Below are 127,629 nucleotides of genomic sequence, written 5' to 3' on the forward strand. Positions count from 1 at the left end.
ACTAAATTAGCAAAGTGGTGTAGGGTATCATAAAGTTGGCTCCGCCCGACTTTAAGACTTTCTTTACTGGTTCAATCTATTTTTGAGGAACATTTTTCTTTTCTTGGTTTAATATTTAATCCTTTTTGATTAATGTTTTGTGATTTGTTTTGTTTTCCATGGCGACCCTTTATTTTTATTTCTTTATATTTGTTTACCTTAGACTTGAAATAAAGGACTTTAACACCACTTACTGCAAACAATCAGATATGACAGTAACCACAAAGAAAATACTTGGCTATAGTGATATGGGCGCTTTTGATTGTTATTCTTATTCTGGATTATTATTAATTATGAAGACATAACAATGCAGGCTGGCAAATAAGCATCCGCAGTGTTGCTTGGCAATTATGTTGGATTGGACACAAACAATGCGAATATTCATCACAATGTACAGTGGTCGATCCTATTGACCAAGAGTAGAAACAAGTTAAAAAGTATCAGTCGGTATTGCCGACAGATATATACCCTCAGCCTACGTTAGATTATTTAAATATATTTTGGCTAGTCGATTATTCAAAGGTTTGACCCTCTATGCAGCAGGTTCCGAATGGGTTAATATTGTCCATTTCGTATCGGACCCAAAAATATGATATAAATATTGCGACGTTCCTGGTATGGATTATATCGACTTACACCTTCACCTTATATAAAAACTGTAATAATTGTAGAAATTGTTAAAATGTGCGTGATGTACCAGATAAAGTCTACCGAAATATTCCATATTTATATTGGGCAAAATTGCAAAAAAGGATATTTACATCCAATTTTATGCGAAATCATAAATTCCGATAAATTTCATATTCATATCAGGCTTCTTATTGAGAGAAATATTTGGAAATAATATTAGTAAAGAATTGTTAAATTGTTTCGAAAGTTATGACAGATAATTATTGAAAATTGTGACACTATGTTGGATGCAGAGAGTTGGATGCTTATTTCGCTTTATTTGAGCGTTTTGTTTTTCAAAATCTTGAACCCTATATATGGGGGAGGTACCAGAAGAAATGGTTCGATCTATACCATGTTTATAACAGATCTTGTGTTGATAGAAATATTCAGATGTGTCAAGTCTAAATGGAATCGGATGTTAATTTGGCGTTTTATGAGCCACATGGGCATTCAAAATTTCGACATTTTGTGGGGGAGGTACCAGAAGGAGTGGACCGATTATATATATTCCATCTTACCTCCAGATCTTGGGTTTATAGAAATATTGGGAAGTGTGAAATTTTAAGAAGTTTGGATCCTTACATCACATTTTATAAGAGTTATAATTATTCAAAATTTTGACCCTTTGTGGTGGAGGTACTTGATGGAGTTGATCGATATTGTCCTTTTCGCACCTGACCTAGCACTTAAGCAAATATTAGGATTCGCAAAGTTCGAGCAAAATCGGATCATTCTTTCTCTTTCTGTGCAGAAAATATATATTTTGCAAATTTCGACCTTTTGTGGGGGAGGTACTTGATGGAGTGAAATGATATTGGCCATTTTTGCACCTGACCTTGCGCTGTTGCAAATATTAGGTTTTGCAAAGATGGGGCAAAATCGGATCATCCTTTCTCTTTCTGTGCAGAAAATATATTTTTGGAAAATTTCGACGTTTTATGGGGGGAGGTACCAGAAAAAGCGCACCGATGTATTCTACCTTCACACCAGACCTTGGGTTAATGAAAATATTGGTATGTTTGAAATTTGAAGACCATCGGACTCTTACTTCACATTTTATAAGAGTTGTTATTATTCAAAATTTTGACCCTTTGTGGGGGAGGTACTTGATAGAGTGGACCGGTATTGTCCATTTTCGCACTTGACCTAGCACTGAGGCAAATATTAAGATTTGCAAAGTTGGTGCAAAATCGGATTATCGTTTTTCTTTCTGTGCAAAAAATACTTTTTTTTTTTTTAAATTTCGAGCTTTTGTGGTGGAGGTACCAGAAGGAGTGGACCGATATTGCCCATCTTCGAACTCGATCTAAGTTTGATAATTATATTACGATGTACCAAGTTTGGACCGAATCGGATACTCCCTTCGAGACTTATCGTGCGCACCAGCCAGACAGGTCCAAGTACAGACAGTCTCCAAATATCCTGAAACGGATTTGGTCCAAAGAGACAATGACATATAAAATCGATAGTTTTGATATAACTTCCCAACCGTTTAAAATATCCCTATCCTGTACAGGGTTGCCCATATTCGACGGACCTTTGGGCCCATTCCAATCGACGAGTTTTTTCCGCAGGCAACATTCTTTGCGTCAATTGAATTTTGTACGGGAACAAATGCAAATCAATTCAAATAATCCCTTGTAAAGTGGACCGAGCCATGCCCAACTGCTGAGAACGGCGTTTTTGGGATGTTCTTGGGGACCTCTCAACACTGGCTCGTACGGCAGCGATATTCTCGGCAGATCGCCATGGTCGACTTTTATATGGCCTCTTCGGATTAGAAAGAGTCTTACCAGTCGAAAATTTTTCGTATAAACGCTTAATGGTGTTCTTAGTTTTAAAAGCACGTTGAGTTTTCACAATTGACTTCTTCTGTTGAATGTAAATTTCAACTATTTCGCGTGGCGTGTATTGGTTCATGATAAAAATCTGCGTAGACTGACGCTTCAAACGCGGTATGTCATTAAGCGATGTGACATCTCTGTCAAAAGTTATGGCGTTGCCAGATGGGTCCGTCGAATATGGGCAATATATATCATTTGATACGACCAAAATCTGCCTTTTCTAAATAACGGCTTTAGACTCTAGGTCTCTTTTGACCAAATCCGTTTCAAGATATTTTGAGTCGATCTAGCGATGTCCGTCCGTTTTGCTGGTGCGCACGATTACTTTTGAAGGTGGCATCCGATTCGGTGCAAACTTGGTACATGGTAATATCATTATCAAACTAAGATCGAGTTCGGAGATGGGCAATATCGGTCCACTCCTTCTGGTACCACCCCCACAAAAGGTCCACATTTTCTACCAATGATTCTATATGTAATCCGAAGAACCCCATTAAGGCACAAAGTTTTTTTCAAAATTTTGCTAAGTATAAACTATGGTTAAGACAAAATATAAGGAGCCCTAAAAAATGTAACACCCAAGACCATGACCCGAAAATTGTTGCACTGTAATATCTCACCAATCTTTTATTTCGTACAATATTTAAATCATTGGTCCTTTGTATCAGACAGACTCACTTGAGGGTTAAATATCCAATACAATCCCCCATTCCCCCGCTCAACGAATCAATATTTCACTCCACATTTATGTAGGTTGCTTGGCATATTCAAATGTCAAAACTTTGCAAAATTTTAATAATGATCCCTTGATGGATATGTTGATAACTTGTATATTTTTCTTTGGCATTCTTTTCCGTTCGACTTCGTTGCTTCGTTACGAACGCGTGGAATGAGATCCGTAATAAGATTAGCTGGCTTTAAATTGCGAGCAAGAGTGTGTGTTTGTTTATTTGATTTTTTTTTTTTATTGTTTTATAAGCTTTAAACAATTCCGCATATTGGAAAACGACAGACAGAAGAAAAGAAATCCGCACAGGTTCCCACGTATTCACTTACAAATGAATGAAGTTAACGCCAGCCACAGACACCAATACACACATACACATACAAACACTCTCATTTATTAATCTTTGAATCTTTTGTTTTTCTGGCTTCTTGGGTTGCTGTGTTGATTATGATTTGAATGATGAACGATATTAGCTGGCATTTAAGAGGAGCCTGTCTTAATGGACAAATTAAGAGTGACATCATCACATTAAAAATTAAAAAAAGGGGAAAAATAATAAAAATTAATATCAAATCTCATTTTAGTATAAAGGGTGGGTCAAGAAGAGTTTACTATGCGTGAGGATTTTATGTGTAGCTATTGGGATATAAGAATATAGTTAGAATTCTGAAATATCTATTGGTGATCGCTGATGGGGTGTAGGATAGATGTACCAAAGGTTTTTGGGAAATTCAGACTGTAAGTGTACTTAAAATATCACAAAACTGTAAACCGATATAGTTATTCAAAACTTTGACTCTTGTGGGAGAGGTACTTGACGGAGTGAGCCGATATTGTCCATTTTCGCACCTGATCTAGCTCTGTTGCAAGTATTAGAATTTGAAAAGTTTAAAGAAAATTTCATGATTCTTTCTTGTTATATTATTTTCTATGAAAATTTTGAAATTTTGTGGAGGAGGTACCAGAAGGAGTGACCCGATATTTGTCATTTCGGAAGACGATCTAAATTTAATAATAATATATAGATATGTAACAATTTTGGACCAAATCAGATAGTCCCTGCGAGAGTTATCGTTCGCACCAGACATCCAGACTGACCGACACCCCCTAGGTCGACTCCAAATTTTCTGAAACAAATTTAGTCCAAAGAGACCCTGGATCTAAAATCATGAATTCGATGAGGCACACTTTGGCCGTATCAAATGATATACAGAGTGAGATAAAAAACTGCAACAAAGTCAAACGCCATAATTTTTAACATTTTTTTTTTAATTTTATTGAATGAAAACAAAAAATGTCGTAAATAGCATCAAATTTTAGAATAAGTTTAGATTTGTTCGAATTGGTCACCTTTGGCACGAACTACGGCCTTCATACGGCCAATGAAACCGTCACACGCTGCCCGAATGTTGCTCTGCGGTATTTTGGCCCATTCCCGGCGAAGCTCTCGCTTTAGGTGATCGACACTTTGGTATTTTTTAGTGCCAACATTGCTTTCCAAAATACTCCAGCAGATGGGTATCCGGAGATTTTGGTGGCCATTGTGTACGGGAAATGAAGCGAGGGATTTGCTAAGTCCTGTTGGAATGTCCAAGGTATGCGGCCAAAATGTTTGCGTGCCTAAGGCTTTAATACACCCTCCATAATATTTTCGCTATAATATTCGGCATTTATTCTGATGCCACAGTCTACTAATACGAGCGCAGAGCGACCATCGGCCCACACCATCACCATGTCCGGCGCTTGAGTTCTGTTGCCCAACGGAAGGTGCACATTTTCAGCTGACCTCTTTGGCAAGTACAGGGTTGCCCATATTCGACGGACCTTTGGGTCCATTCCAATCGACGAGGCTTGTCCGCAGGCAACATTCTTTGCGTCAATTGAATTTTGTACGGGAACAAATGCAACTCAATGCGAATAATCCGTTGTAAAGTGGACCAAGCCATGCCCAACTGATGAGAACGGCTTTTTTGGGATGTTCTTGGGGACCTCTCAACACTGGCTCGTACGGCAGCGATATTTTCGGCCGATCGCCTTGGTCAACTTTTATATGGCCTCTTCGGATTAGAAAGAGCCTTACCAGTTGAAAATTGTTCGTATAAATGCTTAATGGTGTTCTTAGAAGGCGCACTTCTCACATTTTTTAATGTTTTAAAAGCACGTTGAGTTTTCACAATTGACTTCTTCTGTTGAATGCCACGCTCGCGTGGCGTTTATTGGTTCATGGTAAAAATCAGCTTGGACTGACGCTTCAAACGCGGTATGCCATTAAGCGATGTGACATCTCTGTCAAAAGTTATGGCGTTGCCAGATGGGTCCGTCGAATATGGGCAATCCTGTACACACAAATCAGAGATGGGAACATTTTTCCTTTGCAGTGAAATTTGACAAGGTAAGTTAGAGAAAATGCAGAGATGGGTATACTAATTTGAAATGACTTTACCTTCTTAATTTTACCATGCTCCCACCTAACTAAGAATACATAATAATAAACTTATGTTGTCTTCTTCAAACACTGAATTCAATTACTCTTAATAATAGGCTACCTTATGGGTCACCCTGTTTAGTATGTTATGTACGAACTTCAAACCCTCCAAAATCCCAGTTAACTTTTTTTCTTAACACACTCCCATAACATGTTCTCTATTAATAAGATCATATTTTGACATTTGATGAGATCTGATTTTTTTCTTGGCTTTGTTCTGTCATTCGTCTGTTTCATAATCACAATTAAATCCATCATAATTTTATGAACAAAAAACAAAAAAGACACGCATAAAAGAAATTCAGTGTGATTTGATGCCTACAACGATCATGCGGATTGACAGCAGACCAAACTAAGAAGGGTCTAACTCCATTGCCACGTTCGATACCAATTTTAAGAACAGGAAAAAATATCATATTACATTGCATTCCATGTTCGAATGTAAAACATGGCATTTAAAAATGTATTTTGTTTCCATTTGAAACTAAGAACTCCGCGAAGAATAAACCTTGCAAAGTTGTGGCAAGAAGAAAACACAAAAAGATTTATGAGGCAATAATCATTAACAAATTGTTGTCGATAAATTTTGTTCAATCCAGCGCCTAAGAAACATTTTTCTCTCAATTTGCTAAATTCAGCTCATAAATTATAAAAGTCCATCTGGATTATACCGTTTTCTTATTTATTTATTGGTTCAGAGGTAATTCCATTGAAAAATAATAATCTGTAGTTAAATTTATTAAGAATAGGTGTGCACTATTGGTTTTATATTTAAGGCGATTTGAAATAAAATGCATGCATTTGGGTAAAATTTTATCAACCTACTTCATTTCGTTCGGAAACTAAAGTGATTTCCACAGAAAAATGGCTCTTGTGTTGAACATATCGCAGTATTCCATTCGGCAAATATTGAAAAAAGAGCTCAGGATAAAACCATTGAAATTACAAAACAAGTAAAAAACATTAAGTTCGGCCGGGCCGAACTTTTAATTCCCTCCACCTTAGGGTAAAGGAAACAATAGAACCTATTATGAGCTACAAATACCAATTTTAGACATATTCGCGGGAAAATGTGGCAAAAAATCAAGAAAATATCGAACGTCGGGAGGTACCGCTATATGGGGCTATACAAAAACGTGAACCTATACATACAATGTTTCGCCATCGGAGCTAGAACCCATTAAGACACACAAATGTCAATTTGTAGACAAATCCGCAAAGAGAAGTGACAAAAATCACCAAAATACCAAATATCTGGAGGTATCGTTATATGGGGGTTATACCAGAACGTAGACCTATACATGCAATGTTTCTCCACCGGAGCTAGAACCCATTATGACTAAAAAATACCAATTTTTAGATAAATCCGTGAAAAAATGTGGCACAAGTTATCAAATAACCCAATATCGGGAGGTACCGTTATATGGGGACTATACTAAAACGTGGACCTATATATCTCATTTTCAATACCAACCACCCTAGACACAATACAAAGAGTTCAGCTAAATTTTGACGCTCTACGTCAAATAATGTGGGCTGTATCGTGATTTCAACAGACAGAGGGACAGACCGGCGGACATCGTTAAATCGACTTAGAATTTTATGCTGATTATGAATATATGTAGGGATGGTATAAACGGATATATTTAGAAATGGTACAAACGGAATGACAATGTTAATTAATATACCCTCCTTTCCAAGGTGGAGTGTATAAAAAAGTGCCAGAACTTACACCGCTACAGAAAGAAAATATACTCAAAAGAGCTAAAGAGTTGTTTCGCTTGCTCGAAAGTGGTGAACTGCCGAATTTGGATTTCTCCGATAAGAAAACATTCGTTGTCCAGCAGTTTATGCACCTTCGGTTGGCCACTAGAAACTCAACCGCCGGCCATGGTGATGGTGTGGGCCGCCATAACAGCCGAGGTCGCTCTCCGCTCGTATTAATCGACCGTGGCATCAGAATAAATGCCGAATATTATCGTGAAAATATTCTGAAGGGTGTATTAAAACCTTGGGCACGCAAACATTTTGGCCGCAGACCTTGGACATTCCAACAGGACTCAGCATAATCGCACTCAGCACGCGCAACCCAAGAATGGTTACAAAATGGTGTTCCTTCCAGCGCACAATGGTCACCAAAATCTCCGGATAGCAATCCGTTGGACTATTTTGTCTGGAGTATTTTTGAAAGCAAGGTTGGCACTAAAAAATACCAAAGTGTCGATCACCTCAAGCAAGCACTTCGCCGTGAATGAGCCAAAATACCGCAGAGCAACATTCGGACAGCATGTGACGGTTTCAGTGGCCGTTTGAAGGCCATAATGCGTGCTAAAGGTAACAAATTCGAACAAATCTAGACTTATTCTAAAATTTTACATTTTTTCTATTTCCGACATTTTTTGCTTTCATTCAATAAAATTTAAAAAAAATTTAAAAATTATGGCGTTTGACTTTCTTGCAGCTTTTTATCTCACCCTGTATTTGTTTTCTGACCACTAAAATCCAAATAATATTTTTATAACGACTTTTAGTGGTCTACTAGTTGAACCCGGTCCGTTTCGCTACCCCTTTTAATTTTTCAAAATTTTTGTATATGAATTGTTTGTTTCCATTTTCATAGATCTATCAATTGCTTAGCAAAATGTTTGGATGATTCGGTAGATTGAAGTTTGTGTTGATTTAGGAATAACAGGCAGTATTTGTCGAAAATCTCCAGCTAATACGACTAATGCTCCTTCAAAGGGTGCCGATTTGTTTCTCAAATCATGCAAGGTACGGTCTAGAGCTTCCACAGACTTTTTACAAATTATATAGGAGTTATATCCAGATCTAAACAGATTTCAATATGATTTGACAAATTTATTTGTAGACCAAATTTCGTCACGCATTCCAAATTTTATTGAAATTTGATATGAATAGCTTGAAATCGGTCAAGAATATATATGGAAGCTATATCCAAATCTGACCGATTTCAATGTGATTCGACAAATTTATTTGTAGATCAAATTTCGTTACACATTCCAATTTCATTGAAATTGGAGATACATAGCGTGTACATCAAATACATGAAATCGGACAAAAATATATTTGGGAGCTATATCCAAGCCTCAACCTATTTCTATTTAGTATGACTTATATATTTTTCCAAATTCTGTAACTCATTCCAATTTTTTATTAAAAGTTGTAGTACACAGCCTGTTGGATGCATCAAATACACGAAAATATATGTGGGAGCTATATCCATATTTCAACCGATTTCAGTATAATTTGACAACTACATTTTTAATTGAAATTAGTGATTCATAGAGCTTCACTGAAATTGGTGATTCATAGAGCTTTATCCAAATCTATACTAATTCCAATATAATTTGATAAATAAGTTTTAAGACCAAATTCCATCACATATTTTAAATTGTATTAAAATTTGAAGTACACAGCGTGTTTGATGCATCAAATACATGACATCAGCCGATAATATATATGGGAGCCATATCCAAACCTCAACCAATTTCAATGTAATTTGACAAATAAATTTTTAAACTAAATTCCATAACACATTCCAAATTTCATTGAATTTGACACACGTACAGAGTTTGATGCATAAAATACATAAAGTCAGCCGGAGTTATATCCAAATCAGAACCGATGTCAATATAACTCGACAAATTTAGTTTTGTACCAAATTCCGTCACACATTCCAAACTAATTCTATGACCGATCAAAAAATATTTGCACAAAATATATAAATTTTTTGGAGGTACCTCCGATTTTAATGATATATCTCCAGTTCCAAGCAGAATTTCAAAACTTTATTTAGCCTATTTTACTTTCAGGCCATGCTGTAATATACATAGAAAATTATAGAAAAATCAAATAATCAAATATTTTCCTCTTTCCTTGATATAGAGATGTTGAAAAATAACTGCTAATTTCATGAGACATTTCCTTTTTATACCCTACAACACTATGTGTTGGGGTTATAATAGATTTGATTGGGCCAAAAATTATACAACTCCTCGAAATATTGGTCCCCGACATAGGAAACTATATATGGATCTTCCTCTCTCTCGTTGAGCAAAGTCGATTTAGCTATATACGTCCGTCCGTATGTCCTATTAAATTGTAATCACGCTACAGGTCGCTATTCTGGACCGATCCTCACGAAATTAAGAATGGAGATGATCTCATTTTCATTTATTATTTAGGGGTTGAAATGGACCAAAAGCAGAAAAATGCCCTGATTTTGCAGCTGCTCTACAGGTCGTAATTATAGATCTATCGATTATAGATAGCATGGGGCTAGAATTATGGCTGAACAGAAGCCTACAAATTTGGACGGCCATCGGACAATCTTTAGCGGGTTAAATAGAGAACATACAAGAAATGTATGTTAGTTATTCCGCTCATAAGTCAAAAACCGCTGGACTAATTTTTCTCTGGGCTCTTGCCAGAAAAGGATAAAATCTAAGAAAATCGCGCAAAAATATCCCAATAAAAAAGTGAATATTTTTTGTCAAAATTGTTATCGCATGCGATTTTTTAATATATAACATATAATTTGATTTGTACATATTTTTTTAATTTTTTTTTGCACCCTGCAACAATATGTATTGAGGGTATTATATTCAGGCCGCAATTATAGTCCGATTCTCGCGAAATTTTGCAAGGAGATAGGGTTAGGGTCAAAAATAAAGTCTATTGTTTTTTCTATTTTTTTTAAAGAGGTCCAAATGGACCAGAAAATAAAAATTGTCCTGATTTTGCAGTCGCTCTACGGGTCACAATTAAAAAAAATCGACACAGAATTGTACATGAAGAGAGTGTTGAGGAGAGGTCATAAGTCTAGCATTTCCGGTCAAAACCCAAAGATAACATTATTACAGGACTGTGTGACATTATTTAAAAAAAATTGTTTTGGACCTGATATATTTTAGTCGGGGCCGCACTACTATAGCCTTTGCTTACTTGTGAAAATTATAGGTTGGTAAGCCGATTTGTCATGAGTAAAAAGAACTTTCGTCATAGACAGAGGATATATAATTGTAGGTACACCAACTGATAACTTCTAAAATGTTCTTGCATTCTTTTCTTATAAAAAAGATTATATGATTTTCCTAACTTTTAGTTTCAGTGAAAAATGGATAATGACTGAGATTTTTAGTTTATAAATGCTGTTACCTTTATACTTTCAAATATTCCAGTTTATTGATAAATTGCATCTATTCTCTTTCAGGTATCCAAATAGTTCTGCTTCAGTGCAATGTTTCTGGTATCCACAGTAAGTAGCATTTTGTTATCGATTAAAATAATATTAAAAGTAGATATATATACTTTTAATTTATTTGTAATTTTCTTTTGTTGCCAAATTAATTTTAGGCGATTTTTACAAAATAATTATTAAATAATCATCACAAATTACATCCTTGAAATTCCAATGGATTTTTTTTTATGTTTCGAATATTTTCACAACACCCAACACCATCGACCATTGACGACCTGCGACAATTACCACGGTTAAGTTCGCTAACTGGTGAACGACAAATAACAGTAGGGTATGAGGGTGCTTTCAGAAACCCCGATGCTACAAGCTGAAAAAGTGTCATGTTTTATCCTACTGCTGCTGTCGTTGTTGTAGTTGCTTGTTGTTCTTGTTTTTTTTTTTTTTTTTGTTATTGTTATTTTCTTGGTTTCCCATACAAGGCATCACATATTGATGTTATGCTGTTGATTCCGAAATTCATTTGAGAATGAACTCTGTGTGTAAGACATTACAATTCATTGCTCTTTTGAAAATTCACTCAAATTAAACAATGGTCTCTCATTGGTTTGTGAACCCGAAACAACGACAGTTAGGGAGAGTTCATTTCCAACCAAAACTCTTTCGTAGGAATGAACTCTCTTTAGTTGGAGTTAATGTTAGTGGTTTCCTTGCTTTAGTTAGAAAGAGATGGCTATATACGTGTGTTCTGGAAATACTCAATGCCTGCAATGTTTAATTTGACTCAACAGCCTATTGTGCTTGTGTGTTGGTACTGGTGAGTTAGTATGTTTACGGGAATGTTGGTTCATTTTTGTTTCAACTTTACATAAGCCAACATGGCTACTCCGCCACTGAATAACTTAACGCATAAAAACGACGTTTGTAATCTTGTTTTTGAAATTTCTATCAAAATGTTAATTGTTTTGATTTAATTTTCTTTCGAGAACAAGTTAAAAAGAATCAGTCGATTTTTCCGACAGATGTATATATGTCCTCAGTCAATGTTTCATTATTTAAACATATGTTGACTTCTGTTATGATTATTGAAATTTTTGACCCTCTATGGAGTAGGATCCGAGAAATGGGTCAATATTGTCCATTTCGTATCGGACCTAAATAAATATTATATAAATAGTGTGACGTGTCACTTTGTTTTTCAAAATTTTGAACGCTATGTGGGGGTGGTATTACAAGAAATGGTCCGATCTCTACCATCTGTGTAACAGATCTTGTGGAATGGAATCTGAATGGAATCAAATGTTAATTTTGCATTTTATGTGCTTCACGGATATTTAAAATTTTGACCCTTTGTGGAGGAGGTACCATATCTTTATAACATATCTTGTGCTGATAGAAATATTTACATGTGTCAAGTCTAAATGGAATCGGATGTTAATTTTGCGTTTTATGAGCTTAAAAGATATTCAAAACTTCGACCTTTTATCAGGGAGGTACCAGAAGGGGTGAACCGATATATTCCATCTTAACACCAGATCATGGGTTTATAAAAATATTGGGATATGTGAAATTTATTCACATTACATCACATTCTATAAGAGTTCTAATTATTCAAAATTTTGACCCTTGATGGAGTGGACCGATATTGTCCATTTTCACACTTGACCTAGCACTGATGCAAATATTAGGATTTGCAAAGTTGAAGCAAATCGGATTATCGTTTCTCTTTCTTTGCAGAAAATATATTTTTTGAATATTTCGACCTTTTAGGTATTATATATATCGGTCTATATATTCCACCTTAACACCAGACCTTGGGTTAATAAAAATGATGCGATGTGTGAAATTTAAAAATAATCGGACTGTTACATCACATTTTATAAGAGTTGTAATTATTAAAAATTATGACCCTTTGGCGGGAGGTACCGATATTGTCCATTTTCGGACTTGACCTAGTTGAAGCAAAATAGGAATATCGTTTCTCTTTCTGTGCAGAAAATATATTTTTTGAAAGTTTCGATCTTTTGTGGGGGAGGTACCAGAAGGAGTGGCATGGTATTGCCCATCTCCGAATTCAAACTAAGTTTGACAAAAATATTATGATATACCAAGTTTGGACCAAATCGAATACTCCCTTCGAGAGTTATCGTGCACACCAGCCAGCCAGCTAGACAGACGGACGGACATCGCTAGATCGACTCCAAATATCCTGAAACGGATTTGGTTCAAAGAGTCGTAGGGTCTAAAACCGTTTTTTCCGACTAGGCACCTTTTGACCGCATCAAATTATATATATAATCTCTAGCCATGACTGAGGGTACAGGGTTGCCCATATTCGACGGACCCATGACTCTTTGGGCCCATTCCAATCGACGAGGCTTGTCTGCAGGCAACATTCTTCTTTGCGTCAACTGAATTTTGTACGGGAACAAATGCAAATCAATGCGAATAATCCGTTGTAAAGTGGACCGAGCCATGCCCAACAGCTGAGAACGGCGTTTTTGGGATGTTCTTGGGGACCTCTCAACACTGGCTCGTACGGCAGCGATATTCTCGGCCGATCGCCTTGGTCGACTTTTATATGGCCTCTTCGGATTAGATAGAGCCTTACCAGTCGAAATTTTTTCGTATAAACGCTTAATGGTGTTCTTAGAAGGCGCACTTCTCACATTTTTTAATGCGTGGCGTGTATTGTTTCATGGTAAAAATCTGCTTGGACTGACGCTTCAAACGCCGTATGTCATTAAGCGATGTGACATCTCTGTCAAAAGTTATGGCGTTGCCAGATGGGTCCGTCGAATATGGGCAACCCTGTATTATATCTGTTGGAGAGACTTACAGAGAAAGGCATATTGATATAATTTACGAGGAGGATATTAGTAAAACCATTGCACAATGGTCCCACATCCAATTTTCTGTCCAAAAAAACCTACGAACCAACAATGACCTCAATATCAAATATAAGAATTTCAGCTGTATCCCGAGACCAAATCCTAAATTTATTACAGTACTTTTCGTACAGTTATACTCTATAACCGCCTCCTTTTCTCCACCCAATCCCAAACTTAGTACACATTTTTGAAACTACCTTCATATATCAAAATCGTGTTCCAACCTTGATTCTCATACAAAATTTCATACATACTCGTAATACTGAATGGTATCATTTATGAAGTTTAGTACCATTAACATATTTTGTGAATTTATCTTCGATGTATGCGTCACTTATTTTATATTATTTTACAAAAATCTAGCATTGTGACGAAGATCTACTTCAAATCCTGTTTTTCCGAATTAATATAAGATAAATCCTATGTACACTGAGGGAAAAATCCCGTTGCGAAATCAAGCACGTATGTTGTCATTTTCGCAACGACCCGTTGTTATATTTTTCAACAACGGCTGTTGGTGAATTGTGCACGAACGTGCTCAAATTGACACCGAGACGTGGTCAACTTTCGGTACCAACAACAGCCGTGCTTAATTTGTCCATTTGTAATATTGGTAATTGCAGCCGATTACACACGAGTAAAAAATGACAACGGTGGTGCATGATTCACACACGGTCGTTGTCAATATGACACCGGTCGTGTATGAATTATGCACCACCACCTGCATAATGATGCACCACCGTTGTTACTTTGTACACCGACGTGCATGAATCGTACACGATCGTTGCCATTTTAGCAACTACCGTGTATGAATCATGCACCACCGTTGTCATTTTTTTTACTCGTGTGCAATCGGCTGCATATTTACCATTTTTTCCGTGTTATTGAAAGAGAAAGGACGCATTGTGCAAAAAATTTATTGAAAATGAATAATAATTCGCAAGATCCTCAAAATATCATTGGTGAGTTGTTAGAAATCGATGGCAATATTGTTGTGGTTCGCGATACAAACCATTGCAGCAGTCAAGATGCGGAAAACAATGAGGACGATTATATGTTAAGGGAGTTCTTAAAAGGAATAAATATGGAGTCGCTTTTTGAACAATTAAAAGGTAAGTAAATAAAAATGAATTTTTCAGTTAATCAGTGTAATTAACAAAGAATTTTCTTTTTTGTTCTTTTAGCATCACATGTAACATTTCGCAGCTTGCAGTACTTGAAAAAAGAAGATTTAAAGGAAGCAGTGCCACCATTGGGACTGCGTGTTGAATTCAGAGAAAAGCTCTTTGCTTGGAAAAAACGAAAGGTACGTATTATTTGTTTTACAGAGTTGAACTCAGTATTAATATTGTCATAACAATAGCTCGGGATTGATGACGAAACTATGTCAGTTCCATCTAAAATAGGTGAATGGTGGAAACGCAACGAGACACCTGCAAGTACTCCTGGTACTCCCGACACTACAGGTTCGAACTGCTCAAAAGCCAAAGGAATTTTGTCAGAGGTAAGGTAAGAGTAATATTTGTGTAAGCATAGTTAATGTAGTTTTTTTATTTAATATAGGATCTAACGGAATTGTTAACACATACCTCGAAGGGGAAACTAGCGCTTGAATGTAGTAGCGTTAATAAGAAATTAAGTGACGAGCAAAGAGATGATATAATTAATATAATTATTGAAGATATTTTAACCAACAATGTTACTCTTTACACTCAAGACTATATGCGCATATTGGATGAAATTTGTTCCGTTTTTCCTCTTGAAAACGAAATGAGGGTAAGATTAACAATATAAACAACGTATCTGATTATGTAGTTTCTTAACTTATAATATGTCTTTATTTTTAGGATTATTATTACATTTCAAGAAAAGGAAAGAACAACGCAAGCGGAAAACTTTATGCCAAGTATAGAAACAAGAAGTCCAAAAGAATAAAGCTTTTGATTTCCGAGCCTAGCACAAGCAAAGCAGCAACTCACACATCTCCTAATTTTTGTAACAAAGATGTTCCCGAAATTGATGAATCAGTTGAAAATTCATTGAAAGCTTCCTTACTAAGAGAATGTAATGATTGGGGATCGATCTGCGAAAAATTTGTTAAATCAAATATGTATTTATATTGAATTTATGTAATTGGTTTCGTTCAATAAAATACTTTTCAAAAAATGTCGTTTCTTCTACTAAGGGTATAAAATGGAAAAGGAACGGATATCAAAAAATGACCACCATTGATTTCAATCTGACAACGGGCGTTGACAATCCGACAACGGAGCGTTGACAATCTGACAACGAAGCGTTGACGATCTGACAACGAAGCGTTGACAATCTGACAACGGGGCGTGCTCGAAATGACCACGTATGTGCTCATTTCATGCACATCTGTTGTTGAAATCGTTGCCAAAATCTCGGTGTCAAAATGACAACAGCGTGCTCATTTTGACACCAAACGTGGTTGATACACTATCATACACGGATGTGGTCATTTCATACACGGATGTTGTCATTTTTTCTCTGGGTGTATAATTAACTGCTCACTGTGAAAACACTCTCACACATGCGCAAAAACTAACTATATGTTGAACACTCTGCCTCTCATTAACGCCATTGCCCAACCGCTAAATGTGTTGTTGGGGTGGAGCTGCCAGAGGCATATGTTTTATTTCCCCCCGTAAAACTGGCAGCATAAATAAAAACTCAAGAGCGACCAACACCAGCCACAGTCATCTCACCACACCACATATCACATTATCCACCATCAACGCCATCAGCATCCCACTGATGATCATCACCAGTATCATCGTCATTATCTTCTAAAGAAATTGAAGTTTTCAATTTTCAAACAATGAACGCGCTGTGAACACTAACCGGTCTAGGTTGGTATCTTGGAGTCGGCATCATTAACGAATTCAAAGCGTGCACCCATGAAATAAATACTTAAATCGAAATTCATACATATGTATGTATATATGTTTGTACATACAAACATATATAAAATACCTATTTTAAATCGGAAATTTCAAGTTGTTTTGTTGTTTGGAGTTTTTTCTTTTTTTTCATTGAATAAAACGCACATCATAACTCTGTAACGGATCTCATCAACGAAACGGAGAGAAAAGCAGTATTATGGAAACCTCCATTTGAACTGTGTGAAATCTTAGGGAACATTAAGAAACACATACATACACACAGAGAAGCACTCGCAGCCGAAGAACTTTCGTTTAAATCTGTAATTACCAATTGCGGATTTAAAGTGTATTGGGGTGTATGGTCTTCCCGTGAAAGACAAGGAGGTAGTCTAATAGAATATGACAAACATTTTCTTCTTGATTATTTTTCTGGTATTCTCATTGTAGGTCGAGAGATCTCCAATACAACCAATATTATGTGTCCTGCAATTGTGAACATCAATTAAAAGTTTTATATAGAAGAGCAATGGATTTCCTCACAGACAACCCTACAGTCTTCTGCCAAAAGACCCATATTTTTATACCCTCCACCACACACAGTGTATGAAGCGATTGTAATTCATCGAAATAACAATTTTAGACCTAACAAACTATATATACAGGGTTGCCCATATTCGACGGACCCATCTGGCAACGCCATAACTTTTGAAAGAGATGTCACATCGCTTAATGACATACCGCGTTTGAAGCGTCAGTCCAAGCACTGTCCACCCATCCGCCTGTTGTAATCAGGATAGAGTCAAAACGAATACAGATAGGAAGTTAAAATTTTACACAGATCAGTCTTTTGTCTGCAGGCACGTCAAGTACGAAGATGGGCTATATCGGTCCACGATATCTTTTAGCCCCCATATAACGGTATCCCCCGATATTTGGTATTTTGATATATGTAGCTAAATTGTTAATGAAATTACCTGAAGATTCATAGAAGTTCTTTCTGCGTACTTTACTCTCTGGAAGAGTATTGTCTATATAGGCCCACGAGGACGTATAGCCCATATAATCCCCCCCCACCCCATTATTCGGTATTTTGACCATTTTAGGGAATTTATTCACCGGAGCTATTGCAAATTTTGTATTTAGAATTCGTAATGGGTACTACAGCCTATGGCAAAGTATTCCATATAGCATGTCCAGGTCTTCGATAGGCCCCATATATCAGTACCTCCCTATATTCGATATTTTGACGATTTTAGGTTCAATATTCACCAATTTTTTGAGATGTCGTATTTGAAGTTCCTAACGGATACTACAGCCTGTAACAGAAAATTGTCTATGCAGGTCCAAGTCTTCGTATAGCTTCGACTGGCTGTTGCGCACGATAACTCTCGCAGGGAGTATCCACACTTGGTTTATCGTAATATTTTTGTCAAACTTTGATCGAATTCGGAGACGGGCAATATCGGTATATTCCTTCTGGTACCTCCGCAACAAAATGTCGAAAAAAATATTTTATTGCACAGAAAGAGAAAGAGAAATGCATAAATGGACAATAACGGTCCACTCCTTCTGATACCTCCCTCACAAAGGGTAAAAATTTTGATTGTCATCAAATTTAACACATCCCAATATTTTTGTTAACCCAAGGTCTGGCGTTAAAATGAAATATATAGGTCCCCACTTTCTGGTACCCCTCCCACAAAAGGTCGAAATTTAAAAACAAATATTTTCTGCGCATAAAGAGAAACGATAAATCGATTTTGCTCCAACTTTGCAATTTCTAATATTTGCATCAGTGCTAGGTTAGGTGCGAAAATAGACAATATCGTTCCACTCCATCATGTACCTCTCCCACAAAGGGTCAAAATTATAAATAATTATAATTCTTATAAAATGTGAAGCAAGAGCTCGATTGTCTCAAATTTCACATATACAAATATGTTTATTAACCCAAGGTCTGGTGTTTAGATAGGATATATCGGCCCATTCCTTTTGGTACCTCTCCCACAAAGGGTCAAGATTTTTAATATCCATTACGGTCATAAAACGCGAAATTAACATCAGTTTCCATTCACACTTGGCACATCTGAATATTTTCATCAACACAAGATCTGTAATAAAGATCGTAGATATGGGACCATTTCTTCTGGTACCTCTCCCACATAGGGTTTAAGCTTATGAAAAACAAAATCTTTAAATTTCACAATAAAAATATTTTTTCTTACCCAGGATCTGTTGTATTGTCGATATGTATCTGCGAACTCCTTCTGGTTCCTCACCCACAAAAGGTCACAATTTTTAATACATTTATCTGTCATAACTTGTGAAAGAAGTCAGCGCTTCTTTACAACTTGCTATATCTAAATATTTCTCTCAGCCAGAAACCAGAAACCAGAAACCATAAAATTGGATATAAGTGTTCGATTTTCTTGTAATTTTACCTGTACTAATATTTTTATCAGTATAGGATGAAGTATGAAAATGGAATACTTCTGTCGATTGGTTGCTCACGCACATTTTAACATTTTCTAAAAATTATCACATACCTCATACAAAGTGAAGAAAGTAGTCGATAGAGTCCACACCTGGCAATATGTAAATCATATTTATTGAACAATATTAGCCCATTCAGGGCAAATAATTATAACACAAGTGAAAATATTTTTAAATAATCGAACTTAGGCCTACACCACAAGGTCGTCAGGGTATTATGTCTTTGTGCATTTGTTTGTAACAGGCAAAAGGAAACGAGATAGACCCATAGTTCCTTTTGATGATCTGCATAGAATCACATTCTGAGTAGATGTATGCATGTCCGTCCGTCCGTCCCTCTGTCCATGTATTTTTGTAAAGAAAGTACAGTCCGCATTTATTCCCCTATATAGATGAAATTTTGCACAAATCATTTGTTTGGCCTAAGGACAAACCCTATTGAAATTGGAGATAATCGGTCAAAATTTTGATATAGCTCCCATTGCCGATTTGCCTTTTATTGTGCACCAAATGTGTAATATCAGTCCGAATAATATGAAATTTTGCATGTACGATCAGATTGGACCTGAAAATAAGTATGCCAAATTTGATCGAAATCGGTTCAGATATAGCTATAGCTATTTTTGTCCTCCGAAGCCGTAATATGCACTCTGTAACAACAATATTTGGGGAAATATATCAAATACAGCTCAGAAATACATTTGCTAAATTTTATCGAGATCGGTTCAGATTTGGATATAGCTGTCATATATAACTTCGTCCGATTTACCTTTAATTGTGCAACAAACGTCTAATATTTGCCCAATTTAGCACTTAGAACCGAATTGAGTCTAGAAGATAGTATGTCAAATTTGGTGAAGATCGGTTCAGATATAGCTATAGCTCCCATATATACTGTTCATCTGATTTGTCATATTTGTTACCCACAGCCGTAATATGCACTCCGTAAAAACGATATTCAGGGAAATATATCAAATACAGCTCAGAAATATCTTTGCCAAATTTTATCGAGATCGGTTCCGATTTGGATATAGTTCCCATATATAATTGTGCACCAAATGAGCAACACAAGTCCGAATTTAAAAGACACAAATGCTTCGGCATCTTTAGTCCTTTGAACTTTAAATTATAATTACAATCATAGCGTGTATGATTGAATTCTCCCATAAAAACTTTTAATTGTTATGCGCAGCTCTACTAAATTAGCAAAGTGTTGTATTGTATCATAAAGTCGGCCCCGCCCGACTTTAAACTTTCTTTACTGGTTCAAGTTTTGTATTTGAAAACGGTTATGGCTTATGCCAAACAATGTCTATGTTGGTCCACGTCTTCGTGTAGACCCCAATATAACGGCTTTTTTTAAGATTTTAACAGAATCTTTAACGGTTTTTTTTTGAACATTTTTTAATTCTTCTCAAATGGTGGAGGGTATTCAAAGTTAGGCCCTGCTAAACTTACTGCTTTTTAACTTTGTGTCTTATAAGAGACTCATAGGACTTTTCGAAGAGTCCAATAGGTTTTCCAATATCAATTTTTTTAAAAGAAAGACAGCCACTGCAATAGGCAGTAAATATAATACATTTACAAAAGGTTTTTAATCGTATAATTGTATTCAGTACCAAACAATAGCACATTTCCTCCGTATACCCTTTACTTGTTTGCCAATAAGCACAACATGGGGTCTCCTTTCAACTATGACTGGTTATTTGGTAGAGAAAGTAAACATTTGTGTCCTTTAATATTTTGGACCATCTAAATTCGACAAATATTTGTCAGGACAGGACATCTGTGGCAGTTGCAAATTTTAATTATTTGCATGGCCACTTTACTGAGTGACTTTGACTGATATTGTAATGTCTTTATTATTTTATTAGTTTGTTAATGGCAAAGTGATTCTACCGGAATTGTAACAAATTTCGTATTTAAAGTTCACAATGGGTACTACAGCCTATGAAAACGTTTTCGTATATCCCCAATATAACGGTACCCCCCGATATTCGATATTTTAAGGTTTTTGGCGACATTATTCATTGAAATTGTTTCAAATTTCATATGCGACAAAAAATATCGTAAGCAGGTTCACGTCTCCGTTTTTCTTTTTGTTTTTGAAAATTTCAAGTTCCCTCCGAATGGAAGTGGAGGGCATTAAAAGTTTGGCCCGGCCGCTACTTTAGCTGCTTTTTATTTGTTATAACCTTATAATACACATATAGTGCGATTTTCCACAACACAACTTTATCCCGGCTTTATATACCAACATAGATCTACATGCATAATTTCACTCGTTTCATCATTCTAGTCATTACTCTACCTAATGCCTAATTTGGCAATGCCAGTTTTTAGTTCATATACTGTTTATTTCCTCCACCATACTACGAACTGGTGTCCCCCCACATTCTGCATTTTGAAATTTTTTTTTTTAATAGAATAGGCGATTTCGATATATAAATGGTTCATAATAGGGACATTCCCCTTGGTAAAAGCTTGGTTAGTGGTACCCCTGATATTCCATATTTTGGAATAGTAGCCACTTTTTCAATGTAATTATATAAACTACTTCCCCATGTTGGCACTTTGATGGTAAACACTTTTTACGGAATTTTAAGCAAACCAATAGTGTATCTACAGGGTTGCCCATATTCGACGGACCCATCTGGCAACGCCATAACTTTTGACAGAGATGTCACATCGCTTAATGACATACCGCGTTTGAAGCGTCAGTCCAAGCAGATTTTTACCATGAACCAATACACGCCACGCGAGCGCTCTGAAATAGTTGAAATTTACATTCAACAGAAGAAGTCAATTGTGAAAACTCAACATGCTTTTAAAACATTAAAAAATGTGAGAAGTGCGCCTTCTAAGAACACCATTAAGCGTTTATACGAAAAATGTTCGACTGGTAAGGCTCTTTCTAATCCGAAGAGGCCATATAAAAGTCGACTAAGGCGATCGGCCGAGAATATCGCTGCCGTACGAGCCAGTGTTGAGAGGTCCCCAAGAACATCCCAAAAACGCCGTTCTCAGCAGTTGGGCATGGCTCGGTCCACTTTACAACGGATTATTCGCATTGATTTGCATTTGTTCCCGTACAAAATTCAATTGACGCAAAGAATGTTGCCTGCGGACAAGCCTCGTCGATTGGAATGGGCCCAAAGGTCCGTCGAATATGGGCAACCCTGTATTGGGGATATGGTTCCCAAAAACCTAAATGTGTTATTATTTGTTAAAGGCTATTGGTGTCCCATCTAAAGTTTAAAACGTTACGGTCGCTTGGGCCTTGTATAAGCTTCGCTAAAGATCAGTTTATACAAAAGGCCCATTAAACATTTCCCGACGAGATTACCAAGCGCTTTTTAGGACCTAACTCAACTGACCTAGTACCATCACATCTATCTCCGGAATATTCACACACAAGTTTCCAGGAGCCCCAAAATGTTCCACATTGTTATCAATGGGTACAATATAAGTACCGTTGTTTTTTGTCTTCCAAAACATCGATAAAGTCTCTCTTTCGTACAATAAAGGCGACACGCACACAAAACCACTTTTGTCTTTTGACAAATTCTTGGGAATTCTTTTTTGTAGGTTGGTTGTACGACAGCTACTCCTGCTGCTGCTGCTAGCATTGCTACTGTCACGGCGTTACGATTTTGGGCCACAATAACAATTTGTGGGACTTAAATGGAAGAGGCCGGACGGAATGAATGGTCATTGGGCAAACATAACCTTATTGTTCTTCCTTATCGCCATCAACTACCTTTATCAAATTTTTGTGGGCATCTTTGGGGTTTTTGTTTTTTTTTTAGGCGAAGGGAGGGGGTGACTTGTGTGTCTGTGTGAACGTGGCCAAAACGGATGTGGATGTGATAGATGAGAGATGGCTGTACGATTAAAGTATTAACTGTGGTTAATGGGCACTCATGTTTTATGGCCAGAAATCAAAATAACCAGACATGTACAAGTGGTGTCATGTCGAGTATGTTCCACCATCTTCTTCAGCTCTAACTTCATCTTAGCTTTAGACAAGTCATGTTGAAGTCAAGCATTGCTCTTGAATGATCTTCTCGCAATGCGGACACGACGTCCGACATTCAGTCACATACTCCGTCACATCACAGCTTCTCTTCTAACCAAGTCCGATTTGTATTCCACAAATGAAATTCACCTGTTCATCATTCGCCATCCACTTTACACTGCCAGGCTGGCTGTCTGTCTGTCTGTCAGTTTGCTTGTCATGTTAAGTGTTAATATTTGTTTGTTTAATCATTTTAAAGTGGCAGTGATATACTGGCGCTTACAATGACGACTGTTCATCAAAAAAAAAAAAAAAAAAAAAAAATGGAAACACTCGACTTCCATCGATCCCCACTCGGTATGTTTGCTTAACTTTCAACTGGATTTACAAAATGTTTTGTTTGTTTGTTTTTGGTCGGTTTATTCCTATGAATTATGATTTTCTTAGCATCAAAGTCAACATCAGAGCTTACAACACTGGTGTATTGGTACACTTGTTCACCACAACACAAGTGCAACTCATGATTATGGTTGAACTTAGAAGTTTGATCTTGACTAAGGATAATCGAAAAATGTCTTCGTTTTGCGCTAAAAATTCTTAAACATCTTTCATTTTGAAGTTTGGCGAAGAGCATATAAGTTAAACCATGGCCTACCAATGTTTCCACGTTCTGGTCAAAACAATTTCAACGTATTTTTTTCAAAATAAAAATTGGCCACGCCACATCTAAATCCTAGAAACTAACAGTAACCTCAATAGCAAATTTTAGGATCCAAGCCTTAACCATTCAATCGACGGCAAATTTAGTACCAATTAGTATATTTCGAACAATCTTAGTACGCATTCCCAAATTCATCTCCTTCTCTCACAACTATATACCAACAGTGGCTTTCAAATCAAATTTCAGACTTTTAGCTCTAAGACCCAATCCCAAATTTATTACCATACTTTTCTGAAGAATTATCGCTACTCGAGAGCTTTCATTTGTGCCCAGCCTTGACACCGCTGCATTTTTAGTTTCTGTTCTGTGGACCCTTTTATCTGCAATTTCCCTAAAATTGAGCGATAATTCTTCAGAAAATTCAAAAAATTCCTGAGTCTGAAATTCTTTTTGACAATAAGGTCCACATATTCGAAAAGTACTCCTCGAGACCTTTCATTTGTGCCCAGCCTCGATATCGCTTCATTTTTAGTTTCTGTTCTGTGGACCCTTTTATCTGCAATTTCCCTAAAATTGAGCGATAATTCTTCAGAAAATTCAAAAATCTCCTAAGTCTGAAGTTATTTTTGACTATAAGGTCCACATATATTGGGAAAGTACTCCTCGAGATCTTTCATTTGTGCCCAGCCTCGACACCGCTTCATTTTTAGTTTCTGTTCTGTGGACCCTTTTAGCTGTAATTTCCCTAAAATTGAGCGATAATTCTTCAGGAAATTCCAAAATTTCCTAAGTCTGAAATTCTTTTTGACTATAAGGTCCACATATATTGGGAAAGTACTCCTCGAGATCTTTCATTTGTGTCCAGCCTTCTTCAACATAAATTTAAATTGGGTTTTTATTTAGCGATTTCATTTGAAATTTGTACGGAAAATTATGAAATTTGATGAACACTAATATAATTTAATTTACCTTTAATTTTTCTCTGGTTTACTACTCCCTCTTTCGCTCTCTCTCTCTCTCTTTATTAACCATTTGCGAACCGGAGAAAAAATCACCTTGGTTTGTGTCTTTGCTAATTAAATTTAAATTTATCTTGACGGACATTTCCAGCTCTATCCCTTCACCCCATACCGAATTTAGTACTATTTAGTACTTTTCGTACAATTATAGTACACATTTCCATCCATCCATGTCTAAATTCCCGATAAAAACAGATTTGAATTTCGGAATAAATTCCCAATACCAGCATCATATCTACATTCCAGATAACAACATATCGCATTTTGGGATTACAGCTCTATCCCTGTACTCAATACCCAATTTAGTACCATTTAGTACTTTTCATACAAATATAGGACACATTTATAAACCATCGCCAAATCTCAAACACGATTATCATGAGTAATCTAAATATCAAATTTCAGAACTGTATCTCTTCACCCAATGTCAAATATAGTACCATTCTGTACTTTCCTTACAATTATATAGTATACATTTACGACAACAAATCTATATGCCCAGGTTATACATGTACAGCGATCATAATACTAGATTTCAGATTTAAAGCACTATATGTTCACCCAAAACTAAATAGTCATAAAAATATAGTACTATATAGTACTTTTCATGCACTCGTAGCACCCACACACCGACCACCAACTGGGACCCCAATACGAATTTTCGAAATTCCAGCTTCATCCGTTCACCCTAAACCGAACCACCATTTTTATAAAAAAAACTTACTTTCCAACCTACATATCTCTCCACCTTTCCGAGCTTCCATTACCACTATTGAGGTCGAACATTTTTCAAGGGCTCGTGGTTGCAGTAGGAGGTTAAAATCCTTTAAAGAAATACTTGTTGTTTTACCAAGTGGGAGAGAGTGAAGGTATTCCATTGTGGCACCGTGGGTAATATCGGTCCACTTCTTCTGGTACTTCCCCCCACAAAAGGTCCAAATTTTTAAAATAAGTATTTTTCTGCACAGAAAGAGAAATGACAATCCGATTTTGCTCCAACTATGAAAATCCTAATATTTGCATCAGTGCTGGGTCAGGTGCGAAAAATGGACAATATCGGTCCATCAAGTACCTCCCCCCACAAAGGGCTAACATTTTGATTAATTATAAATCCTATAAAATGTGATGTAAGAATCCGATTTTCTACACTACACACATCACAAAATTTGTATAAAGCCAATGTCTGACTTTTTCTGGTACTTCCCCCACAAAAGGGTCAAAATTTGGAATATCCATGAAGCTTATAAAACGTAAAATTAACATTCGATTCCATTCAGACTTGGCACAGGTCAATATTTCTAACAACACAAGATCTGTTATAAAGATGGTAGAAATCGGATAATTATTTAGGGTATATATTTGTCGGCTAAACCGACTTATACTTTTTAACTTTTTTATTTAACAATCAACTTATTTCTTTCTGTGTAGCCGCATCAACAAACCTTTTTCATTCTCATTCACCTCATTTGCCATCCAAGAAAGTAGCTACAATTAATGTCCATTTGCCTGCCTGCCTGTGTCCAAGTGGTGAATGGATAGGTGTGTGTGTGTGCATGTCTGACGATCTGTATGCTGGCAATATCTTTTAGTTCACGCGCGTTAAATACCAGTTAAACAATTTTTATGCTGTCAGCAAACGCGTGCCTGTATGTGTGTGGTCCTTGGTCCGGTGGATAACACCAACCGAAAAAAAAAACGAAGCGAGAAGAAGACGAAGAAGAAACGTGGATGGTCATCGTTACTTGGCTAAAATTTAGAAACGTGTGAAGCAGCGATGAGCAGATGATGAATGGTCAAGTTGCAGTGATGATGATCAGTGGAGAACGCTACATAGTGTAAGCGATGATAGGGAAATTATCAAGGGAAATGTTTCTATTTTTATACCCTACAACACTATGTATTGGGAGTATTATAAGTTTGATTGGGCCAAAAATTATGTAACACCTCGAAATATTAATTTCCCACATAGGAAAGTATATATGGATCTTCCTATCTCAACTATTTCAGAGCGCTCGCGTGGCGTGTATTGGTTCATGGTAAAAATCTGCTTGGACTGACGCTTCAAATGTGGTATGTCATTAAGCGATGTGACATCTCTGTCATTTAATGTCCATACTGCCGCTAGTAAAGCTCTTGTCTCAAGTTGGAAATATTTGAATGCAGTCCAAGCACACTGGAGCGCTGGGCCATCTAAAATCTTGTCTCTGTGTCTGTCCGACCGTTTTATGTTACTCCTTTGTTCAATTCTGTGAAATGTTATTCACACGCTCTCCAGGCACACACAGATGGGCATAAGATCACTTTTGCTGCCGATGCCGGTGCTGCTGATGCGCTGAGGAGCCAACAAGCCATTTAACTTGTCTTTGCTTGTTGTTTTGGGCTTATTTGTCGATGTCGAGTCCTTGATTTCTTTCAACACAACAAGCACAAAGTTTTTGAATGGATCTGGTATTGAAACTATAGCACGAAGAGGGAAGTGAGTGTTGTTGTTGTTGTTGTTCTTGTCGCTGTTGCCAGTGAAATGTTTTACTGGCCTTGTTGGCATTTAATTTAAAACTTTTGTTTCGGCTTTATTGAATTTTTATTTAGTGTTGCTTTAATTGATTTTAACATGCAAAGGATGACGTTTTCGAATTTTTAAAAGAAGGCTTCTCTTTTTGGGGGAATGAACGGGATTGAGGTACAGTGGTTTCAAGTAACAACTTGGAAAATGGAAAGGAAGACCTGATGTTTATTATTAAAGTTTATGGAAATTTGAAACAAAACTTCGAAGTAAACAAGTAAGCAAAGGCTATAGTCTTTGGAACACTCCTTATGTGCAAATATATTTTGGTTATTTCGTTTTTAAGATAATGCCTTAGAGCCCTTCTCAGATGTTACCCTTATTTACGCACTCCGCCGTATTGTTATGTATTCGAAATAATTTCAACAAAAGTTGTGGTCCATTTTACAGATAAATATAATCCAATGGTCATCCAAAAAGCTGGACTTCTTCCCTGTCCTTAACTCTGTTCTCATACAAAATTGCGTGTCGATTGGTTTTCAATTATTTCCTCTAGAGCGACTCTAAAATCAGGATATTTTTGGTCCATTTTAACCCCTATCATTGAACATATTCAAAAACAATAGGCTTTAATTCTGACCCAAACTCAACCTCCTGCAAAATTTCGTAAGGATCGGATGATAATTGCGACCTGTATATAATACCCCCAAAACATAGTGTTGCGGGATTAAAAATATTCGCGGTTTTTATTTTTCCCCGCTAAATATTATCCGATGACCGTCCGAAGACTTCTGCCCAGCCCTAAACTCTAACTCTATGCAAAATTCCGCGTCGGCCTGTAGAGTAACAGCAAAATCAATAATTTTTTTTCTGTTTTTGATCCATTTCAACACCTTAAAATTTGCGACCATGGGCTCCTATTCTGACCTTAACCCCACCTCCATTTTCAATTTCGAAAAGATCGGGCCATAAATGCGACTTGAGCTTTATTATAAATTAACTTAATTGTTCATAGCTAGGTCGACTCAGCTCGCCGAGATAGGAAGATCTACAGGGTTGCCCATATTCGACGGACCATGTTTTTTTTTTTTTTTAAATCAACAGCATGGCCATTTTCATTTTGGAAGAAAAACGGCCCAATGACCGTTTTCGCACTAACGCCGCACCAAACTGTGACTTTTTCGTCATGAAGAGGCACTTCTTGAATCTCTTGAGGATTTTCAGTGGCGTAAAAACGGCAATTTTGCTTATTTTCGGTCCCATTCAATGTGAAATGGGCTTCATCGGACATGATAATTTTGTTCCAAAATTGCACGTCATCTTCGGCCATTTCGATGACCCTTGGGCCCATTCCAATCGACGAGGCTTGTCCGCAGGCAACATTCTTTGCGTCAATTGAATTTTGTACGGGAACAAATGAAAATCAATGCGAACAATCCGTTGTAAAGTAGACCGAGCCATGCCCAACTGCTGAGAACGGCGTTTTTGGGATGTTCTTGGGCACCTCGCAACACTGGCTCGTACGGCAGCGATATTCTCGGCCGATCGCCTTGGTCGACTTTTATATGGCCTCTTCGGATTAGAAAGAGCCTTACCAGTCGAAAATTTTTCGTATAAACGCTTAATGGTGTTCCTAGAAGGCGCACTTCTCACATTTTTTAATGTTTTAAAAGCACGTTGAGTTTTCACAATTGACTTCTTCTGTTGAATGTAAATTTTAACTATTTCAGAGCGCTCGCGTGGCGTGTATTGGTTCATGGTAAAAATCTGCTTTGACTGACGCTTCAAACGCGGTATGTCATTAAGCGATGTGACATCTCTGTCAAAAGTTATGGCGTTGCCAGATGGGTCCGTCGAATATGGGCAACCCTGTATATATAGTTTCCTATGTCGGGACCAATATTTCGAGGTGTTACATAATTTTGGGCCTAATCAAATTTATATTGCCCCCCAACACATAGTGTTGTAGTATACAAGGTGAGATGAAAAAATCGCAACCAACTTCAGAATGCTGTCATTTCAAAGCCACTCATCCGACAGTTCTTAAAATTATTCCAGTGACAGCTGATTATATTATTTACAAGCCTACAAAAGCATTTTGGTGAGAATTTTTCAGAACATAAGTTATTCGTGATGGAATTCAAGCGTGATAATGTGATTTTTTTATATTTGTCTGGAAAACCACAGGTGGCTATCGTTAGAGCACTCCAGCATTCCAATGTGAATAAATCTTTTGTGTCGTACCATCGCTTGTTACCGTGATACTGGTAGCGTAGCCAGACGTCAAGGAAGTGGGCGGAAGAAAACAGCAACATCAGCAGAAATGGTTCGAAAAATAAAAAACCCACTTGATAGAAACCCGCGTCGCAGTGGCTGAAAAATGGCTCGTAAGCTGAATATATCGCAATATTCCATTCGGCAAATATTAAAACATGAACTCGGGGTAAAGCCATTGAAATTTAAAAAAGTGAAAGAACTTACCCCGCAACAGAAAGAAAAAAGACTCAAAAGAGCTAAAGAGTTGCTTCGCTTGGCCTTGAAAGTGGTGAACTGCCGAATTTGTTTTTCTCCGATCAGAAAACATTCGTTGTCCAGCAGTTTGTAAACAAAATGACCTTCGGTTGGCCACCAGAACTCAAGCGCCGGCCATGGTGATGGTGTGGGCCGCCGTAACAGCCGATGATCGCTCTCCGCTCGTATTAATCGGATGGATGGTGTATAAAAGCCTTGGGTGCGCAAAAATTTTGATCGCAAACCTTGGACATTCCATCAGGACTCAGCACCATAACACTCAGCTTGCGCCACCCAAGAATGGTTACAAAATGAGGTTCCTCGCTTCATTTCCAGCGCACAATGGCCATCAAAATTTCCGGATACCTATCCGTTGGACTATTATGTCTGGAGTATTTTAGAAAGCAAGGTTGACATTAAAAAAAACAAAGTGTCGATCACCTCAAGCAAGCGCTTCGCAGGGAATGGGCCAAAATACCGCAGAGCAACATACGGGCAGCATGTGACGGTTTCATTGGCCGTTTAAAGGCCGTAATTTGTGTCAAAGGTGACCAATTCGAACAAATCTAAACTTGTTCTAAAATTTTATGCTATTTCCGACATTTATTGCTTTCATTCAATAAAATTTTAAAAAAAAATGTAAAAATGATGGCGTTTGACTTTGTTGCGGTTTTTTTATCTCACCCTGTATAATGGACCGAAATTTAACGAAATCAATCTAAAACACTCTATTAGGGAAAACTCAGACAAAAAATCCTCTTGAAAAAATATTTTTCGGTATTGTCATCATCGGTTTTTATTCCACTGTAAATGTAGTTTCGCCATTGCCTTCCCAGATGCTGACACATCCAAATGTAACATGATCCATTTATTGGCCTCTAATGGATAAAATACGAATGGGAATTTTTCTTTCACTTGGCAACGGTAAAGTTGAATTTATTTTTTTTTTAGATAGTTTGTTTTTGTCTTTATGTCTGAAAAACTTTTGTGGTTATTTTAATTCATATGACAATTAACAAAACAATTCATTAAGAACCATGTATGTTAGAATGGGTTGAGGTGCTGACTTTTTTTTGTTTGGTAAAAACGAAAGACTTAAGACACAAACATGCAGACACAAGTTATCTGGTTAAAAGTCCACATCTATTGTGCCAAAATATGGACTCTATTTATTATACCGTAAGCCATATGGCTAGAGAGGGTATATATACAGGGTTGCCCATATTCGACGGACCCATGTTTTTTTTTTTTTTTAATCAAAGAAAAAAATAAAAATTTGGCGGTTGGCAATGTTAATCATTTAATTTGTTCCAAGTAGATTTGTTTACATCAATTTTTGAATATGATATCTCTCAAATGGCCGCCTCTGGCGTTGATGACGGAATAGCGGCTATTTCTTCACGAATGTTGTCCTTGAGCTCTTCTACGGTCCTTGGCTTGTTAACGTAAACCTTTGACTTCAAATATCCCCACAGGAAGAAGTCAGGCGGCGTCAAATCGGGCGAACGCGGTGGCCAGTCCAAATCACTACTTTTCGACATCAAACGGCCCGGAAACAAATTCTTCAGAAAATCGATTGTTATGCGACTTGTGTGCGGTGGAGCGCCGTCTTGTTGAAACCATAACTGCCTCAGACGCTTTCGACGAATAATTGGCATCACAAAATTGGTCATCATGTCGCGATAACGCTTTTTTTCGTCATGAAGAGGCACTTCTTGAATCTCCTGAGGATTTTCAGTGGCGTAAAAACGGCAATTTTGCTTATTTAGGGTCCCATTCAATGTGAAATGGGCTTCATCGGACATGATAATTTTGTTCCAAAATTGCTCGTCATCTTCGGTCATTTCGATGACTCTTTGGGCCCATTCCAATCGACGAGGCTTGTCCGCGGGCAACATTCTTTGCGTCAATTGAATTTTGTACGGGAATAAATGCAAATCCAGGCGAATAATCCGTTGTAAAGTGGACCGAGCCATTGCTGAGAACAGCGTTTTTGGGATGTTCTTGGGGACCTCTCAACACTGGCTCGTACGGCAGCGATATTCTCGGCCGATCGCCTTGGTCGACTTTTATATGGCCTTTTCGGATTAGAAAAAGCCTTACCAGTCGAAAATTTTTCGTGTTTTTGGTGTTCTTAGAAGGAGGCTATTCGAGAAAGTTAGCCAATATTGCCCATATTCGAACTTGATTTGAGTTCAGACCCAAACGTATGTATACCAAATTTCTATCTCAATTTCTTTGGAAGATAGCGTAATTACAACAGATGGACGAACTTGGGTAAATAAGATTAGAATTTTACACAGATTCTGATTATATACATATATACTTTGTTGGCTCTAAATTTATTACTTCGATGAACTACAAATGTAATGACAAAAATAAAATACCCTCCACACCCGCTGTGACCCTTGTTCCTTATTTCACAACTCCATCTTTATTCTCACATTCTATACCAAACTCTGTACCATTTAGTACTTCTCGTAAACTATATAGTACGAATTTCTATCTAAGAGATACATAATTACAGTGATCCTAATGCCAAAATTCATAAATCCAGGTCTATTCCAAACCCTATATCCCAAATTTAGTACCATTTAAAATTTTTCGCATACTTTTTGAAGACGTTTCAAAAATCTCCTCCATATTCACAGTGACCCTAAGGCCAAAATTCACAATTCTAGCTTTTTATCTTTAGTATCATTTAGTACTTCTTGACAAAACCACTTTCAAATCTTAACCCTATAGAATAACAGTAAACTTGATGCCAGATATCCGATTTGAAACCCTATCCGTTCACCCAACACCAAATTGTACCAAACATAGTACTATTTAGTACTTTACACATTTCTACCGTACCCTTCAGCAGTGCTCCCGATACCAATATTTCAAAATACCAACCGAAAACCAAATTTTCCAAAATTCAATTTATTACAGTTCATGTACTTAGAACACATTCTCATTATATTGTCCCGACCAAATTATTGGTACCAAATTAGATTTTTTTAGTACTTTTCGTATACTCAAAGTTCGAATGTTCAAAGAAAACCCTTTGGTATCTTTCGTACTTTAATACCAAATTTTAGATTTCCAACGCTATTTCTTTCCCAAATACTAAATTTGGTACGCTATTGTACTTTTCGTACTATTTTCAGTATCTCAGCTCTACACACTAACAGTAACCCTAATACCAAATTGGAGATTAAAAACACTATCCATTTCAAAACCACCTCCATCTTTCCAAACTTAATTCTTATACCAAATGTCAAGATATTCATTCTATCCGTTCATATAATACCAAATGGTATTAAATTCCGCACTTTGTAGTACACTTATAGTTCGAAATTCTAAAAACGCCTTTGCCAATCAGACCACACCCAATCAACGACACTCATTCCAATTCTAGCTCTATACGTTTGACCATTACAATGGATTACATTTTTGGCACCTTTCGAACTTTTGGTAAGGCTTATAGTACGAATTTTAAAAACCCCAGCCTTATCTCACCCCTACACATCGACATTGACCTAAGGAGGTCAATGTCAGAGGAGGTCAAGGAAGGAGTACATAAAGGGTGATTTTAAAAGCTGCAGGGAAATTTAAATAAAGAAGATGAAATCCAGAAAAATGCATTAAATTTTGAATTTATAGTACGTTCCATACAATTTGATGTCTGAAGATTACTTCAAGGACTGGGGTCTCCAAAATTGGGCCCTTAAAGGTCAGGAAATTTTTATAAAACTTACAAAATTATTCACATTTACTAGCTCTAAATGACATAGCCCACAATGACATCAGCTTAAGAAGCAATTTTCATGACCTGTTTGAAAAAATATTCAACTCTCCAAAGAAAGATTCCTTCTGAATTTTGGGATTTAGATTGTATCTTCCTTTTTAGCATGCATTAATCCTATTTAGTGAAGTCTAAGACTTTCTGTGATGACAAATCTTTTTATACCCTCCACCATACTATGAAGGGTATATTAATTTTGTCATTCCGTTTGTAACTCCTCGAAATGCTCATGTCAGACCCAACAAAGTATATATATTCTTGATCAGCGTAAAATTCTAAGACGATTTAACCCAGTCCGTCTGTCTGTCTGTCTGTCTGTCTGTCCGTCTGTTTGTCTGTCTGTTGTAATCACGCTATCTTTCGAACAAATTGAGATAGAAGGCTAAAATTTTGCACACATGTATATTTTGCCAGTAGGCAGGTTAAGTTCGTAAATGGGCCATGTAGCTCCAAGTTATCATATAGCCCCCATATAACGGTACCTCCCTGATATTCGGTATTTTGATCTGTTTGTCTGTCTGTTGTAATCACGCTATCTTTCGAACAAATTGAGATAGAAGGCTAAAATTTTGCACACATGTATATTTTGCCAGTAGGCAGGTTAAGTTCGTAAATGGGCCATGTAGCTCCAAGTTATCATATAGCCCCCATATAACGGTACCTCCCGATATTCGGTATTTTCATGATTTTAGCGACATTATTTAACGGAATCGTTTCAAATTTGGTATTTGAAGTTCGTAATGGATACTATAGCCTAAGACAGAAAATTACCTGTACAGGTCCACGTCTTCGTATAGCCCCCATATAACGGTACCCTCGATATTCGGTATTTTGATGATTTTAATGACATTATTTAACGGAATCGTTCCAAATTTGGTATTTGAAGTTCGCAATAGATACTGCAGCATAAAACAGAAAATGGGCCATGTAAGTCCACGTCTTCGTATAGCCCCCATATACCATACCCCCCGATATTCGGTATTTTGATGATTTTAGCGACATTATTTACCGGGATTGTTTCAAATTTCGCATGTGAAGTTCGTAATAGATACTTCAGCCCATACCAGAAAATTGTCTGTGCAGGTCCACGCCTTCGTATAGCCCCCATACAACGGTACCCCCTATATTCGGTATTTTGATGATTTTAGCTACATTATAAACAGATTTTTCTTCAAGTTTCGCATTTAAATATTGTAATAACTTATGACAAAAGTTGCCTATGCAGGTCTACGTCGTCGTATAGGCATTCGGTATTTAAAGATTTTAACAGAATTTAAACGGATTTTATTTATTTGTACCAAATGGTGGAGGGTATTAAAAGTTCGGCCCGGTTTTTTACTTGTTTTTTACTTGTTTTTTTTTTTTTTTTTTTTTTTTTTTGCACCAACATCAAACATCCGACAACAGAAAAGGATTATTGCCTCTAAAATATTTAATGGATCGAAAAAAATAAACGCCTTCGTTGCTTGTTGGCGCTTTTGCTTCTTCTTATTGTTATACTTGATTATTATAAATTATAAACACGTAACAACAATAAAAGAGAACCACAAAGGAAGTCGTAAAGCCCACAACAAAAATATTTTTCTCTCAGATTTTATTCGAAGTTAGCAAACTCATTCTGTGCCAAAATATGAGAATTCACTTTGCCGATTTTCTTGGCAATCTGTCTACAAAGTCAGAAGCCTGAATTTCTGTCTTATGATTTATTTGTGTCTCTTTGTGTGCTCAGCTTCTTTACGGCTCACCCGAGGAAAGTTAATTTTTGCCAAACGCGATTTTAGAGTGTTTGTTCAAAGTGTTGTCCGTTTAATGACATGGATAAGGATAATTTGGTGAACCCATGTCAATAAATTATAGTTTTTTTTTTTTTTTTTTTGATTTTATTTTGAGGAAAGAAGATAATTGATTTTAAATTTCTGTCCAGAGGCCTGAACGAGCTCACGTTTATAATTTGACACGTTAAAAAGCAACAGTAAGAGGGGTCGATCATACGATATACCATAACACTTCAGTTATTTTGAACTGCAAACAATGAAATAAAAAAGTAAAAGTCGCTCCCTCCAACACGAGGTATAAAAAACATTATTAAATAAAAGTATCTGGATTCAAAGCATTGAAAATGCAGTTAAAGTTTTTAAATATAATATGGTTGGTGGACCATAAAAAAGGGGCAACCATTTTCTAATTGATTTAAGTAATAAATTCAAAAACATATGGAATATGGGCGTTATAGCAAAATGTGGAGCTAGAACCATTACGAATTACAAATGCAAAATTAAAGACAATCAACGTTAGAAAATATTGCTAAAATCTTAAAATACTAAATATTCGAATGTTATATGGGGATATAGTAAAACGTGGATCTATACACTAGGCTTTCTCAATATTTGATCTATAAATTCCCATTTAGGTTAGGTCATAAAAAGGTAATAAACCAGTAAACCAGTAATAAACCAGTAAAGAAAGTCCTAAAGTCGGGCGGGGCCGACTTTATGATACCCTACACCACTTTGCTAATTTAGTAGAGCTCCACGTAACAATTAAAAGTTTTTATGGGAGAATTCAATCATACACGCTATGATTATAATTATAATTTAAAGTTCAAAGGACTAAATATGCCGAAGCATTTGTATAACTTAAATATTTCTGTTACAGAGTTCATATTATGGCTGCGGAGGACAAAAATAACAAATCGGATGAAACATATATATGGGAGCTATAGCTATATCTGAACCGATTTTGATCAAATTTGGCAGACTTACTATTCGGGCTGATATTACACGTTTGGTGCACAATAAAAGGCAAATCGGACGAATATATATTTGGGAGCTATATCTAAATTTTTACCGATTATCTCCAATTTCAATAGGGTTCTTCATTGGGCCAAACAAATGATTTGTGCAAAATTTCATCCCAATCGGATGATAAATGCGAACAAATGCACAAAGACATAATACCCTTAACACTATGTGGTGTAGGGTATAAAAACGGGAGACTATATAGACAGTTTTATACTACAAAAATTGTAATCTATTGCGAGTCTTAGATACCAAATTGGACATCATTTCGTAGGTAAATGTGACTAGGATTATCAAAATACCGAATATCGTGCTATATTTTATATACCGAACCGTAGTATACAAGTCTACAAAAGCATTTTGGTGAAAATGTTCGAGAAAAAAGTTATTCCTGATGGAATTCAAGCATGATAGTGTGATTTCTTTATATTTGGCCACAAGTAGCTATCGTTACAGAACTCCAGCATTTAAATGTGAATAAATCTTTTGTGTCTCGTACCTGGTAGCATAGCCCGACGTCAAGGAAATGGACGGAAGAAAGCCGCAACATCAGCAGAAATGGTTCCAAAATGGGTTCTAGCTTCGGTAAAACCATGAATAGGTGAGACCGTTGTATGGGAGCCATACCAAAACGGAACTTCCATAAACAATTTTATACTTCAAGGATTTTCTCTACCAAATCCTCTCAAATAACAAAATTTTTAAAATTTTGTGGGTAAATGTGACTGGTATTATCAAAATACCGAGTATCGGTGGGTATCGTTATACGTGCACTATAGAATGTGGACCTAAATTTTCAAAGTTCTGCCACCGGAGGTAGAACACGTTAAAAACTAAAAATACCAATTTTTAGACAAATCCGTTGAACAATGTTGCAAAAAATGGGGGCTATCCCAAAACGTGGATCTATAAAACCAACGTTCTCTAGCCGTAGCCGTAGCAAGCTCGTGAAAAAATGAGGCAAAAATCATCAAAATACCGAAAATCGGGAGATACCGTTATAAGAGGGCTAAACGAAAACGTGGACCTATAATGTTCCGCCACTAGAGCTAGAACCCATAACGAACTACAATTATCACTTTTTAGACAAATTGGAGGAAATATGTGTCTAAAACTATATAAAATCCGAACATCGGGAGGTACCGTTATATGGGGGCTATCCGAAAGCGTGGACCAATATATCTCATTTTCAATACCAACCATCCTAGTGCAATGCAAACTAAACTAGCTAAACGAAGCTCTACTTCGAATAATGTGAGCTGTATCGTAATTTCGGAATGACAAATTTAATATTCCCCCCTTTCCAAGCGTTCTGAGAGCCACCTGCATAATAATACAAAACTGACTTTCTATTGTCAAATTTCACAGCATGTAACCGTCATCTTGATTTCATAATTGAAAGCAAAATATTTTTTTTTTTTTTGTATTTATTACTAAGTTTCAAAATACATAAAATTTTAGCATACTTTTGAACCATAAATATTGTCACAAAAATACCTATGTCCTCGCTAAATGTGTAGAGTTATAGCCACCAGCTTTTGTATATCTACAAAGGAGATATTTCTGTTCTGCAATAAACTAAAGCATGCTTTTAGCCATTCGATAATAAGTTCACAGTTATTACATCACGTAATGCATACATACGTACATGTACAACGACGCAATGATGGTTTTAGTATTTAATGACATGTTGATATAGTAGTTTATTATTTGAAATATAGATGGCTCTTCTTTAATATTGGTTAAGCGAAAGAGTCAAAATCGCTTAATCATCGTTTTTTTTATACACTTCACCATACGATGGTGGGTATATTAAGTTTTCCATTCCGTATGTAACTCCTCGAAATATTAGTCGGAGACCACATGGAGATAACATTCGTCTGTTGAAATCAAGATAGAGGTCTCAACATTCATGATAATTGAATGAAATTTTATATTGAAAATAAATTATAAATATCCACGTTTTTGTCATATTGAAGATTCCAGCCCCAATTTGAAGCAATATTAGCTGTATTTTAATATTTCGGACTAACGTTTTTTATGTTGTCTCGGTTCTAAAACGGTCATTGGTCCACTATTTAATATAGCCCCCATATAAAGACACCTCCCGAATTAAAGTATTTTGAAGGTTTTTGACAAATTTGTTAACCAAATTAATATTGCCACTTTGTGCTTTCATTGGCATTTTTAGTGCCAACCTTGCTTTCCAAAATACTCCATACACAATAGTCCAACGGATTTTGGTGGCCATTATGCGCTGGAAATGAAGCGAAGAACCTTATTGTGTAACCATTATTGGGTGGCGCGTTCTGAGTGAGATGGTTTTGAGTCCTGTTGGAATGTCCAAGGTTTGCGGCCAAAATGTTTACGTGCCCAAGGCTTTAATGCACCTCCATAATATTTTCTCCATAATATTCGGCATTTATTCTGATGCCACGAGCGAAGAGCATCGGCTGCTACGGTGGCCCACACCATAACCATGGCTGGCGCTTGAGTTCTGGTGGCTAACCGAAGGTGCACATTTTCAGCTGAACTCTTTGGCAAGTAAACACGATAATTTTGTTTGTTTACAAACTGCTGGACATCGAATATTTTCTTATCAGAGAAAACAAAATTCGGCAGTTCACCACTTTCGGCCAAGCGAAGCAACTCTTTAGCGGTTCTCTTTTTTCTTTCTGTTGCGGTGTAAGTTCTTGCACTTTTTGGCATTTCAATGGCTTTACCCCGAGCTCATTTTTCACAAATAACTTTTTTTCTGGAAAATTCTCCCCTGCCCGCAGAAACCTGCAGACTAATGCTGTCCAAACTTGCTAAGTGTTTCGTCCACATGAGAAATTTAAGAAACCAGGATACTATTCGGCAAAATACGTTGATGTTAGCATTAAATTAAAACTACATTCTTCTTTATTAATTTTCTTAAAATGCACATTGGATTACAAAAATCCACATTTGTATTTATTTCTTGTTGTATATTTGAAAAATATATATATCATCGTTACATCCATACAATAATACATAAAGAAATACAGATAATCTCTAAAAATATCATCAAATTTTCACCTTTCACCCCATCACCCCTCAAAGAAACACAAATAATGTTATTCGCCATTGGGGGGAGAGGGGTGTAAGGCTACAATTGTTATTGCAACATAATTGTTATTAAATACATTTTATAAATATATATCTATGAATGTATATATATAGTTAAATATAAGTATGTTTGTTTGTATATGTATATAAAAAAAGAGTAAGGTAAACATAGCTAATTGTGGGAGAAGCTATGCATAAAGTCTTAAAGGAATGTTTTAGAGATTTATTATTATTTCGTTTGTGTTTTCTTCTTTAATGAAAAAAATCAATACAAAAGAAAATTGAATTTGATACACAATAATAATATATGGCGGCCATTAATATTGTGGCCAAGAAACAAGACAAAAAAAGAACAAACAAAAATAATTCGAATATAATAAATACTTGTTTTAATTAAACATATTGTAAATAAATATGTGTATATAATTGTTAAAAGATAAAAATGCTTGTGGAATATACAACGTAGTTGTGATGTACATAGTTATGTGTGTGTATTGCTAATGGCTATACAATTACAAAAACAGAACTCTAGATTTATTTTTATGGACGAATTATAGCTGCCGATAAATTTTGGGTATTTTTCAATAAAAATTATTGCATATTTTTTAAATTAATATTTTAAGTGGACCGACGGATTTTTTTTTATTAAAAACTTTGTGTGATTGGAATATACAGTTATAGTATATGGATGGATAAAAATTAATGTTGTAAATAACCATATTCACATAAGCGTTTCTAAATATGTCCACGGATTATTGGCATCAACAATATATTAGAAAGTCAAGGAAAAGTCAAAATTCGGGCGGGGCCGACTATATGATAACCTACACCACTATGCCGATTTAGTAAAGCTCCCGTAACAAAAAAAAATTATCTGAAGTAGTAGTTAGTTTGGATTCAGATGGAACTAATATAGGGAAGGCATATCCAATTCTGAATCGTTTTTAACTAATTTTGACGGAGACATTTTAACTTTTTAAACCAAATAACATTGCAATAGAGTACATGATATCACTTCGGGAAGGATCATATTAAAAATATATATATTGGAGCCGAGTTCCACAAAATGGAAAGGTACGCCCTGAAATTCACTCCATTTGGGCTGATATTAGCCATTATTTGCACAACAAAACTGATATCGGAATAAGGATATATATGGGAGCTTTATCCAAATCTTAGCCGTTCTCGATAAAATTTGGAAACGGTATTTCTGAGCTCTATAACATATCTGGTACCAAATGTCACTGATGTCGAATGCATTTTACGCGTGTGAGGGACTTTTAATCACAAATCGGATAAAACATATGTATGGGAGCTATAGCTACATCTGAACCGATTTACACCAAATTTGAAGTACTGGTTTCTAGGATGAATTCAGTCGTAATTGCCAAAATTCAGTCCATTTGGGCTGATATTAGCGATTTGGTGCACAAAAAGCCTGATATCAGATAAACATGTATATGGGAGCTATATCCAAATCTGAACCGATCTTGATAAAATTTGATAGAGGTATTTTCGAGCAGTATCTGATGTCCCGTATTAAATATCATTCTTGTGGAGGGCATATTACGCAAGTGAGGGACTTAAAACCCCAAATCGGATAAAACCTATTTATGGGAACTTTAGCTATGTCTGAACCAATTTTCTCCAAATTTGATGTAGTGAATTCGGTGGGATGTACCAAAACTCAGGTTATTAGGACTTATATTGGCCATTTGGTGCACAATTTTAATAGGGTTCGTTCTTGGGCCAAACCAATATTCTTTGGAGAATTGTATCTCAATCGGATAATAAATACGATCTGCATTTCGTTCACAAGAATACATGGATGGGCTGACATGCATAAATCGTCTCAGAAAGAGACTCTATGAATATCCTCAAAAGTAACTATGGGCCTATCTCGCTTTCTTCTCCCTGTTAAAAAAATGGAAAAAAGACATAATATCCTTACCACTTTATGGTGTAGGGTATAACTATGAACCTAAGTAGCATTGTGGAGAATCAGAATCTAAAACGATGAGTTGGCATTGCGAGCTATTGGTGTCCATTCCAAAAAATAACCCAAATATTGGATTGCTAATGAAATCATCATCCTTTTCGTTGTTAAAGGTTTAGAGTATACAGGAATCGACCAGCATTGGAATAAATTATTCAACTTTACAATTACATAGTCTTTCACATTTGGAGGTCAACCTGTTACCTGGTTACTTCAACAGGAAACAGACTAAGTTGTCATGTTCCTAAAATTTTGGAGCAGCAATGTAGTGGTCGACTTTTTTAGATTTATAATCATTCAAAATTTGGACCCATTGGTGTCCATTCCAAAAAAACGAATATTGGATTGCTAATGAAATCATCATCCTTTTCGTTGTTAAAGGTTTACAGTATGTAGGAATCGACCAGCATTGGAATAAATTATTCAACTTTACATTTAGAGTCTTTCACATTTGGAGGTCAACCTGTTACCTGGTTACTTCAACAGGAAACAGAATAAGTTGTCATGTTCCTAAACTTTTGGAGCGGCAATGTTGTTGTGAGATGGACTTGTTTTTGAAAAAAAATCCCTGATTTGTTTTGCATATCATAAGATTTATAATCATTCAAAGTTTGGACCCATTGGTCGGAGCTAAAAACGTGGGCGAACTACGGACCTAAAATACATTTTAGTACAATTTTCCGTTCCGTCATGGAGGATAATATTAAAATGTTGGACTGTTGCAGTTATGTTGGATTCTTTAGAGGTTCCCGGGTTTCAACTGTTTGTAACGAATTGCAGAATGGACTCACACGATGGCACTAGTTTCTGATCGGCTCAGAGGACTATCGTCCTAGAAGAGAGCGGTACCCACATGTTTATTTGATATCAAGATTTTAACTATTCAAAATAACCAGATATTGACCGCCACTGACGTTTCAAGAAGATTAACAGTCAAGGTATAGACTATACTCTCAAAACGTTCTATTAATACCTTCAACGAATAGCTTAAGATAGGGATCAATGCCAGGATGGATTTCTTTACTTCAGGGTAACAGCTCAGAATCAAAAAAACATTTTTTTTTTTTTGAAATTTTGGATATATATTACAGTTGACGGATTTCCAATTATAAAGCTGAAAATGAGCATTGTCTTCGGCGGGTGAAATCATGGTACTTGCAAAACTACAAAATTCTTTTCGAAAAACATTACTTTCTGTAATAGAGAAAAATACGAACTTAAGCCATCGAGGGGAATACTCCAGATCTAAGAAATTAAAAATTAATTTCGAAATGATACAGTTGGAAATGTTGCTGGACATCCAATCGCTTAGATTATCAATGACAATAGCTTTGAATTTTGAACTATTAGTTTTTTTCTGGGATTGACTTTGAAATATAGACACAGGTTGTGTAGAATTCTGCAATGCTGCCTTAAATCAGGTTTTCATTTTTATCCATCCATTTTGGAAATTTCTGTTTAAAAGCTATGAAGGTTAACGCATGTTGTTTCTCATTGGAATGGCTATTGGAACACAGTCATTATTATAAAAAATCTTCGTTCGTTTAAATGAATGCCCACAGCACACAGTAGTTACTTAAGATCGACAAATTGAAATAAAATCAAATATTTCCAAACATATACATATAAACTTACTAATCACAAAACAATACACTTAATTCTAGAACTATAAATAAAATAGATACATTCACACACATACAGACCGACAGGAGATATAATACACATACATTGTATTTATCTATTGGCTTAATAACTAATATCGTATGTACATTTGTACTAACCTATACATATCCAGCTAACTATTACTACGACATACCCATTGTCGTCCACCTACCGCCTACTCCTCGACAGAAGGACAATTGCCATAGAAACTATTGCTAAAAAGATTGGCTGATGGTACCAATAGAGAGCACTCAATGCACTGGCACCACACTGTAAATAGTCGCGTGGATATTTATTGAGCGGTGGAGCTTCCTCCCTTAGGCGACACTCTTCGTCACGGGCCCCAAAATATTCACCACACATTTCCTCACACGATGGACAGATGAGAGCACCCCTGTGTAACCAATCATTGGCCGATATACTAATCGATAGTTTTTGTCCTGGGAAATAGCAGGTGTAACTATAATTTCCCACAAAAATGTGCAGGCGGCCATCGCTGCAATTATAGCGATAGCACCCCGAACCCCAATGTTGCCATTCGCGGGTGTGGTGGCAGTTGCGTTCCTCCCACATGGCATCGCCATGATCGAAACATTTCGAACCCTGACCATAACTTTCCAAGGCATAGTTTTTCTCAGCTTCTGTAAGGGGAGATTTTAAATAAGATTTATCGCCTTATTTTCAATGTAAAACTCTACATTTTTATAACTTACTTGGATTATTTTCCACAAAGTGACAATGTGAACCACGTATTGTAACATTTTTATTGCGCCACGTAAACTCCTGTATATAGGGACAGTGGTCGGCCAGGGCAACGGAACCACCATAATATACCTCTTCGCCGTCTTTTATATTACTTATGCTATCAAAATTCTAAAACAGAATGTAAACAAATTACAAAATTCTCTTAACGGATTTTCCATTTACCAACCTGATATTTTTCCGGCAACTCATAATTGTGTCGAATCAAGTTACACAATGCCACTGAATTTCGATCATCGGTACATTCCGTTTGTAGCGGATCTTGTTTGACCTTGGAACAGAATGGATGTATTGAGTGTCCTCTAAAAGTGGATGGAACATTGCAATTTAATAGAATGAAATGTTTGTTTTTAAAAAATTGATATTACTTGGCATTATTCAATTGTATCCAGTCCTTACAGCTGCGCATAACAAAATTGCAACCCAAACCCCGGCCCCATGAGAGTGGACTTGCCATACTGTAATTGGCACGATACCATCCCGAGTCCTCCATTAAAGCTAAGGTAATGCGTGAAAATACTGGCGATTGGGTGTGGGTTCCGGTCATAGCCTCATTCTGAAAAATAAAGATTTTATGGAGGTCAATTATAAACATTTTCATACTAAGTGTTAAGTATAATGTTGTTGAAACACGAAATTTATATCGAAATATTTATAAAATTTAAATTTTACCATTTTAAATCCGGTCTTTCTAGGTATTTAGGAGTATATCTGGTGGATACTAAGATACCGATGAACATCCAGAGAGGAAGTCGGGGTTGATATACTAATATATTATTAATAATATTTTTTAATAATTTTTTTTTAACTCTCGGGTCGATCAAAGGAACAAAGGAAGACCAAATACAACTCTTTATATAGGTCCACGTATTATTATAGCCTCCATATAAGGGTACTGACATATATTTAAGACGTTTTGGGAGATTCTCCCTACAACTGTATCTCCTGATATTCAATATTTTGATGATTTCTAAAGCATTTTCACTGGAATTATTTCCAATTTGACATTTGAAGTTTGTATCGGGTCATATGACAGAAGACTACCCATACAGGTCCATGTGTTCAATCCACAACTACTCTCAACACGGCTCAGTACACATTATATGGGTACCAGGTCATGCGGCAGTTAGAGGTATCGAGATAGCGAACTCTCCAAAACAGGCAGGGAATTGTCAACAGTAAAACTAGAGCATATCGAACAATGAAGGCCTAAGTACACCACAAAAAACCTATGGGGCGACCCCAATGAGATAAAAACGAAGAAGCATATGCAGGGCATGCGGGGAAGATGACGAAACATTGGAGCGTTTGAATTTTTCTAAGGCAAGTGAATTTCGAATATAATAGACTATAAACAGCCGGTCTTCTTTAAAGAACATTTTTGTCTAGAGCCCAGAACAGGCATATACTGGCTTAAGTGTTTGTCCACCAGGACATGTGGCAATTGTTTCGCCCCTCTTTTCAACCTAACCTAATTCTTATGATCTCATTCTATACTTATGAAAGAAAAATACCTAACAGGTCTTAATTTTCGCATATGGTAACATCCGATTTTTGTTATTTTGCCGATTAACCTATTTTTTTTTTTCAAAATTGGCATTTCAAGTTCGCAATGGGGTATACAGTCCACGTTTTATTTGCAAGTTCCTTATAAGTGGTCAATATCTGATAGGGATGCTTGGGCTGCTGATGAAGTTTCTCTGGATGTTCTGGATATTTAAACAGACAATTCCTAGATGGAAGAAGGCACTGGTACTGGGATATTCTGCCCTAATCCAATAATTAGATGCTCATATAAACTTAATTGTAACATTTATCAGACGGAAATATCGTCCGAAACGGTAAGAGAACTTTGCAATAGAATGACAGGATCTTTGCCTATATATGTCGATAGGCGGCCCTTAAACCTATCAAGTGCCATTAAAAGACTTCATCAAAGAGCCTAAGTATCTTAGGCCATCGGACGGCAATCTCCAGAAATGAAGAATTGCAGTAGTCATGTTGACTGGCCACTGTAGTATCAGATATCTGACTTCAAAAAGGGGTAAAAGTGTTCCTCACATCATCTATTGGTTTGCTAAACGCATGTCTTATATTTGCAATCCACCCTATTAATAGTTTATTTTAAAAATCTCTTTCTTCTTTTTTAGTTTCTTTATATCTCCTTTTTATACTCTCCACCTTGAAAAGGTGGTATATATATTCATAATGAGCATAAAATTTAACGATGCCCGTCTGTCTGTTGAAATCACGATACAGCCCACATTATTTGAAGTAGAGCTTCAAAATTTAGCAGAACAATTTGTATTGTGTATAGGGTGATTGGTATAGAAAATGAGATATATCTGTTCACGTTATGGTTTAGCGGTACCTCCCCACATTCGGAATTTGTCTAAAAATTGGTATTTGTAGTTCGCAATGGATTCTAGCTCCGATGGCGAAACATTGTATGTATAGATCCACGTTTTTGTATAGCCCCCATATAACGGTATATCCCGATATTCGGTATTTTCATGATTCTTGCCACATTTTCAACGGATTTGTCTAAAAATTCGTATTTGTAGTTCGCAATGGGTTCTAGCTCCGATGGCGAGACATTGTATGCATAAGTCAACGTTTTTGTATAGCCCCCAGATAACAGTACCCCCAATTTTCGGTATTTTTTTAATTGGTATTTGTAGTTCGTAATGGGTTTTAGGTCCTGTGGCGGAAAAATAGTACGTACAGGTTCACGTTTTCGTATAACCCCCACATAATGGTACCTCCGAATACTCAGTATTTTGATGATTTTTGCCACATTTTCCACGGATTTGTCTTAAAATTGGTATTTGTAGTTCATAATTGGTTGTAGCTCCGGAGGCAGAACATTGAATAATTAGGTCCACGTTTTCTTTTAGCGCACATATAACGACACCCAACAATAATAACCCTAGTCACATTTACCAACGAAATGGTTACAAATTTCCGTTTTGGTATAGGGGCCATACCAACGGCCATAGCCTCACCCACCACTTTGTTTTTTTTTTTAGTTTACAGAGAGAATTAAAAGTTTCAGCCCGGGCGAACTTAATATTTTTTTACTTGTTTATTATCACTACTTTATTTTCCTAGGATGAACACAATGGACCAAAGTTCTGCCGATTCCCGTGTACCTTCCTCTTTCAGAAACAACGGAACTAACCAACCCTCGGTACACAGTTCTGGGTTTACCAGTCCCTGGAGGTCACTTTCCTCTTATCGTAGGTGGTACGAAGAAATGGGGAAACCCATTCTTTCGTACCATCACATAAATAGGTTGCCGTTCGCCAGTTCCAGAACGGAAAATATGGGTAGACTACGCCTTACACACCGAAAAAACTAAGCTTATGTTACATTCTTCCAACTCCTTGTTCGTTACATTATTACTCACAGTCTGGTTGACCGGTCCTGTTTTGTATGATACTGAAAATGGTAGTAGTTTCAACTACGGAGTCCGGTCGAATACTTTTTTTTGGCTCTGTGGCAGCAATAACTCTCTAAGAGCTCTATAGGTAATTCCAAAGGGACGCTGGCCTACGCATGATTAATGACAGTACATAGAATACAACCAGTCCACGGTATAGACCTGATGCCTTATTTTAATTTTTTACTAGTGATTGTCATTGTAAATATTCCAAACCAATTCATACCTACCTCCAAAATACGTTTCTCCCAATGTGTCAGGGCCGTACCCTCACCGCCTTGATCCTCCAGTTCGGCACCCTCCAACTTATCGCAATTGAAATGTTTACGAACTTCGGCCACAACACGTGGCGTAACCATCATATCTATGGTTTTGTTCACATGACCACCGCGCACAGACCAATTTTGTCGGGTTATTTTGCGTATCGTTGTATTGCTCCATTGATGGATCTGAAGGCTGCAAAAATATGCAACAGATATTATAATTAAAATCTCGTAAAATTAACAAAAACCCAAAAACAATTAGAAAATACAAACTCTTCATTTAGATGAGGTTTACCGGTATCCGGATTACGTGGTGTCCTCGGATTACCATCATCATCGCGAAAGAATGCAAACAGACTGACAGAGAACCCCAGCGCGTGCAGAATTTCATGTTTCACCGTCGATATGAGAGTATGCAATTCCTGAGGTTTGGTACTGATACTGTCCGGACAGAGATTTGCATGACCGGCTATGGGACGATCTAGGCTAGCCTCTTGTTGGCAATGTGCAGCATAGGCCACCGTCAAACCCTTGTGACAACGTTCCGTTTGTCGTGCGGATACATAAAACACGAAATCGGTATTTTCAATACCATCACCAGCCTGTGTTGTTTCATCGACACGACAATTCTGTCCAGTGGCATTGCAGACACGACAAACCTTTACGAGGGGAAATAAAAAGGCACAATGTTTATGTGGTTTTTATGACAATATAATTATTATTATTTTTTTTATTTTCGACTTACATCCAAATGATCTTCGGGTACTTGAACTTCACCACACATGGTCACCGGCCGGCAGTTGTCTATGCAATGTGTTTGACCATTTTTAACATAGATTTGTGTGCTGTTGCATTTTCTGCGAAAAAAAAGAAAAAAATTTAATAATGCAATTAAAGATTTTCATGGCCAAACTTAGAGACGAACAAATTGGTATACGAGTCAAGTAGTATGTGTATATAACCTAGAAAATAATACAAAGAAGTTTTTACCTATTTAGCCGTATAGGACCCTTTGTTTGTCGTACCATTAATGCTTGTTCCCAGAACTTAATTGCCTCGGGCAGTACAGTATCCTGAAAAGGTATAGAAAATGTGGGAATATAAATGCAGGGCAACTAAATAAATAAAATTGTCAGAAATAATGAAGTGCTGAGAACATTTCAAAAAATTGAAATCGAACAAAGAAAATGTTTCGTCTACAATAAATCACAAAAGGCTAAAAATAACAAGTAAGCAAAGGCTATAGTCGTGCGGGCCGACTATGTAATACCCTACAACACTACAATATGTTAGAAGCCCCCTTATGTCCAAATCCATATTTGAATTATAAATTAGGATTTTGACTAGGGACATTTGCCCAATATCTTTGCACTCCGTCGGGCTGTTAGTTGTTGTGGTCCATTTTACAGCTAAATATAATCCAATGGTCATCCAAAATGATAGAATTCTTCCCTGTCCTTAACTCTCTTCACAGGCGTGTCGATTGGCTTCAATTATGTGATCAGAAAAACATTTCTGTTTTTGGTTAATTTGAACCCCTAAATATTTTGCAATCATCTCCAAAAGCGAGCAGCCCCTCTATATCTCCAAATTTAGACTCATCTATATGATTTGCTTGCCTACGATATTTGGCTATATTATAAGTCAAATTGAAAAAATTGCATACGATAAAAAATATGAAAAAATAAAAAAAAATGTCACAACATACTACAAAATCTATATTAACATCATTATTAGCATCTTTTTATGCGATTTTTTTTAGATTTTATTCTTTTATGCAAAGTGGGCATTCTGAATTGACAAGATTTGTCAAAATCGACCCAGCCATTCTTAGGATATAAGCATTCTAGCAAACATCCTATTCCATTGTATATATACATTGTATATATTTCGCTATATATATCTGATATATTAACTATCGGCATCTACGTAACGGCTAGAATTGACTTGTTCGTCTATTTGTGATTTCGCCGGGATTAAAAATATTCGGGGTTAATGGAAAATTTGACTTTTATTTAACACAAATGTTATGGTCTATTTCACCCACTAGATATTACCCTATGGCCACTAAAATTGGAAGACTTCTGCCCGGACCTAAGCTCTAGCCCCATGCTAACTTCCGCTTTGATTGGTCAATAATTGTGACCCGTAGAGCAACTGCAAAATCATGAAATTTTTTCAGTTATTGGTCCATTTCAACCTAAATATTATGCGATCATCTCCAAAAGAAATAGGGTTCTATTCTAACCTTAACCCCACCTACATTCTAAATTCCGTGAAGATCGGGAATTAATTGCGACCTGTAGAGTGATTACAAATTAATATGGACAGACAGACGGACGGACGTACATAGCTAGATCGACTCAGCTCGGCGAGCTAGGAAGATCCATATATACTTTCCTATATGGGAAACCAATATTTCGAGGTGTTACATAATTTTTGGCCCAATCAAATTTATAATACCCCCAATACATAGTGTTGTAGGGTATAAAAATTGAAATCGAACAAAGAAAATATTTCGTTTACAATAAATCACAAAAGGTTAAAAATAAATATAAATAAAACTTGATACTACTCGTTTTTAGATTAAAACTCCAAAGGAGTTCTGAGTTCTTTAGCCAAATGGTGTTAGGTCGCTTATATTGTTCTGACCAAATGCATCCTAATAGTTAGAGATATATTTCGCAATGTTAGGATAGAGCTTTAAAAGAAAATAGGTAATATCGGCCCACTTTTTAGAATAGTCCCCTTGTAAGAATAATTCCGATTTCAAGTATTTTTTACGTTTTGGAAAATTTTCATTTAATTTTGAGAAATTTTGTTATTTTTAGTTTTTATAACCTCAGTCATATAGCGTTTGACTTTGTTGCAGTTTTTTATCTCACCCTGTATAGTTTTGACTATATACAAAGGGATTCTAATAGTTAGAGATAAAGGGTGAGATGAAAAACCTGCAACCAACTTCAGACTGCCGTCATGTCTAAGCCACTCGTCCGACAGCTGTTAAAATTATTCCAGTGATAGCTCATTATATTGCTTACAAGCGTACAAAAGCATTTTGGTGAGAATTTTCCAGAAAAAAATATTCGTGATGGAATTCAAGCGTGATAGTGTGATTTCTTTATATTTGGCTGGAAAACCACAAGTGGCTATCGTTGAAGCACTCCAGCATTTAAATGTGAATAAATCTTTTGTATCTTGTACCATCGCTGGTTACCGTGATACTGGTGGCGTAGCCCGTTGTCAAGGAAGTGGACGGAATAAAACAGCAACATCAGCAGAAATGGTTCGAAAAGTTAAAGAAACGACTTGATCGAAACCCGGGTCGCCGTGAGCTGAACATATCGCAATATTCCATTCGGCAAATATAGAAAAATGAGCTCGGGGTAGGCCACTAAAATTCCAAAAAGTGTAAGAACTTACACCGCGACAGAAAGAAAATAGACTCAAAAGAGCTAAAGAGTTGCTTCGCTTGGTCGAAAGTGGTGAACTGCCGAATTTGGTTTTCTACGATGAGAAAACATTCGTTGTCCAGCAGTTTGTAAACAAACAAAATGATCGCGTTTACTTGCTAAAGAGGCCACTGAAATTTTGTACCTTCGGTTGGCCAACAGAACTCAAGCACCGGCCATGGTGATGGTGTGATAACTGCCGATAGTCACCCTCCGCTCGTATTAATCGACCGTAGCATCAGAATAAACGCCGAATATTATTGCGAAAATATTCTGGAGGGTGTATTATGCAGGATAACATTAACTGGCACAAGGTCAGCAGTTAGAGTCGGAAATTACCTCTCGGAGCCCTTCAATACCGAACGAGGGTTCAGACAACGTGACAGCCTCTCGTGTGACCTATTTAACATCCTGCTGGAAAAGGCCATACGAGATGCAAAGGTGAACAGAAATGGCACTCTGTACACCAAACAACATATGTTGCTCGCCTACGCCGATGACATCGACATAATGGGTCGAACATTGAGAGCGGTAACAGCCACCTTTGAACAAATTGAGAAGGAGTCTGCCAAAGTGTTTCTGGCAGTAATTGGCGAGAAAATCAAGCTGATGGTATCAACGCGCAAGACGTCCACTAGCCTCGGACCAAGTGTGGAACTTGAAAACTACAGCTTTGAGGTAGTCAGTGACTTTATCTACCTCAGTACCGCCATAAACAAAACAAATGACATCAGTTTTGAGATTCGGAGAAGGATAGTGTTGGCCAATAGATGCTGCTATGGTCTATGTAAGCAGTTCAGAAACAAGGCCACATCTCGTCAGACCAAACTCACACTCTACAAGACACTGATACTACCCGTGCTGTTGTATGGATGTGAAGCATTTGTAGGCAGCGCTTGGAGTGTTTGAGAGAAAAATTCTCCGAAAGATCTACGGGCCGATCTGCATCGACGGTGAATATCGACGTCGAATGAACCACGAGCTATACCATCTATACTCGGACATCGACATAGTCAGACGTATCGAGCTGCAGCGACTACGGTGGCTAGGTCATGTAGTACGAATGGATGAGGATGCCCCAGCCTACTGATGGTTCACGCAGAAGGGGAAGGTCAAGAATTAGATGGAAAGACCAAGTAGAAGAGAATATATCGGAACATGGTCGTTCAAATTGGAAACACTGCGCACAAGACCGACGCGCCTGGAAATCTTTTCTAAACTCGGCTTATGGAACAAATGTTGTGTCTCGAGCCAGCTAAGTTAAGTAAGTTAAGTGTATTAAAGCCTTGAGCACGCAAATATTTTGGCCGTAGACCTTGAACATTCCAACAGGACTCAGCACGCACCACCCAAGAATGATTATAAATTGAGGTTCTTCGCTTTATTTCCAGTGCACAATGGCCACCAAAAAGGAAGGTTGGCATTAAAAGTACCAAAGTGTCGATCAGCTCAAGCAAGCGCTTCGCTTGGAATGGGCAAGATACCGTACAGCAACATTAGGGCAGCATGTGCCGGTTTCATTGGCCATTTGAAGGTCATAATTCGTGCCAAAGGCGACCAATTCGAACAAATTTAAACTTTTTCTAAAAGTTGATACTATTTCCGACATTTTTTGATTTCATTATAAAATTAAAAAATAAAATTAAAAAAATTTTGAAATTATGGCGTTTGACTTTGTTGTAGTTTTTTTTATCTCACCCTGTCGACAGGGACAGAAGCCTAACAATTTGGACGGCCATCGGATAATATTTAGCTAGTAAAATAGACTATAACTTTTATGTAAAAAAAAACGAAAATTTCCAGTAAATCGCGAATATTTATAATCCCAGAATAATCAAAAAATACATTAAAGTGTTACTTCTTCGACGCGGTTGCCGAATAAGTCGCTTCTTTACTTTTCGAACCATTTCTTCTGATGTTGCTATTTTCTTCCGTCCACTTCCTTGACGTCAAGCTACGCTACCAGTATCACGGTAACGAGACAAAAAATTTTTATTGACATTTAAATGCTGGAGTGCTTTAACGATAGCCACTTGTGGTTTTCCAACCAAATATAAAGAAATCACACTATCACGCTTAAATTCCATCGCGAAAAAAATTTTTTTTTGAAAGTTCTCACCAAATTGCTTTTGAACGCTTGTAAACATATAATGAGCTGTCACTGGCATAATTTTAACAGCTGTCGGACGAGTGGCTTAGAAATGACAGTAGTCTGAAATTGGTTGCAGTTTTTTCATCTCTTCCTGTATGGGTTTAAATGGACCAAAAAATTAAAAAAAAATTCCTGATTCTGAAGTCGCACTAAGGGTCACAATTTAAAAACCAATCGACACAGAATTTTACATGAAGAGAGAATTGAGGACAATATTATTACAGGACTGTGTGACGTTATTTAAAACAAGTAAGCAAAGGCTATAGTCGTACGGGGCCGACTATGTTATACCCTACAACACTACAATATGTTAGAAGCCTCCCTATGTCCAAATCCATATTGGAAAATTTCGCTTTTGAAATTAGGATTTTGACAAGGGACATTTGCCCAATATCTTTGCACTCCGTCGGACTGTTAGTTGTTGTGGTCCATTATACAGCTAAATATTCTTTCCTGTCCTTAACTCTTTTCACAGGCGTGTCGATTGGTTTCAATTGTGTGATCGGAAAAACATTTCGGTTTTTGGTTAATTTGAACACCTAAATATTTTGCAATCATCTCCCAAATCAAGAAGCCCCTCCGTATCACCAAATTTAGACTCATCTATATGATTTGCTTGTCTACGATATTTGGCTATAGTCGTCAACGAAATCAGAATAAAAAAGCCAGAAGTTCGCCTTTTGTGTATTTCGGATATCGCCTTTAAGTAAGTAATGCTGGTATTTTTTCACACAAAATTAGTGGTCCATTCTACCCGCTGTTCTAAACTCTAACTTCATGCGAGATTTCGTGACTTTGGTTTCTATTTGTGACCTTTATAACGGCTGCAAAATCAGGAAATTTTTTAATTGTTGGTCCATTTCAACCCCTATTATATTGCGGATATCCTTGAAAACAATAGACCTAGCCCTTCTGAGCCCAACCCTTCCCTTGTGAAAATTTTCGTGAGGATCGGACAATATTTTCAATACTTATATAATATCCCCAACCTGTGTTGTAAGGTGAAAAAAATTACAAAATGGTATAAGTCAAATTGAATAAATCGCATGCGATAAAAAATATGAAAAAATAAAAAAAATTCACAAAATACTACAAAATCTATATGAACATCATTATTGGCATCTTTTTCTGCGATTTTTTTAGATTTCATACTTCTATATTAAGAGGGCATTCTGAATTGACAAAATTTGTCAAAATCGGTCCAGCCATTCTTGAGATATAAGCATTCTACCTAGCATCCCCTACCTTTGCATATATACACATTGTATATATTTCGCTATATATAACCGATATATTTACTATCGGCATCTACGTAACGGTCAGAATTGACCTCTTCATCTATTTGTGATTTCGCTGGGATTAAAAATATTCGCGGTTCTATGTTCTATTTCACCCACTAAATATTACCCGATGACCATCAAAATTGGAAGGCTTCTGCCCAGCCCTAAGCTCTAGCCTCATGCTAACTTCCGCTTTGATTGGTCTATAGAGCAACTGCAAAATCAGGAATTTTTTCAGTTTTTGGTCCATTTCAACCCCTAGATATTAGGCGATCATCTCCAAAAGAAATAGGGTTCTATTCTGACCCTAGCCCCACCTCCATTCTAAATTTCGTGAAGATCGGTCCATAATTGCGACTTGTAGAGTGATTACAAATTAACATGGACAGACGGACGGACATACATAGCTAGATCGACTCAGCTCGGCGAGATAGGAAGATCCATATATACTTTCCTATGCGGGAAACCAATATTTCGTGGTGTTACATAATTTTTGGCCCAATCAAACTTATAATACCCCCAAGACATGGTGTTGTAGGGTATAAAAATTCGACAAAAATCGATTTGGACCTCATATATTTTAGAGTTGTAGGGTATCACATGGTCGGTGCCACACGACTATAGCCTTTGCTTACTTGTTTTTCTAGTGCATTTATGTAAGTGGGTGTTACAGTAGGCCATAGCAAGGTGGGCAACAATATAATTCACCGCTTTAAAATTATGTTAATTACTCAAATGTACTTACATTGATCAGAATAAATTTATCGGTATCCAAACTGTAATGATAATAGAAATGAAAGAAAGAAAACAAAAAAGAAATTAGTAATATTGAATTTTTCATTTCCTGTCTTGCAAATCATTATAAATTCTTAGCAATAAAAATTTTTTTAGTCAACAGCCAGCCGGCCGGCTTCTCTATGTAGGAAGTACAAATGGTGGTCTGTGTCAAAGTCTACAAGTTTTTTTTTTCTTAATTCGCTAAAGACTTATAAAAGACTCCAAGACAATGTGAAGTTTGTTCTAATGCTCATTTCTTGGCCAATTACATGGTCATATTTAGTATCGCCACATCATAAAAAATGCAATGTTAAATTCACTTTTGTTTGCAATTGATGTATTCTAGATGTGGTTCTAATGTCCATTGGAACTTGTTGCAATTCGCATGCAATAACCTTGGACACGTAGACAAGTTGCGAGTCAGTCAGCTGGTGTACGGCGCAATACGAGTATTCTATGAGAAGAATGACAAAAAAGAACCGTTCTTACATAGAATCATTCTTTCCGCACTCTACTTCGCCCTTCCTCCCCTTTATGCGAGAAATCTTTTTTAATTGCATTGATGCTGCTGCTGCTGTTTGTGGCTGTAAATTGAAGCCACGCCATATTATAGTCACAAGTGTTCATAGTCTGATTCGTGATAGTCGGATATTGATACTCTGATATTCGTTGTCGCCGTCCATTGTCCACAGTAAGTGGTTATATGGCTGTTGATCTGGGCAACCATAAATTGAACCATAAACGTTTCTTTCATTACGATGTTTTTTGTAAACTATTTAGACATGAGAATTGCATTGCTATGCGCGCGCTCTATTGTGGCCAGAGTTTAAATTATTTTAAATGATTTAATTGCCCGATGAATGATGATGAAGAAATCTCTAGTGAATGTGGAGAAGAAGAGTCAGTGCATCATGAGATTTATAGAGATTAAATGGTTATTGCAGAATAAAATCTTTTAATGGACTCATAATGTTTAGTAAAATTTAATATATAGACTTTTATTGGCAAACACAAAGGAAATGGTGATGGCTAATGGCGTTGGTAATGTATGCGATTCTTTAGAAAATAATTTTTATAGGATCCGTGTAATACTTCAATTGGTCATGTAATTAATAAATATTTATTGGCCAACTATAAGATAAAGATAAATTTTTTGACAATAAGGGTGTAGGGAAAACCACAAAAATCTTATGGGGCGATCTCGAAGAGATAAAAACGAAGAACATTTTATTACTAGGTAAAAAAGAGATCAGTCAGGTAACAGGCATCCTTACGAGACACCTAGGCCTAAAAGCTCATCTGTACAAGATAGGATGTGCAGAAAACAGCATATGCAGGGCATGTGGGGCAGATGACGAAGCATTGGAACATTTTCTTTGCCAATGCCCAGAGTTTGCAAATATCAGATCCCAATTCTTAGGGAACGACTCCATACCAGACCTTAATCAGATCATGGTAAATGATATAAGGCAGTTAAGAAATTTCATATAGGCAACTGAATTTCAAATAAAACATACTGTAAATTGCCCGCCTTCTTTAAAAACCCTTAGTCTAGAGCGCACAACAGGCCTATGCTGGCTTAAGTGTATGTCCAATGCCAGAGCATGCGGCGAATCGCTTCGCCACTCTTTTCAATCTAACCTAACCTAGAATTTTTATATGGGGAAGGAATTCTCGTTCACTCTATATTTTCGGTATGATAGTCAAAATCGTTTGTTTGAACCAAATAAAGACTGGTCAGCAGTTGTACTAATGGGAATCCAAATAACCGGCGTTATTATACCCTCAACCATATGGCTACAGAGGGTATATATCATTTGATACGGGCAAAACGTGTCTCATCGAAATAACGGTATTAGACCCTAGGTCTCTTTGGATCAACTCCCTTTCAGGACATTTGAAGTCGATCTAGCGTTGTCCGTCCGTCTGTCTGGCTGGTGGGCACGAAAACTCTCTAAGGGTTTGGTCCAAACTTGATGCATCGTAATATTATTATTAAACTTAGATCGAGTTCGGAGATGAGCAATATCGGTCCAGTTCCTACTGGTACCTCTTTCTATCAACACAAGATCTGTTATAAAGATGATAGAGATCGGACCATTCCTTCTGGTATCTCCCCACAAAGGGTCAAAGTTTCGAATAACCAAAACGATTATTAAATCCGAAATCTGATAAGAATTGCAATTAATCGGAATTTATGATTTCGTATAAAATTGGCTACAAATAAACAACTGGATATCGGGAGGCACTATTATATGGATGTTATACTGCAAGGAGGTCCTATCAAGATAATTGTTGTCATCGGATCGGGTACCTGTGAAGAACTTCATGTATTTCAGACTATTCCATTGAGCAAGTAAAAAAGCTGCAAGTTCGACCGGGCCGAACTTTGAATACCCTCCACCATTTGGAACGAATTTGGCAATTCTCAAAAACAATAAAATCCGTTAAAAATGCTGTTAAAATCTTAAAAAATACCGAATGTTGCTTTTATATTAGGGTCTATTCGAAGACATAGACCTGCATAGGTAACTTTTGTCATAAGCTATTACAATATTCAAACGCGAAACTTAAAAAATCGGTAAATAATGTAGCGAAAAACAATAAAGTACCAAATATCGGGAGGTACCGTTATATAAGGGCTATACGAAGACGTGGACTTGTACAGACAATTTTCTGTCTTAGACTGTAGTATACATTACGAATTTCAAATACCGAATTTGAGACAATTCCGGTGAATAATGTCGCTAAAATCATCCAAATTCCGAATATCGGTAGGTACCGTTATATGGGGCTATACGAAGACTTGGACTGCACAGACAACCTCCTGTCATAGGCTGTAGTATTACAAACATCAAATACCAAATTTGAAACAATTCCGGTGAATAGTGTCGCTAAAATCACCAAAGTACCGAATATCTGGAGGTACCTCCGTTGAATGGAGGCTATACGAAGACGTGGACCTACACAGACAGTCTTCTGTCTTAGGCTGTAGTATCCATTTCGAATTTCAAATACTAAATTTTAAACAATTCCGGTGAATAATGTCGGTAAAATCTTCAATATACCGAATATAAGGAGGTACCGTTATATGGGGGCTATACCCAAACGTGGACCTACATGGCCCTACATTTTCAACACCAAAAGTCCTGCAGATATAATATACATTTGAGTAAAATTTTATCAATCTACTTCAATTCGTTCGAAAGCTAGAGTGATTTCTACAGACGGACGGACATCGCTAAATCGACATAGAATTTTATGCTGATCAAGAATATATATACTTTGTGGAGTCTAAAGTGTATATTTAGAGGTGTTACAAAAGGAATGACAAACTTAATATACCCTTCATACTATGGTGGAGAGTATAATAATGTAGCCAAAATCATCATACTACTGGATACCCCCTATATTTAGCATATAGACAATGTATGGGACCATGCGTCATATACACATCAAATTCTCAATATGCCGCATATTTAGGATACTAAAGGTCGGTCATTTGCAAAAATAATTGCAAATCTTTATTTTTAAACATACTTTTTACATTACAATGTAACATAAAAAATTAATTAATTTAATTCCAGAGTCCTGAAAATATTTAGACTGTTTTACTAAACCTTTTTGCTGACTCATTGTGGCAATTTAAAACGAGTAAAAACCAGTAAAGAAAGTCTTAAAGTCGGGCGGGACCGACTTTATGATACCCTACACCACTTTGCTAATTTAGTAGAGCTCCACATAACAATTAAAAGTTTTTATGGGAGAATTCAATCATACACGCTATGATTATAATTATAATTTAAAGTTCAAAGGACTAAATATGCCGAAGAATATTCGGACTTGTATTGCCCATTTGGTGCAAAATTAATTTGAAATCGGATAATGATATATATGGGAGCTATATCCAAATCGGAACCGATCTCGATAAATTTTGGCAAAGATATTTCTGAGCTGTATTTGATATATTTCCCTGAATATTGTTGTTACGGAGTGCATATTACAGCTGTGGGTAACAAATATAACAAATCGGATGAACAGTATATATGGGAGCTAAAGCTATATCTGAAGCGATCTTAACCAAATTTGACATACTAGCTTCTAGACTCAATTCGGACGTAAGTGCCAAATTCCATCCCATTTGGACAAATATTAGACGTTTGGTGCACAATCAAAGGTAAATCGGACGAAGTTATATATGGGAGCTATATCCAAATCTGAACCGATCTCGATAAAATTTAGCAAGTGTTTTTCTGAGTTGTATTTGATATTTTCCTAAAATATTGTTGTTACAGAGTGCATATTACGGCTGCGGAGGACAAAAATAACAAATCGGATGAACAATATATATGGAAGCTATACCTATATCTGAACCGATTTCGATCAAATTTGGCATACTTATTTTCAGGCCTAATCTGGTTGTATGTGCAAAATTCCATACCATTCGGCCTGATATTACACGTTTGGTGCACAATCAAAGGCAAATCGAACGAAGATATATATGGGGGCTATATCTAAATTTTGACCGATTCTCTCCAATTTCAATAGGGTTCGTCCTTGGGCCGAACAAATGATTTGTGCAAAATTTCATCTGGATAGGACAATAAATGCGAACTGTGTTTTGTTTACAAAAATACATGGACAGACGGACGGACGGACATGCATAAATCGACTCAGAATGTGATTCTATGCATATCATCAAAAGGAACTATTTGTCTATCTCGTTTCCTTTTGCCTGTTATAAACAAATGCACAAAGACATAATACCCTGACCACCTTGTGGTGTAGAGTATAAATACTTACTTCTTATATATTTTTATGTTGAAATAAGGAGTGCGAATTCCGCTTTGTAAGGAGTAACTGGCGATAAAATATAATTAATTAAACTATAATTTGGTAATAAGAATTTCTATGGGTTAGAAATAGTAGTAAATTAAGTAGCATGCAAAATTGTCTCGTTTTTTTCTGATTCTTTAAGCTAAATGATTTTGCATCTCATTCCTCTTTTTAAATGCGATCCAACCGACCATAGCATCATCGAGCCAACTGCTACAACTCGAGCATCATCGCAAAGACTGTATGTCATCGTTACAGCTTTCATGCACAACAAATTTTACATCGCCAGATTTGAAGGTTAATGGCTGTGCGGTGTAATTAACTAAATATCCCGTTATATAGTATAGAATATTTCTTGTGGATGTGGCTCAAAACTTTTAAATCTTTTTTTCTCCTTTTTTCTTAAATTTGTAAGATTTTAGTCAGACATTGTAAACTTAAACAAATCATTTACATTGTTTTGTAGAATATGGACTATACTAAAACAAAATGTGCAAAATACGGAAAACCCTTCCCATTTAGTTAAAGAATCTTTGACTAGAATTCGAACAAATTGTAGCATGACATTTCAAAATTGTCTATCTTTAAAAAATACACTATTCTTAGAAACATGTTGATAAGTTGATGCAGGAAATCATTCCGCATGTTCTTATAAAAAATATTCTTTTTCAATTTATTGCGAATTAGACTAAAGCTGACACATTCTGGCGTAATGTAGATTGTGCTGTAATATTTCAATTTATAATCAGATTGCATATTTCGGATTTGCATTGATATTCTATGCAAATGTTTCGCTTCATCCATTCAACCAGTAGACTACAGATAACAACTTACGTTTACGTTTTTTACGTTGGTTACGTTTTTTTTTCAGTTTGGCTCAAATGGATTATTGTGTCACCTGCGTGATTGTTGGTGTGTGCGTTCTTAATGTGTTGTTCTCTACAGCTTTTATTTATTGTAGAATTCTATTGGCTCATTGACTAGCCGGCCGATCGTCTGTCCCGCAGACAGATTACAGCAACTCCAACAAGAACGTAACGTAAAGTAATGACGAAAGAGAAGTCTCTGACATGAATTCTTCGTTGCGAGTGCTGCAATACATTTTCAAAAGTTGATTGTCTGAGAACAGGCCCGGTCACCCTGTCATCAGAAATTATACGTAGAAGTATTTTTAACCAGTCAGTCAGTCAGCCAGCCAGCCGGGGAATCGGTCGTTCGCTCGGTCTGTCGGTCAGTTGGTCACTAGTTCTTCAAGTACTTACCCAATAACGGAATTATCATAGATAAGTGAAATACGTAGTGGGCGCTCCTCAATGCTGCGTTTACTTCTTGTCGAACGTGAATGTGATGACGTTTGCGTTGCTGCCACCTTCTTGCCAACAGACGCGTCGTCTTCGGTTTCTTGTAAATTTTGCAATTCATCGACTGGAGTTTCTACCGTTTCGATTTGGACACCATGAATGACCTACAAAATGTAAAGAATATTTGTAAGAAAAAAAAATGCAATGAACAAATTTCATAGAATTTTTGATTTAGAAGAAAAGTAGATAAATTATTAATGTTGCCATTTAATGAAATCAGAATGTTGAAAAAATTTTGATGTTTTGAATTTATTATTTACATAACTTTGAGTGGTACAGATCATTTAAAAATTAGAGAACACATAATGATAACCTGTCATGACCTGGCAATGTAATCACATTTTAATGTGGCCCATGGAACAAGCACATTCCGGTTGGCTATAAAGATCACCTTCTGGTCATAAAAAAACTAGTCTATCTCTGGGCACCTCTAAACCTATTTTCTGTGGGGAGTTACCAAAAGGAGTGGACCGATATCTACCATCTTCACAACAAATCTTGTGTCAGAAGAAATTTTGCAATGTGTCAAGTTGACAATGAATCAGATGCTTATTTCGCATTATTGAGAGTTATTGTGCGTACCAGCCAGCCAGACAGACGGACGAACACCGCTAGATCGACTGCAAATGCCCCGAAACATATTTGTTCCTAAGAGTACTAGGAACTGAAACTGTTATTCCTATTATGTACGTTTTGGCCGCATCAAATAATGATGGCTGGCGGTATTAAAAAATGTAAAAGAGGCCAAAACTTCCCAACTCTATACAGGTTACTATGCGATGTAAATTTCTTAAAACACCGACAATATCAACCCATTTCTTCTGGTACCCCCCTCACAAGCGACCAAAATTTTGTGTAATTATATATTTGTATACCCTTCACCATTCTATGGAGGGTATCTGTCCGTCTGTCTGTTGTAATCACAATATCTTTCGAACGTACAGGGTTGCCCATATTCGACGGACCCATGTTTTTTTTTTTTAATCAAAGAAAAAAATAAAAATTTGGCGGTTGGCAATGTTAATCATTTAATTTGTTCCAAGTAGATTTGTTTACATCAATTTTTGAATATGATATCTCTCAAATGGCCGCCTCTGGCGTTGATGACGTATTGTGCCCTTTTTGCTGCATTTTCCATCGTTTTTGCCAACATTTCGGCCGGAATAGCGGCTATTTCTTCACAAATGTTGTCCTTGAGCTCTTCTACGGTCCTTGGCTTGTTAACGTAAACCTTTGACTTCAAATATCCCCACAAGAAGAAGTCAGGCGGCGTCAAATCGGGCGAACACGGTGGCCACTCCAAATCACCACTTTTCGACATCAAACGGCCCGGAAACAAATTCTTCAGAAAATCGATTGTTATGCGACTTGTGTGCGGTGGAGCGCCATCTTGTTGAAACCAGAACTGCCTCATACGCTTTCGACGAATAATTGCCATCACAACATTGGTCATCATGTCGCGATAACGCTTCTGATTGATGGTAACAGCATGGACATTTTCATTTTGGAAGAAAAACGGCCCAATGACCGTTTTCGCACTAACGCCGCACCAAACTGTGACTTTTTCGTCATGAAGAGGCACTTCTTGAATCTCCTGAGGATTTTCAGTGGCGTAAAAACGGCAATTTTGCTTATTTACGGTCCCATTCAATGTGAAATGGGCTTCATCGGACATGATAATTTTGTTCCAAAACAACATTCTTTGCGTCAATGGAATTTTGTACGGGAACAAATGCAAATCAATGCGAATAATCCGTTGTAAAGTGGACCGAGCCATGCCCAACTGCTGAGAACGGCGTTTTTGGGATGATCTTGGGGACCTCTCAACACTGGCTCGTACGGCAGCGATATTCTCGGCCGATCGCCTTGGTCGACTTTTATATGGCTTCTTCGGATTAGAAAGAGCCTTACCATTCGAATATTTTTCGTATAAACGCTTAATGGTTTTCTAAGAAGGCGCACTTCTCACATTTTTTAATGTTTTAAAAGCACGTTGAATTTTTACAATTGATTTCTTTTGTTGAATGTAAATTTCAACTATTTCAGAGCGCTCGCGTGGCGTGTATTGGTTCATGGTAAAAATCTGCTTGGACTGACGCTTCAAGCGCGGTATGTCATTAAGCGATGTGACATCTCTGTCAAAAGTTATGGCGCTGCCAGATGGGTCCGTCGAATATGGGCAACCCTGTAATATCCATTACGAACTTCAAATACCAAATTTGAAACATTTCTGGTGAATAATGTCGCTTAAATCATCAATATACCGAAAATAGGGAAGTTAATTTATATGGGGGCTATACCAAAACGTGTACCTACATGGTCCAATACCAAAAGTCCTGCAGACATGATACACATTTGAGTAACATTTTATCAACCTACTTCATTTCGTTCGGAAGCTACAGTGATTTCCACAGACGGACGGACGTCGTTAAGCCGACATAGAATTTTATGCTGATCAAGAATATATACGCCTTGTGGAGTTTAAAATATGTATTTCGAGGTGTTACAAACAAAATGACAAAATTAATATACCCTCCATACTATGGTGGAGGGTATAAAAATTGTAATCTATTGCGAGTCTTAGACAAATTGGACATAATTTCGTAAATTTCGGTGAATGTGACTGAGATTAACAAAATACTGAATATCGGTCTAGAACCCATTACGAACCACAAATACCAATTTTTAGACAAATCCGTGGACAAATGTGGGTGAAACCGCCCATTCCATTCCTTCCGGTACATCCCACACAAAAAATTAACACTTTCAAACAAAATAGTTTACCTCGTAAAGAGAGTTAGTAACAACTTTGCAGATCATAATATTTGTATCAGTGCCAGGCCAGGTGCGAAAATGGACAATATCAACCTATTTCTTCTGGTATCTCCCTCACAAGCGGCCAACATTTTGCATAATTATAATCCTTATAACATAAGAAACATGTCTGTGATTTTCATCAAACTTTGTGTCTGCTATTCTATCAACCATAGATCAAACTTAAAATTGAGATATTCTAGTAGTTGCATTAAAAAGTTCAATATTTTCCCACAAAAACTACCGCATATCTTATGTAAGTTATGAAACTTAGTTCGGAATGGAATGGGCAATATTGGTCCACTCCTTCTGCACCTCGCCCATATATTACAATTAACTGACATTGACTGAGGATATACACATATCGGCAGATCCGACTGACATTTGACATTTCAACTCGTTCTCTTGACGTCAAATATGTATTATTTTTTACTAGAGACATTAAAAGTGTTATGAATAATCTTTAAAATGTATCAGGAGATTCTTCGTTGGTTGCATAACTGACATTTGAACAATTACCCCAAAAACAAAACATAAACATCTCAAATCAAGCATTTAATTAATTAATTTGTTAATATGTTATATTACCCATTTAATATAACCTGTATTCAAAAAAAAAATTATTCCAATCGTAAATTAAGATAGAAAAAGTTCTCCATAAAATCAATTAGAAAAGATGCTTGCATTTAAGGGTTTCTTAATTGCAACCAGCAACAAAATCAAAAGATTGGTCACTTTTCAAAATGTGTTCCGGAAATCTTCCGTTGGTTGCATAACTGACATTTGAACAACTGCCCCACAATAAAACCCGTAAACATTTCAAAGCAAGTATTTAATTAATTACTCTGTTAATATTTGATACCACCCAATTATTATAACCTGTATTCAAAAACAAAAAAATATAAATCCCAATCGAAAATTAATAAAAAAAAATAAGTTCTCTATAAAAACCAATTAAAAAAAGATGTTTGAAGTAAAGGGTTTATTAACTGCAGCCAACCAGCAGCTTTATTGAATAGCATTATTACGTTTATTTTTTTAATTGTTAAAATGTAAATTTCATAACTCGAATTCATTGTTTTATGAAATATGTATGTGTTTCAGTGTGTGAACGTTGTGACGTGTTCACATACAAACAAATCAATGGGTTATAGAGTCTCCTCATACAATTCAGTTTAATATTGATTGATTTGTATTTCGCTTTTTTGATTAGGTGTGGTCAAGGTATATCTGGCGCTCTTGTGAAACACACTGTGCAGTTATTCCAAGTTGTTGTTATCTTTTTTCTTCTTTCACACGATGGCCGACCACGACGAAGTGTAGGTACTTTCGTCAATTTGCATTTTAATAAGCAAAATTGTTTCGGTTTTTACAATTTATGTTTTACTTGCTAACCAGCTAGCCACCATATGGCTAACCATGCGTGGAACCAGTTAACCACGGTTGAAAAAAAGACGTAACTAAAAATACGATTGGGATTGGTATGATCGAATAGTGTGGACCCTACCTAATAGAAGAGAAACTAAATATAAATAATCATTTATCCAATCGCTGAGACGGTTCCATATGGAAATAGTCAAATATATTTTCGGTGAAATCGGCAGGCCAAATGTGTGGGCGTGAAACATAAACAAGTTAAAAAGTATCAGTCGGTTTTGCCGACAGATATATACATCAGCCAATGTTCGATTATTAAAATATATTTCGACTTTTGTGATAATTTTTCCAACTATTGACCCTCTGTGGAGTACCAAATGTAGTCGACAAATGACAGGTAAAAGTACTGCAAAAGGTGACCCTTTGTGGGTGAGGTACCCGAAGAGGTTCGAAGATATATATCATCTTCACAAAAGATATTGTTTTAGCAAATTTGAAGAGATTTGGATGATGTGGGGGAGGGGAACCAGAAGAAAAGGTCCGATCTCTAACATTTTTATAACATATCTTGCGTTGTTGGAAATATTGAGATGTACCAAGTCTGAATGGAATCGCATGTTAATTTCGCGTTTTATTACCTTTAAGCATATTCAAAAGCAGAAAGGGAGGTAGCAGAAAGTGTGGACCAGATCTTGGGTTAATAAAAATATTGTGATGTGTGTAATTCGAAGACAATCGGACTGTTATATCACATTTAAAAGAGTTATAATTTTTCAAGAACAAGTTAAAAATCAGTAATTTCGGCCAGGTCGAACTTTGAATACCCTCCACCATATGGAACGAATTTGGAACTTAAAAAAAAATAAAATCCTTAAAAAATGCTGTTAAATTTTAAAAATACCGAATACGGCCGTTATATTTGGGTCTATACGACATGGACCTACATAGGCATGGTTTGCTATTAGCCATTGCCATATTCAAATTCGAAACGGTGAATAATGTACCTAAAATCATCAAAATATCGTATATAGAGAGGTACCGTTATATCAGAGCTGTGCGAAGACTTGGTCCAGCATAGACAATTTTCTGTCACAGGCTGTAGCATCCATTACGAAGTTCAAATACAATATCTCAAACCATTTCGGTGGATATTGTGCCTAAACTCGTCAAAATACCGAATATAGGGAGGTACTGATATATGGGACCTATACGAAGACCTGGACCTGCATAGACATTTTTCTGTCACAGACTGTAGTTCCCATTACGAACTCTAAATACGTAATTTGAAACAATTCCGGTGAATCATCCAAACACCGAATTTTGGGAGTTACCGTTATATGGGGGCTGTACGAAGACGTGGACCTGCCCAGATAATTTTCTGTCATAGGCTGTAGTATCAATTTCGAACTTCAAATACCAAAGTTGAAACAATTCCGGCGAATAATGTCGCTAAAATCATCAAAATACCGAATATCGGGAGGTACCGTTATATGGGGGCTATATGTAAACGTGGACCTACATGACCCATTTACGAACTTAACCTGCCTACTGGAAAAATAAACAGCCTTCTATCTCAATTCATTCGAAAGATAGCGTGATTACAACAGACAGACAGACGGACAGACAGGCGGACATCGCTAAATCGACTTAGAATTTTACGCTGATCAAGAATATATATACTTTGTTGGGTCTGACATGAATATTTCAAGGAGTTACAAACGGAAAGACAAAGTTAATATCCCCCCATAGTATGGTGGAGGGTATAAAAATGTTGACCCTTTGTGGGGGAGGTACTTGATGGAGTTGACCGATATTGCCCATTTTCGCACCTGAGCTAGTACTGATGCAAATATTAGGATTTGCAAATTTAGAGCAAAATCAGATTATCCTTTCTCTTTCGGTGCAGTAAAACATTTTTGTTGAAAATTTCGACTGTTTTGAGGGAGGTACAAGAAAGAGTGGACCAATTTTGCAAAATTGGATAATCTTCATTATCAACCTACTCCATTACGTCCGAAAACTAGAGTGATTTTTATAAGACAAAGGGACATGGTACATAGTATTTTATGCGGATCAAGTATATAAACACTTTAAACCACTTATTTCGAGAAGTTACATACAGAATGATAAACGAAATAGTATGATGAAGGGTATTAAAGCGCCATAGTTATACGATCACGAGTTATGCGATTACGACGACCGTGTCCACGGCAAATATATGTAGCGGTAAAGTTATACGAAATTACACGAATATTTAAACTAAACGCGAAGTAGGTGGTAAACCCTCCCCATGCAATGAGGGCAATGCTTGAGAAGAGGTATGACTTTGTGCGCATTGTCATGCCAGATTTCATAACGCCAAAGATGGCTAAAACGCAAAAGATTACGCAGCGCACAGTTTTTGGTAGATATAAAGTAATATGCCCGAAGTCTAAGCTCCTCCAAATAATACAAAATGCCTTCGGTCGAACAAAGTATTAGGCTAATTTTTTAGACAAACAAGCAATCAATTATATCGTTATTGTTAGGTGCGCATGTGCGACATTTGTAAAGCATATATACACACATTCCTACATGGTGTGAGCTATAACGGTTTTTTATTTATTCCACACACAATATACGGGGGAATTTTCAAACATATTTAAAAATTCACTGAAACTTAGTTTCAATTCACATGTTTTCCCCACTTCTCCCCACCACGCCAATTGCAATGAATCATTCACAGAACGAATCGGTTAATTAAATTTATGATTGAACTTGAAAAATAAAACCACGTTCGTTCATCGTTTTGACCATCAATATTGAGTTATGGCCAGTAGTATAGTTGCGTTTACGGCACCAATCAAGTAAATTGTAACACCAACAAAAAACTCCACTAAATTCTGCAGACAACGAAAAGAAGCAACGCTTGCCGCCGCCACCACCACCTTCGACGCCTCACATGTTTTTTTCTTTCTGCTAACAATTTATGCTTTCACTTTCGTTTTCATTTCAATTTTGTCGGTGCAAAAGCGAGCTCAAAATTACAAAGCCGCACTTGGCACTTGCGTATCCATCCAGCACCCAACAAAGTTAACTACGCTTGCGCGGTAACCAACAAAAAATTGCCTTGTTTTGAATCTTTTGTTTTTCTTTTGATAGTTGGGAAGTTATTTTATTTATATTTTCAGTTTGTATTCGTGATTATTTTTTTAAACGTTCACCATTCAAAGAAAACTGAATACAATTTTGGGGTGACTTAGTTGTGAACAGTGGTGGAAGGTGAAGAAGATTGTGGTATCTCAAAGGATAAATAGAAAAGATCCCCAAAATTCCTTTTCTTTTAATGGAGGGAAAACCTTGTTATTGTTTGTGGGTTTCTACAGACAAGGATGTGCGTAAAGAGTGCACAGCATTCAACAAATGAAGATTTGTAAACTTTTGGGCTGGTTACAAAAAAAATATTGACGCCAATACCATAAAACATTAAATAAAAAACAACAACAACCCCCACTATATGTTAATATTATTGGTCACTGTGCGAAGAAAATAAAATTATTAATTAATTAATTTCATTAGTTCATATTCAAAATAAATTTCAGATATCGACACTGTGCAAAATTACGATACCTTGTGATAAGATAATAACCACCCAATGAAAGGTTTCCCACCAATTGTGTGCTACTGCGCATAAGGTCTTCTAAATCTCTTCTATAGACGGAAAGAGATAGTCGAAACCTTCTTTAAACAACACTTCTCCTTAAGGTCGTCTGAAGGACTGCGATAATGGCAGGAGGAGACCTTCTAATAGATTTCAATAAAAAAACATTCAAAAGGTTACTGTGGAGACCAACCAACGGTCTTCTAAAGAGAAAAGCATATGTATAGATCTTAGAAGGTTTTCTTCCAAAAGTGTGGCATAGACAAAAACGAGTAAAAACCAGTAAAGAAAGTCCTAAAGTCGGGCGGGACTGACTTTATGATACCCTACACCACTTTGCCAATTTAGTAGAGCTCCACATAACAATTAAAAGTTTTTATGGGAGAATTCAATCATACACGCTATGATTATAATTATCATTTAAAGTTCAAAGGACTAAATATGCCGAAGCATATTCGGACTTGTATTGCCCATTTGGTGCACAATTAATTTGAAATCGGATAATGATATATATGGGAGCTATATCCAAATCAGAACCGATCTCGATAAATTTTGGCAAAGATATTTCTGAGCTGTATTTGATATATTTCCCTGAATATCGTTGCTACGGAGTGCATATTACGGCTGTGGGTAACAAATATAACAAATCGGATGAACAGTATATATGGGAGCTAAAGCTATATCTGAAGCGATCTTAACCAAATTTGACATACTAGCTTCTAGGCTCAATTCGGACGTAAGTGCCAAATTGCATCCCATTTGGACAAATATTACACATTTGGTGCACAAAAAAGGTAAATCGGACGAAGTTATATATGGGAGCTATATCCAAATCTGAACCGATCTCGATAAAATTTAGCAAGTGTATTTCTGAGTTGTATTTGATATATTTCCCAAAATATTGTTGTTACAGAGTGCATATTACGGCTGCGGGGGACAAAAATAACAAATCGGATGAACAATATATATGGGAGCTATAGCTATATCTGAACTGATTTCGATCAAATTTGGCATACTTATTTTCAGGCCTAATCTGGTTGTATGTGCAAAATTCCATACCATTCGGCCAGATATTACACGTTTGGTGTACAATAAAAGGCAAATCGGACGAAGATATATATGGGAGCTATATCTAAATTTTGAACGATTATCTCCAATTTCAATAGGGTTCGTCCTTGGGCCAAATGATTTGTGCAAAATTTCATCTGGATAGGACAATAAATGCGAACTGTACTTTGTTTACAAAAATACATGGGCGGACGGACGGACCTACGAACATGCATAAATCGACTCAGAATGTGATTCTATGCATATCATCAAAATGAACTATGGGTCTATCTCGTTTCCTTTTGCCTGTTACAAACAAATGCACAAAGACATAATACCCTGACCACCTTGTGGTGGAGGGTATAAAAACTGTAAATTTGGCTGGGCCGAACTTTGAATACCCTTCACCATTTGGAACGAAATTGCCAATTTTCTAAAAAAAAAAATAAAATCCGTTAAACATTCTGTTCCAATACAGCCGTTATATTAGGGTCTATACGATGACATGGGCTTGCATAAGCAACTTTTGTCATAGGGCACTACAATATTCAAATTCGAAATAAAAAAAAAATCGGTGAATAATTAAGCCAAAATCATTAAAATACCGAATATCGGGAGGTACCGTTGTATGGGGGCTATACGAAGACGTGGATCTGCACAGACAATTTGCTGTCTTAGGCTGTAATATCCATTACGAACAAAATTTGAATCAATTCCCCCGTGTATAATGTCGCTAAAATCATCAAAATACCGAATATCGGGAGGTGCCGATATATGGGAGCTATACGAAAGCGTGAGCCGAAATTCTGTCATAGTCTGTAGTACCCATTGCAAACTTCAAATACAAAATTTGAAATATTGCCGGTGGATAATGTCGCTTGAATCACCAAAATACCGAATATAAGGAGCTACCATGATAAGGGGGCTATACCAAAACGGGTACCCTCATGGTCCATTTTCAATACCAAAAGTCCTGTAGACATAATATACATTTGCGTAAAATTTTGTCAAAATTGTGTTAATATTTATAATCTGTGGGGTCTCAAATGTTATTTCGAGGTGTTACAAACGGAATGACCTCCCATACTATGGTGGAGGGTATGAAAATCTCTTCATAGATAGGGGGAATTCCTTTGGGAGGTCTTTATAAGGAGAAAACCTCTTGGTATTCTTTGATATAGAAAGATATGTTCAATGTCTTTGAAACGAAAGGTTGCGATGGAAAGAACACCCTCCAAAGCTCTTAATGGAGGCAAGAACTTCCCTGAAAAGCAGCAGGACTAAGAAGAGGCAAATTCTAAAGGTTTTCTATAGGAAGAAGAACTTCTAAAGTGCTTTCAGGATAAAAGACCTGGCAATGTTTTCGTTGGAGAGAAAACCTTGTAAAAAGACCTTCCAAAGACATGGATAGAAAAAAGACCTTTTAGATGAAGATAAGATCTTCAATAGATCTTTATGGAGACCTTTCATATGTTTCTGTGGAAGAAATATCTTCCCAACTTCTTCTTCTGATAGAACTTCTTATACAAGTTTTCTGTAGATGGGCGACTTTCCCAAGATCGTCTGTGTAAAGAAGTCCTTCTTTTCTTTCATATAGTAAAACCTTACAAATGTTTTCTATAAAGGCAAGTTTTTCTAAAAGGTCAATAGAGGAAATAGGGACTTCTATAGAAAGACAAATTTACAAAGAAGGACCCACAAGGCTTTTCTGAGAGAGATTTTTTTTAAATCTCGATAGATAAAAAAAAACTTTTAAAAGATCTTCTATAGAGAGAAGGTTTTTTTGAGGTCCTATATAAGTGAACAATTTTCAGAAGTATTTTATACAGATAAGACCTTCAAAAGGATTTTTCTGAAGACCTTACGAAGGTCTTCCATAGACCGAAGGAGAGAAGACCTTCCCAAGGTTTCGATACAGAGAAAACTTTTCAAACGCTATAGAGAGACGATTTTCCTGAGGTCATTTCCTACAGACAGGAGACTTTCTAAAAGATCTTTATTTATAGACCTTACGAAGATTCCCTAGAGGTATTTTCCGAATTTAAAATAGTCTCCTGGTATTTTATAGACAGAAGACTTGGCAAAATTCTTTCATAGTTTGGTGTTTCAAAGAGTTCTACGTCCGAAATATATTTGCAGGGTCTTCCCTATAAGAAGGTTAAGTAACTTATATGGCCAGGAACCTTTATATTTAAATGTCAAGGGCTCAAACCAAGCCGATTTCTATCGAGCTCAGAAAGGGTTACAAGAGAGAGAGAGAGAGAGAGAGAGAGAGAGAGAGAGAGAGAGGGGGCGGGGAAGATGGTTTAATGGAGAGCAAAAAAAGTGTAACGAGTTTAAAAAGAGCGAGAGAGAGAGAGTAAATGGAAGAAATCATAGACAAATGGCAATATCGACGAACAGATGCTCTCACGTTTATCTTCGAAAAAAACGATGTCGTCTATATCCAAGGATCCCAAATCAAAATTTTTTTAAAAGCGTGGAAAAGGGGGAATTTTGTCGTCCTTATTTAGGCTATTTTTTATACCCTCCACCATACATAGTAAAATTCTAAGATTTAGCCCTATCCGTCCGTCTGTTGTATTCACGCTACAGTCAAAACGAATTAAGATAGGAAGCTTAAATTGTGCACAGATCTGTCTTTTGTCTGGCAGGTCAGGTTCGAAGATGGGCTATATCGGTCCACCATATCATATAGCCCCCACATAACGGCACCTCCCGATATTCGGTATTTTGATGATTTCAGCCAAATTTTTTAACGGAATTGTCTGAAAATTCAAACAAGGAGTTTCCTGTGAGTACATTAACACCTGGAAGAGAATTGTCTATACAGGTCCCTATACCCCTATATAACGGTTCTTTCTGATATTCGGTATTTTGATAATTGTTGCGGCGTTATTCACCGGAATTGTTTCAAATTGCGTATATAAAATTCGGAACTGTTACTACAGCCTATGTAGGACCAAGTATAGCCCCATACAACGGTTTTCATTTCAGCGGTATTTTCCGACGTATTTTTTTTAATATTTCAAGTATCCTCCAAATAGTCGGCCCGGCCGAACTTAGTTGCTTTTTACTTCTTAAACTTTCGATTTAAACTTTCAAAACTCAGGTCTTCTATTTCTAGTTTTACTTTCCTAATCTCATTAGGTCTCCTTGTAAATTTGAAAAAAAATGAATTTCGGCGCCCAGTGTAATAAACCAACAATCCTCTCCAAACCACTGTCCACATTTTATGAGTGTTTACATTTTAAAAGACAAGTTCAACATGTCTTGATAGTTCCTCACATTTATGTTTTGTTGATATTTATGTTTTGTTGTTGTTCGTTTTTTTTTATTTTTTGCTCATTGTTGTTGTTTTTCAACTTTCATTTATGTATGCACGCCGCTTTGTCAAATTGTTACCTCATTTTTGTGGGCTGCATAAATTCGTTGACTGCGACTGTCGGAACAGCAGTGAATAACAGCTGCGAATATTACTTCATAAGCAGAGCAGAGCAGAGCTGGAAATATGTCAACTTATTGGAGACGAGACGTTGAGCGTTGCTGAAGTAAACCCGTCATTACTAATCGCAGAAGTAGAAGCACACACGTACACACACACAAACACCTACAAAGATTGTATGTCAGGTTTAAGTTATAGTTTGGTAAGTCATGACCGGTTCGCCGGACATTGGGGCTAGCTGGCTGGCGGGCACATGACCAAATTGCACATAATTGCTTTCGGCGGAATGTTGTTGTTGAGTCACACGCACACACTCAGCAATTTGCCGGCATTTAAAAACAAAACATCACAAATGACTGACTTACTGACACACAGTCATCTCATTAAGTCATCGCGTTCCGTTATCGTTGTTGTTACACTCATTTTCACAACATCTGTAAGAGATCAGATGGCGCTGGCATCTTGTCGCCGTGTTACAATTTTTACTGGGTACAAATTGAAATTCATGGCATTCCCCCACATAAACAGACATTCATGTGCATCAGCAGCCAGTGATTCCCAGGGTTGACATGTTACGACGATTACGTTAAAGCTTTCTTTGGCTTGGCGACACTACTTAGATTCCGTCCCAGATCATTGTACTGCGACTTGCCAGACATTGGTTGGTTAAGTCATCAGTGGAAAATTTGAGATGGTGATGAACTGAACTGCCCTCACATACCTCAGCCGCCTACCACCTAACCAACCAACTATTTCAATCTCCACATTCAATACGAGGATGGGTAGTTTTCTAACCACATGGGAAAATTTGCACCCCGAAACCCGCAACAGTTATGGCAAAAATTTGGAAAAATGAAAAGTTCAACTGGTGTCATGGGAATGTGGTGGGGAAGATTTGTATGGGAAATATATTGATTTTTAATGGGAAATATATCGATTTTCTGTGCAATATCTTGAGCGTTTTGATATGTACCATCAATAAATTGGAGCACATATTTCTTCTATTCCAGGGATTTTTGTGGTTCAGAGGGTCATTATGAAATGACCCATGAAAACCTATACAATTACGGAGTAGAAGTCCTTAAAAACAAAGTTAAAAGTTCAAAAAATTTTGATCAAGTCGTCTGAATAGAGATTTGCTCATTTGCACCCCGGGGCGAAACTTTCTCGCGAACATGATTGCTCGAACAGTGGCATTGTTTGTGTTGTGTCACTCCTGTTCCTGGAAAATTAGAGTGAGAGCAGAATCCCTCAAAATAGAGCAAGAGTTAACTCTAGGAGTGAAAATTATTTTGTTTGGTGGTGGCTGCTCTCACTCCTGTTTGGAAAATTAGAGTTAGAGCAGAATCCCTCAAAATAGAGCAAGAGTTTTCTCTAGAAATGAAAATTATTTTGTTTGTTGGTAGAACGGTGTGGAATGAGAAGAGGGGAGGTGTGATCTTGTACAGAAAAAAAACAAATATACATCGAAATACAACAACGGTATGACAAAAACTAAAAGAGTGCTCGGCATGAGTAGAATCTGCTCAATTTTGAACGAATTTTGCTCCCACTCAAAAACGAGGAAAGTTTTCGAGTGACATGGAAAAATTGAGTTTGCTCGATTTGTTCAGCTTCCAGGAGAGCTTCCGCTCGATTGCGTGTGAGTTTCAATCTTTTTCACATTCGAGCTACTTTTCTGAGGTTCGGAAAAAATCCACAGAGTATCATTAATATATACGAATTTAAGTCAGGCTAAGCAACGTTTGTTAAGAAAGTCATTCAAAATGTCTTCAAGAATTCACAATTTTGTCTTAGAAAATCCGGGAATATTAAAAATGTTCATAAAAAATGACTATACAGGGTGAGATGAAAAACTGCAACCAAATTCAGACTTCTGTCATTTCTAGGCCACTCGTCCGAAAGCTGTTAAATATATTCCAGTGACAGCTCATTATATTGTTTACAAGCGTACAAAAGAATTTTCCAGAAAAAAAGTTATTTGTGAAGGAATTTAAGCGCAATATTGTGATTTCTTTATATTTGGCTGGAAACCAAAAGTGCCTATCGTTAGAGCACTCCAGCACTTAAATGTGAATAAATCTTTTGTGTCTCGTACCACCGCTCGTTACCGTGATAATGGTAGCGTAGCCCGACGTCAAGGAAGTGGACAGAAAAAAACAGCAAAATCAGCAGAAATGGTTCAAAAAGTAAAGAAGCGGCTTGATCGAAACCCGCGTCGCAGTGGCCGAAAAATGGCCCGTGATCGGAACATATCGCAATATTCCATTCGGCAAATATTGATAAATGAATTCGAGGTAAAGCCATTGAAATTCCAAAAAGTGCAACAATTTACACCGCAACAGAAAGAAAATAGACTCAAAAAAGCTAAAGAGTTGCTTCGCTTGGCCGAAAGTGGTGAACTTCCGAATTTGGTTTTCTCCGATCAGAAAACATTCGTTGTCCAGAAGTTTGTAAACAAACAAAACGATCGTATTTACTTGTCAAAAAGGTCAGCTGAAAATGTGCACCTTCGGTTGGCCACCAGAACTTGAGTGCCGGCCATAGGCCATAGGCTGCCATAACAGCCAATGGTCGCTCTCCGCTCGTATTAATCGACCATGGCATCAGAATAAATACTGAATATTATGGCGAAAATATTCTGGGCGGGGTGGTATTAAAGCCTTGGGCGCGGAAACAATTTGGCCACAGACCTTGGACACTCCAATAGGACTCAGCACCATCGCAGTCAGCACGCGCCAACCAAGAATGGTTACAAAATCGGGTTCCTCGCTTCATTTCCAGCGCACAATGGCCACCAAAATCTCCGGATACCAATCCGTTGGACTATTGTGTCTGGAGTATTTTGAAAAGCAAGGTTGGCACTAAAAAATACCAAAGTGTCGATCACCTCAAGCAAGCGCTTCGTCAGGAATGGGCGAAAATCCCGCAGAACAACATTCGGGCAGCGTGGGACGGTTTCATAGGCCTTTGAAGTACATAATTCGTGCCAAAGGTGACCAATTCGAACAAAATCTAAACTTATTCTAAAATTTCCGAAATTTTTAAAAAAATGTAAAAACTACGGCGTTTGCATTTGTTGCAGTTTTTTTATCTCACCCTGTAGGTCCACGTTTTGGTATAGCTCCATATAACGGTACCTCTCGATAGTCGGTATTTTGATGATTTTTGCCACATTTTTCCACCGATTTGTCCAACAATTGGTATTTGTAGTTCGTAATGCGTTCTAGCTTATGTGGCGGAACATATTATATATAGATCCACGTATAGCCCCCACATAATGGTACCTCCGGATATTCAGTATTTTGATATTTTTTGCCACATTTTTCCAGAGATTTGTATAAAAATTCGTTTTTGTAGTTAACAGTGGGTTTTAGCTCCGGCGGCAGAACATTGAACATTTAGGCCAACGTTTTCCTATAGCGCACATATAACGATACCCACCGATACTCGGTATTTTGATAATCCTAGTCATTATACCTTACACCACAAGGTGGTCAGGGTATTATGTCTTTGTGCATTTGTTTGTAACAGGCAAAAGGAAACGAGATAGACCCATAGTTTCTTTTGATGATCAGCATAGAATCACATTCTGAGTCGATTTATGCATGTCCGTCCGTCCGTCTGTCCATGTATGTTTGTAAACAAAGTACAGTTCGCAATTATTTCCCTATCCAGATGAAATTTTGCACAAATCATTTGTTTGGCCCAAGGACGAACCCTATTGAAATTGGTAAATTTTAGATATATAATTTTAGACAATCGGTAAAAATTTAGATATAGCTCCCATATATATCTTTGTCCGATTTGCCTTTTATTGTGCACAATATCAGGCCGAATGGTATGGAATTTTGCACATACAACCAAATTAGGCCTGCAAATAAGTATGCCAAATTTGATCGAAATCGGTTCAGATATAGATATAGCTCCCATATATACTGTTCATCCGATTTGTCATATTTGTTACCCACAGCCGTAATATGCACTCTGTAACAACAATATTTGAGGAAATATATCAAATACAGCCCAGAAATACATGTGCCAAATTTTATCGATATCGGTTCGGATTTGGATATGCTCCCATATATAACTTCGTCCGATTTACCTTATATTGTGCACCAAACGTCTAATATTTGTCCAAATGGGATGGTATTTGGCACTTAGGACGAATTTAGTCTAGAAGCTAGTATGTCAAATTTGGTGAAGATCGGTTCAGATATAGGTATATCTCCTATATATACTGTTCATCCGATTTGTTATATTTGTTACCCACGGCCGTAATATGCACTCCGTAACAACGATATTCAGGGAAATATATCAAATACAGCTCAGAAATATATTTGCAAAATTTTATAGAGATTGGCTCCAATTTGGATATAGCTCCCATATATATCTTTATCCGATTTCAAATTAATTCTGCATGAAATGGGCAATACAAGTCCGAATTTAAAAGATACAAATGCTTTGGCATATTTAGTCCTTTGAACTTTAAATTATAATCATAGCGTGTATGATTAAATTCTCCCATAAAAACTTTTAATTGTTATGCGGAGCTCTACTAAATTAGCAAAGTGGTGTAGGGTATCATAAAGTCGGCCCCGCCCGACTTTAAGACTTTCTTTACTGGTTTTTACTTACAAAATTGTTTCAAATTTGGTATTTAAGATGATTTGGTAAATGACATTCCTTGAGGTATAAAATTATCTACGGATGTTCCGGTTGTGATATGGCCCCATACAACGGCCTCACCCACTTTATGGTTTTTTGTAAAGTTTGGCAGCAGTATCCAAAAGGTCTTACTGGGATTTGTAGTTTAAAGTGGGACACGTTTGAATTCAGATACTTTTATATAAAAATGTTTTCTTTACCCAAAGATGGTGGGTTTTAAAAGTTCGGCCCGGCCGAACTTAATGTTCTTTTACTTGTTTAATTTCCGCCCGTTTGACGTCTAGGTTATCTAAATTAATCTAAACGGGTAAATCATTCTAAACCTTAACTAAAAATCTGTTTTAAGTTAAAAGAAAACAACAAGAGTAAATAAATAACAAACTTCCAAAAAAAAAAAAAAAAAAAAAAAGAATTACTTTATCAAATCATTGTTTATAATAGAATCTCATGGCTTTTTATGATAGACAGGGCCACCATAATAAAACATTAACACCTTTTCTTTGGTGATCTTATGTTTAACAAACAACTTTTATAACAGACCTCGTAAATGACAAGAAAAAACCAAACAAAACACATAAATGTAAATGTGTTGATGATAATATCATTTAAATAAAAGATAAGAATAATCATCATCATCGTTGTCGTATTCGTCTATTAAATAGTCAATGAAAGTACAAACGAGCAGCACAGAACCATCATCGCCAGCCTCAAACCCAAACGAAAGCGAAAAGTATGGAAGAAGAGGAGACAATAAAAAAAAAACAATGTAGAAATCTATCGTCAACATCAGAGTGTGTTGTTGACTTGACGTTTATTTTATTGTTGTTGTTGCTATTATTATTAATCTAATACAAGATAAATTTGAGTTAAAAGTGACATTTTGAGGTTTGTGGACAGAAGGGAAATCAAGATGATGTTGAAGATGAAATCAAAGTAATTAAGAAAAATAATGGTGTTGTTAAGGAATGGAACTCTTGGATAAATATAATCCCCATCTGTCTAACACTGTGTGTTGTTGTTGTAGTTAATGTTGTTGGCTACAACACCTGTCACACCAAATAAAGTTCTAATGAATTTAATGACAATTAAGTTTTAATCAAGAAACTCGCCGTAAATTGCATGAAAGTTATTTCAAGGTTTTTAGGTCATTTGCAAAAAAAAAAAAATAAAAAAAATCAATAATGATTTACCTTGAGAATAATTATTGTCATATTGTTCGTTTTTGTCTTTAATAAAATATTTGTATTATTTAATTTATTTGATTTGACAAAAAACCTGTTAATTAAATGATGTCAGGTAAGTATGTTTAATGCATTCTTAGTCAGTAATGACTCAATTTTTAAAACTAAATACAAAACTTATTTTAATGTGAGATAAAAGAAAATTAAGATCTATTATACGAAGATCCCCAAAATTTATATACCAAAGTCTAGAGTTCTTCTACCATAAATTAATAAGATATAGGGTACGGCGCCTAAGTTCGGCATGTCCCAGTAGTCGGCAGTTTTGAAATTTAAACTTAAATAACTAAGAATAGAAAAAAACGTCAACAGTGTGCTCTCTTTCTGTAAAAAAGCAATTAGCTCCAATCATTTATTACAAGAGAATAACAGTTTTCGTCAGTGAGTATCTTCTAACGCGTGCGAGAGTGCTTGTTTGTAAAGAAAAAAAATAGTGGTGGTGTCAACTTAATAATCGATTTAAGTAAATTAAATTTAATACTTTTGGTATAGTCTAAAGATCATTTTACAACTTAAAAACATACAAATCAAGCATTTTTCTGTTATATTATTTAATGCCGACATTAGGAACAGAAAAAAAGAGATTTGCCAGTAGTCGACAGGGGGTGCCGATTACTAGAAAAATATCATTTTTGGCCAATTTCACCAAAACTTGAGAAAAGTATTCAAAAATAATCCAAAAACTACTCAAATAAAAAAATAGTTTTGAGTCGGCAGTTGCTTTTATATTTGCTTTTTAACCAACTTTTCTAAATTAAGTAGGTTTTTTAAATCAGTTATTTGACGTCGTAGATAGCGGTGGCATTTTTGAAAAAAAATGTTGGCTATCTAAAGAAAAAAGATCAATTCGCAAATTTCAAATATAAGAAAGGTACTTTTTTCTTTTTTATTTAATCTCATTTTTATTTTAATTTAAAATCCATACGTTACTGAAGATAGCCATTCTATTCTTGATTTTCTACCTATATTTGGTTTAGAATGATAATTAAATAAAAACGAAGTTAATTTCAAATTCTGGATTAAAGTGTGAATTAGTAATATAACATTGTTTTATACTATTTGAAATAAAAAATATACAGAATAATATTTTTTTACTGAAGTACCATATGCCGACTACTGGCAAATAGACATGCCGAGCATTGGAAAATGGTGCCGACTACTGGCAAAAAACTACTATTTTAGTAAAATAGCAAATTTTGCCAATTTAATAAAAACAAATTCAATTTTTGTTTATTATTTCGAAAATAAAACAAAATTTGGAATCTGAATAACTTTATTTATCTGCAATTGTAAGATTTCACTCAGAATGTTGGAAGATTGAAAAATCGAAAATCCTAAAAGTGCAGACTACTGGTACACTTACCCTACACACCTTTTATGAGAAGAATTACATACTTAACATAAGAAGACGACAACACGAGTGACTGTTTGGGGTGGAATTCGGTCCAGAGGCATAATTGGGTGATTTCTCTTCGTAATGAGCAAGGAGTGGCCGTTACAGTCAATGGCGATCGTTATGAGGCCACGTTGAACGAATTATTGAAGCGGAGGATATCAGCAACATTTGGTTTGAACAGGACGGCGCTACATGCCACACAACCGAAGTTGCGCTCAATTATCAACCGAATATTGGGCGGACCTTTATTTTAGGTACGCAGAATTTTTGGAATCGTAAATGGTCAATTTTTCAATACTATCTTATTGAAATCGTAATTAAAAATAAAAAAATTTTCACGAAAAGATTTTCCCCCTTGCAAAGATCCAAATTTACGTATTATCCCCATATAACAGCACCTCTCTATATTCGGTATCTTGTTGATTATACCCTCAGCCTCATAAATAGAGAGGGTATTTGATACGGTCAAAACGTGCCCAGGCCAAATAAGGGTTTCACGATAACTGTCGAAGGAAGTATCCGATTTGGTCCAAACTTAGGTATATCGTAATATTTTTGTCAAACTTATATCGAGGTTGGATATGGGCAATATCGGTCCACTCCTTCTGGTACCTCTTCCACAAAAGGTCGAAATTTACCAAAACTTATTTTCTGCGCAGAAAGATAAACGATAAACCAATTTTGCTCTAACTTTGCAAATCCTAATGTTTGCGTCAGTGCTAAGTCAGGTGCGAAAATCGATCCACTCCATCAAGGAAGGCTCAAAATTTTCAATAATTACAACTCTCATAAATAATGATGTAAGAGTCCGATTGTCAAATTTCACACAACCCAATATTTTTATTAACCCAATGACTGGTGTAAGGATGGAATATATCGGTCCACTACTTCTTTTTCCTCCTCCACTAAAGGTCGAAATTTTAATTTTAACCTTGGTTTATGAAAAATATTGTTGTGTGTAATTTGTAATTTGAAGACAATAGGACACTTAAATTACATTTTATAATAGTTATATTTATTCAAATATAACTATTAATTTTGAATAAATATAACTATTATAAAATGTAATTTAAGTGTCCGATTGTCTTCAAATTACACACAACCAAAACTAAAGCAACTAAAATCGCAAAGACAATAAATGTCCTGTAACTTTTACAAAAATAAACAAATCGTAATTATTTTTTCAGTTTTAAATTTTGTCTTTAATTCACTTTTATAAAAAATAAAAATAAAAAAAAAATAATTTTCGTAAATCGTAATTATTTTTTCAGTTTTAAATTTTGTCTTTAATTCACTTTTAAGAAACTAAAAATAAAAAAAATAATTTTCGTAAATCGTAATTATTTTTTCAGTTTTAAATTTTATCTTTAATTCACTCTTAAGAAACTAAAAATAAAAATAAAAAAAAGAATTTTGAACGGAAAATAATGCATGGAAAACTAAAATGACCCAATTTTTGCTTGGTCAAAACTAAAGCAACTTTTTGATTTTTTATTTTAAAATAATTAAATTTTGGCTAGTAGTCGATAGCGTCCATTATTTTTGATAGCAGCTGCACACCTACGATGCATTGAATCTATAACTGATCCTTGGGTATGGTTTCCCAGGCACCCCGAATTCTTTAAAAATGTTGTGCTTATTTGTTTCCGAATCTCGCTTGATCTTCCTGTCTACGATACCCCAAAGGTCAGGTGATTGTGCCGTCCATGACAAAACATCGATTTTTGACTCCCGCAACCAATATTTGACAAGTTTTGATGCAAGTTTGGGACCATTGTCATGCTGAAACACCCAAATTAACCGAATATTTTACTCAGCGTAAGGGAACAACGTGATGTCCAACACATCTTTGTAAGCCAACCGATCAATAACTTCCTTTATTTCATGGATAGGCTCAAGTCCATAGAAAGACGCGAAATTAACATCCGACCTCAATATTTCCACCAACACCATTTCTGCTGGAACTTCCCCCACATAGGATTCAATATTTTGAAAAACATAATGCTAAGGAAGAAAGCAAAATAAGCATCCAACACTCTTTAAATTCCACACATTCAAACATTTTTTCTAACACAATATCTGTTGTGAAGATAATATATATCCCACAAAGAGTCTCAATTTTTAATACTTTTATTGCTGATATGTTTCGCAAATAATGACTGATTTGCGAAACATATCAGCAATTCTGAACAATGTGCTATGCCTACATATTTCTCTCACCCAGAAACCTGATATGATATGAAATGTAACGTAATTTATGATTTCACATAAAATTGGATATAAATGTTCGATTTTCTTGTAATTTTGCACATACAAATATTTTTATCTCTATAAGATGAAGTATAAAAATGGAATACTTCATTATAACATATCGAATATAAAGTAAAGGAATAAGTCGGTGTAGTTCACACCTAGCACATCGCAATATTTATATCATATTAATCATAACACGGGTAAAAATATATTAAAATAATCGAACATGGGCTGAGGGTGTACATATGTCGACAAACCCGACTGATACTTTTTAACTTATATTGTGATTAGTTTGATTTGGATGTTTTTTTTTTCCTTAGAAATTATAAACTATTTTCCGCCTTCAGTAAAATTTTATCGAAATTCATTTAATAACCACTGCTGTAGGAAAATGGAATGTTCCTATAAAATTTAACATTAAGAGATACATTTGAATGAAATGCAAGTTAATAAATAATGACGAAAAGAGATAGTTGACAACACACAACATTTCGTGCGAAAACACATTATTGTCTTTGTAGTCGACACAACAAGAAATGTATTTTAAATATTTATTCAGAATTTCCGAGAAAACTGTTTAATTCAATGAGTATGCCAGATTCATTACAAAGTACAAACAACAGCAACAACACGATTGTTGTTACTGAAGGAAACGTAATACGCAATTAAAAGAGATTTTTTCTTCAAATAATCTGAAAAATACAGATCTACTAGGGGACAATCGGGTATTGTACGAATCGTAATATAAACATTTAAGTATGCAAAAAAACAAATGTTTTCTTTAAAATGAAAGTGTTAACTAAGGAGAATCTGTTTGTACGCCATTTTACAAAAAGTTTAAATTAAAAACACATGAGGTACGAGGGATTCATTAAAAATATTTTTTAAAAACCCCATGAAACAGTTTAAGAATATTTTCGACACTTACTAGTTATTAAAATTAAAAATTAGTTTAAAATATTATTTCAAATACACGCAAAAAATTAGAAATTAAAAAAAAATGTTCCCAAAAATGCAAAGTTTTTAAGGATTTCACGCAAAGAAGTCGACTTAATAGTTTTCCTGCAAAAAAAGCAAGTTAAAAAGAATCAGTTGGTTCTGCCGACAGATGTACATGGTTGACCATATTCGACGGACCTTTGGGCCCATTCCAATCGACGAGGCTTGTCCGCAGGAAACATTTTTTGCGTCAATTGAATTTTTTATGGGAAGAAATGCAAATCAATGCGAATAATCCGTTGTAAAGTGGACCGAGCCATGGCCAACTGCTGAGAACGGCGTTTTTGGAATGTTCTTGGGGACCTCTCAACACTGGCTCGTACGGCAGCGATATTCTCGGCCGATCGCCTTGGTCGACTTTTATATGGCCTCTTCGGATTTCAAAGAGCCTTACTAGTCGAAAATTTTTCGTATAAACGCTTAATGGTGTTCTTAGAAGGCCCACTTCTCACATTTTTTAATGTTTTAAAAGCACGTTGAGTTTTCACAACTTGACTTCTTCTGTTGAATGTAAATTTCAACTATTTCAGAGCGCTCGCGTGGCGTGTATTTGTTCAGGCAAAAATCTGCTTGGACTGACGCTTCAAACGCGAAGAAGGACAGAAGATGACTTCTTCGATGAGAATCATGTAAGTCATATATCCCGAAATAATTGTAAATTCAAACGACCCGATTTGGACGGCGTAAGCGAAAGCGTGAAGACTTGCAGCTCCTGCGCATACCATGCCGAATGTGAATCGGTAACGACACACGAAGATGATAGCGATGTGACATCTCTGTCAAAAGTTATGGCGTTGCCAGATGGGTCCGTCGAATATGGGCAACCCTGTATACCCTAAGCCAATGTTCGGTTATTTAAATATATTTTGACTTCTGTTATAATTATTCAAACTGTTGACCCTCTATGACGTAGGTTCCGAAGGAATTGGCCAACATTGTCCATTTCGTATTGGACCTAAATAAATATTATATAAATATTGTGACTTACTAGGTGATAGTTTTTAGAAGATGTTAAAATGTGCGTGAGGTACCACGACGGAAGTATTTCATTTTCATAATTCATTTAATACAGATACAAATATTGATATGGGCAAAATTACAAGAAAATCGAACATTTATATCCAGTTTTATGCGAAATCATAAATTCCATATTCATCTCAGGTTTATGGTTGAGAGAAATACTTAGATATATCAAGTTGTAAAAAATCGTTGACTTCTTTCGCAAGCCATGACAGACAAAAGTATTGAAAATTGCGACCCTTTGTGGGTGATGTCCCAGAAGAGGTTCCCAGATATATATCATCATCAAAAGCTTGTATGTGTGGAATTTAAAGAGAGTTGGATGCTTATGTTGCTTTCTTCCTTAGCGTTTTGTTTTTCAAAATATTGAACCATATTGAAATATTGAAACCTATGTGGGGGAGGTTCCAGAAGAAGTGGTCCGATCTCTATCATATTTATAACAGATTTTGCGTTGATGGAAATATTAGGATGTACCAAGTCTGAATGCGATCGGGTGTTGATTTCGCGTTTTATGAGCTTCATGGATATTCAAGATTTTGAGCCTTTGGGGGGAGCTACCAAAAGGAGTGGACCGATATATCCCATCTTCACAACAGATCTTGTGTTTGTGGAAATAATGAGATGTGTGAAATATAAAGAAAACCGGATGCTTATTTCGGATTTTATAAACGTTTTAGTTATTTAAAAAATTGACTCTTTGTGGGGGAGGTACCAGAAGAAATGTTCCGATCTTTTTCATCCTTATAACAGATATTGTGTTGATGGAAATATTGGGATGTGCCAAGTCTGAATGGAATCGAATGATAAGTTTTATGTGTTTAATGGATATTCAAAATTTTGATCTTTTGTGGGGGAGAAGTAGTGAACCGTTATATTCCATTTTAGCACCAGATCTTGGGTTTTTAAAAATGTTGGTATGTGTGAAAGTTAAAGACAATCGGACTCTTACCTCACATTTTATGAGTTGTAATTACTGAAAATTTTAACCCTTTGTGGGGAAGATACTTGATGGAGTGAACCGATATTGTCCATTTTCGCACCTGACCTAGCACTGACGCATATATTAGGATTTGCAAAGTTGGAGCAAAATCGTATTATCGTTTCCCTTTCTGTGCAGAAAATTTATTTTTTTTTAATTTCGATCTTTTGTGGAGAAGGACACAGAAGGAGTGGACCGATATTGCCCATCTCCGAACTCGATCTAAGTTTGACACAAATATTACGATGTGCCAAGTTTGGACCAAATCGGATACTTCCTTCGAGAGTTATCGTGCACACTAGTCAGCCAGACAGACAGACAAACGGACGAACGTCGATAGATCGACTCCAAATGTCCTGGAACGGATTTAGTCCAAAGAGACCTAGGTCCTATCTACCGTTATTTTGACTAGACACGTTTTGACGTATCAAATAGTATATACCCTCTGGAGCCATATGGCTGGGGGTATAAATAATAAGCAAAGACACAAACCAATGTGATTTTTTTCTCCGGATCCGAAAGGTTAATAATGGAAAATTGGACATCGCTCTGAAACTAGTATGGGTAAAAACATTGTCTAATACACGATCTGACAAAAAATCGGATTATCATTTCACATTTTGTTAGTACAGACTCATAGCAATTTTGACCGTTGGTGGGTGTACTTCGTTTACAATGAAATTTGATTTTTTTTTAAATTTGACCGTTTGTGGGGGAGGTATCAGTAGGAGTTAATTGATATTGCATATCTTCCATTTAAGTTTGGTAAAAAATTCGGATCAAATCGTATTCTGGCTTCGGGTGTTATAGTGCGCAGCGAATTTCATTCAAAGGGACAAAGGGCTAAACCGGTTATTAAGATGAGACCCATTTCGGCCTCATCAAATTAAAGTACAATATAATTCTCTACATTTAGTTCAACATTTCCTTCCTATTGTCTTTTAAATCTCTCACATTTTAAAACCTTCTATTCGATTCATTTACTAAATTCTTCCCAACATAACACTTTTACGGTCTTAACTTAAACGACTGGCAAACAGAGCAAGCAATTTATGTGTTAATTGACCTTATCAAAGTTAATGATGAAATCTCAGAGATTCTTTTAACGGAGAATACTTCAATTCTAGATATTAATTATGTTTAAGATTATAAATTAAATTGTATAATGGGAATTGTATCATTCGAACAATAAAGAATTAATTAACGCCTCTTCTCGAGGCGATTGTGTGTGCGTGTGAGCCAATGAATTCGAATGAATGCAAAATTAGAAGAATTTATTAAATATGAAAAATGTTCAAGGCAGTAAGTCTGCCAGCCGCATTGTTCTATATACCGGGAAGTTGACATTTTAATGCTGGCATTTCATTGAATGATGCTGTTGACGATGATGATGATAATAATCTCATTTTCTTAAGAATGTTTACAGGAGGATGTGAATTGTGTCATATTGGAAATTGTTTAAATTTACACAAAATTTATAATGTTATATATCAGTTACATTAAGAATTTAAACAACTTTCTTAAGAAAATAAGGTTAACAAAACAAAAGTTAATACCATTTCGTGGGTAGGAAGAGTATTCAAAGGGTGGCGCATCAAGTGATATCTTTTTGCAATGGTATTTTAACGTCTCAAATACTTCATACAAAGAGTTCATACTTCATGGAATCTAAGAAATGTCGAATTTAAGGCTTTAGAAAAATTCAGAAATCCGGAAAATGTAAACATTTTAAATAATCCAAAATGTCGCAAACCGTATAGAGATGTGCAATTAAAATTGAAAGATATAATAACTTAGGGTTCTTAAGTCTGATCGGTGCCGTGGTAAGAAGCTTCCTTAAAGACATATCTCCACTTTGGGAAGCAGTAAATACTTGAAAACCAGCTAAGGAATCCCTTCTTTAATTATAGACATGTCATAACCTAACTGCTACATGTCCACAGATAAAAGTATTGGAAATTGTGGCCCTCTGTGGATGAGGTAACAGAAGGGGTTCGCAAATATATACCATCTTTACAACTGATATTGTGTCAGCAATTATGTTTGTACAAGGTGAGATTAAAAAACTGCAACCAACTTCAGACTGCTGTCTTTTCTAAGCCACTTGTCCGACAGCTTTTAAAATTATTCCAGTGACAGCTCATTATATTGTTTATAAGCTTACAAAAGCATTTTGGTGAGAATTTTTCAGAAAAAAGTTATTCGTGATGGAATTCAAGCGCGATTTCTTTATAATTGGCTGAAAAACCACAAGTGGCTATCGTTAGAGCACTACAGCATTTAAATGTGAATAAATCTTTTATGGCTCGTACCATCGCTCGTTACCGCGATACTGGTAGCGTAGCCCGACGACAGGGAAGTGGACGGAAGAAAACAGCAACATCAGCAGAAATGGTTCGAAAAGTAAAGAAGCGACTTGTTCGAAACCCGCGTTGCCGTGGCCGAAAAATGGCTTGTGTGCTGAACATATCGCAATATTCCATTCGGGAAATAATAAAAAATGAGCTCGGGGTGAAGGCATTGATATGTCAAAAAGATCTTACGTTGTCCAGCAGTTTGTAAACAAGCAAAATTATCGTGTTTACTTGCCAAAGAGGTCAGCTGAAAATGTGCACCTTCGGTTGGGCACTAGAACTCAAGCGCCGGCCATGGTGATGGTGTGGGCCGCCATAACAGCCGATAGTCGCTCTCGGCTCGTATTAATCGACCATGGCTTCAGAATAAATGCCGAATATTATCGCGAAAATATTCTGGAGGTTGTACTAAAGACTTGGTCTCGCAAACATTTTGGCCGCAGATCTTGGACATTCCATCAGGACTCAGCACCATCGCACTCAGCACGCGTCACCCATGAATGGTTACAAAATGAGGTTCCTTGCTTCATTTCCAGTGCACATCTCCGGATACCAATCCGTTGAAAAGCAAGGTTGGCACTAAAAAATACCAAGCAAGCGCTTCGCCGGGAATGGGCCAAAAAACCGCTGAGCAACATTCGGACAACGTTTCATTTGAAGAAACCCGGATGCTTATTTGGGATTTTATAATCGATTTGGTTCTTCATAACTTTGACCCTTTGTGGGGGAGGTACCAGAAGGAATGGTCCGATCCTGCGTTGACAGAAATATTCAGATATGCCAAGTCTAAATGGAATCGGAATGGACCGATATATTCCATCTTAACATCAGATCTTGGCTTTAATATAAAATATTGGGATGTGTGACATTTGAAGACAATCTGACTCTTACGTCACATTTTATAATAGTTGTAAGTATTCAATATTTTGACCCTTTGGGGATGAGGGTACTTGATGGAGTAGACCGATATTGTCCATTCTCGCATCTGACCTAGCACTGACGCAAATATAAGTATTTGAAAAGTTGAAGCAAAATCGGATTATCGTTTCTCTTTCTGTGCAGAAAATATATGTTTTGAAAATTTCGATCTTTGGTGGGGGAAGGAGTGGAACGATATTGCCCATCTCCGAACTCGATCTAAGTTTGATAATAATATTACGATGAACCAAGTTTGGACCAAATCAGAATCATGCGCACCAGTCAGACGGATGGACATACATCGCTAGATCGGCTCCAAATGTCCTGAAACGGATTTGTTCCAAAGAAACCTCGGGTCTTAAACCGTTATTTCGTTGAGACACGTTTTGGCCGTATCAAATGATGATACGACCAAAGGGTTTACCAAAATGTGGACCGAAATGACAATTTTTTTTAACTAATGCTTTATTATTAATTGACCTTTTGTTTTTCTTGAACATTTTTTCTAAATTTGTGACTTAACATAAAAAAAAAATAAGTGGTCTTGAAAAACCGGCAAATTACCAGCAAATGATCAATTCATTGTCAACTTCTAAATAAATGGATACCAACCGATATATTATTTAACGTATATATGGATTATGTAAAGAAAAATAATTTTAATATCCAATAAAAATCGCATTATCAAATGACAGTCTTTTAATTTTTAATTAAACATAAAAATCCAATCTTATTAAAAGTGCGGTGGACCAACAATAGATATCCAAATCAAGGTAATTTTCCATATACATTTATCTAACGGATCTACTATTCAACGCAATATAATCCTTATGTAAGAGAAATATAATTTGAATACCCCATAAAAATCTCATTATCAAACGGCACTTTTTGGGTGGTCATAAATACTTCTAAACCCGTATTTTAACATAAATTAATTTTAACATAATTAATTATATAATTGCTACTAGAACAAGATAAAGTACTAAACCAATTCTTTTTTTATTTTGCAATAGCATTAAATTTTTGATATTGAAATAATATAGAGACGATTTTTATTAGTCGTTGGGCATGCTAAACAGTGGCTTAAAAATGTATCTATCTTTCTCATTGCCTCAGAAATCTAGAAGGCTGCATAGCATTACATGCTGATCGTGAAAGATGTAGTGAACCGACGATTCAAAGATGGAGTGTGGTACGGGAACTGGTGTCTTCTGTGATACCCTTAATGTTCGTGAATCCTACAAGCTTGGAAACAACTGTAGCGTATTACAGGCGGAAATCGTTGCGGTCAAAAAGGCCATAGACCTGCTGGTCACGAGGAGCATTTAGGTCAGCGGTCCGGTGACTATATATGTCGATAGTCAAGCGGCACAGAAGGCCTTGAGTTCCTTTACTATCAAGTGTAGGGCTGTTTTGAACTGCAGGGAAGCCTTGGAAAACACTGGGTTATCCATCAAGCTCTGTTGGGTTCCTGGACATTATAACATCCCAGGTAACGAGACTGCAGACGAATTGGCCAGACTAGGATCCGAATCAACTACAATTGAAATAGACAACTCGGTTAAACCACCACTGTGCCATTTTCTACAGGTTATTCACAGACATTACTCTGAGAAAATCCAACAAAAATGGCTGGACGAAATGGGATGCACCATTCCCAAAAGAATCTGGCCCACACTCTCAGAGAAGAGAACAAGGTCGCTGATGTCATTGTCAAAACCTGATTTAAAACTTGTGGTGGGTATTATCACAGGTCACTGTAAGGTGAGGGCTATGACATCGAAATGGGACAGCGACGACACTGACTACTGCAGGATCTGTCAAGATGAAGAAGAAATCGAGACAGTCGAACATTTGCTCTGCCACTGCCCAGCACTCATTAATGTGAGACACAGGCTAGTGGGAGAACCAGTGTCACATGACCTGTCTTCTTTTTCTAACACTGATCCTATAGTAATCCTTCAATTAGCCAGAAGATTCAAGTGGCTAAAGACGACACGCCAAACTCCTCAGCCGTAGATCACATTCTACAACATTACCTTTTATCTTCACCTCTTCTACCAATCACTTTTTCCTCTTTTCTTAACATTCTTTTTAGGATGAGCACAATGGACCTATGGAGCGGTTGCCATATGGTAACCGCGCATCCTTTAACCTAACCTAGTGGAAGGTTAAAACAATCATCCAAATTTATCGGAAATGACAGAATCACAATTATAGACTTTTTCAGAAAATCACACTTATACCATAAATATTTTGGAAGAAATGACAAAATAATTCCCAGAATAAGAAAAGAAAAAAATTATTTCCGCACTGGTTACACAATTTCACACATTTTCGGATTTTTCTGTTCAAGTCTTTTTTACCACAGTTTAATTTCAAAAAGACAGACTTTTAAAGTTTAACATTAATGCAGAAAATTTGTCTCACCATTTAATTTAGCTGTCATACCAGCAAAGGGTATCCTTTTGACTTACCTGAAATAGAAGAAAAATTAAATTAAATTAAATTCGCAAAAGCAAAATTACACTTTAAACAAATGGAGTGGGTGTGGATTTTCAAAGATTTTTCGATTCCATGATAAAAAAATTCAAGGAACTCCTGACCAAAAATTCTGGTTTTTAGCAAAGGCAAGTAAAAAAGCTGTATGTCAGCCGGGCCGATTCATTCAAATGCGAAACTTGGAAAAATCGGTAAATAATGTAGCCAAAATCATCAAAATACCCAATATCGGCAGATGAGGGCTATACGAAGACATGAACCTGCACGAACAATTTTCTGTCATAGGCTGTAGTATCCATTACGAACTTCAAATACTAGATTTGAAATATTTCAGGTGTATTGTCGCTTAAATCACGAAAATGCCGAATATAGGGAGGTACCATTATATTGGAGCTATACCAAAACGTGGATCTACATGGCCCATTTTCAATACCAAAAGTCCTGCAGGCATAAAATATATTTGAATAAAATCAACCTACTTCATTGCGTTCGTGATTTCCTCAGACGGACGGGCATCGCTAAGTCGACATAGAATTTTATGCTGATCAAGAATATATATACTTTGTGGCGTCTAAAATAATAAATGATAAACTTACTATGGTGGAGGGTATAAAAAGTATCCATGTTTCAAAATAAGTTTCAACGTATCGGTCGATTTTGCCGACACCTGTATAACCTAGAACTACGACCGATAAAGCATGTATCAAGCAATAATCCATTATTTCTAACCTACATAAGGTAGTTTGTTTCAATTAAACTGTGCGACAAAATTAACTTTTTATAACCTCAGCCATATGGCTAGAGAGGTTATATGTCATTTGATACGATCAAAACGTGCCTCATCGAAATAACGGTTTAAGACCCTAGGTCTCTTTGAACCAAATCCGTTTCTAGACATTTGGAGTCGATCTAGGGATGTTTGCCCGTCCTTTCTTCTGTTTGTCTGGCTGGTGCGCATGATAAATCTTGAAGTGAGTATCCGATTTGGTCCAAACTTGGTAGATTAAACTTAGAATGAGTTCGGAGATGGGCAATATCGAGCCACTCCTTTTGATGCCTCCCCGACAAAAAATTCTAAATTTTCAAAAAAAAAAAAATATTTTACTGTACAGAAAGAGAAAGGTAATAAAATCGGATGATTTTATTACATCTTTGCAAATCATAATATCTGCATCATTGCTAGCTCAGGTGCGAAAATGAACAATATCGATTCAATCCATTAAGTACCTACCCCATAACGGTTCAAAATTTAGAATTATTATAACTCTTATAAAATGTGAAATGTGCTTGTCTTCAAACTACACACATCACAATATTTTTATTAACCCAAGGTCTGGTGTGAAGAATATATCGATCCACTCCTTTTGGTACCTCCCCCACAAAGGGTTAAATTTTTTAATATTCATGAAGTTCATAAAGCACGAAATTAACATCCGATTCCATACAGCGCTGACATATTTCAATATTTCCATCGACACAAGATCTGTTACAAAGATGGTAAAGATCGGAACATTTTTTCTCGCCCACATAGAGTTTAAAATTTTGAAAAAAAAAAAACGCTCAAAGAAAGCGAAATAAGGATGCAACTCTCTTCAAATTTCATACACACAAAAAGGTTTGCTAACACAAGATCTTTTGTGAATATGATATATATCTACGAACTACTTCTGGTACCTCATCCACAAAGGGTCATAATTGTCAATACTTTTGTCTGTCATAACATGCGAAACAAGTCAGCGATTGTTTACAATTGCTACTCCTTAATATTTCTTTTAACCAGAAACCTGACATGAACATAAAATTTATGTTATTTATGTTCGATTGTCTTGTAATTTTGTTCATACCAATTTTTTTGTCTGTATTAGATGGGGTATGAAAATGGAATACTTCGGTGCGACTCACGCACGTTTTAACATTTTCTAAAAATTATCACATATCTCATATAAAGTGAAGGAAGTAACCAATATAGTCCAAACATGGAACGTCGTAATATTTACATCGTATTTCTTTAGATCTGATACGAAATGGACAACATTTGCCCATTCCTTCAGGATTACAGGAAAAATCCAGCAGATTATAAAACTAGAGCGATGAGGGTCAGTCTTGGTTTGTACCCTGTGATATAGCTGGGTTTTTGGAAATTCGTACTAAAAGGATACGAAAAGTTCTTAAATGTACAAACAATTAAATACTTGAATGATGAGTACTGAATGAGTCAGAATTCTGAAAGTACTCCTCGAGACCTTTCATTTATATCAACCCTCAACACCGCTTCGTTTTTAGGAAATTTTCAAAAAAAATTCCATTAAAAATTCGGTTAAAATCTTAAAAATATATTGTGGACCTATATAGACAATTCTCTTTCACGGGGTAAAGTACTCACAAAGAACTCCTTGTGTAGAATTTCAGACAATTCCATTGAAAAATGTGGCTAATATCACGATACGATATCGTGGACCTCAATATAGATAATTTTTTTCCAGGAGATAAAGTACTCACGAGGAACTCCTTGTGTGGAATCTCGGACAATTCCTCGGACAATTCCGGGAGATGTTATATGGGGGATATACGATATCGTGGACCTATATAGAAAATACTTTTCCAGTTGGTAAAGTACTCAGAAGGAACTCCTTGTGTACAATTTCAGACAATTCGATTGAAAAATGTGCCTAAAATCATAAAAATACCCAATATCAGGGGGTGCCGTTATATGGGGGCTATACGATATCGTGGACCAATATAGCCCATCTTCGAACATGACCTGCCTGCTGACAAAAGACAGATCTGTGCAAAATTTTAGCTTCCTATCTTAATTTTGATTGTAGCGTGATTACAACAGACGGACAGGGCTAAATCGTCTTAGAATTTTACCCTGATCAAGACTACGTATACTTTGTTGGGTCTAAAATAATGATTTCGATTAGTTACAAACGGAATGACGAACTTAATATACCCTCCATACTATGTATGGTGGAGGGTATAAAAATGACATTCAATCATTTATATAAAAAAGTAAAATGTTTCTTTGAATACCGAAATAAGATATCGTATACCAAATATCCTAGCATCCGTTGATATACAAATGCAACCGGTGACCTTTCACATCCTCGTTGTATTCCAACTTATACCAACATTAAACTGTTTAACCAGCGTTTTACCATATTTTTTTCTCTAAATGCTGAAATTGAAACGACAAAGTGTTGATGGTCTACATTCTTGCTGCAATCGCCGTTTTCAACTCGAAGATGTAACTTGTAATTTTCCACCCAAAATAAAATAACAATTACCCACACAATTTAAGTACTTTTCCATCAGAGGGAAAATTACTCATTACAAGCAAAATTATACAGTCATGCCCCCATCGGTGTGAGATAAGTGTAACTCATTAACTTAATCCAATTTGAATAAAAAAGAAATCCAATGGACCTCATGACTTGTTTTATAATTAGCCTTGGGATTAATGCAAAAAATATTTATTATCTTCACAATTTTTGTGTGCAATCTTTAGCAAATTACCCATTTTTTGTGCTCAACTATTGGCAATTTATTCGTTTTTTATACCCTCCACCATACTATGGATGGTATATTAATTTTGTCATTCCGTTTGTAACTCCTCGAAATACTCATGTCAGACCCAACAAAGTATATATATTCTTGATCAGCGTAAAATTCTAAGACGATTTAGCCTGTCTGTCTGTATGTCTGTCTGTCTGTTGTAATCACGCTATCTTTCGAACAAATTGAGATAGAAGGCTAAAATTGTGCACACAAATATATTTTGCCAGTAGGCAGGTTAAGTTCGTAAATGGGCCATGTAGGTCCAAGTTATCATATAGCCCCCATATAACGGTACTTCCCGATATTCGGTATTTTGACGATTTTAGCGACATTATTCACCGGAATTGTTTCCAATTTGGCATTTGAAGTTCGTAATGGATACTACAGCCTAACACAGAAAATGAGCCATGTAGGTCCACGTCTTCATATAACCCCGATATAACGGTACCCCCCGATATTCGGTATTTTGATAGCGACATTATTTAACGGAATCGTTCCAAATTTGGTATTTGAAGTTCGTAATGGATACTACATCCTAAGTCAAAAAATGAGCCATGTAGGTCCACGTTTTCATATAGCCCCGATATAACGGTACAACCCGATATTCGATATTTTGATAGCGACATTATTTAACGGAATCGTTCCAAATTTGATATTTGAAGTTCTTAATGGAAACTACATCCTAAGACAAAAAATGAGCCATGTAGGTCCACGTCCTCACATAGCCCCGATATAACGGTACCCCCCGATATTCGATATTTTGATGATTTTAGCGACATTATTTAACGGAATCGTTCCAAATTTGGTATTTGAAGTTCGTAATAGATACTGCAGCACAAAACAGAAAATGGGCCATGTAGGTACACGTCTTCGTATAGCCCCCATATACCGTACCCCCCGATATTCGGTATTTTGATGATTTTAACCACATTATTTACCGGGATTGTTTCATATTTCGCATGTGAAGTTCGTAATGGATACTTCAGCACATGCCAGAAAATTGTCTGTGCAGGTCCACGCCTTCGTATAGCCCCCATATAACAGTACCCCCTATATTCGGTATTTTGATGACTTTAGCTACATTATAAACAGATTTTTCTTCAAGTTTCGCATTTAAATATTGTAATAACTTATGACAAAAGTTGCCTATGCAGGTCTACGTCGTCGTATAGGCATTCGGTATTTTTAAGATTTTAACAGAATTTTAAACGGATTTTTTTTTTTTTTTTTTTTTTTGGAAATTGCAAAATTTGTACCAAATGGTGGAGGGTATTAAAAGTTCGGCCCGGCCGAACTTACACCTTTTTTACTTGTTGTTTTTCGTTTCAGACAACTAAATTAAATATGTATTTTTTTATTCCAAACTAAAATTTACCTTTTTTTATTACACCTTCCAATTTAAGATTAGGTAACTAATTGATCTTGAAAATAAAACAAAAACACACACACACAAAAATGTTATATGCGCAGCAGCCGCAACAACACACCAGCAGCTGAGCTAATTTATTGTTTCAGCTTGCCGTTGGGCTAAAACCGAAATTAGATTCAAATGTCGCCGAGACGCCGCGTGTCATTCATTCACAAAAGTGCCAACTAATTAAAGCTACTTAAAAACTCAAATAACGCTTAAGTTTTTCTTTTGTTTGCGTTGTTGTTTGTTACTTTGTTTTTCCATTTAATCAAATGTGCGAAGTAAAAAAAATGAATCACGTGTTGGTCGTATAGCTACAACAGCGAGCGGCAGACTCACAACGCTTTTAGTGTTTATCATTGAAAATGACCATGCTCAGGTTTGGAGGCAGTCGATCTATTTTCTCTACTCCGGATTGTTTTTTTTTGTGTTTTCTTTAATTGCTACTCATTTGATTTATTTGCAACGTAGCGAGATATACAACAAGATCTTCGTACACAGGGTGTTCCAAAATAAATGGACTGATGGTAACACCAAGAGGGTGTGTCGAAAAGGAAAAATTATTCTGAAAGTCCTCCAACAAAAAAGTGGCTAAGTCCCAATGATAGTGAATGCCAGTACGTAGTTTACTTGACAGTTCAGACAGTTTTCGTGTTTGAGCTTCTTGAAGCCTTGAATACTAGGGGTTGGTTGGTGGTAGAACTGGCAAAGTATTGATGGTCGTCATAATCCTTATTATCGATAGACCCTTTGGAGACCAGCTTGAGGTTTTAAACTTTCGTTCAAAATAATACTCGTATTGTTATCAGTAATATTGACGAAGACACTATATAACACAATGTAAGGCGGAACTTACCCTCTCAATTTAGTTAACTTTGCGATGTAAGCATTCAAAACGCCGATATAATTGTTTTCTATTTTTATACCCCCCACCATACGTAGTATGGAGGGTAAATTAAGTTCGTCATTCCGTTTGTAACTCATCGAAATAATCATTTTAGACCCAACAAAGTATTTATATTCTTGATCATCGTAAAATTTTAAGACGATTTAGCCCTGTCCGTCCGTCTGTCCGTCTGTTGTAATCATGCTACAGTCTAAACGAATTAAGATAGGAAGCTAAAATTTTGCACAGATCTCTCTTTTGTCTGCAGGCAGGTCAAGTTCGAAGATGGGCTATATCGGTCCACGATATCGTATAGCCCCCATATAACGGTACCCTCCGATATTCGGTATTTCAATGGAATTGTCTTAAAATTCACACAAGTAGTTCCTTGTGAATACTTTACCCCCTGAGAGAGAATTGTCTATATAGGTCTGAAAATCATAACAAGGAGTTCCTTGTGGGTACTTTATACCTCGGCAGAGAAATATCTATATAGGTCTACGATATCGTATACCCCCATATAACTGTACCCCCCGATATTCGGTATTTTGCTTGTGGGTACTTAATATCTCAGCAGAGAATTATCTATATAGGTCCACGATATCGTATATCCCCCATATAACGGTACCCTCGATATTCGGTATTTTGATGATTTTAGCCACATTTTCAAATCGTATTGTCTGAAAATTCACACAAGGAGTTCTTTGGGAGCACTTTACCCCCTGAAAGGGAATTGTCTATATAGGTCCGCAATATCGTATATCCCCCATATAACGGTACCCCCCAATATTCAGTAGTTTGATGATTTTAGCCCCTTTTTCCAATGGAATCATCTGAAAATCCACACAAGGAGTTCCTTTTGAGTACTTTACACCCAGACATAGATTTGTCTTAATAGGTCCACAATATCATATATACCCCCATATATCTGCACCTTCCTTGTGGGAAGGTAAAGATATTGTAAAGATTAAAAAAAAATTAATGGATTATATTTTTTTGAAAATTAACGGTACACCCGATACTCGATATTTTGATGATTTTGGTCACATTTTTAAATCGTATTGTCTGAAAATCCACACAAGGAGTTCTTTGGGAGCACTTTACCCCCTGAAAGGGAATTGTTTATATAGGTCCGCAATATCGTATATCCCCCATATAACGGTACCCCCCAATATTCAGTAGTTTGATGATTTTAGCCCCTTTTTCCAATGGAATCATCTGAAAATCCACACAAGGAGTTCCTTTTGAGTACTTTACACCCAGACATAGATTTGTCTTAATAGCTCCACAATATCATATATACCCCCATATATCTGCACCTTCCTTGTGGGAAGGTAAAGATATTGTAAAGATTTAAAAAAAATTATTGGATTTTATTTTTTTGAACATTTTCTAATTCGTTCCAAATGGTGGAGGGTATTCCGAACCTTCTGCTTTTTTACTTGTTGTATTCTCCACCATACTATGGAGGGTATATTAACTTCGTCACTCCTCAAAATACTCATGTCAGACCCAACAAAGTATATATATTCTTGATCAAATTCTAAGTCCGTTAAGAGATGTCCCCCTATCTGTCCATCTGTATGTCTGTTGTAATCACGATATCTTTCGAACGAATTGAGATAGAAGGCTAAAATTGCACACATGTGTATTTTGTCAGTAGACAGGTTAAGTTCGAAAATAAGACATGTCGGTCCACGTTTTCACATAGCCCCGATGCAACGGTACTTCTAAATGTTCGAAATTTTGGAAACGGAAATTCGTATTGGAAGATGTTAATGGGTACTACAACATATAACAAAAAATTACTTATTTAGGACCACGTTTTCGTATAGTCCCTAAATAAAGATATTTAGTATATTTATACCCTCCACCATACATATTATGGAGGGTAATTTAAGCTCGTCATTCGGTTTGTAACTCATCGAAATAACAATTTTAGACAACAAAGTATATATATATATTCTTGATCAGCGTAAAATGCTAAGACGATTTAGCCCTTTCTGCCCGACCAAAGGAGTGAGATAAAAAAACTAAAAAAGTCAAGCGCCATAATTTTTACATTATTTTTTTAAATTTTATTGAATGAAAGCAAAAAATGTCGGAAATAGCATCAAAATTTAGAATAAGTTAAGATTTGTTTGAATTGGTCACCTTTGGCACGAATTATGGCCTTCAAACGGCCAATGAAACCAATCACACGCTGCCCGAATGTTGCTCTGCGGTATTTTGGCCCATTCCCGGCGAAGCGCTTGCTTGGGGTGATCAACACTCTGGTATTTTTTAGTGACAACCTTGCTTTCCAAAATACTCTCGACACAATAGTCAAACGGATTGGTATCCGGAGATTTTAGGGGCCAGTGTGCGCTGGAAATGAAGCGTCTTGTAACAATACTTGGGTGGCGCGTGCTGAGTGCGAAGGTGCTGAGTCCTGTTGGAATATCCAAAGTTTGCGTGCCCAAGGTTTTAATACACCCTCCAGAATATTTTATTCGGCATAATAATATAATATTCGGCATTTATTCTGATGGTTGATTAATATGAGCGGAGAGCGACTATCGGCTGTAATGGCGGCCCACACCATCACCATGGCCGGCGCTGGAGTTCTGGTGGCCAACTGAAGTTGCACATTTTCAGCTGACCTCTTTGGCAAGTAAACACGATAATTTTGATTGTTTACAAACAACTGGACAACGAATGTTTTGTCATCAGAGAAAACAATTTTCTGTTGCGGTGTAAGTTCTTGCATTTTTTGGAATTTCAATGGCTTTACCCCGAGCTCATTTCTTCTTTACTTTTCGAACCAGTTCTGCTGATGTTGCTGTCGTCGTTGCTTTCGTACGAGACACAAAGTATTTATTCACATTTAAATGTTGGAGTGCTCTTACGATAGCGATTTGTGGTTTTCCAGCCAAATATAAAGAAATCACACTATCACGCTTGAACCCCATCATGAATAAAGTTTTTTCTGAAAAATTCTCACCGAAATTCTTTTATACGCTTGTAAACAATGTAATGAGCTGTCTCTGGAATAATTTTAACATACAGCGGTAACCCGCGATATTCGATATTTTGATTATTTTAGGGAAATTATTCACCAGAGTTGTATTACCCATTTCGTAATGGGAACTACAGCCTATAAACAAATTACGTGTGCAGGCCCACGTCTTCGTATGGCCTCCATATAACGGTACCTCCCACTTTTCGGTATTTTAATGATTTTAGCGATTTTATTCCCAGGAGTTGTTTCAAATTTGGTATTTAGAGTGCCAGAAAATTGTCTATGCAGGTCCAGCACTTCGTATAGGCCCCATATATCATCAGTAGCCCCCTATATTGGATATTTTGACGATTTTATGTATAATATTCTTCGAAATTGACAAAAAAGTATCTATGCTGTTCCAGGTCTTCGTATAGCCCTGATATAATGTACCTCCCTATATTCGGTATTTTGACGATTTTAACTACATTATTCACTGGCTTTTTTTCAAGTTTCGTATTTGAATATCGTAATGGCTTATGACAAAAGTTGCCTATGCAGGTCCAAGTCTTCGCACATACCCCAATATATCGGCTATATTCGGTGTTTTTAAGATTTTAATAGACTTTTTTACGGATTTTATTTTTTTGAAACTTTCCAAATTAGTTCCAAATATTGGAGGGTATTTACTGTTTTTTTACTTTTTATGATTTTAGACACATTATTCTCCAGAATTGTTTCAAATTTCGTATTTGTAGGCCCACGTCTACGTAAACTCCTCATATAAAATCCCCTATTATATTGTAAGAGTAGGAAATGCATCTCACATACCATCACCCCAATGGTATACACAAGTGTATACATACAAATATTCACATATTTTTGCCATCGTTACTATAAATCTACGACGATGAGCTTTATCTTCCAGCAAATTGATGTTTGAATTAAAAATGAAAATAAATATTCATTAAATAATAATAATAAACTATCACAATAGAAAGAAAAACATAAAACCCGAAAGGCAGACAGACAGACTGGCTGGCTGGCTGGCTCGAAAAGATGTTTGCACGTTTTGCTACAACTTTTTACCGGTCAGTCACGTCATCATCGATTATTGTCGCACTTCAGGTGCAAGTATTTGTCTGCTTTCAAATCGAACACTTTCAATAGTTGTACCCAGCGAATAAGGAGTTGTTGGTCACAGGAAATCACCCGATTGTGTGTGAGAGTATGTTTGTTTTCTTTAATCACTTCATGGACCACAAGTCGGAATGCCTGCCGGCCAGTTAACCAACCAGCTGATTAAAGTGATTGTTGCAAAATTCCCTGAATACCGGACATTTGGCACAACAATCACTGATTTTTTTTTTTTAATTTTTTCATTTTATTTAAACTTCAATAATAATTTCTTTTATAATTACAAGGCATTTTTTTCGCGGGAACAGCACCGCTGACCACACTCTCTGGCAACAATTATTTTTATTTAAACCAGTTTATTGTTTTATTTTAGCGCATTTCGTTTTACAACAACAACAGCAACAAAGCGATTGAAAAAACACTAAAACGTGTTTTATTTGTAATTTTTGTATATCTGGTTTACAAGGATTTTAAGCGGCAATTACCGATTATTTTTCAAATGAATTTCTGATGTAATTTACATTTTTATTTACTGGTCATTTAGATGAAGATATGAACACCGTAACAGTTTTGAGTTTGTTTTTTTATCAGGGAAATTCAAAATATTATTTAAAATATTTTTCCTTTGGAATTAAAAAATGTTCAAAAAAATAATGACACATGTGAGCGTTTTTATTTCATACAACGTCATCCCGATTACGAGGAATACATACAGTTTTGAGAATTTTTAAAATAATTAATTAAATATTTAAAATACCTAACATCGCTTGGCGCCGTTAGTTGGGAATATACCAAAGTATTAAAATGTTTTTTTACAAGGTCTTCAACTCTAATTTCGAAGCACCAAAATAAGGTATATTTTTGATTCGAACGTTGAGCTATTTTTTCATAATTTCTGTAGGGCGGATTACTCCAAACCTTTATGATGGTTACATTTTAAATTTTGGTACCAAATACCAAAACCTCTTTGGATATTCCAACAGGACTCAGCACTCCACCCAAGAATGGTTACAAAATGAGGTTCCTCGCTTTATTTCACCGAGTCACCGAGTATTTTGGAAAGCAAGGTTGGCACTAAAAAATACCGAAGTGTCGATCATCTCAAGCAAGCGCTTCCCCGGGAATGGGCCAAAATACCACAGAACAACATTCGGGCAGAGTGTGACCAAATATGGCCAATTGGAACAAATCTCAACTTATTCCAAAATTTTATGATATTGCCGACATTTTTTTCTTTCATTCAATAAAATTTAAAAAAATTGTAAAAATTATGGCGTTTGACTTTGTTGCAGTTTTTTTATCTCACCCTGTATACCTGACGAGCGTAAAACTCTAAGTCGATGCCAATAACTATAGCATATTATTGCCTAAAAAACCCAAGCTTTCCTACAGCCCTCATATAACGGTAACTCTCGCATTCTCCAACCAATTCCACCGGTATTTACAGTTCGAATATTTCGAATTTCGAAATATTCAAATATTTTATGGAGGGTGTATTAACATTGTCATTCCGTTTGTAACTCATCGAAATATTTATTTTAGACCCTACAAAGTATATATATTCTGGATCAGCATAAAATTCTAAGACGATCTAGCGTTGTCCGTGTGTCCAACTGTCTGTTGTAATCACGCTATATTTCGAACGAATTTAGATAGAATGCTAACATTTTGCACACATGCATAGTTTACCAAGACCAGCCAAATTATTTACCGAAATTATTTCAAATCTCAGCCCATGAGAAACATTTTTGTATGTAGGTCTACGTCTTCGTATAGCCCCTATATAACGGTGCCTCCCGATATTCGGTATTTTCATTTTTAGCGACATTATTTACCGGAATTATTTAATATTACGTATTTGAAGTTCGTAATGGGTGCTACAGGCTATGACAAAAAATTTTGAATGCAGGTCCACGTCTTCGTATATCCCCCATATAACGGTGCATCCCGATATTCGTTAATTTGATGATTTTAGCAACATTATTCACCGGAATTGTTTCAAATCTGGTATCTGAAGTTCGTAATGGGTACTACACCCTATGACAAAAAACTTCATAAGCAGGTTCACGTCTTCGTATAGTCTCCATGTAACAGTTTTCATTAAGTGGTAGTTTCCGGAAGTTTTTTTGGAATTTTTCAAGTTTCTTCCAAATGGTGGATGGTTTTTAAAATTCGGCCCAGCCGACCTTAGCTCCTTTTTTACTTATTAAATGTTTTGTTTTCCACGTAGTGGAGCGTATTAAATGTTCGGATCGACTTACACTTTTTTACTTATTAAATATTATTTTGGTACCAAAAAGAACACAACATGTACTACTTCAACAGGAATTTCGATTTTTCAGATGAATTTATCAGAATCTGTAAGAGAATACTCTTCATCAGTAGTTTAAAGTTCTTTGTTCAGTGATGACAATTTTCCCAGTACTGGTATTGTAGAATGCTACCCACGTCTGGAAATATTGTCCTTCGCCATGGTAACAATTTCGCTTAAAAACTAATTGTAAAATCCTTAACAACTTGTGAAGGATATGTGAGTGGGGCGTGGGCGTGTTCAGCTTCCCAGTAATTGAAATATTGCTCAAAATCACTGTTTATTTGGAAATTAAGAGTCATTGTGATAATGTCAAATAGTGTTAACTAACGTTTTTCTTCCTTGGATGGTTTCCATGGAAGGTCTATAATTGCAAAGTTGTAACAGGCAAAACTGTTGCTAAACAAGTTCTTCTTCTCCGGCCATTGTTCGTGGTAGCTATGAAGTTTCGATGGATAGATAGATACTTACATAGATGCCTTTGTTTTCTTTGGTGACATCCAAGTAAACTTTAAGGAGGGTTAGACAGTTGTCTGGAAGACAGTTGTCTGGAAGGGAGGAGAGACAGAAGTGGGTGTTCAAATCGTGAGTCGGTGGAAACAAAATTTGCAAGTAACTACAATTAGGTGTGCTTAAGCAAAACAACAACAAAAAAAAGTTGCAAACCAAGTACGTAAAACAAAACAATAACAATTTGAAACAGAAAACAAGTCAGCACAACAACAAAACATGAAATACAAAAAAAAAACTGAAACACAAAACAATTGGAGAAAGAAATAGAAAAACCAGTTCCATGGTTCATATCTAAGCGGTTTCTTCAAGTGTTTCTTCTCCTCCTCGGTGGATGTTGGAGTGGAGTGTGTTCAAGTGTTCAATATTTCATTATTATTTGTTGTACTCTATTCAATGCTTATGCTGCCTAGCGCCAAACCACTGAACAAAATGTGGTGGGATTTGGTGGTTCTGTAACCGAAAAATACGAAGCCATACAAGGTGTTTTGCCTTTTGTGTGTGTGTCATCACTGTCTGACGTCTGTGTCTATGCTTCAAAAATGCTCTTTTCATGCAATTATCAAAGAAACCCAAGTATTGGGATTTATATTAGTTTTCTATGGAAAACTTGAGATTGAATATCTGTAGGAAAGAATCTTGAGTAGTGTGGCAGCAATGAACTCAAAACGGTTGCCCCTCATCAAAATTCTTAAGAATTTTTTTTTTAATAATTTTTAAGGTATTATTTTTTAATTGGAGCCACTCAACAAAGAACATTAAAACATTATTCCAACAAAGAACCATGAGTGGGATTAAAAGTGGGAGTTGAGTGGAGAGGGAGGGGAAATTGAGACAAATATTACATTAAGGACATAAAAACATCTTTATTCATTTATTTATTTATTTTTTTTTTTTTTTTTTGAATTATTTCATACTCCTAGATTTGTCTTCGGAATGATTAATTTTCCTTGTCAATATTTTCATGGAAAAGTTAGTTTAATCGTTCATAATGTTTTTGAAATTTGCTGATTTGTCATACATATAGCATCTCAAAATTAAAGATATGACATATAAATTACAATTTAAATTATACCATTTCTTAATATAGTAAATATGTCGAAAAATTCTGAATTCACTCCTATGAATTTTTAATAACAAAAATGATACTGGTTATCGAACATTTTTATACCCCCCACCATTCTATGGAGGGTATAATCATTTGTCAATCCGTTTGTAACTCCTCGAAATATTCACAATAGACCCTACAATTTTTTTTTTTTAAATTTTATTGAATGAAAGCAAAAAATGTAGGAAATGGCATCAAATTTTAGAATAAGTTTAGATTTGTTCGAATTGGTCACCTTTAGCACGAATTATGGCCTTAAAACAGCCAACCAAACTGTTACACGCTGCCCGAATGTTGTACTGCTGTATTCTGGCTCATTCCCGGCGAAGCGCTTGCTTGAGGTGATCGACACTTTGGTATTTTTTTGTGCCAACCTTGCTTTCCAAAATACTCCACACACACCAATGGATTGGTATCCGGAGATTTTGGTGGCATTTGTGCGCTGGAAATGAAGCGAAGAACATCAATCTGTAATAATTCTTGGGTGGCGCAGAGTGCAATGGCGCTGAGTCCTGTTGGAATGTTCAAGGTCTGCGGCCAAAATGTTTGCGTGCCCAAGGTTTAATACAACCTTCGAGCGGAGAGAGACCATCGGCTGTTATGGCGGCCCACACCATCACCATGGCCGACGCTTGAGTTCTGGTGGCCCACCGAAGGCACACATTTTCAGCTGACCTCTTTAGCAAGTAAACACGACCATTTTGTTTGTTAACAAACTGCTGGACAACGAATGTTTTCTCATCGGAAAAAAATTCGGCATTTCACCACTTTCGGCCAAGCGAAGTAATTCTTTAGCTCTTTTGAGTCAATTTTCTTTCTGTTGCGGGATAAGTTCTTGCACTTTATGGAATTTCAATGGCTTTACCCCAAACACATTTTTAAATATTTGCCGAATGGAATATTGCGATGTGATCAGCTCACGTCCACTGCGCCGCGGGTTTCGATCAGCGACTTGATCTTTACTTTTCGAACTATTTCTACTGATGTTGCTGTTTTCTTTCGTCCACTTCCTTGACGTCGTGCTACGCTACCAGTATCACGGTAACGAGCGATGGTACGAGACACAAAAGATTTATTCACATTTAAATGCGGGAGTGCCCTAACGATACCCACTTGTGGTTTTCCAGCCAAATATAAAGAAATCGCACTATCACGCTTGAATCCCATCACGAATAACTTTTTTCTGAAAAAATTGCACAAAAATGTACCTTGTAAACAATATAATGAAGTAGCACTGAAATAATTTTAAGCTGAAGTTGGTTGCAGTTTTTTCATCTCACCCTGTATTTTGGATTAGCATAAACTTCTAAGACGATTTAGTGATGTCCGTCTGTCTGTCTGTTGTAATCACGCTATCTTTCGAACGTATTGAAATAGAAGGCTAAAATTTTGCACACATGTCCATTTTGCCAGTAGGCAGGTTAACTTCGTAAATCGGTCATGTCTGTGCATATTTTCATATAGCCTCCATATAATGGTACCTTCCGACATCCCCTTTTATTCGGTATTTTTATGATTTTAGCAACATTATTCACCCGAATTGTTTCAAATTTCGTATTCGAAGTTTGTAATGGGTACTACAGCCTAGGCCTAAAAATTTCGTATGCAAGTCCAAGTCTTCGTATATAACGGTATCTCCCTTTATTCGGTATTTGGATGATTTTAGAGACATTATTCATACAAATCGTTTCAAATTTCGTATATGAACTTTGAAATGGGTACTACAGCCTATGCCTAAAAAGTTCGAATAGTACCTGCCTTTATTCGAATGGTACCTGCCTTTATTCGGTATTTTGATTATTTTAGCGGCATCATTCGTCGGAATTGTTTCAAATTTCGTATTTGAAGATCTTAATGGGTACTACAGTCTATGACAAAAAAAATTACTTATGCAGGTCCACGTCTTCGTATAGCCTTCGAATAAAGTTATAATGGTATTTTTTGTAATTTTGTAATTTTAAAATTTCGGTCCGGCCGAACTTAGCTGTTTTGTTACTTGTTTATTTTTATAATTTTTCATACACTCATTTTTCAATTTAGATAATGAAATTTCAATTATTGGCTTATGGGAATTGACCCTTATCATTGAAATCAGTCAATAAACAAATAAATATAATATGATAACTCAACCATGACATTTCATTTGTAGTGTTGAGAAGTTGTGATTGGTTATTTGGGATTTATGCAATTTCAATTAAGATCATTCATCACACATGGGCACTGGTAGAGTGCAGTTGCATAAATACTTTGGTAAGAGAGAAACACAGGGAGGGAAAGGGAGATCGGGAGAAAAACAAAACTCAGCCTGTGTAAAAACCGATGAATTTACTACTCTTTGTACAATGAGAAAACGTAAGAATAATGTTTTTACTATAAACATATAAACATTTCATGGGAAGTAATTTTCTACTTTTATACTGGTAAAATATATAGGGATAACCCATATCTTCTGGTAAAACAAAGTATATGTGGTTTTCACTGTTAGTATTTGCTAAAAGTAGCACATTTTTGCCCAAAGCGCCAGAATATCTACAAGGTGGGATGAAAAAACTGCAAACTACTTCAGACTGCTGTCATTTCTAAGCCACTCGTCCGACAGCTGTTAGAACTATTCCAGTGACAGCTTATATTATTTACAAGCGTACAAAAGCATTTTGGTGAGAATTTTCCAGAAAAAAAGTTATTCGAGATGGAATTCAAGCGTGTTTTCTTTATATTTAGCTGGAAAACCACAAGTGGCTATCGTTAGACCCCTCCAGTATTTAAATGTGAATGCTAGTAGTGACGTCAAGGAAGTGAACGGAAGAAAATAGCAACATCAGCAGAAATGGTTCGAAAAGTAAAGAAGTGACTTGATCGAACCCCTCGTCGAAGTGGCCAAAAAAAAGCCTCGTGAGCTAAACATTTCGTAATATTCCATTCGGCAAATATTGAAAAATGAGCTCGGGGTAAAGCCATTGAAATTCCAAAAAATGCAAGAACTTACACCGCAACAGAAAGAAAAAAGATTCAAAACAGCTAAAGAGTTGCTTCGCTTGGCCGAAAGTGGTGAACTACCGAATTTTGTTTTCTCCGATGAGAAAACATTCGTTGTCCAGCAGTTTGTAAACAAACAAAGTCATCGTGTTTATTTGCCAAAGAGGTCAGTTGAAAATGTGCACCTTCGGTTGGCCACCAGAACTCAAGTGCCGACCATGGTGATGGTGTGGGCTGCAATAACAGCAGATGGTCGCTCTACACCCGAATTAATCGACCATGGCATCAGAATAAATGCCGAATTTTATTGCGAAAATATTCTGGAGGGTGTATTAAAGCCTTGGACAGGCAAACATTTTGGCCTTGGACCTTAGACTCAGCACCATCGCACTCAAGAATGGTTACAAAATGGGGTTCCTCGCTCCATTTCCAGCGCACAATGACCACCAAAATCTCCGGATACCAATTCGTTGGACTGTTATGTCTGGAGTATTTTTGAAAACAAAGTTGGCACTAAAAAATACCAAAGTGTCGGTCACCTCAAGCAAGCGCTTTGCCGGGAATGGTCCAAAATACCGCAGAGCAACATTCGGGCAGCGTGTGACGGATTCATTGGCCGTTTGAAGGCCATAAATCGTGCCAATGATGACCAATTCGAACAAATCTAAACTTATTCCTAAATGTGATGCTGTTTACGACATTTTTTGCTTTCAGTCAATAAAATTGTAAAAAAATGTAAAAATTATGGCGTTTTACATCGTTGCAGTTTTTTTTTATCTCACTCTGTAGTGAAAATTTGAGATATATAGGTTAAATGCCTATGGTGCATCCCCCATAAAGGGAGGTGTGTATATATCTGATGGAACACCGACCGAAATCTTCTAAATTGTTGTATACATATTTTATCTACAGACAGATGACCTTCCTGAGTTTTTCAACACATTTAAAATATAGCATCGACCTTTTTTAGATAGAAGCCTCTTCAAGTTGTAATCATCTGCCTCCCATAGCATTACTTCACTGCAAACTTATCAAATTTCACAAAAAATAATGCAAATAAATTCATATTTGCAAAATTTATGTTGGAATACCATCGAAAAAACCCCAAAATATTTCTTTGAAATTCTCCACAAAAAAATCTCAAGATAAGTTTGTTATGGTTTTATCATAAGTTTTTGTTTTCCATGAATGATAAAAAAAACAGAAAAATCTCTCATGCGTGCCGGATACTGCTTAGAAGAACTGTCTCACCGACTGGCATTGAATATTTTCTTCATTTTCGGTAGCTTTTATGGTATGGTCCGACATGAAAGGTCGTTCGTTACTCTACTAAATATATATTTGTTGCCAGCTTTTGGGTTGCCATGCCAGGCAAGTGCATTTGATGGAGTTACAAGATAAACAACAACAATGAAAGCAAAAAACAATTGTTGTTTTGTGCTTGTTTAAATGGATGTTTACACATTTGGACATAATGAAATATTGAACGAGTTTTATTTAAAGTCGATAGGTACGTACGTACGAATATGTCTATTTTTGTACCTGATTTCTTTTAGAGAAACAAGCAAACAAACAAAAAAGTTTTATATCATCGTCATCGGCATGAAATGCTGCCTCATTTATGTTCAGTTCAGTCTACTACCACTACAGCATTATTATTGTGGTCAAGTGCATGGCTTCTGCTGCCGTTGGAGATGCAGCAGATGCAATTCTGCATAGTTTCCAGTGCACTTCTTCATGCCTTGCTAACCTCAAATACGGAGAGAGAGAAAGAGTAGGTTAATATTCAGTTTCGGTTTTTATAGTTTGAAATTGACTATTTTCATCAAAACGAACAAATATAAACAAAACAAAAAACACTTTGCATAAATTATGCAGCAAAAAAACGGCTTCCGCTTTTTCTCTTTCATTGAATGTTACTTAATTTTGTATTCAATACACAATTAGTTTTGTTTTGATTGAATTAAATTTATTAGTATCAAATACAATTTGCAAATTCATTTCCACCACCTACATTTTGGTGAAGAAGACGAACAAGAATCACATTGGTTTTATAATTAATGATACACGGTGAATGTGATCAGAATTGGATTAACTAATTGAAAAAATTAAGATTTTTTTTAACAAAAAAAAATCCCATGACGAAGTTTGCCGACCAATATAATCTTAGATGTGAGAAGTGTGAAAAAATTCAGACATTAAAAAAAAATTAAAATAATATTCTTCATTAAAACCCTTGGGTTTTTAGATAATTTAAAAAAAATGGAGTTTTTTATAAACGCTTCCTAAAGAAATATCCACGATTTTTAACAAGATTTCTACGTCCTTCTCAAGAAAAATCGTTTATCGTGAATTTTTAGATCGTTACTGAGGATCTAGTGAGCAAAAGGAAAAATATACGGACATTTTTTGGATTTTTAAAGATTTTTCGATTCCATGATAAAAAAAAATCAAGGAACTTCTGCCCAAAAATCCTGGGTTTTAGGAAAAACAAAAAAAAAAATCTGTAAGTTCGGCCGGACCAATCTTTGAATACCCTCCACCATTTGGGAAAATTTTGGCAATTAAAAAAAAATAAAATCCGTTAAAAACTTTTTACAAAAATTATAAAAATACCGAATGTAGCCGTTATATTAGGGTCTTTACGACGACGTGGACCTGCATAGGCAACTTTTGTCATAAAGCATTACAATATTCAAATGCGAAACTTGAATAAAAAAGATGAATAATGAAAAAAAAAATCATCAAAATACCGAATATAGGAAGGTACCATTATATTGGGGCTATACGAAGACATGGACCTGCACAGACAATTTTCTGTCATATCCATTACGAACTTCAAGCACCAAATTTGAAACAATTCCGGTGAATAATGTCGCTAAAATCGGGAGGTACCGTTATATGGGGGCTATATAAAAACGTGGATCTGCACAGACAATTTTCTGTCATAGGCTGTAGTATCCGTTACGAACTTCAAACACCAAAGTTGAAACAATTCCGATGAATGATGTCGCTAAAATCATTAAAATGCCGAATATCGGGAGGTACCGTTATATGGGGCTATATATACTTTGTGGGGCCTATTATAAATATTTCGAGGTGTTACAAACGGAATGGCAAACTTAATATACCCTCCATACTATTGTGGAGGGTATAAAAATCACCAAAAATTCTTTCCGGGGGTTAAAAAATTTTAAGGATGTCCTAACCAAAAGTTATTTGAGCATCTCTGGCCCAAAAAAAAACGGAAAATGGAACAAAAATCGTGGATTTTCGGAGAAAACAAATCAAGAGTGACATGACCAAAAGCCTTGGATTTATAAAGATTTTTCGATGACCTCTTGGCCCAAAATCATGTATTTTTGGACTAAAAAATCGGAAAATGGAAAACCTTGCATTTTAAGAATTTAGGTAACAAAAAATGACCAAAAATCGTGGATTTTTCGAGAAAACATATCAAGGGTGAGATGACCAAAAATCATGGATTTTTAAAGATTTTTCGATGACGTCTTGACCGAAAATTACGTTTTTTTTTGTAAAATATCAAGGGCTGCCTGACCAAAAATTATGAATTAAAAAAAAATCAAGGGTGGTGGGTCCAAATACTTGGTGTTACAGTTGCATGAGGCTATACAAAAAACTGTAGAGCCAATTATCTGCCAGAGAAGGCGGCAGTTATTACGAACTTCAAACAACAAGTTTGAGATGATTCTATTGAAAAATCTAACAACAATTTTGAATATTCGGAGGTAGCGTTCTATTGGTCCTAACGAAGACGTAGGGCGCCAATTATCTGCCAAAGAAAGCGAAACCTATTACGATCTCTAAATAAGGCGTGCATCTGTCATATGAACTCCAAATTTCAAATTCGAAACAATTCGGTTCAAAAGTCAAGCCCACATCATCAAAATACTGAGGTTCCACTGGATGAGGGCCACACGAAAACATGGACCCCACAGTCAATTATCTGCCAGAGAAGGCGAACTGCAAATACGAAATTTGAAACGACTCCGGTGAAAAGTGAAACACAAATCATCAAAATGCCGAACATCTAGAAGCACAGTTATATAGGAGCTATATCAAAACATAGACCCATATGGCCTATATTCAATACCATAAATCTTGCAAACATACATTTAAGTAAAATTTTACCAACCTACTTCATTTAGTTCGGAAACTAGAGTGATAGACGGACAGAGAGATAGGCGGTCGGACATCGCTAAATCGACATAGAATTTTATTCTGATCAAGAATATATGTGCGTAGCCCGACATCAAGTAAGTGGACAGAAGAAAACAGCAACATTGAGCTCGGGGTAAAGATATTGAAATTCCAAAAAGTGCAAGAATTTACACCGCAACAGAAAGAAAATAGACTCAAAAGGGCTAAAAAGTTGCTTCGCTTGGCCGAAAGTGGTAAACTGCCGAATTTGGTTTTCTCCGATGAGAAAACATTCGTTGTTCAGCAGTTTTTAAACTAACAAAATGATCGTGTTTACTTGCCAAAGAGGTCAGCTGAAAATGTGCTCCTTCTGTTGGTCACCAGAACTCAAGCGACGCCCATGGTGATGGTGTGGGCCGCCATAACAGCCGATGGTCGCTCTCCGTTCGGCATCAGAATAAATGACAAATATTATCGCGAAAATATTCTGGAGGTTGTATTAAAGCCTTGGGCACGCCAACATTTTGGCCGCAGACCTTGGACATTCCAACAGGACTTAGCACGCGCCACACAAGAATGGTTACAAAATGAGATTTCTCGCTTTATTTTCAGCGCACAATGGCCACCAAAATCTCCAAACCCCATCTAAACTTATTCTGAAATTTGATGCTATTTCCGACATTTTATGCTTTCATTCATTAAAATTTAAAAAATGTAATGATTATGGCGTTTGACTTTGTACAGTTTTTTTTATCTCATCCTGTTAAGCTGAGTGTATAACTATGAGTATCCAATTAAATGATATCTCATACTTAAATTATTAACGTAATTAATCATTTTAGAAATTTCGATCATCAGCTCCACCTCGCAACTGATGGCATTAAGACCTAAAATTATACTTCTCCAACTCTGTCCAAATAAGTGTAGTTTAGTTTTCATACGGTAGTCATGTTTCATTCGAATGTTAATTTCATTGGTCATTGGCAGCAGCACCTCTTGTCAATAATCAAAGTTAAAAAACGAAAATGGATTCTTGGAACTGCTGTCACATAGCATAAATAATGTTCCGTTCTTTCCTGCGAAACAATTTCTCGCAATGTTTAATTTAAAAAAGGATTATTTTCAACAAGATTAATCAGATTAATTTACATTTTGTTACATCCAAATATCCTTGTTAGGCCATCAATGCTGTTCTAGATTATTAAAATACAGACTATTTTTAGAATTATTGCAATATTTAAATGGTAGCAATCTTTCGTTCTTCCTGGAAAAGTTAACCCATGGTCAGTGGATTAATGGAATTCGTGTGGATTTATACGTTTAACATGAATTTTATACAAATTTTGTTGCTATGCTTTCAGCACACTACGAGTAGCAGAAAAATAAATGGAAAAGTATGACTTTATAAAACAACCAACAAATAGCCTTACTACGATTTTAACAAATTCATATAAATATTGAATTTTTGTAGTGGCGAATATATGCTACCACTTATGAGATTTTATTGTTTGAAAACCCAATTACTATCCGGGATGAATGGTAATGTTTTAATCTGCCTCCTAAATTAAAGAAGGTATGGGAAATGGTATTTACTGTGAAAGGTTGTAAAATAACTCTAAACTCGTCTACAGCGGCATTTAGTTAAAAACAAGCTGAAACTTTGAAAATTCCAAAAGTCATCAAAATTGCATATTTTGGTACACTGTACACGTTCTTGGTAGAGGCTACAAGGATACTTGCAACTCTACCAAGAACCATACAGACAAGGATTCAGAATCCTTTAGCGACTGTACGGTAATGAGTTAATAAAGTGCGATTTTTAGCTTTAACCTTTTTGGTAACACTAGTGTAAACAGCTCATGCAAGTTTCGCGTTTTGTTTCACTGCCAAACAATTCCAGTTTGGTCTATAATTTAAACATGAATCGTCCTACAAATGAACAACGTTTGTTAAGAATATTCATCGAGCGCTTCTTCCATTTTACGGCTCTTGTTACTAAATGTCGCACCAAACTTACAGGGTTAGACATTAAACTGTCAATACGCTTACGTAGAGTGTCAACTGGTCATCATCAATTCGTCCCCTTTTACAACAATTGGTCTTGTTATTTTGCGGAAGGATTTTAGGTCTGAAGCCTTTCAAAATACAGGTGGTGCAAGCATTGAAGCCAAACGACCTAAAGCAACGCAGAATTTTTGATGAGTGGACTCTTGAAAACTCCACTCGTATATTGGAATCTTGTATTCGTCGACAAAGTTCATTTGTGGCTCAATAGGTACGTAAAAAATCAGAATTGTCGATTTTGAAGTGAAGATTAGCAAGAAGCATTGCAAAAGCTACCAAAGCGTCCAGAATAAGTGACAAATTGTTGCGGTTTATGGGCTGGTGGCATCATTGGACCGTATTTTTTCAAAGAGCTGCGGTGCCACATGCCATACACCACGCCTAACAATGGACTTATTAAGGGGTACGTTTGGTGAACATTTTATTTCACGTTCGGGACCGATCAATTGCTCACCTAGATGGTGTCATCGCCTTTAGACAATTTTTAGTAGGGGTATGTTAAAGCTCATGTCTATACAGGCGTTTCCACTTTAATTGGCCCATTGGAAGACAATGTTGAAGCATTCATTCGTGCGATAACAGTTGGTTTGAGGAATAGAATCAAGAAATAAAAAAAATCCTCAAAAATTAAATTATATTGACCGTGGTATCAATTTCTTTTCGTGAATTTCTGAATTTAATGTCTCTTTTCTACAATTCTTCAAAATAACCCTTGATCTATCTCTCTCATATATCTCACTCTCTTTGGATCAGTCAGTATCCTTCCTAATCCTTTCCATAGATCGTGCAAAAAAGTCATATAAGGAGTCTTCGTTTCTCAATGTAATTGTATTGATGGTGATGACAAGGGAATTACAAACCCAATGGCAAACATTTCATTCCCCTCCACGCAATAGAGTAGGGTTTACGAATAATTGACCAATTCCAAAAATATGCATGGAAGAGATTATATTATTTGTCCTGTCTGTCTATCTTAGCTTGTTTTTCCTTCTTCAAAATTATATCATTATCCTTCAGTTATGTTTCAAGGATCCCCTATTTGCCATTCAACCAACCGACCCAACCAATCAGCCATGCATGACAAACAACAACAGCGACTGGCTGGCTGACAAACAAAAAAAGTGGTTGCCTGGCCAACGAAAGGGAAGGAAATAACATGGAGAAGCAGAGAAGGAAAAAAAAACGAACTTGCAACTTACCTCATGAGCCTTGGGATGGTGATGTTGACAGTTGTGTGGCTCAGCCGGATGAATGGTGTGGTGGCTATGGCTATGGATATTGCTGCCATCAGTTAGACCGGCCCAGAAACTAAAGATGAGCAATATTGACAGATAACTGGACCTACTACGGTGGCCGCCAACAAACAACATTTTGGCTAATGTGCGTTGAAAATGAAGGAAATTTGTTTGCTGTTGGTGGTGGGGACGGCGGGTGCTATTTTGACGTATAGAAGAATAGTTTTGTTTTTCTCGTTGTTGTCGTAATTCTTGTATTTCTGGTTTGTGTTTATGACGACAATGTGTTGTTGTGGCAGTTGAAACAGCTGCTGTGGCATGACTAAGAACTTGTCTCGGAGTTGGGTATTTTTTGTTTTGAGCTGCAGGCAGGCAATAAAGATATTGGCACATTTCTATGATTGCGAAAAGGGGGGTGTTGGTGGTGGTTGTTGTTATTTTTATGTACAAAATTTAAAATTTTCACAGATCTAAATATTCTTTGGGCTTCTTATTGGCCTTTTTCCCATGCTCCACTTATTGTGAATGCAAACGTCGACCACAAACGTATGACCTGTCTGCTGATTGCCAGCCAACGATTGGAACACCAAATTTTCACCGTTGAAACCTTTAATTCAACAATCTATTCCATAATCACTAATAACAATAAGGTGCGGTGCGTCCACCATTCATGACGGCATCTGTTCTCCGTTTGCTGATTGTGTTAAGTCCGTTCCAGCATAACGCCACACAGCATCAATTAAAGGCAAGACTTCATTCATATAGCTATAGCAACAACAACCCCAGGCAGTCTGATTGTCTGTTTTTCACCTTTGAAGAAACAAAACCGAATGCAGCACCACACAACAACCACTAGCAATGACGGTGGCAGCGACGAATGCTAACCAACATCTGCTGCTGCAGCGCCGGCATCCAGCAAAGCCTTGATTACACAGTGAATAAACAAACCAAAGCAAAATGTGAAGCACGAGAAACCAGCCAGCAAAACCAAATCTGAATTCTTTTTCTTGATTTATAATAAATGTCACATTCACATGAACTCGAACTCCACCACAAAGCTACGACGGTGACGACGACGAAGAACTCCCCCCCAAAAAAAACGATACCACGACGGAACGCTGCAACCCCCTCACGGACGCCAGCGATAAATGTGTAATCCAAACAACAACTAAAATGGTAATGCAAAAATTTCAAGACAACAGACCGAGCGACTTTTTCAATGGACAGCGGAAAGACAGAATGACTGAACGATCGATTTTTGTTTATTTACAAGAATTCTTCTCTTTTTCACTCGTTTTTGCTCACTGACTTCGTTTTGTTATTTCACTATTTTGTTTCTTTAATTCAACACTTAGCAAATTGTATGCAATTAATTTTATTCACTGTCGTCGCCGTTGTTGTTGTTCTCTTTCACTCGCGTCGTTATCGTTATCGCTCGCCGCGCACGTCCAACTTCAGTCACGGTTTATAAACAAATGACGAAAAAGTTTATTTTGTTTGTGCAAAATTGTCTTGAGATGCAACAACAACAAATGTTTTTGAAAAGAGTAGGGATACGTGGATCGACTTTCGCCACTCACAACGATTATTATCGTTATCGACTGAAAAATAATCGATTTTTTATTATTAATTGTATAGTTGTGTTCATGGTATGAGCATATAAGTTACAATCCCGAATAAGGCATAAAACGCACTTCCAGCAAATATTGTTTACTTACCAGCATTAAATGTAATATTCCAGAATTCAAATCAAATATTGCTTGACTTGGGTATGGTGGTATAATATGCTTGGTGGATATGCTTATTTGAAATGACTTTACCTCTTTAATTTTACCATGGATCAACCATAAAATAGTAATTTTTCTCAGAAAATACAAAATAAGGTCTTTTCCGGAACTGCACGAATGTAAAAGATTTTTCTACGATAACAAAATTCTTACAAGACACAAATCATTGTCCCAGCATCTGTATCGATGCGACTACATGTTTTCTTCTTCCATGATTGATAGCTTCTGGTTACACTACACTCCAAAAGCGATCATACAGCAAACACACGATTCAGGGTTAAGTTATAGACCAAACTGAAAGTCTTTGACAGTAAAACAAACACCTAATCCTGCATGAGTTGTTTAAACCAGTGTTGCTAAAAAATCACCCAAGGTGTTTTTTTTTTGTACGGCACACCGGGTATTATATGATATGAACTTTAATTTTCTTGAAAAATGACAAGGCCAATCGGAAAGGGTTGATATATTTGAATTAAAAAGTGAGACTACTTTTATTCTGTTGTATTTTTTCGTTTATTTTTGGGCTGAGTGAAATAGAGGAATTGTAAGGGAATAGTTTAAGTTCTTCACGCAAAAGATTAAACGTCTTTTGTATAATATCAGTAATATGGTATTATCGGCCTTAAGGTGATAATACATAAAATGCTTTTTTGATTGGCTTAAAGGTGCAAGCACATAAAGAGCTTTTTTGGCTGGCTTAAGTCACCGGCCGGCTTCTTTGGAAAATAGCAGAGAAGTGTAGGAACAAAATCGATCTAAGTCAGCCTAAGGGTAGAAATACATAAAGCGTATATTTGACTGGCTTAAGTCATCGGCTGGCTTCTTCGTAGATGAACAAAAGAGTTTTAGATTGACTTAGTTCGATTTTGGCCCTAGGCTCCTTTGTTCATTTCCGAAGAAGCCAACCGATGACTTAAGCCAGCCAGACCGAAGAAGCCAGCCGATGACTTAAGCTGGGAATAATGAAGCGCATATTTGGCTGGCTTAAGTTATCGGCTGGCTTCTTCGGGAATGAACAAAGGAGCCTAGGGCCAAAATCGAACTAAGTCAATCTAAAACTCTTTTGTTCATCTACGAAGAAGCCAGCCGATGACTTAAGCCAGCCAAATATGCGCTTTATGTGTTTTCATCCATAATCCAGTCATAGAAGCGTTTTATGTATTCTCACATTTATAGACTAGAAGAAGACCTCATGAGGGAAGATGAATAAGATCTTTCTATAAGGAAATATACTTATTGATGAACAAAGAGGTTAAGAATTAATTGAAAATTATAAAAATGTGTACATGGAAGGATTTTCAAACTGCCTAAGTCAAACTGGCTAAAAGAACATGCTCGTACGCTTCACTCGAAAGATATATAAACACATAAATCCATGGCAGAAAAATACAGGTAGATGCATAAACGCTTGGGAGCATTGATATGTCAAAAACTTTTAAATTTCTTTTCAAATATAAGTAGATTTTTATATGTTTTCTTATACGACACAAATCGTGGGTTGTTCAGATATGCATTTTTCTAAAATTTTTACAAATTTAAATAATTTTTCATTCAACATTTTCAATTCCAAAATTGGTTTGACAGTTCATTGTCCCAGCAGCTGCATCAATGCTTCTACCTATATTCTTCTACCATGCATAAATCATAAAAATATGATCTTCAAATTAACAAGCAAAACTCAAAAAAGGGAGTTTTAGGTTGACATAGTTCAATTTCGGGCCATAATTTATACTTGTTTGCCCTATGCTCCCTTGTTGTTTTACGAAAAAGCCAGCTCATGACTTAAGACAGTATACAACTTGTTCTATGTGTTCTACCCTTAATGTAACACTAACATAATCTTAAAAATAATATATTTGCTTTGTTCCAGAACCTGTAACAATCTACTAGTAATAATATTTTTCGATATCGTAAAGGGAAAATCGGGTATCGTAGTAAACACTTTTACATTCTTGCAGTTCTTGAACAGACCAATTGTGTTTCAATTTTTGCTTACGTTTTCACTAATTGCTCGTTAAATTGCTGCAGTATGTTAGCAATGACACAATCCAATTGAATGTGATTTAGACGGCAACCACTAAAAGTCTGTGTTATCTGTGTCACCCTGTTTTCTATTCAGTTATGTTTCTCATTTGAAATTATTAAAATAATTGTAAAACTAGCTTTCAATTCCAATTATTTTATTATTACTACATAAAAATAAATATATTATTGTAATTTGTGCGCGCGTGTGTGTGTCTTCTTTTAATAAATTAAACAAATAATTGAAATGTATTTGCGTGGCATTTTACTGCAATGCTATCCTTCTGAAATGATTATTGAGTGGTCCTTCATCCGAATAGCCGGCAATTTCTTGTGGTACAATTCCAGATTCTTCAATCGAGGTGCAGGGTCGGCACATACATTCCAGAGGGGCTTTGGTGAGAACTTTCTTAAATTTACGTTCACCATGTTTCACTTTGGGACAGAATAAAGAGACGGCAGCCTCACGTTCACCCGATTCTTGACAGCACATACACGAGCGTTCCATTTGCCAGATTTTACTGCCAGAGACCTGAAACGCAAGGGTAAATTGGATTAAAGTAAGGGATTGGTGTAAGAAGTATGCATGATTTACAACCAATAGAATGTTTACAAAAAGAAATATTTTTATAAAATTAACAAGTTAAAAAGCAGTAAGTTCGGCCGGGCAGAACTTTGAATACCCTCCACGAATTTGGCTTTTACGAAGACCTGGACCTGCATACACAATTTTCTGTCACAGATTGTAGTTCTCATTACGAACTTCAAATAACGTAATTTGAAACTACTCCGGTGAATAATGCCGCCAAAATCATCAAAATACCGAATATTGGAAGGTACAGTTATATGGGGGCTATATGAAGACGTGGATCTGCACAATTTTCTGTCACAGGCTGTAGTATCCATTACGAACTTCAAATGCCAATTTTGAAACAATTCCGGTGAATAATGTTACATAAATCCTAAAATTACCGAACATCGGTTAGGTACAATTTTGTGGGGTTATACGAAAATATGGGCCTTTATAAACAATTGTTATTGTCAACACCAAATACCAATTTTAAAATATGTAATTCCGCTTATTGAAAATAACACCGCTAAATTCGGGCCAGCCGGAACTTAGCTGTTTTTCATACCCTCCACCATACTATGGAGGGTATATTAATTTTGTCATTCCGTTTCTAACTCCTCGAAATACTCATGTCAGACCCAACAAAGTATATATATTCTTGATCAGCGTAAAATTCTAAGACGATTTAGCCATGTCCGTCGGTCTGTCTGTCTGTTGTAATCACACTATCTTTCGAACAAATTGAGATAGAAGGCTAAAATTTTGCACACATGTGTATTTTGCCAGAAGGCAGGTTAAGTTCGTAAATGGGTCATGTAGGTCCAAGTTATCATATAGCCCCCATATAACGGTACCTCCCGATATTCGGTATTTTGATGATTTTAGCGACATTATTTAACGGGATCGTTCCAAATTTGGTATTAGAAGTTCGTAATAGATACTGCAGAATAAAACAGAAAATGGGCCATGTAGGTTCACGTCTTCGTATAGCCCCCATATACCGGTACCCCCCGATATTCGGTATTTTGATGATTTTAGCGACATTATTCACTGGAATTGTTTCAAATTTGGCATTTGAAGTTCGTAATGGATACCACAGCCTAACACTGAAAATAGTCTGTGTAGGTCCACGTCTTCGTATAGCCCCCATATACCGGTACTCCCCGATATTCGGTATTTTGATGATTTTAGCGACATTATTTAACGAAATCGTTCCAAATTTGGGATTTGAAGTTCTTAATAGATACTGCAGCATAAAACAGAAAATGGGCCATGTAGGTCAACGTCTTCGTATAGCCCCCATATAACGGTACCCCCCGATATTCGGTATTTTGATGATTTTAGCGACATTATTTAACGGGATCGTTCCAAATTTGGTATTTGAAGTTCGTAATAGATACTGCAGAATAAAACAGAAAATGGGCCATGTAAGTCCACGTCTTCGTATAGCCCCCATATAACGATAGCTCCCGATATTCGGTATTTAGATGATTTTAGCGACATTATTTACCGGGATTGTTTCAAATTTCGTATGTGAAGTTCGTAATGGATACTTCAGCCCGTGCCAGAAAATTGTCTGTGCAGGTCCACGTCTTGGTATAGCCCCCATATAACGATACCCCATATATTCGCTATTTTGATGATTTTAGCTACATTATTAACAGAATTTTCTTCAAGTTTCTCATTTAAATATTGTAATAACTTATGACAAAAGTTGCCCATGCAGGTCCAAGTCGTCGTATAGGCATTCGGTATTTTTAAAATTTTAATAGAACTTTTAACGGATTTTTTTTTTTTTTTTTTTTTGGAAATTGCCAAATTTGTACCAAATGGTGGAGGGTATTAAAAGTTCGGCCCGGCCGAACTTACAGCTTTTTTACTTGTTAGCTCAACTTTCATAATCTACCCGATTTTTATTGCAATTATATTTTGTGTAATCTGTAAACTTACCTGAATATAACTAGCACATCGGCCAACACATGCAAAGGAGGGTATTGGTTTAGGTACACAGCCAGGATATTGTAAGACATGAATTACTGGTGTCACTTGGCAATCATCACCAATATGGGAAATATCTGCAAAATAATAGACAATCGAGTGTAAAAATATAGATGTTTTTAAAAGAGAATAACTTGCCATTATCAGTGCCTATAACGGCATTATCACCTCCGACTGCATCCAAACCAAACTGAATTAATATCATCAAAAGCATACCATAACTTAATATTCCATAACGCAGATTTTGATTATTACACCGAAAAACTGAAGCTTCCATTGTATACAAATTCCAATATGAAAATATTATTCCTAATCCTAGCAGTTCTAGTCCCACCGCGCTACAACTCGTTACAAAGGGCAAAACAAAACTAGAGAATATTTCCCCAAAGACAAATCCTTTTTATATCAATCCAAGAGAAGTGTTTTGCTAATGGATGACATGTATACTTTTTTTTTCTTGTTTCTTTAATAAAAAATTATTGCCTTGTTTAAGAAGCGGCGCAAAGTAGGAATAAGAAGGTGAAGCTGAAAGTATTTGTAATACAAACACACGTATATCGTTGTTTGACATAAGGGCCAGGATGGCTGGAATTGTTTTTTTTTTTTTATTCTAAATAACTGCTGTTGATATGTGGTCCAACGTCGTCGTCGTCTTCTCCTTCAATTATTATATCGGTCTAATTGTGTACAAGAGAACACCATTAGTTGTGTGTGTGTGTTTTGAACCCAACAACCTACCGCTGAGTCTTCGGGTGGCAATCTTACCTCAGAAGTGATTTCCGCAGGATTTTTTGTGGTCAAGAAAGTGTGTGTGTTCACTTACGACATCAACAACAGCGAGTAATGATAATGGAAAACTTTCATTCAACTGACCAATTAACAACAACAACAACAACATCGACAGCAACGAAATTTCCATGAGTGTGCGATTTTCATCAGTCAACGGGAAATTACTTTATGAATAAACGGATACGATTGTCTGAGAAATCGAAATGAATAAATTCAGATGGATATTCATACAGCTTCTGAGACGACATATTTGATAAATGTGAGATATATTTTTGAAATGTTAGGGGGGCTGACTATGTTATACCCTACAACACTATATATGTTAAAAGCCCCCTTATGTCCAAATCCATATTAGAAGATTTCTCTTTTGAAATTAGGATTTTGACTAGGGACATTTGCCCAACATTTATGTACTCCGTCGGGCTGTTAGTTGTTGTAGTCCACTTTACAGCTAAATATAATCCAAAGGTCATCCAAAATGCTAGAATTCTTCCCTGTCCTTAACTCTCTTCACAGGCGTGTCGATTGGCTTCAATTGTTTGATCGGAAAAACATTTCTGTTTTGGGTTAATTTGAACCCCTAAATATTTTGCGATCATCTCCAAAAGCAAGAAGTCCTCTGTATCTCCAAATTTAGACTCATATATATGATTTGCTTGTCTATGATAGTTGGCTATATTCGTCAACGAAATCAGCATAAACTCTAACTTTATGCAGGATTTCGTGTCCTTTGGTTTCTATTTGTGACCTTTATAACGGCCGCAAAATCAGGAAAATTTTTAGTTGTTGGTCCATTTCAACCCCTAAAATATTGCGGACATCTTTGAAAACAGTAGGCCTAGCCCTTCTGAGCCCAACCCTACTCTTGTGAAAATTTTCGTGAGGATCGGACGATATTTGCAATACCTATATAATATCCCCAACCTGTGTTGTAAGGTGAAAAAATATTACAAAATATTATAAGTCAAATTGAAAAAATCGCATGCGATAAAAAATATGAAAAAATAAAAATATGTCACAAAATACTAAAAAATCTATATTAACATCATTATTGGCATATTTTTCTGCGACTTTTTTAGATTTTATGCTTTTATGTCAAGAGGGCATTCTGAATTGACAAAAAAAAAAAAAAAAAAAATCGGTCCAGCCATTCTTGAGATATAAGCATTATAGCTAACATCCCCTTCTTTTGTATATACACATTGTATATATTTCGCTATATATAACCGATATATTTACTATGGACATCTACGTAACGGTCAGAATTGACCTGTTCGTCTATTTGTGATTTCGCCGGGATTAAAAATATTCGCGGTTTAATGGAAATGTTGACTTTTATTTAACACAAATGTTGTGGCCTATTTCACCCACTAAATATTACCCGATGACCATCAAAATTGGAAGGCTTCTGCCCAGCCCTAAGCTCTAGCCCCATTCTAACTTCCGCTTTGATTGGTCAATAATTGTGACCTGTAGAGCAACTGCAAAATCAGGAATTTTTTCAGTTTTAGGTCCATTAAATATTATGCGATCATCTCCAAAAGAAATAGGGTTCTATTCTGAACCTAGCCCCACCTCCATTCTAAATTTCGTGAAGATCGGGCCATAATTGTGATCTGTAGAGTGATTACAAATTAACATGGACAGACGGACAGATGGACGGACGGACATACATAGCTATATCGACTCAGCTCGGTGAGATAGGAAGATCCATATATACTTTCCTATGTGGGAAACCAATATTTCGTGGTGTTACATAATTTTTTGCCAAATCAAACTTATAATACCCCCAACACATAGTGTTGTAGGGTATAATAAAAAAACTTTGATCCAATAGATTCGGAAATAAAATATTCTTAACACACAAACAAAAAATATATAAAAAATTGTAAGCATGGGACAAAAACATATTGGTCCTAAAAATCAATTTGCGCGGAAGCTGTGTTTGTGGTTATGTAAAAACCAGTAAGTGAAGGTCAAAAGTCGGGCAGGGCCGACTATATGCTACCCTATACCACTATGCGTATCTATTAGAGCTCCCGTAACAAAGATCATACCAAATATGAACCTTATTTGAATGCGTATCATGGCTTTAGAGTAGTCACAATTTGGGAACTATACCCAACTCTGAATGTATTTTCAACAAATTTGATGGAGTCTTTCGTATTAAATAATATTGCTGTATAATGCATGATTATATTAAAATATATATACATTGGATCAATAGATATACCGGACCGAATTTCATCAAATGGAAAAATTCGGTTGAATATAAAAAAAAAAATAAATCCAATTCGTATGAAGATGCATATCGAAGCTATATACAAATCTGAAACGATCTCAATAAAATATACAGGATGAGATAAAAAAACGGCAACAAAGTCAAACGCCATCATTTTAACATTTTTTCTTTAAATTTTATTGAATAAAAGCAAAAAATGTCGGAAATAGCATCAAATTTTAGAATAAGTTTAGATTTGTTCAAATTGGTCACCTTTGGCATGAAACAGTCACACGCTGCCCGAATGTTGCCCTGGTGTATTTTGGCCCATTCCCGGCGAGGCATTGCTTGAGGTAGTATTGGTATTTGATATTTTTTAGTGCCAACCTTTCTTTCCAAAATACTCCAGACACAATAGTACAGCGGATTTTGGTGCCCATTGTGGAACCTGTGCTGAGTGCGATGGTGCTGAGCCCTGTTGGAATATCCAAGGTCTGCGGCCAAAATTTTTGCGTGCTCAAGGCTTTAATACACCCTCCAGAATATTTTCGATTTGATGCCATGGTCGATTAATACGAGCGGAGAGCGACCATCGGCTGTTATGGCGGTCCACACCATCACCATGGCCGGCGCTTGAGTTCTGGTGGCCAACCGAAGGTGCAGATTTTCAGCTGACCTCTTTGGTAAGTAAAAACGATAATTTTATTTCTTTACAAACTGCTGGACAACGAATATTTTCTTATCGGAGAAAACCAAACAGAAGCAACTCTTTAGCTCTTTTGAGTCTATTTTCTTTCTGATGCGGTGTAAGTTCCCCTTTTTGCCCCTTTTTGGAATTTCAATGGCTTTACCCCGAGCTCATTTTTCAATATTTGCCGATTGAAATATTGCGATATGTTCAGCTCACGAACCATTTTTCGGCCACTGCGACGCGAGTTTCGATCAAGTCACTTCTTTACTTTTCGAACCATTTCTGCGGATGTTGCTGTTTTTTCCGTCCACTTCCTTAACGTCGGACTACGCTACCAGTATTATGGTTACGAGCGATGGTACGAGATACAAAATATTAAGAAGATATTCACATTTAAATGCTGGACTGCCCTAACGATAGCCACTTGTGGTTTTCCAGCCAAATAAAAAAGAATCATACTATCACGCTTAAATTCCATCACGAATAAGTTTTTTTTTTTTGGAAAATTCTCACCAAAATGCTTTTGTACGCTTTTAAGCAATATAATGAGCTGAAGAATAATTTTAACAGCTTTTGGGCGAGTGGCTTAAAATTATAGCAGTCTGAAGTTGGTTTCAGTTTTTTCATCTCACCCTGTATATTACCAGTCTTAGGTGGGCACTGTTATATATGCGCTATAGGAAAGCAGTCTCTTCAATGTTTTTCCGCCGTGCCTAGAACCCATTATGACCTACGAATACCAATTTTTAAACAAATCCGTGGAAAAATGGGTCAAAAATCATCAAAATACCGAATATCGGGATGAACCGTTATATGGACCTATATATACTATGTTTCGCCACCGGACTTAGAACCCGTTACTAACTACACATACAATTTTTTACACAAATTCGTAAACAAATCTGGCAC

General features: G+C 36.3%; 3 protein-coding genes across 3 annotated transcripts; 1 reads left to right on the forward strand and 2 right to left on the reverse strand.

Moving 5' to 3' along the window:
• The first annotated feature begins 14,305 nt into the window (after window positions 1-14,305).
• Window positions 14,306-16,028, forward strand: LOC131802692 (uncharacterized). The gene is made up of 5 exons (XM_059123117.1): window positions 14,306-14,988; window positions 15,061-15,182; window positions 15,240-15,380; window positions 15,440-15,652; window positions 15,724-16,028. The coding sequence occupies exons 1-5, from the start codon at window positions 14,685-14,687 to the stop codon at window positions 15,997-15,999; spliced, it is 1,056 nt and encodes a 351-aa protein (XP_058979100.1). The 5' UTR covers window positions 14,306-14,684; the 3' UTR covers window positions 16,000-16,028.
• A 23,444-nt stretch (window positions 16,029-39,472) lies between these two features.
• Window positions 39,473-118,137, reverse strand: LOC101890242 (leishmanolysin-like peptidase). The gene is made up of 11 exons (XM_005179395.4): window positions 116,606-118,137; window positions 61,550-61,752; window positions 55,420-55,450; window positions 48,781-48,863; window positions 48,536-48,647; window positions 48,064-48,449; window positions 47,758-47,983; window positions 44,454-44,641; window positions 44,255-44,387; window positions 44,037-44,196; window positions 39,473-43,964 (listed from the first exon to the last, which is right to left on the reverse strand). The coding sequence occupies exons 1-11, from the start codon at window positions 117,032-117,034 to the stop codon at window positions 43,492-43,494; spliced, it is 2,424 nt and encodes an 807-aa protein (XP_005179452.3). The 5' UTR covers window positions 117,035-118,137; the 3' UTR covers window positions 39,473-43,491.
• A 2,475-nt stretch (window positions 118,138-120,612) lies between these two features.
• LOC101890416 (bursicon) lies at window positions 120,613-123,910 on the reverse strand. The gene is made up of 3 exons (XM_005179396.3): window positions 123,158-123,910; window positions 122,972-123,096; window positions 120,613-120,982 (listed from the first exon to the last, which is right to left on the reverse strand). Exons 1-3 carry the CDS (start codon window positions 123,294-123,296, stop codon window positions 120,716-120,718), a joined length of 531 nt encoding a protein of 176 aa, XP_005179453.2. The 5' UTR covers window positions 123,297-123,910; the 3' UTR covers window positions 120,613-120,715.
• Window positions 123,911-127,629: the final 3,719 nt, after the last annotated feature.

The sequence above is a fragment of the Musca domestica genome, unplaced genomic scaffold (assembly GCF_030504385.1).
Source record: "Musca domestica strain aabys unplaced genomic scaffold, Musca_domestica.polishedcontigs.V.1.1 1, whole genome shotgun sequence".
NCBI lineage: Eukaryota > Metazoa > Arthropoda > Insecta > Diptera > Muscidae > Musca > Musca domestica.

Bases quoted from the DNA above. Each gene is read 5' to 3' on its own strand.
- LOC101890242 (XM_005179395.4), bottom strand. From the start codon at position 117,034: ATGTGCCAATATCTTTATTGCCTGCCTGCAGCTCAAAACAAAAAATAC. The intron at 44,388-44,453 runs GTAATATCAATT...ATCCACTTTTAG, and splicing joins ATACAATTGAATAATGCCAA to AGGACACTCAATACATCCAT. The intron at 43,965-44,036 runs GTAAGTTATAAA...CTCCCCTTACAG, and splicing joins CTTTGTGGAAAATAATCCAA to AAGCTGAGAAAAACTATGCC.
- LOC101890416 (XM_005179396.3), bottom strand. From the start codon at position 123,296: ATGGAAGCTTCAGTTTTTCGGTGTAATAATCAAAATCTGCGTTATGGA. The intron at 123,097-123,157 runs GCAAGTTATTCT...ATTATTTTGCAG, and splicing joins CGTTATAGGCACTGATAATG to ATATTTCCCATATTGGTGAT. The intron at 120,983-122,971 runs GTAAGTTTACAG...CTTGCGTTTCAG, and splicing joins GATGTGCTAGTTATATTCAG to GTCTCTGGCAGTAAAATCTG.
- LOC131802692 (XM_059123117.1), top strand. From the start codon at position 14,685: ATGAATCATGCACCACCGTTGTCATTTTTTTTACTCGTGTGCAATCGG. The intron at 14,989-15,060 runs GTAAGTAAATAA...TTGTTCTTTTAG, and splicing joins GCTTTTTGAACAATTAAAAG to CATCACATGTAACATTTCGC. The intron at 15,381-15,439 runs GTAAGGTAAGAG...TATTTAATATAG, and splicing joins CCAAAGGAATTTTGTCAGAG to GATCTAACGGAATTGTTAAC.